Source organism: Nothoprocta perdicaria, unplaced genomic scaffold (genome assembly GCF_003342845.1).
Source record: "Nothoprocta perdicaria isolate Ctin4 unplaced genomic scaffold, notPer1 scaffold_214, whole genome shotgun sequence".
Taxonomy (NCBI): domain Eukaryota; kingdom Metazoa; phylum Chordata; class Aves; order Tinamiformes; family Tinamidae; genus Nothoprocta; species Nothoprocta perdicaria.
The window spans coordinates 180,481-297,336 of record NW_020455360.1 but is presented as its reverse complement, the minus strand read 5'-3'; the positions used below and the strand labels follow the sequence as shown (position 1 = coordinate 297,336).

The 116,856-nt window shown below is 40.3% G+C and overlaps 3 protein-coding genes across 3 annotated transcripts in view; 2 read left to right on the top strand and 1 right to left on the bottom strand.

Annotated features, from left to right (window-relative positions):
• USP3 (ubiquitin specific peptidase 3) overlaps window positions 1-35,824 on the top strand; it is a 36,073-nt gene extending 249 nt beyond the window's left edge. Inside the window, exons 2-15 of the mRNA XM_026038633.1 lie at window positions 13,427-13,487; window positions 15,806-15,937; window positions 21,761-21,844; window positions 23,400-23,481; window positions 25,898-25,980; window positions 26,605-26,718; window positions 27,348-27,461; window positions 31,274-31,420; window positions 32,152-32,258; window positions 32,430-32,510; window positions 33,304-33,422; window positions 33,588-33,701; window positions 33,842-33,909; window positions 35,021-35,824. Of these exons, the coding sequence (XP_025894418.1) occupies window positions 13,427-13,487; window positions 15,806-15,937; window positions 21,761-21,844; window positions 23,400-23,481; window positions 25,898-25,980; window positions 26,605-26,718; window positions 27,348-27,461; window positions 31,274-31,420; window positions 32,152-32,258; window positions 32,430-32,510; window positions 33,304-33,422; window positions 33,588-33,701; window positions 33,842-33,909; window positions 35,021-35,186 (1,472 nt within the window). The 3' untranslated portion in view covers window positions 35,187-35,824. The remainder of the gene's footprint in view (window positions 1-13,426; window positions 13,488-15,805; window positions 15,938-21,760; window positions 21,845-23,399; window positions 23,482-25,897; window positions 25,981-26,604; window positions 26,719-27,347; window positions 27,462-31,273; window positions 31,421-32,151; window positions 32,259-32,429; window positions 32,511-33,303; window positions 33,423-33,587; window positions 33,702-33,841; window positions 33,910-35,020) is intronic.
• A 4,347-nt stretch (window positions 35,825-40,171) lies between these two features.
• Window positions 40,172-42,208, top strand: FBXL22 (F-box and leucine rich repeat protein 22). Its single transcript, XM_026038659.1, has 2 exons — window positions 40,172-40,506; window positions 41,863-42,208. The coding sequence occupies exons 1-2, from the start codon at window positions 40,172-40,174 to the stop codon at window positions 42,206-42,208; spliced, it is 681 nt and encodes a 226-aa protein (XP_025894444.1).
• A 5,240-nt stretch (window positions 42,209-47,448) lies between these two features.
• Window positions 47,449-113,047, bottom strand: HERC1 (HECT and RLD domain containing E3 ubiquitin protein ligase family member 1). The gene is made up of 77 exons (XM_026038647.1): window positions 112,097-113,047; window positions 111,221-111,316; window positions 110,747-110,941; window positions 108,965-109,276; window positions 108,178-108,274; window positions 107,714-107,857; window positions 107,284-107,411; window positions 106,507-106,651; window positions 106,227-106,398; window positions 105,026-105,160; window positions 103,872-104,037; window positions 102,733-102,858; window positions 102,257-102,478; window positions 101,775-101,927; window positions 101,464-101,596; window positions 100,806-100,997; window positions 99,068-99,289; window positions 98,462-98,635; window positions 97,567-97,681; window positions 97,353-97,473; window positions 96,609-96,780; window positions 95,410-95,716; window positions 94,613-94,733; window positions 94,154-94,205; window positions 89,270-89,541; window positions 88,781-88,996; window positions 88,571-88,691; window positions 87,326-87,563; window positions 86,158-86,351; window positions 85,084-85,239; window positions 84,751-84,857; window positions 84,413-84,523; window positions 84,151-84,327; window positions 83,109-83,348; window positions 82,820-82,903; window positions 81,708-82,228; window positions 79,286-80,061; window positions 78,329-78,527; window positions 77,583-77,743; window positions 77,004-77,120; window positions 76,593-76,824; window positions 75,860-75,984; window positions 75,395-75,615; window positions 73,927-74,195; window positions 73,301-73,353; window positions 71,988-72,188; window positions 71,190-71,364; window positions 70,358-70,628; window positions 69,664-69,877; window positions 68,661-68,866; window positions 67,789-67,916; window positions 66,868-66,995; window positions 65,375-65,575; window positions 64,282-64,412; window positions 63,423-63,622; window positions 62,940-63,048; window positions 62,226-62,372; window positions 61,687-61,788; window positions 60,565-60,738; window positions 59,942-60,235; window positions 59,035-59,100; window positions 58,816-58,941; window positions 58,116-58,254; window positions 57,541-57,722; window positions 56,968-57,123; window positions 56,265-56,387; window positions 55,605-55,707; window positions 54,759-54,928; window positions 53,461-53,599; window positions 53,182-53,351; window positions 52,647-52,816; window positions 52,327-52,492; window positions 51,133-51,209; window positions 50,446-50,698; window positions 50,067-50,219; window positions 48,893-49,198; window positions 47,449-48,011 (listed from the first exon to the last, which is right to left on the bottom strand). Exons 1-77 carry the CDS (start codon window positions 113,024-113,026, stop codon window positions 47,826-47,828), a joined length of 14,586 nt encoding a protein of 4,861 aa, XP_025894432.1. The 5' UTR covers window positions 113,027-113,047; the 3' UTR covers window positions 47,449-47,825.
• Between the last annotated feature and the right edge of the window lie 3,809 nt (window positions 113,048-116,856).

Here is a 116,856-nt window from a genome sequence, read left to right as displayed (position 1 = left end):
CGCGTGGCTGCGCGCACTGACCCCCGGCGGCCGCCGTCGCCGCCGGGCGCCCCGGGGAGGCCCCGCGCGGGCCGGCACCCTCGAGGGCTTGGGAACGTCCTTTTGTTGTCGTTATTGTTTGCTAGTTTGGTTGTTTGCTTGTGTCTAACCGTGCGCTTCCACAGCGAGGGCGGTTGAGGCCGTTGCCCTTTGTCTCCGGCGCGGGGCCCTCCGTGCGGGCGAAGCGGCCGCCGTTGCCTCATGGCGCCTTGGCGGGGCCGCGCAGCGCCGGCCGCCCCGCGCCGAGACTTGTTCCCTCAGCGCCTTCCCGCTCCCGAGGAGCGTCCCGAGCGGGAGCGCGGCGCGCCCCCGTTATCGCGGGGTGTCGGGGTGAGCGGAGCTGTCGGGCGGGGACGGGAGGCCGCGGGGAGCCACCCCGCTGGGCGAGCTCGAGGGAGATAAAATTACCAAAACAGAAGCTATATATATGCATATATATTCTGCATATATATATATATATGCTGGTCTGGGAGCCTCTGCTATTGTCTCTGGTAAAATCGGGATAAGAAACTTCCCAGGTATTTGAAGAGATAAATACTGAGTTCCTAACTGCCTAGGAGAAGTGTACGTACACAGAATTTAAAGCGTTCCAGTGAATAAATGGAAGGCTGTTGGCAGTTACAAGCAAATGACATTTTTTTCCTAACTCTTTACAAATGAGTTTTGCGTTCCTGTCAGTCTAGTAAAATGCAGCGCCTCCCTCCTCAGTTACAGCTACTAAAACACGATTGTTATGTTAGCTCCATAACGTGATTTTTATTAAAAAAAACCCTTTTATTTTCTTATTATGCTTATTTTAGTGAGGTTTTTTTTTAAGGATGTAATATCCGTTTCTYTTAACTCACAAGCAATGCAATTTCTGTTATTTAGTTTGGCTGCAAATTGGTGTTGTGCAATTAAACAAAGAAAATTACATTTTAAGTTAATAGGYTGATTACACTTCATGCATTTCCTATTGCTTTTGATGCTGCGTTCTAAGGTGCTGTGGTCTTAGTTTCCTTTTGTTGTTGCCTAAGCTGGAGGAAAAATATAGATACCTTTTAACTACAGACTGCAAAAACTTAATGCCTAAATAATCTCCCCTATTGTCTTAAAATACTCCAAATTTGTGGCTCAGAGCTAGAGCTGACTTTTCCAGAAAAGGAGAATAAGTGAAGACCCGATGCAGGAAGCGTCCTGGCTGCCACGTGACCTGCCAGCGATAACTACACACCGATAACCAAACCCAACCAAATACCTCTCAGCGTGAGCTCTGCCTTCAAACTGCCGGGCTATTTTTAACACTTTCTTGGGTATCTGTGATTTGAGGGCCTGGAAGTGTCATGCTGAGTGATGCATGTTGATTAAGTGCTTTTTCCCTTCTCTTTCCCCCTCCTAAAATGCTCTGAATTGTAGCAGCAACTTTGTAAGGTAGCACGGAGGCACTTTGGAATACTTTTGGGAGACACCTCACACTGCATCAGGGAATTTTGTTGTATTTGAGGCTAATGTYTGAAAGATTTGATTAGAGGAGCTTGTGCTCCAGCCCACGTTGCTGATCTGGCCTTACTTCCCCATGAGGATCCTAGAATATTTATAGGGTTGTGTGATGAAAGAAGACTCTTAAAAGCAATAAGAGGATTCAGTGATGACAAATGACTGATCCAATATCAACACTTGGCTCCAAATTACAGAGTAGCAATTTTTGTTTGTTCTGAGATGCTTCTAGAACTGCTGCTATTGCGAGCATATACTTTGGAGGTCTGGGAGTTGGAGCACCTCTCTTTGGAGGGTGGCATGCTTTCCCCTGAGGACTTAATCCTATTAAGTGTGCTTTGTACAGTAAGTGATGCTAAAAGCTGCGTGAGTTTGATTTGAGGAGTTTCAAAGCTGTGAAGAAGAGCACAGAAATACCTATGTGGGAAGTCCAGATTTTTTTTGTTAATATTATTTTGTTATTGTTGTAATTAGGCATTTGAAAGGAGATAAATATGTGAAGCAGAAATTACACAGAAACTGAAAATTCCTTTTAATCGGTGCTCTCAYGTGAGATATTCCATGCAGATGTCTGCTGCTTCCAATTAGAGTGCAGTGGTTCTGTGTGCTTTAATTTCTGCAACTTCTGCTGAAGTTGGAAGTAGACGAGCTGGAAGCGCTGGCAGGAATGCCAGGTGTCACAGCCTGGGTCGGTGGAGTTGTGTGATGTGCCACACCTTGGGTGCCGTTGTGCAAATCATGTAATTACGAGAARTGCCCTGGAACAGCTCAGATGTGGTATTTCCCAATAGTTTTTCATAGACTCATGAAACCACGGGGAGCCKTGCCTCACCTGAACAGCATCGCAATCTCGTGAGCACACCTGTGTGAGTCTCTAAAGAGTCTTGCCAACTTTTTTGCTGTGTGGTTGAGGTGAATTCTTTGATTGTTTAGTGTAGAATTCTGTTTATTGCTTTTAGAAGTGCAAAGGTACTGATAAGACTGTGTCTGCTTGGATGGAGCGGTGGTTTTTTGTTTTTGCTTTTTTAAGAAATCATTCTTCCAAATTAAACTTCCGTGTTTCAGATCATTGACTGTTAAATATGTATATATTTTCTTAAATAGCATAGKTAGGTATTGTAGAGGTGTTTTAGCTGCAGAGTGATATTTTCTGCAGAAGCTAAATATATCTGCCTAACATCTGTTTTTTCCATTGTAACTTCTGTTGAGCTCTGATTTCACAGTTGGTCATAAATGTAAGTTGTGGTGCTTGCAAATGACCCTGGGTCCACTAGGAAAGGATAAGAGCACTAGGAAGCTTTTTCTGTTTCAAGTAATTTCCCAAACGGCATTGCTAGTTCGGAATCACCCAGACCGTCACCGAAGGCTTTGTTTTTATATGAGAGCAAATATTGTGGGCTGAGTGGGGGGCATGTGAAGGGTGAGACTGCGTTGGGTGGTTTCACCTCCCCTCAGCTGAACGCCTTACACTGTTCCCTATTCATTCAGGGAGGTAACAGCGTTCTGCCACGCGGTGCTTTCTGGCACTGCCGTGTTGGGCTGTTGCAATCAGTGCCAGAATAAATACACAGTCGTTGCACAGGTACGCAGGCTTCAGCTTTTTCAGCTTCCCTTTTCATCTCTGTCCTTCCTTACTCTTTTCCATCTTCATGGGTGTTTGTCCTTCCTCTTACTTGTTCCTTTGTATTACCAGGGGTTCTCATTTCCTCTCGCCTTTCATTCCTTACCATAAGGAGAAGGAGAGAGACCTCGCTGAAGCAGGAGAGGTAGCCAGGACCCACTCRCTATGAGCAGCTCTGTCAGCCGCCCCTAGAAGCGGGGTGAGCTCATCGACAGCGTGTGGGTGCAGCGGTTTCTGTGGGTAAACGTTGTTTGTTGCCCTTTATCTGGAAAAGTGAGCTTGCCTGGTAATTACAATGTTTATTCTGAAATTAAAGGAGAAAATGAATATATAAGAATTCCTTCTTTTTTTCAGTCACACAAATTAAATCTCAAAAGTAGAGCGGTCTTTCATGTGTTGCTCTGGGTCATTGCAGTGCAGGAATGTTTGTTAATAACTCTTCAGGCTTTATAGCTTGTTATATCTCCTTAGACTCTTTCCCTAGCTGTCTTTTTAAGTAAAGCCTGTTCGATTTGTTTTGTTAGAGACCTTGTCTTGTTTTCATTAGTACTGTTTTTTTAATGATATTACGATGTATGAACTAAGCATGTCGGCAAGAGTTATTTCCGCCTGTGTGATAGGCAGAGGAAAGTGCAAATATCCTTTTGCAAAATGTGTTTATATGCTCTATCTCTGCTCAACGAAATCACACTCCATCACTAAACTGGAACCTTAGCTAAAGGAAGAGAGAGCTTTAGAGAAGGTAGCCCCGCATTTAATTCATCGACTTTGCTTAGAAACTAGATCTGAATATTCATGGCAACTTTGAAGAACAAAATACGACAGAGGATAAATTTTGCTGCTGACTGATTCAAGTTAACCACGAGAAGCTAAGAGGTTTTTTCGTAATCTAATAAAAACATCAGTGKTTTGAAATAGCTATTGAAAACGCCCTGTGCGGCCCCAGAGCCAGGACAATCAGAGTCATTGTGGAAGGGAGATACCAGAGGCACGCAGGGGTGCAGGGCAGGCTCTTAACTTATCCACTCGAGCACAGTGACTCTGACACAGATTTAGTTCAAATCTCATTACAGCTGGTTTAACTGTAATCAGGATAATAATGTTCACCTGCCTTTCCCAAGCCCTTCCATATCCACATGTGGTAAAACTGAAGGTTGGTGCCTTGTGCTTAGTCTTCCCCCCCACCCTCTGTCCCCTCTCTAGATTAGCTAATTAGCATCTGGGGTTCACAGGGTCAAAGTTTCAGATCCCATGTTGGGATAGAACAAACTCCCAACCATTTCAGATTTGGTCAGTGCCTCTGCTTTTCTTTAATAAGCTGCTAATGCTTTGTTTGTAAGAGGCCCATTTGTTATCTAGGGGAAGAATGTTTAGAGGAAACACGTAATTACAGTAGTCCTTGCAGGAAAGTGCAGTCTAAAAAAATTAGATCTATCAAAGCAGGGTAAAATTTTTATATATTTATTTGTTTCCCATCTTATGAGAAGGCTTTTTAAACTGTAGATGGCATGGTGAATACACATAGCATTCAGCATTCTTAACTGGTTTGTCAAAACAGTCTTTTTATTTACTTCCTGTTGGAATATCTGTTCAGTTTGGGGTYTTGTAAATGTAATTTGAGATTTCTTAGATTTTATTGAGCATTTGAGTCTAATCCCACTACCCACCGGCAGCTTAGCCAAGGAAGGTGATTTTTTGGGAGCCTATTCTTTTTGTTATTTTTTCTTTTCCTCTAAACTGCTGCAAGTAGACTCTTCACTTTAAAGCAAGATRATGCTGCCAGGCTCGGGATGGGCAGGGTGTCTTATCAAAACTGAAGATATAGATACTACTTTTCTAGACGAGTTGCGTATAAATCATTTAGGATTGTGTCTCCAGGTAAGTGTTTGCATGTGAGTGTTGAACTGCAGGTGTATTTTCATGGCATGATTTTCTTATTTTTCAAACCAAGAATTAAAAAACATATAAAYGTATGTAGTGATTAGCAAAATAGCTGATGCATTATATATTTTTTTAGTGTGTAAAGGAGAAGTGAAGGAGTTTTGAAAATCTAATTTTGCTGTTTTTTTCTACTGAAATAAAGTACTGTTGTGTGTTATATTAATGAATAACACATGTTTTCTTGCTGTTGCCCTCTGTAGAATATGCAGGAAAATCAACTGCTGACCTTTCTTGACCTCAGAGTTGATTTGGCAGGATATCCACGTAGAAAGAGGGAATTGTCTAAAAACACAGCTTGAATGTATAGTTAGGGCTAGCCTTGTGCTTTTGTTGTTGCTGGGAAGGTATTAATAGATGTGATTAGTAGTGCTGAGTGACTTTTTAGTGTGACAGAAGAGGCATGATGCGCTCTGCATTGTCTTGCTATTACATCTGGGTTTGCTTTCTCTCTCTATTTATTTAACCTTAGGAATTTGTTTAACCACTTCCCCAGGAAGTGATGTTTCTGTTTACACTGATCGAAAGAAGCTTGCCCACCTACCTGCCTATTTTTCCAATACAAGATTAAGAATATAGGCAGATACGAAGCCTGCATTTTTCAGCTTCCAAGTATTCAACTGTGAAATGCTGCTTGCATAATCAAGATCCCAGTCTGAGCCAATGTGGTCCAGCTTAATTTGGGAGGTGAAGTGCACGCGGATGAAGCTAATCATGTGGCTCTCTGAGGAACGTTCGTCAGTGTCAGATATGTTTTGAAAACTTCAGTGACCTTATTTCTTCTGTGGAAAATGGTTTATTCGTATTTTACTAAGCAATACCTAAATAAGAATGTAAAAGTATGTCTGAAATGAATGTTTTTCCGTTGTAGTGAAGTGGTTGACTGCAACCATCTGTGAAAGATCCTATATGAGACTGAGCAATGCTTTGTTTAGTGACAAAGAGCAGGAAATACCACATAAGGATCATTATACAGGAGCACGAATGTTGGTTGATTTCATAAGTTCACTGACTGTCAGAAAATTACTTGGACTATTTGGTTTCCTCACAAAGAACTTAGTCATTTGGCTTTGGCTGATAGCTAATGACAAAAGTAGTATTTGTATATTTATTTATTGTATGGCTTTAAGTTGAGCATTGGGATTTTCTTCGTGTTTTGTTTTTTTTTTTTTTTTTTTTTTTTTGCTTTGGAATCTTATTTTCTAACATTTGGATGTTTTTTCAATCAGGCTAAGACTCGATACTATTGTGGCTTTTCTCCATTATGCATCTCTTTTAAGAGTATGCAGCACAAAGAATGGTTGGCATTTTTCTATTGTTACCAACGCCTACCAGGAAATTTGCTTCCTTGTAAATTTTTTTTCTGCCTTGAGAATTTAAATATTTTTCTTACGTTTTCCTTCAGTACAYGGGTATTAGCTAATATAAACCCAAAACGTTTTAAAGACTCTTAATTAAAAATCATTTCCCTTTCTGTCTGGTTTCGTTTTGACTGGAATGCTGCCTTCTAAAATAGGCAACAAAGGAAACTTATGTAAATGATTGCTAAAGAGAATGTATTTTTTAAGTGGCTGCTATCGGCTAGATCAAAACAAGTGGTGCTCATTTATGAGCTTTTTGTAATGGGGGTAAGGGTGGGATAGAAAGAAGAGCTGTCTGCAAAGTTTAATCACACATTGAAATACTCTCTAAATCTTAAACACTGAAACAGGTCTGGAACATGATTCTCATTTTCAAAACCTTTTTTCTTTCTCTCTTTCTTTTCTCCTCCTCCTTGCATTCTTAATGCCTGGAATAGGGTTTTAGCTGAATTCCTACTTCAGATTTTCTTGTGACAATTTCTTCCTTTTTCAGTCCCTTGTTTTTCATAACAATTCCTCATCTGTAGTTGACTAGTTTCAAGCTTTTAAATTCAGAGCAGCCTCTTAACAGATTTGCATGCCATTTAACATCCTTCCCTACCCTAAAAGCTAATCATTTAGCTCAGTATTTACATTCTAGAGCCAATCCTAGATTGTAAAAATAATTAGCATTTTTGCATGACTCAGTGAACTTGTGTATGTTAATGCCTTATGCTTTTATCARTGTGTGTATGCGAGGTGCTTATTTCAGTTATCTCTGACTCCCTGTGTGTGTAAACAGAGCATAGGGGGAGAGGCAAAGCTCGTGTGCCCGCGGGTACCTGTTCCTTGCAAAGCGTGCCAAGTCAGAAAGTGGATAATGGGGTAAGCTGTATTAATATGTCCTTGGTCGTAAGTAGCTTACGTTACTTCTTATGGATTTTTATATGCTAAAAATCCACCCTAACCTTGGAAGATGCACTGTTTGGTAGGTGTCTTTGATTCCGCTAATAGGGTGTTTCTGTGATGCCAAAATGTCTCATTCTTGGTGTATCCAGAAATGCCTGGGTGGTGACAGCTGCCCTGTGGTGGTCAGTGCTGCTGGTTTTTGCCCTGAGAAGCCCTTGCACTTGTGTGTGCTGCCTTAGAAGAGGGTTTGTGGGCCAGGGAGCAAGGGCGCGTGCGGTGGTGTGAAGGTTGGACAGTTCATTGTAGGTGGAGAAGCCCAGGTTCCAGGCTCAGTTCTCGTGACCAGAAGTTTTACTTGATTTTTGGATGTAGACGTGACACCTCATTGCTGCCCGAGACTGGAGCCCGGGTAAAAGCTCTAAGTTCAGAGCGCTGTTCCTTCTTGCTTTGTCCCAGTGGATAAGGGATTACTGTGCAAGTGGAATTATTGCTTATCCCGTGCTAGTGGCATCTGTAATGGTAAGAATGGCCAGTCCATTCCTTGGGGGTAGTCCGGAGGGGAAATGCCCTGGGTGACAGATGGAATTCCTCCTGGCAAAAGACGGAATTAAACCTAAGGCATTCGCACCTTGAATTAATGGGGACTGTGCAGCCAAAGCTCCTCAACTCATCTATTCAGCCTTTGAAAAGCCCCACAAGAAAGGCTAAGAAGGTTGTAACTTACAGTGGTGGGCAGTGCCTTTTTGCAGACCAGCTTGTAAGCCCAAAGGAGGGACGATGCTCAGCATGATCTTCTTGATCTCTGGGGCTAAAATTTGGGTGAATGAGTGTTCAAAACGCCGGCTTTCAGAGGTCCCTCCCTGGATGCCTGGTGTTTCTTTTGCACAGCGCAGGGGAAGCTGCAGGTGCTGGGTCAGAGGTGGTCGGGCAGCCCGTCGCTGCTGGCTCTGCCACTGCCCAACAGTGCCGCGACACGGAGGCCTCTCAAGCCTGTTCTCACCTAGGGTGATAAGCTTAAAAATGATTATTTTGGCAAATTATTTGTTCTTTCCTGCCCTCCCCCCAGTTTTTCATTCTATAAAATGGAGTTGGGCTCTCTGGGGAGTGCTCTGAATCCTGTGCCTGAAAAACTTTGCATTTGAGGTATTAGAAACAGAGCAACTTGCATAATTTCCTTTAAACTTCTGTGCAGTTTTGTATTCCCACTGCTGCTGATCATTTTCCAGGGTTTTTTGGCTTGCATACTTGTCATCTTTACTTTCAGATCTTTGGAGGAGAAAGCTTTTCGTCTGGTTTCTTAGGCCTGAGGTGTGGTAGACCGAAACGTTGTGTTTCACATTTTATGTGAACTGTTGCTACATTTTTTTTCTTCAAATGCTGTTAGTGGAGTCAGGCTGGGTTTTTTTTGCTACATTTGTCAGCTTCTTTTTTGGAGCAGAACATGGAATAACATTGCCTTGCTACCAAGTATTAATAAAAAGGAACAGCAAGGGGCTGAGGTTACAGGTATATTCTAGCCATGTAATTTTCTTTGGAGATACTTGTTTATATCGTATATGTATTTGTCAGCAAGTGCTTGTTTTTGTTTTTTGAACTATTTGCTTGGTGTAACRTCACTATATCAGTACGACCACAACTATATAAATACTGCCCCTTTTTTAGATCTTTATTGGAATAATAGCCAGCCTTTTTTTGCTTTGGGTTATGTCAGTGTAGATGACCTGCTATGTCAGTATAAACAAAATTGGAAGAAAAGGTCACTTAGCCCAAAGAYGTTTCTATGTGGATCATTATGCTAGTGTAACTAAACCATATAATTATATGTGTAGAATGGTAGTGCTGGTAGAGCTGCTTTTGAGAGCAAAGTCCAGGTTGCTTTGYAGAGGATGTGGAGAGCCCTGGCGACAGCTTAATGACCCCCATCTCCTTTTCCCTCGGCGTGGTTATAGCAGAGCAAAGTATTGCTTGTCTGTGCCCATATTCCGTGGCCTTTTCCTCAGCAGTGTCACCGAGGACTGGTTTAAGATTTGGATGCAAACGCAGCTCTACGAGCCACGGCCTTGGGCCACCCCTGCTCCTGCCCTGGGCCTGGACACCCCGGCCCTGCAGGTTTCTCAACTTGGCTGCCTTGCAAAAGCGGCTTCCTGTTTGTCTCCTCCTCTTCCTGCTGCTTTTTTGCTTTTGCCAGTTCCTAAATTATGTAGCGTGCTATTTAAACAAAACTATTCGTTTTAGGGGTTGTTTATATACTTCGCATAGTTGTAACTTTCCTGCCGTGGAAACGTGCAGCTTTGTTCTGCGAGGGGAGCCGTGCTTGCCAGGAGCCTCCTGCCTCCCTCCCGCAGCCCTTTCCAGTACGGGGGAAAACAGCAAGATTCAGAAGCCCGTGTTGGAGTGACGCTGAGGGTAGGCTGGGACACAGGACGGGCTGTTCTTAGTCACTCTGCTTTACATAACTCTGTGGATGTTGTTGTTCAGGGTGAGTTGCAGAAAGGGGAAACTCGGGAAGGAGGCAGGTTTCGGAGGCTCCCATCCTTACCTGCTGGTCTGTACATACACTGTCCGACTCTCCCTGGAGGATGGGTTAATACCCCTCTGCTTTGTTTACAGAGGGCTTTGCAGCCAGCGTAGCAAATGAGTTTGSATCTTGCTTACAGAGATGGTCCTACAAAGGATGCAGAGGTACTTGCCCTTCCTACTACATGATTAAATAATACAGTTTCCCCGCCTCCAAGTAAGATGATACTGATGTAAAATGGCAAATGACTCACTTTTTCAAGCAGTACAGCAACACTGTATATTTGTTTTGTTTTCTTTTTTTTTTCCCCCTCCCAAGGTGCTTATATGCCCTGCCTAGCTGCTGGAGGCAGCTCTGAAAATACAGTGAAATGGGCCAGTTAGTGACTTCAGCAGTAGCCCCTTAATTGAAGTTGAGAAAGCAGCTGACATTTCTTAGTTTGTATAATAAATAATGTAAAGTTTTGAGATTTTTTTTCAGGTAATAGCTTCATTCCAGACCTGGAAGGGGAGAACTAATGCAGTCCCCTCCCTCTTCTTTTTTAAATAGCACTAGAAAGGGAAAAAAAATACCCCAATGTCCTGGCAGGAATACTGATTATTGATGGAAGTTCAGACGTGAGTACCTGTACGGGCAGGTTTGATGKTTTTTTTCTCACAATTACGTGTAATTATCTGCCCTGGGATGCCTGAACACTGCAGCCTGTGTTGCAGGCCAGTTGCTGGAGCCGTGTAACGTGCTTGGAATTGAGAAGGGATTTGCCACAGACGTGCGTCTCTTTTCCTGATCCATTCTTAAGCCCAATGTCTTCATGTCTGTACTGCATCTGAAAGGAAGAGCGTGTACTTTTCTGGCAACTTAAGCCAAACTGTCCATCTCTAATTTAGACTGCAAGCAGCTCAGAGTGGTGACTGGTTTTGTGTCCCGCAGTGCCTGTCTCCTTGGAATCCTGATCCCTTGAGGCCCCAGATCGAGCTGAGTTAGTAACAGTAAGTAGCTGCCATAAACTGCTTCCAGAGCTGGGTGGAGGAAGACCTCGAAAGCTGAGCTTCAAGGCAGGTGTCCCCCAAGCYAGCCTTGGTGCAAGACAGAGCACGGTCTTCAGCAACCTTTAAAAAAAGGAGTTGTGCAAGAACGGTCTCTCAGAACAGAGCAGCTGCAGGTCGCACATTTAATCCTGGCCTCTGTGTTTAATCTTAGTGGGAGTCGCTCACATGGTGAGTTCTTTGTGGGAGGAGATATATTTGTGGAGAAGAGAAACGACACAATGCTCATGTGATGCAATGGGAGCAAAGGTTTTCCTGAAAGTTAAATAAATAAACCATCTTTTACTCTTCTGTGATCTGGAAGATGGAAAATTATGATTGTGCAGCTTTACTTGCTGGGTTTGTGCAGAACTCCTAAACACGGAATGAGCTTGGGAGAATGAGAACTGCTTCAGGGTGGTTTAACTGAACGCACGTAGTAACCAAACAGTGCCAGTATTTAAAATACTTCAGTGTGACGTTGTAATGATTTGGTGTGTAGTGAGAGACATGAATAATAGATTACACCCTAATCCTTTAAATTACTGGCTGAGGTAGTTTTGTCCACAGACGATAATGTAGTGAAATCAGAAATGTTATTTGGGAACAGTAGATTTTAAAGCCAGTGACTGTTTCAAGTCTCTAGGGACGGAAGTGCGGGATAATGGTTGCTGTTTGTTCACACAGCACTTAGGCAGCTCTTAGATATGTCCATGTTTACATGCGTGGATGTTTCTGACTTCCATTTCCTTCTGGTGACTTTTTTACCTTTTAGTTTGTGTAGTTTCAGGGGAATAGAATTGTACGGGGGAAAAAATGTGCGTTTAATAGATGTACACTTTAATTGTACAATGAAATTGTAGTAATGCACTGCCATAATGGATGGTCCCCTTTGATAACATCCACTTCATATCCTTCCTTGTTCTTTCTCCTCTATTTGTCAATATATTAAAAAAATATATATATTTCTCGCACTTTTCTAAATTGAAATGTAAGCGAAAACTACCCGGCTCTCCCATATCTTTAGCAAGAGAACCATTCTGGTTGTGAGATTTGTCAACTTTAGAGGGGAAAATTGGTTAGACAGACAGGAAAATGTCTATCTAAAGTAAAACTATAACTGCATCAGGTGAAGAAAGCAATTCTGGAGTCTTTACTAAATAATTACTTCAAATAACATTTCTATTGCATTTTACAGTAGACAGAAATACTGGTTTTCTGGTGAACATAGAAAAAATATTAATTTTAAATAYGTACCTTACATGTTCACTTCTCTACTGATTAAAGTCTGATCCTCTTGCTTCATTCTGTTTAATWAGCAGTTAACACAGGTTAAAGAAACACTTGATTTTAGTTACTATAATTTTCCCTGGTAGTCCTTGACTTTAGCAGTTTGATATATTCTGTGGTTTGCAAACTGCATAGCTTGGTCAGTCTGTTTTTGTGGATTTTTTTTACAACTCTTAAGCATTATATGTCGTAGCATTATTAGGTATTGTACCCTTCGCTGACGTGGTCTAACTTGGAATTCCTCTGGAATTCCTCTAGAAATTAATCAATTTAGTTGTAATTCCAGTATTGTTATCACTTATAAAGATRCGTGTACTTTTTTCCTTTTTAACTTGGTTGAACTTGATTGAGGTGAATTTTGGTCCGTGTGCCCATTTTTGTGTATTTTGCCAGCATGGTTAAATTTTTGTGATTGCTTTGTTTCCAATCTGAATTTTAGAGACTTGGCTGCTGTGTTTGGGAGGAAGTTAGAATATCTTTTTTTAAAATTTATTTTTAATGACCCCTCCCTGGTCTGATGCAGCATTATGAGCTTGTTTTCTAGTATCTGCTGGCTTTTCCCCATCCCTTTGCTTACAAAGTCCTGCTTAATTTTAGATTAAACATTATCTTTCTTCTATTTAAAGTTATTTTTTATTATTTTGAATTGATTGCGAAGCTTGATTGAAAGTAGAAAATCTTTATGGATAAGACCTTTGCCAGCACTGTAGCATAAGAATAATTGTTGTTTGAATGGTGTGCATTAACTACACATAGTATAAAATAGTTTATGCTATCTGTTCCTTATCAGACTGTCAGGCTTTCTCTTAGTTTCTTCTTTAAAATGTCATCTTGTATAAGAGGTTTAATGAGACAGATGACAAGTACTGTGACTTTTTCCAGCATTCTGTGGACTCTCTTACTAAAAAACAAATGAAGTGATTTTCAGCTTCCCTGCTGTTTTGAAACTGTTGTTTGTGATATTTCTGTTGTGTTTCAAAACCAAGGAGACCTCATGTGGCTCTTATAAAAACAAACCCTGGAGAGTTTTCAAGGGAGGTAACAGTTCAATGTGTAGCCTGTGGCAAGAGCCCAAAAGGCAGGAAGGTTGATGCACTTCAGTGACAGGAGCACTTCAGTGCATAGCTCCCTAATATAGGTTAATGTGCACAAAATGCTATTTTATGTACCCATGCTGCCAAGGTGGAGTCAGAGTAGAGCTAGCATTCAAGATGTGTTATATAACTGAAATATCATAGCAAATTCACTTTTTTGTTTGTTTTTTTAATAGTGTGCCGGTCAAATAAAAGTCCATGGGTCTGTCTGACGTGTTCAAGTGTCCACTGTGGAAGGTGAGTACAGAAGTGTGRAAATTATTTCATAAACCCGTTATCATTTTTTTTTCTTCTGAGACTCACTCCAGAATTTCCCGAATGCCTGGGAATTTCCTGAAATTAACTTTCCATGATTTCATTTACCACTTACATTGAACATAGCTCCGCTATCTTCCAGGAGGGCAGCCGTTATACTTGGCATCCATTTCAAAAGAAAAGTGAGTGGTGGCTGTGATTAGCCACATCCAAAAGTGTCTGGAAAACTGCTAATTCAGTAAACTGTAGCTAAAATTCCGTTCTGTAAGAGATATTTGTATTGTGAAAAGATTAAAAAAATAAGATTTCTTCGAAACCCACAAGTCAAAATTTGGCCTAGCTTGTTTTGAGAAGATTGCAAGTGTCCTTGAAGACAGCAGTGTTTTGAATGTCAACTCAAAATATTTTCAATGTTTTATAGCACAGTTTTGGAGCAAAATAATTGTCGTAATGTAAAAGGACTCTCTAGTGCAAATATTTTGTCAGAGTACACATACTTTTTGTCCATGTTAGTTAAAGTACACCAGAAGAGTTTGTAGAGGGATGGTACAGTCGACCATTCTTGATATGKCAGGAAACTGCTGGAAATTTTCTCCCAGGACCATGTTTGAGATGCTCATATTTAAAGAGTCTGTAGATAATGTTTGTCTTTGAACAGTATCGGAGATGTGTGTTTCCTCTGCTGGGGAGCATCTGGGCTGCTGTGTTTTTATTCTGGAAAATTTATCATTAAGCTTTATGATTTTTAAAGGGAGTTTATTAAGCTTCTTTTTTTTTCTTTCATCTGTACAAGTGTTACAGTTTTAATGTCACTCATCCATAGTTTTCAGTACATCCTCACCCTCTTTTACCTCTCATTTTTATTCCTATTTATTCATYTATTTTACAGTTTTATGCCCCTCAGAGATGAGGAGCTGCTGCATGTTATATGGCCATGTGAAATGAGTAGTTTGGAATATTTTGCTTGTTCCATTACTCTTTTTTTTTTTAACTATTCATATGACTGTTCTTGCATCAAGTTAGTAGATGTTGAGTCAAATATTGATGCAGTCTGACTATCAGATTGCTACCATGCTCAAATAATGAAATTCCTYACATGAGAGAAATGTCATACAGCTTGTAGTGGGAGCACTTTGATCTTGAAGCCGCTAGAAGGTAAGCACGGGGCATGCAATACTCAATGCTCAGCTAATGTTTGAAACCAAAGGAAGAGGAAACGGAGCCTCTTGGGTCTTCGCTTGCAGAACATCCCCCAGGTTCGAGCCCCTGGAGCCCTGCGGGCTGTGCTGGAGCAGCCAAGTGTGTCTAGGGGTGCACAGCTCTGTGAGATGCTCTTGTCACTGCTGGGCAGAAAAGCAGCTCCCACGAGCACAGCCCTGGAGCTCAGGTTTCGGCAGAGGGGAAACCTCTGCAAATTAGAGCTGCAATAACAGGGTCAGTAACTGCACGTCAGTCTCCTCACGAGCACAGTGACACTAGCAGAGAGGTTCACACCTGTGTGAGAGCGAGGGCAGAGCACTGAGAAACCAGAGAGGACCAAAAGATCGTGGGGCACGTGCTGAGCTCCTAACCATTTGTGTGGCCGAGTTCAGCCAACAAGAAATAAAGGAGGGTGCMATTTTCTGAGCTCTGCCCATGCACTTCAGGAGGGCGTGACTTGCATTGGTAATGGCACTTTTTTTTTTACATTAGAGATGCTTAAATTTCAAGGTATGTCTCAAATTGGAGGTGTGAAAATATTTACTGTGTTGGCAAAAGCGCTCTACTGATTTTAGACTCCAGTTATATGATCCCAGGCCCTAGTGTGTTGTGAATTCCTGAACTTTTTGGGAACGCTCTAATACAAAATCAGCCTGCAGAATGGGAGAGCTTAAAATGGATGCCTTTTCAAAGGGAGTCAGCACACTGTTAAAGCAATCACAGAAATGATGAATGCTGGAATGGAAAAAAAGTAGAGCTGTAGGAAAAGAACATGGGGTAGCAAGACAGGGAACTATAGATTACCAGTGTGGACAAAAAAGGGGCTAATCAGTCTGTTGAGATCTCAGGTCCAGTGGGATTCAAGATTCTGGTTTGTGGTTYGTGTGAAGGACACATAGATACTAATTTGGGCAACATAGAACTTTAAAGGGAAAAGTTAAGAAACTTGACCAGCATTTTCACACAGGAAAAATAGCCCTTTTTAATGCCTGAATATCTTTATTTTAAATTTACATGAGGCTTTTTTCTTCCTTTTTTTCTTTAAACTGGATGTTCATTAATTAAATACCATAAGACTTTCTGTTTTTCATTTATTTCAGATATGTGAATGGCCATGCAAAAAAGCATTACGAAGATGCACAGATTCCTATGACCAACCATAAGAAAACAGAAAAACAAGAGAAAGTGCAGCATACAGTGTGTATGGATTGCAGTAGTTACAGCACATACTGGTAAGGGTTTAAATACTGTAATTTGGCTAAGGTGCAAACTTTAGACTCTTATAAACAGTATTACACCTTTTTCAAGAGTTCTTCATCTCTTTCATTTCCAGACCTGTGTAAGAACAGTTTGTAAAATAGCCCTCTGTTTTTGCATGTGTATTGTAACATTTATTGAGACTAAGCTTCTGCATTTGCAGTGACTTAGCACAAATATTTTGATGCAAATAGTATTTATATAGTTTGGAGTTGCRTCTGTTTGGCTTGGGGTATGTTGAGAACCAAAGCTACTGTTTGGTTCCCATTACTCCTTTCATCAGGCTGGTGAGCCTTTCTCCTTTATCAGACCATCAGAAAGTAAAGTAATACTCAAGTTCCTGCCCAGGAGATGTGATCTTGAGGCATGCATGTGGATTTTCCTGTTTGTTGCTTTTCTCTTCCACTGTTGATTCTGTTTTATTCCCCCTGAAAAGAAAGGCAGTGTTTCTGTCTGTGATTTTTGTGTAATGTGTGTGAGTTGGAGAGAGTACTGGATCCCGTGTGGAAGCAGCATCAAGAGAAGTGGTGTTCAAGAGCAAGAACGCGGCTCAGACCAGTTTATGTTAGCAGTTCCTTTTGAGTCAGAAAAGGGCACTGCTCAGGGAGGTTTAACAATTACACTGATAATAATTGGATTCCAAGTATTTTTGGAATTTTTCGGAGAGAGGAAGGACCAGAGCTCTTTTGGAAGCAACGCTTTTGGGCATACACAATCTTCTGTCCTCTCTCCCCTCAGCAAATTCAGATGGGTTTCTAGTGCCACTAAACATATAGCTCCACTGATGGATTTTATTTCATGTTGGTAATTGAGTATGTTACTGTAATGCATAAAGGAAATAGCTACTGAAGTTTGGCCTTCCTGTTTTGAGAAGGATGCTTCTTTAGCAAATGTTTTTATCCTCTGAAAGTGAAGCCAGAGTTAAGTGGTCTCACTTAAAGAAATTTTTGGTCAGAGTAACTCAGAAATGACTCAAGATGATATGTGCAGCAATGACAGACGCTGTGCACGTGTTAAGCCTAGAAGAACATCATGTTCAAGTAGTTTGTGATGTATGTAGCTTTTGCTTCTGTTTATGTTTTATTTAAATGACCAAAGCCTTTTGCCTGGCCCAGAGTTGAAAACATTATTAGAAAACCTGCAGTTTTCCAAGTAAGGAGTCTGCATTTTGTTRCCAGCATTGAAGCTGCTGTGGGAAGCTAATTCCAGTTACCAGTCTGTTGTTCACAGCTGAGTTCTGCTGTAGATTTTTTTTTTTATGCCTTTTATAGATATGATCTGTCTCTTAGTCACTTTGAAAGTAATAATATATGCAGGAATTCTAGCTGGGCATTTGATTATATCGCCGTTTACTGTAACTAATAGGATGCCTAGTCTACCAGAACCTGCTCAGGCTTGGTGAGTTATGCTGGCAAGTCAGAGCATCCAGCGGCCCTCATCCCAAACGCGGTCATGGTGTTGCAAAAMGAGGATATCCAAACCAAAGAATGCAGGACCTACTAATGAAGCAAAGCATCCCTGTGAGCAGTAGGTGAGCTTGCACGTTGGAGGCTCGCTGGTGTTTCACAACACCACGTGTGCAGCAGGGGGGATGAGAAGCAGCCTGGYGTGTGATGTCTCTCCTGCCATAAGCGGAGCAGAGGTTGAGGCGTCTTGCGGATGGACTGGAACGAGTTGCAGAGAGCTTTGCCCCAGGGAGTTCCTGGTGCATGTATTTCCCTAGCAAGTTACAAGCCTTCTCTGCAATCGTGAAGCTGGGCAGGTTTCAAAAGCAGACTCTCTTTGCTTGCATTGGGGTATTTCTTTTTTTCTTCCACTTGATACTCAGGGAAAGATGCTGGAGTTTGATGTTTGTACTCAGTCTCTCAGTGGAAGAAACCCTATATAACTAAGACTAAGATTAAAAATGATTTCTGCCCCTTTATATAAGTCAGTAAAAAAGGGACTGCTCTCAAGTCTTGCTTGCCAGTTGAAGTAAATACTTGGACAAATTCCAGCCGTAACTAGCTGTTTGTGGAGATTGTATGGTAAAATTTTGTTCTGTAGCGATTTCAGTGTAAATGTAAATCTAGTAGGCAGTGGGAGTAGCATTATATATATGCAACATCATTACTTTTCATCGCTCACTTTAAGTGAAYATGTATATAAGACTAATGCTTTATACAAGCAGTGTGGGCAACCTTAATTGGGAGTTAAGAAAATACTATCCTAAGAGATAATTAAGTTTTGCTTCTACTATATAAAATAACAGGGATACTTTGCTGCAATGTTGCCTTCAGTATTTTGAAGTTGCAAGATTTTGTTTACCACATATTTCAGTGGAAAGCTCTTATTCCATTTTATCCGATGAATTTCAAGCTAGCTCATTCTTAAGCTTATATAAAAGTGGCATCCAAAAGGTCTGTATGGGCACTCTTCTAATCAGAAGTTATTTAATTTCTTCCTTTTCTTTGGCTGTGTCATATTAACATTCAGTCATGAGAGCACAAACAGTTTGATTTTAGTAGTTCTTGTCAGTCCAAGGGGAAGAAATACTAGTTCCAGCTCCTGTGGTTTCTTGTGATATATTGAATTTAATTCCTAGTTTGCATTCTATCCTACTGTAGAACAAAACCAGATCAAACAAACTTCCTGTAATTGCATTTCAGAGTGGAAGGCTGGGTATGTTGTTGTGGGTTTTTTTTGTTTCTTTTTTTCTTCTTTAATCAAGCTTTCAGAATAGCTTTGAGGACTTTTCAATTCTGGTAGAGCAGTGGGGATTTTTATTACTTTTTTAATACCTGAGAGAAAATGTTTATTGTACTTACAAATTTTATGTTGCTTTGAAAAATACATGCTTGCAGGATCATTAGGTGTGGGGGAATTATGGATTTGCTTCCCAGAGGATTTCACTCTTCCTTCTGACCCCCTATTCTCTTTTTCCCCACTTTGCCACTCTTTACAGTCTAAAAGTTGACTGAATGTTAATCTTTYATTTATTGTGGGAACAGGACTCCGGATTCTCCGGTCACATTTGGGACAGTAGGTCCTACTGAATCCGTGTACTGGGTTACATTTGGGACCCTACCCCAAGAAAACRAGATTCCTGAATCGAGCTGATCAGCCTTGCAGTTAGTTCTGAGGCACTGACCACAAAGGGCTTGCGAGGAGGACAGATCGTGTTCCCCTTCAGGCCATTGAATGATACATTCTCCTGTGCCAGGCATCGCTTTCCGGTGCACGAGAAGTAAAATGATATTTATAAGAAGCTTGCTCTCAGAAATAAATCTTTCTTCTGAAAGAGGGCTCTTGAAAATCTCTTTTTCTCCTTTCTAGTGCATGGGCAGTTGGTTAGCGCAGAGGGAGAAAGGCTGCCCTGTTCCTGGGTTTGCATAATATCTTTCCCGTGTTCATTTAATCCCGGAKGCAATTTGTAGGTCAGGTTTCTGACCTCTTGCCCCCCTTGTTATCTCTTAAACAGACCTGGTTATGTTAGCATTCTCTTAATGTTTTTACACTGATGTGAAAATAGCTAACCGAGTGCCAAGGGCTTTAACCAAGGAATTAAAAAAAACAATTTCCTCATTCCTCGTGCATGTTTCTTTTCATGCTCAGGTTTGTTGTGCTAGAATGTAAGCATCAGAAAATGTGACTACTTAGACTGTAATTTGGCATTCTGCAGTCAGTGGAAATTAAGAAGGTGAATAGGATTTATCAAGAAAATAAAACTTGAGTCTTTAGTTTAGTTAGCTGAGGAAATGTGGACTCTCCTAATTATCCCTGTGCTATGCTTCTTTAATTGGGACTTCACAGCGTGCCATGCAGCAGCAGCCTGAATGTATATTCCCTGGCTTAGAGCCATTTTAGCAGCAGAGGAGGCCAGGGGAGCCTGCAGTTAGCAGAGGTGCTGAAAATAGAAAGGATATGGATTGGCACAGTATTTCCTGCTCTGTATAAGGGACACTGCCCGTAGCGTAAAATTTGTTGACTACAATTGCTGTTAAGAGCCTGTTGTGGAGCTAGTATATAGCAAAAGGTGTATATAGTACTTAATTTGGGATCATCTAAATAATCACAAGTTAAGTATGTTTCAAATGTAGGCTGTATATAGGAGGCAATCTCTCAGCAGCTCACCTATATGATGTACTGGTTTAACGAGTTTTAAGCWAATGAAGTCTGAACTCTTTCCTCTGCTTTTGGCTTCAGCTAGAACCGTTTGGTGCAGATTTATTTCTAATAGTTTTTATTCTCTGCTTTTCAGTGAAGTGGCACAAATAACGGTGCTGAATYCTCCGTGTTGCAAAGCATGTGGTTTGTTAAACAGGCCATGAAAAATAGCAAAGACTTTTCTTGTTTTTTAAGTGAATCTTATGATCGTTTTTCCAGCATGGCAAAGACCCTGACATGAAGGAATGATTTAATGATGTGCTTGGTTTTATTCATCCATCTTGGGGAAAGTGCTAACTTGCAGTTTCTTGCAAAGCTACAAGTGTTACACGAGACTGAAAACAYGGCCAATGCTACATTTAGGTACAGGGAACGTGCATTAAGTCATCTGTCCTTGATGTGTTTTTCCTGCTTTTGGCAGTAAGTTGGCTTAGGGACCAAGAGGAATTGTGGCCCATGACCGTGGCAAAGGCAGGAGCGTCGCGTTCAGTCCCTACGAGGGGCTGGAAAACCTCCCTAGGTCTGCTTCAAACAGGGGTGAAAAGTAAGAGTTTGCAGCCTGCCTTCCTCTCCAAAGCCAGCTGTGTCTCTGGCATCCTTTTAAAAAGATTTTTTATTTTTTAAAAAAAAGGGGGAGTGGAATTCCTGTGCAGGCAGTGGCAATTCTTCTGGACACCTGTGTGTCTTCTGGAAAGTATAACTGCTCCATTCAGCATTTGGAAAATAGYGAGAGCCGCGTTAGGATTCTCTTTCCAGAGGCAAAAATCATCGTAAATCCTGGACAGAGTGATCTTGTAGACTYCTTTTGGTGGCAAAGACCTTTGCTTTCTGAGCTCTGTAATCTCTGCAGTTCACTTTTTGAGGGAATACTTGGCAATGTTGTTGTCTTGGACCCACATCAGATTTGTGCAGCCAGCAACACTGATAATTCCAGTTGTGCCCCCAGTAGATACTTCATTAACTCACAGAGGATGCTAGGAGGGGTAACCTGAGCTGATAAGGATATACTTCTTATCTGAATGAGTCCTGTGCTGAAGGAGGAGGAGAGCAATGGCTGTAGTTTTGAATTTAAACACGTCCCAGGTAGGCTCAGCTCCTCCGAAGGAGAGTTCAGCTGTTTGCCAGAACTTTAGAGGTGCAGTTTGATGCTTTGCAGTATGCACAGGGAGAGTAAATGCTGCTAGGTCCCTCTTTGGCATGTGGGGGAAGTTGTGACAAGTCACCATGACTCTTGATGCTCCCATTTTCCATTCACTAATGCTGCTTTTGCTTACACAGTATCTTTTGATTTTTTTATTGAGTTGCGATGTACTTACTCCTTTTGTTTTCCCTTTCTAAGTGGGAAGATGATAACCTTGAATTTAATGAAGTGTCATAATAGAGAGCTAAGCTGGAAGAAGAGAGAAACACAGACTAAGACATTAGCTGTAGCTTCTCAGGTAGCCTGCAGAGAGGAACAGGCCCAGGGACCAGGTGTCGTGTCCCTTGTCCCTGCTGCTGTATCACTTCAGTGCTTCCTATGGATAACGTTGCATGACTGTCAGGAACCAGGCTTTAAGACACTTCACTGAAATCCTTTGCACACTCTGATAAATCTSTGTGTGTGTATATTATATAATTTTTGTTTATTTTATATATATTTTTCCCTGCAGTTATCGTTGCGATGATTTCGTCGTCAATGACACCAAGCTGGGCCTGGTACAGAAAGTCAGGGAGCATCTGCAGAACTTGGAAAAGTAAGTAGTCTGTTTGCATCCAGACCATTTCGGGCAGATTTAATAGCATTTTATTATACTGCACAATTTAAGCACTGGTGCTGCTGATACTATGTATAAGTATCTTTTTCATCACTGGGAAACCGAAAGCTAAGGGCTTTTTCTGACCTTGTGTGTTTGTTTCCTAAAGAGGAATCTTGTGGAAGCAAAGTAAATTCCTGTGTCATGTCTGCAGATGCCTGTTAAATTTCTTGCTTCTTACCRGTACTTACTGTGGTGGTGGTTGTTGGGGTGTTGTTTTGTTTGCCTGTTTGTTTTCATAGGAAGGGGCCACAGTTTTCCCAAGAGCAATGCCGTTTGGTCAAAGGCAGGATAGGCTTCTGAGGCAGAGAAATCAAAGCTGAAATGGAGGTGGACGTAGTTTTCATGTTAATTATGTAGCTTGGTTTCCAGACCAAGATTAAGAAGGTYTGTGAACTTAAAATTGTGCAGAAGACACGTTTTTCCTGTGGCTCTATCTGGCGCCCTTCCACTGCGAAGTAAATACTATAATCTTTGTGATGCAGATGCTGTGGCCAGCTCTGGAGAGCGAATAATCTTTTCATTTGCTTGGAAATGTTACATGCTGCTAAGCAGAAGTATGAGTGCTTACAGTGCTCATAAATACTCTTTAATACCCCAGAGTTCAAGTACTGTTACTGCTGAGAAACTGCTGTCACGTTGAAAAGCCTCTGCTGCCTCACAGAATAAGTGGGTCCCTGAGATTCTGAATCCTGTTGTCTGACGTCACCCCCAAATACATGTCCTTTGGGCTTCTTTTAATGACTTTCCTTTTTGAAYGTGGCTACAACGTAATAATGTTTTTGTCGCTTTCTGTTCACTTTTTGGGTGGACTTGTCAAATACGTAATGAGATGCTCACGGTGTGTAAGGATAATGAGAAGTACACGATAAGTGTGCAGCAGATGCAACTCTTATGGAGCTAAATGGCACTTGGTGGGCTTCCATGGTGTGTGATTAACATTTTTGTATTCTTGGAGGTTGGCTTATTATTAAATAATAGTAAAGCAAAACCCAAACACCTGGAACCCAGAACGTGTCATCATTTTGCTGCTAGACTAGAAGAAGTCGTAAACAGGAAGAATCAGGACGTCAGTAATTTCTAGCAGTGTGAAAAAGAACAACTTGCTCTTGTAACTTGGAATTAGTCTTACACAAATCTCTATAGCCTGTTTTATGAAGTCATTTGCGTGAGTGCTGCCACCCAAATGCTTCTGGTCTTTGGTAACCACTTTGTCCTGACTTTTGAAGTTGTTTTTCTAAAGATCTAGCATGACCCTCCTGACAAATACCTTTTTTGGAAAGCGTATGAAGTATTGCCTTGATTAATGAAAAAGATCAGTCAGTTTGAGTTCAGAAGTAGCAGGCTAGCAAGGCCAGGCTTTGCTGCCTTAATAATAATTGATGGCAGATGTAATTAGACATTTTGTTAGTTAGACATTTTGGTGATTATCTGTCGTCCTTTTCATACAATCTTTTTTTTTAGTAGTAACCTATTTCCATTACTTTCTTAACAGTTCAGCCTTTACATCAGACAGACATAGGAAAAGAAAACTATTGGAAAACTCATCTCTGAACAGCAAGTTATTAAAAGTAAATGTAAGTACAACGGCTCCAGTACAGCGAGTTTAAGGGATTTTAATAAACCTGTTGAAGCTAATAGGACTAGATAAAACATGAGTTATCTGTTACCCAGCTTTGATTTACTGCCTTTCTGATGTCTTTTATCACATGCTTGCAAGAGCCTTTTCTCATGAAAGAATTCTTCATATTCTTCTGAACTTGTGTTGCCCCAGATTTTGAACTATTCTGTACTTGGTGGGATCAGGGAAATAGGAAGCTGCTAACGGACTTACAGCTACATGTATTTTTTTTTCCTTTTTTTGAGCAAACAAATTATTCTTTTACGGCTCTGAAGGTTCACTGCAAGAAATTACTAGGAAAAGGCAAAAAAGCATGAATACGCTTTTAAAACAGCTTAGTAAAAGTCACCTTCAAAAACAGCTGTGGAATTAAAACTATGTTGAGGCTCGTATTTCCTCTTCCTGCTATTTTCATTTCATTTTGCAAAATAGTACCCAGGAGAGCGTAGTCCAGCCCTGGCTAGATGGCCGRAGGGCTACGTGGCTTCTTCCAGCAAAGAAAGCCCTGAGCCCAGTGTCTGCTGTCCGTGGCTTGGGCTGAGGGAGTTGCTGATCCTTGTAACTTCTGGATTTAGGGAAGCACTGACTCTGTTGGTGCGCTCCTTGAGGCTGCAGGACAGCAGTGGCAGGAATTAAAGGGAGATTATAATTGCTGTCTTAAATTAGGCGAAGCGCTTAGCTGACTAGGAAGGGGAGAAGTCCTTGAGAGGAAGAGGGTCGTGAAGAGCACCGAATTTCCAGCAGCTCTTAGGCCTTTTGTGTGCACATGGACTTCAGGCAGTAATGAACTGCTGTTTTATAAGTTCTGTTTATTAATAACTGGATAATTTCAGTTATTTTCAAAATGCACAGCTTACAGTCTGCTTAGGGTCCTCTGAATGCACTGTGTATGTCTCAACACTGCCCCAGTTTCAGGACAATTGAGGAAGCCCTGGAGAAACAGTGGTTTCCTTTTTTTCTCTTTTACCCCCATATTGTCTTGGAAAACCTAAAGCTTCCAAAAATCAGAAGGAAAATTCCAGGCAACATTCAGACAATTGAGGAGAAGACAGAAAGCACAAACAAATGCTCTGTAGCTTAGTCTGTGCTATAGTTTTATTAATACTTGAAAATTGTCTGTGGCAACAGATAATCTTTTTATTGTTGATTAGATGATTATCTACAAAGGAGAGAACACAGCTGCCTGCATTAAAGCCGTGCTGCCTCACATGAGGAGAGGACATGCTAAGGACACTGTGGGGTTCATACTGTGGGGGGTTTTTTCTTCCCTTTTTTTTTCTTTTTGGAAAATGCATCTCTTTAGACAAAAGTTAGTGAATTGCTAAATTGCTTGTGTAAATAATAATGGGTGGAGGGCTTGGACAACTTAATGACAAATACCCTGATGTCATTTGTTCTTAACCTGTGGTGTAGTCTTGTGTGTTTGTGATAGAGCTAGGGAGAAAAAAAGCTTTTGCTGGAACAYTTAAAAAACCCCCACATTTCTGTGTCCTGCACTGAAAGTGTGCAGCCTGTGGTGTCAAGTCTTATGTCCATTTTGAAGTAATACTCCTGTAAGATAACTTTGCTTTTAAATTCTGCCAGAACAATGGAAAATATTCAAAAACTTGATGAACTTGTCATGTGGTTTTTTTTTTTTTAAGACAACAAAATGCATACAGATGTTGTGGATAAATACAGCACTGTCAACATTTCTCATCCCTCTTCCTGCATCCGCCCACCCCCAGATCATTTGGAAAAAAGCTAACAGATCTGAGTGTAACATTGTGTTGCCTGTTCAAGTGCATAGGTCATTAATGGCATGCATTTAACTTCTCTCCAAAAACATCACTTTTTCTTTGCATAGTCTAATTTGAGTATTTCTTTCCCAAATGAATGTTTGTGGCTTTTTTTTAAACACCCCACCAAGACAACAGGGCAGTGCTGGTGACTTACAAACACTGCTGTACAAATACACGGTGTGTGTTAGGTACAGTGCAGACAGACAAGGAATTGTATTTCCAAAGGCACTCTAGGGAGATTATCCTCCAGTTCCCATTTGACATTTTTGGAGTGTGAGTATGGAACATGCATGCAAATACTTTGCAGTAAGTGCCTGTGATTAACTCTGTCCTTTTCTAGATTTATTTGAACAGGATAGAAGTAGTAAGTGTAGTTTTCTCTTGACAGTAATGAGTAAGAAGCAGGTTTCGTGTCAAGATGGACCATCAGTCACCAAGGCAGGTCAAGGTGSTGATGTGGTTGCTTTGGCTTCTGCACCCTCCAAAGGGTGCAGTTGTTTCTTTTTGTTTAAATCTATGCTGATACAAAGGTAGCAGGGGAAGCTGGGGAGCAATAATGTGTCTTTTTAACTTAACTATCCTGATTTCCAGGGAAGCACCACTGCCCTTTGTGCCACCGGCCTCCGCAACCTGGGGAACACGTGTTTCATGAATGCCATCCTCCAGTCGCTCAGGTACCTGCTGTGCAATGTATTGGGAAGCCACTGAAGTTCTCTCTGTGGATGGGGTCCCCTAAAAGCGAGTGGAGGAGAGTTTCTGAGGTGCTGGGTTACTAGACCTAGTTTCTTCGCTGTGCCAAGACCACCTGCTCTGTAATTGTCCTTTTGTCTTTCTGCGTTTACTTGCTTCATCCRGGGGGACTGTTGAGTCGGGCCATATTAAAACCAACAGGTCTCTCCTCCGTTCTCCCTTCCACCACTCTGGATTTGCTCCATTACAGGGGCTGCTGTACAGGGGACAGAATGAGTGCTCCCCTGGCCCTCCTTAGCAGCTACAGTTTGGTTTGTGAGGGAATGCAGTATGTTGTGGTACCTCTTAGCCAAAGCAGAGCCGAAATGTAGTTATTTCAGGTTGCTGCCACAATGAGCTGTCTTAGAGATTGCTCCCCCATTTAGCGAGCGGGAGTAGAGTGTTCATCTGGCATGAAAATACTTAAAAACTGCTCGTGATTGCCATGTTCTGTCACTGTATGAAGCTGTGGTTATGCATTTCAAAGAACAGGCTCCAGCATATGTAATCTGCTCTGCATTTTCTGCAGAGGAAAAACTTTGCATTCATTTTTTCTTCTATTTCTGTAGTAACATTCAGCAGTTTTGCTGTTACTTCAAAGAGTTGCCTGCTGTGGAGCTGCGGAATGGGAAGACAGCGGGCAGGCGAACTTACCACACCAGGAGCCAGGGGGATAACAATGTGTAAGCTGCATGTTCCTTGTCAGCACTGAACTTTAAGGAAAACAGCAAGTATTTGAGTAGTAAAGGCACTGAACAGCGCCAATGTTGCAGAATCATAGGAAAAAAAAATGATTAATAGACAGCAGAAAAGTAGAAAAATGATTTTCTGTACAAAAAAAGAAACTTGTATTGCTGCCAGTGTGCTCACAGATATCTAATGCTGCTGGGGGAAACAGTCCTGAACATGAGAAAACAGTGACGTATAATTGAATTTAAAATAAGGTTAAGTGCTAGTGACCTGTGCTGCAGATGTATTTGCAAACAGACGCATAAAACAATAACGTGATTCAGGGTCTGTAACTTGCTTGAGCAAGTATTAAAGGGACAACTTCAGCAGAGTTTACAGTAAAAGGGTGAAAGGGAGAGGCAAGTCCTCAATTTATGATTCGTGATCTTCCTATTCTATCCCTCTGCAAGTTTGTAGATCAGATTTTTTTACTTAATCTGACCGGTGTTTTGTCTATTATTTACCCAGTCATTGCAATTTCTAACCAAGGAATTGGCTATGATGCTTTCACCACTGAGTTAGTAAGGCCCTAAAGGTTAGAGCACAGACACATATTCATCACCAGCTTTTGCTTTCTTTCCAGTTCTTTGGTGGAAGAATTCAGAAAGACGCTGTGTGCTTTATGGCAAGGAAGCCAAACTGCATTTAGTCCAGAGTCTTTATTTTATGTTGTTTGGAAAATCATGCCAAATTTTAGGTAAGTTTTGTAGAATTAATACCCTTGATTGTAACCCTATACTGCTTATGTCCTAATCCAAAACTTGCTGCATCCAGGGAACATGTTCTCTGCAACTTTCCCATATCCCCACAAATATGCTTTGGGAAGGACTTTATAATTTGATGTAYAGTTTTGTGTTCATCAGTAGTGCTTTCTTTTCCTGCCCTCCTACCTCATGCTACTTGTAGCAGTGTCAGAGAGAACATCTCCAAGTTTAAGAGCAGTAGTTGTACTACGCTTGAACCAGTGCGTGGCGGGGTAGAAGAACTGAGACAGAGGCTTTGTAGGTAGGTGCCAAGCACGTGGTGCTGGCAGAACCAGAGCTTGGCTACAACAAGAAAATAATGTAGTCAGATTAAAAACCTACAGGTACCGCAGGCCTGAATGTGAACACGCTGGGTAAAACTTCCTTGATTCTCTCCACGTACTGTGGCCGTCACCAGTGTGACATGAAAAAAGGAATGTAAAAAACAAAAACCTTACATGTAATAGGCATTTTTGCKTCCGTCCTGACTCCTCCCACCCACCCCCCCCACACTCCCCCCCCCAAAAAAAGAAAAATAAAGACAATAAAAAAGAAGGAAAAAAGGTTACCCCAGTAAATCAAAGTATCGTTCCTCTCCAAGGTCTCCCTGTCCTGGCCCCTGAACCTCTTTCAAAGGAGCATTGAAACCTGTTAGGATATTTTGTGATGAAGGTAAGTTGCTCCGTGTTCTCAGGTAGTAAAGATGTTATCTGTTACAGCAGTGCTGAAAAGATGCCGTGAACACATCTGCTAGAGGAACAACCCAGATAACAAAAAGCTGTTTATTCCGGACTTCACGCTRCCTAATGTGTTTCACCTGGCTTATGAGAATCAAGGAAGTTTAGTACCCGTAGCTCCAAGCAAAGGCCAAAATATTACAGGCAAATGAACATTATCTTTAATGTCCTGGACCAGTGTCCCCATTATGATCCTCGCCGTAATTGCTCTTACTCTAAGCAAGAAACTGATTTGTGAAGTTCCTCTAGCAAATTTTCAGCACTGTGGATTCCATTGCAGCTTTTTAAAGGAAAAAAATGTGCTTTTTAGAACTTGCTCATTCCCAGTTAAGTGGGACCGTGTCTGTTATTCACTGGTAAGAGGTCTTGTTTCCACTCCAGGACATACGAGTCTGTGTTTTATGATATAATGTGGTGCAATAAATTAAATGGAGAAAAGTGTCAGCTGCTCAATAAATATGTCTCCACTTTCCCATTCCTGCAGGATCTAGGGAGACAGGCAGGTCTTGGAGTGTTTAACTGTGCTRTGCTGTAAAAGTTCACAGGGCTGCTGTTCCAGTTCTGCCTTGTAGGCTCTTTGTGAGGCTGGAGCAAGGTCGGAGCCGGCAGCACGTTAAGAGCAAACCAGCTGATGTTTTGTAGTCTGAAATGCCTCAGTGATGGGGGCACCTTTATGGAAACTTGGTTTCGTTGTTGTAGCCCAAAGAGATTTCACTCATTAAAGGCATGTGTCTGCCTTGGGGAGTTAAAGTGCTGTTTTTCTTATAGGTTGTCTTATGCAGATCATTATGGGGAGGGAAAAAAACGCTGTTGATGCACTTTATGGCCCTCTGTCTCATAACGCATGTAGGAAGTAGAGAGTAGAGCCTGGAGTCTTTTACGTGTGTTGTGAGCACAGCTGGAGCGACTGTAGGTTCTGATGGTGCCGTGCGAGCCCTGAGCRCTGGCTCCGCGGCAGCGACGGCCGCTGGGCTGGTTGTGCAGCGCGCGGCGCTGCCTCGCTGCGCTTGCCAGGAAGAGCTTGCTCCGTTGTCCCAGTAATTCCTCCCGTTTGTGTCCTGCCCTGCTGCCYGTGGGAGAAGGAATGTCAGAAATGGGCTTGAGTCGAGCTGGTGCAGGTACTCGGAGATCACAGGAGCTGCCTGTTGGAGAAGCTGCCCTTCTTACTTGAAGGGCCTTTTGATCGCTGCTTATTTTGCACAGTTATATGGTCAATACCGGGGTGTTATTTTGAGATGTGCAGCTATATTTATGCTTTGTAACGAATTCCAGTCTCATTTATGAGTATAGCATTTGTATGCATGGGCAAGCACACCCATCAGGAGCACAGGCACCCGTGTGCTGTGGCACCAAGGGGTGTCTTATCATGTTGCCATATTACTAGAGAGCTTTTCTGGGGAAGTTAATGTAAGAAAGAATTAGCATTCCTTTGTGGGGCCCGGGACAAAGCCTTTCCATACATTTCATGTTTTGGCTGTTCCTTATGAATCTCTAGATGTTAAAATGAGGATACCAGTATTAAATCAACTAAACAAATCCTGTGTGAACTCTGTGACTTGTAACTTAACCCTGTTGTGTTTACAGCTGGCCTGGGCCTGTGCAGCAGGTTTCTGCTTTACTGCCTTATTTCATAGCAATGTACAATTGCATTGCAGCWGGGGGAGAACAGAGTCCTGCTGCAGGCTGTGCAGGACTCCGGTCTGTTGAAGCCCATGGGTTTTTCTGTGTGCCAGTTCCTCACCGTTGTAAATGAGGGTGGAGATATCGATGTGTTTTCAGAGTGTACGTGGCGCATAGAAGCCAAGGGTGGATTCTGGTAATGTCTGTGCTCGGCAGCAGCTTTTTAGGTGTCTTTTAGAGATGGTTCCCCAACTAAGAAAGCATTTGCTAACTATCAGAGTCATGCATTAACTCTGTACTTTTGGAACACGTGCTTGATGGTGATTATAATAAACCTAAACCACTGTAGTGAAATACTTAGGGAGTATCGGAAGAGGAATATTTTGTTTCCTTGGYCCTTCACGTGGGTACCTTGTACCCGGAAACAAGAAACAGTGCAGCTTCACTGAATGGAAAGGGGAGGCAGCTCCCTCCTCTGGGGCCTGCAGAGACTTGTGCAGGTTCGTGTCGCTGTCGCACGAGGCTTTCAGTGTTCCCTTGTGCGTATTTTCCTGCCCTGTCTCGGAGAGCTGTGTGAGGGTCTCACAGCAAATGAATGCTCGTGGCTGCTGAGGCGCCAGGCATGCCTTAGCTCGAGGAACGTTAAGGACCTCCGTTCCCTGCCAGTGGCTTTGATGGGGCGAGCTGGTGGTGGCCGTGCTRCAGAGCTGGCCCCAGAAGAGGGGAAAACCCTCTTTGTTCGGAATTAGTTGGGAGTTTGTTGCTGCTGGAGGGACACGAGTCCTGGGGCTAAAAGCCCTTGTTGGGTTGGCCAGGGAGAGCCGCCAGGCAGGAGGCTTTAGGGTCAGGAATGTGGCGGTGGCAGCGTCGGAGCGGGGCTGGAGGAGTTGCTCTCCATGGGACCCACAGCTGGTGATGCAGTCACGTGCAGCCAGTAACCGACACCCAAGAGGATGAAGAAGAGCCGGGGAGGATGAAGAAGAGCCGGGGAGGATGGCTCCGTGTTGTGTGAGGGAGGAGAGGCCGCTGCTCCCGCTGGGCATTTCTGTTGATTTATGTGCGTCAGAACTGGGGTGTTGCTGGCACAGGCAGCTTTTCCTGAGGCTGATAATGAGGCAGCCACGTCTAAGAGATTATGTGAGCAGTGCCCTCTGCTGATTGCTGAAAAGTCTCCTGCTTTGAACAAACCCACCAAATAAAAAGGAAAAAAAAAATCAAAAAGAGGAGTGCAGAGAGAKAGATCTGCAAAGAACAGGGCTCCCTCATCTTGTCTTGACAGGCTAATTGGAAAATATTCCTGGTACAAACTAAACCCGTCTCTGTAAATTGGGCTGGGTGCTACCTCAGGAAAGGCTCCGTGTCGCAGCCGGCGCTCGTGGTGACTGTTGTTGCCCTTCCCGTCTCCGCAGGGGCTACCAGCAGCAGGATGCCCATGAGTTCATGCGCTACCTTCTGGACCACCTGCACCTGGAGCTGCAGGGGGGCTTCAACGGCGTCTCCCGGTCCGTCATCCTGCAGGAGAACTCGAGCCTGTCCGCGAGCAACAAATGCTGCATGTAAGAAAGGTTTAACTTCCTCGACATCCTAATGCCCCTGCATGGGTTRGTGTGGTGTGGATGTGAAGTTAAATACACGAATGCTTTTGTTTTTTTTTTTTCTTTAGAGTTTCCTTAACACTGTAAGTTAGAAAGCTGATCTTAAATTAGTATTTTACATTTCAGTTTTGTTAGACTTTAAGTCCATTTTATAATCTGCCACAGCGCTCACAGGACTAATAAAAGCATAGAGAACAAGGCTAATGCGTATCCTACTTACTGTATCCCAGTGTAACTGAGGTTGGAGGCAGTTAATGGGAGAAGTGCAGCCCTGTATTTTSGAAGTCAACTAGTTATAATAAAGCAGGGTGAAGATTTGAAATAAAACTATCCTTGACCTCCCTAAGAGGGGAAAAAAGGGGATTTAAAACTGCTTTTCAGGAACAGCTCCTATTATTGGGTTAAAACACAGTATGGAAATGCTGTCTGCCTGTTTATCTCTCTTTGAACACTGCAGTGCTTGGGGCACGTGCACTTGATGCTTTTTGCAGGATACAAGTTCAARCAGAAGTATTCTAACAACTAATTACTTGCTGTGTGCAGTTCTGGGATAAATGAAGTGCYCAGGGCTGAACCTAAGTGAGTGTTGGTTACTAGACAGAGCAATTTGGTCCATACATGGCAGTGACTTGTTCGGAGTAGAGATGTACTAGATATTTATTTCTGACTGCGTCTTCCTCTGGTTTGTTTAGAAATGGAGCTTCTACTGTTGTCACAGCAATTTTTGGAGGCATTCTTCAAAATGAAGTCAACTGCTTAATATGTGGGACTGAATCTAGAAAGTTTGACCCATTCCTAGGTAAGATGCTTTAAGTGTTCAAATGTATTGGGTGAATTAAAGTAGAAATAAAGAAATTGGAAACTTGACACATTTTTTTGATTTTACATTGTTGAACCAAGTCTTAGCCTGAAAAGATAAAAGGCAAAGTTTTATTCTACCCTAAATACTTTTTTGTATGTGTTTTTCTAGACCTTTCACTAGATATTCCAAGTCAGTTCAGAAATAAACGTACTAAAAATCAAGAAAATGGACCAATGTGCACACTACGAGGTAAGAGTGACTGGAGAGGTGACATCATTAACAGGAGTGAGCCCAAAGCTGTTAATGTCAGGAGAGCCAGGATTTAACTAGGACCTGACCTCTTGCCATCTGCTGTCTCATTTTGTGAGATGTTCTAGTGGAAGAAGGTGCCAGAATAATTTTCTGGGCAGGTTTTTCCCCACTCGGTGTGTACTGACAAGCTGCTGCAGTGAAGTGGGGCTGGGAGGTGCTCTGGGCTCCGCGTCAACTCGATCCCGAGGAAGCAGCAGGAGTTTCCTTGTGATGAGACTGTTTGTGATACGATGCAGTCTTTCCAAAGCAAGAGCTACATGTGGGTCGTGATGTAGCTGTAGTTTTTAGTGCTTAAAAATGCGTTTTGAAAAGCATGGCCTGCTTTTTAAAATGCTGTAAATACAGTGCAGGCCAGGTGGCTGCTGAGGCTTTTGACCTTGGTTTATTGGATGTTAATTTCTACAGGTTTGTAAATGTATTTGCTGAGAACTGTCAACTATTTAGTGGTCAAAAACGGTTGTTGCTGTTCCTTTTTCTTCTTCATTTAAAGATCATTGAGTCCAACCGTAAGTTTGAAGTTCCTAACTTCTAAAGGGTTTTAAGGAACAAGGAGCTCTGCATGCTACATCATGTTAATGTTTTATTACATAGTTGGAGCTGTTCTGCTGCTCAAACATACAGTGACATTAACCAGAATGGCTGAAGCGTCAGTGATCTTCTGTATTTTGCTGCATTTGGTGTTTCAGAAGTCACTTGAAGTCATCTTGAGTTAGGGTTGTGTGTTTTGCAGACTGTCTTCGCAGTTTTACAGACCTGGAAGAACTTGATGAGACAGAGCTCTATATGTGCCATAAATGCAAAAAGAAACAGAAATCCACCAAAAAATTCTGGATTCAGAAACTACCAAAGGTGTGTATATGCTTAAAAGTCACAGCTTGGGAATGTGTCAAGGGAAATGGCTGCCCAGCTGTTACTGGAAACCAGTGCAGAACTGGCCCATTGGCTACTGCTGATGTTTGACAGGCAGTTCAGTTTACTCCTCTAACATATCTTTTTCTTTTGCCTCCCCTATAGGTGCTATGCTTACACTTGAAGCGATTTCACTGGACAGCATATCTAAGAAACAAGGTTGATACATACGTTGAGTTTCCATTACGAGGCCTGGACATGAAATGCTACTTACTAGAGGTATGGAGACACTCGCTGATATCTCCTGTAGATGGACGTTSCACTGTGTGTGCCTTTATTAACAAATTGCAAATTTAATTTTAGTCATTTCGTAGTCATTTCAAATCTGAAGAGTTTTKCTCTCTTTTTTTTAATTGTAGCCAGAAAACAGCGGCCCAGAAAGCTGCCTGTACGACCTTGCAGCCGTGGTTGTGCATCATGGTTCAGGGTGAGTACACGGAGTGAGGCAGCTTGTGCACAGAAACCTTCTTCCCCTTGAAGTACATGCTGCCACACTTGAGGTTTTCTGTCTGTAGTGAATGTTGTCTGTGTTGTCACTAGTGAAAATCAGCAGTTTTTAAATTTAGCTGGGAATGAGCTGCATTAACTTCAGGTGGATTTATAGAACCAATTCTAGGAAGCCTGTATTGGCAGTCTGTCTTTGGGACTGAAAGGGGGGCATCTAATGAAAATTGCTCATTCCTGCATTAAAGCAACAGAGCTAGTGCTTCACTTTGTTCTTAAGACACAGAAATAGTTTGTCCGCTAGTCTGAAGGGCACGTGATGGTTATGTCGAACGAATTTTGTGTTTGGAGCAAGTACAGAGAAATGGAGATGACCGCAGTGAAAGCAATTGCCCTGCACTTACCTTCTTGCTACAGCAGTGGCCCTTGTGGAAGCTGTAGGCCCAGCCCCAGGCCACACTCGTGTTTGTGGTTTGGGGAGTGGGGTCTGTCATATGTTGCCCAACCCTCGACTTAGACTTAGAGAGTAAGAGTAGAGACAAGATAAATGTCTAGGAAAAAATTATGTAATCTATTCTTGCCATTTAGGAGCTCACTTTATGAAGGTGAAGCCAAGAAAAGTTTTTTTTAATGAAATAAAGTCACTAATCAAAACACTTTTCATTCTTTTGATGTAATTCTAAGATGTTTTAAAAGTTCAGTCCAGAAAGCCCTGCTTTTTGCTTTTTTTCTAGAATAATGGTCTGAACTTCCAAAAGAAGACCATAGTATTTGACTTGAGTATTTTAGGAACTCTCTGTTGCACAATTGTGCATCTCTACTGGTGCTTCTAACTCCTAAGAAAATCAAATATACAGAGAGTCAATGAAAGCAGCAGCTCTTACCTAGGGCACACAGCTGAGGAGGAGGGCGATGTGGGCAGCCTTTGCAGAGGGCCCCCAGATCCTCTCCAGCCCTGGCTGCTGGAATTCTCTTAGTCCCTCATTGCTTAGCAGGGGGTGCATGAGGCACTGAAAAGCTGTACACGCCTCCTCCTGACTGTTGTCTTCCCCGCTCCCCTTTTGTCTTTTCCTCCCTCCCCGTCCCGCTCCCAGTGTCGGCTCTGGACATTACACGGCCTACGCGACGCACGAGGGGCGCTGGTTCCACTTCAACGACAGTACTGTAACGCTGACCGACGAGGAGACCGTGGTGAAGGCCAAGGCCTACATCCTCTTCTACGTGGACCGGCAAGCCAAGCCTGGATCAGATAAACTTTAATACCTCCTCCTAATTCTCACTTATCAAGTCCACGGGACAAAACATTTCCATTTCTCCATAAATACTTGATCCAAGACTATTAATTTCATTGTGCACTTTTCAATTTCCTCTTGTGGGTTTTAGTTTTGTTGTGTCGATGGTAGCATTTGACTTACTGAACTTGGACACAAACTAACTTTTTTTTTTTTTAGTTATACCAGAAAACCTCAGCAGATTTTGATTTGCTGCTTTAGTTGTGATAACTCAATTTTTATATATATAGTTTAATGAAATAGTTATTTGACTTTTTTATATTAATGTTTTCAGTTCTCACTTTTTAAAGGCACATTTACATCAGAGAAGCTTTCTGTCCTCTTTGCAAGAAAGATTAAATGTGCTCCTGATTWCCAAGAGCAATACAACCTCATGCTGCTCTCACAGCTGTTATGTAGATAGGATTTAATCTCTTTAAATCAAGGAATTATTTGCACCTGGCATTTTCCCCTGTGCACAAATCCTAACAGTGACCTCTGAGCAATCATTTATTATCTGCGAAAGAGATGAGACAGCATCATTAAATAGCCCAGGTCATTGCTGCTATCGGTGTATATTCAGGCTGCTGACTTTCAGGAATCATTGTAAATAAATAGTTGGTTCAGTTGTATCTGTACTGCAGATTAATTTGGGTGTTCCTCACATAAGCTTTTCCTTTGCCCCTTCAATTTTTTTAAAAAAATTATCTTAAAATACATACATGTCTTAATTGTATTGAGATTTTTTTTAACAAGCCTGCCAAAGGCTTCTCTGTAGCTTTTGATCCTGAAATTTGATCACAATTGTTTTAAAACTCGGAGACTTCTTGGCCCTGGGACCCCAGCCCTTTTGTGTGTGTGGCGGGGGGGAACCTGCTTAACCTTGACCACAGGCTGCAGTCTGCTCCAACCTGACCGAGAGGCACGGACTGCCAGAGGCTTGGGGTGAGTCTTGCTGTGCTAATCCCAATGCAGCCTGTAAAGGGGAGAGCCCCAGTTTCACACACGTGAGGATTTACAGCAGGGCGGGCTGATGGGAGCCACGTAGCCAAGGCTTCTTGTTAATGGAGCAGTGAAATAGCTCTAATAGTTACTTACCAGCCCRGGGTGGGTTTTTTGGTTTTGTGTTTTTCTTCTTGAATAGTCTCCAGACTTAAGTTTGGAGGATTGCTGGGATTTCTATAAACTGTGTCATGGAAAAGGCTTCACTTTGAACTTAAATTTTAGGCATATTGCTGATGTTTTGAATAGTGGAAGTCAAACCCTCTCAGTAATGCTGTACTATAAAATGCAGATGCAAGAACCAATGTTGCAAAACCTGGGAGGCCAGAAAATATGAAGTTTTACAAATAGAAATGTCCTGTACTCTCAGGGCTTGGGGATAAGACTAGAATTAACTTTACACAGACCTATCAGAACCAAACAGCATCTCCTAGTTATGGTCCCACCATGCAGGGTTCTTTGAAAGCAGGCAATAGTTCAGGTAAAACAGGATGCCCTTTCCAAGGACATACATAATAAAAGGGGCCCCAAAGCTCCAGCTGATACCCACCTATTCCCTGTTGCAGGGATACCTACCAGCTATAATGACAACTGCAAACAAAAATCACACAAATGTTGTTTAAATAGCACTCCTCGTGGCTTAAACCAGGGCCGAGACTGGCCTTGTATAAAAGGGCAGAAAATGCTCACCTTTATCAGCCCTGCTGTATATGAATACCTGAACTATGCACTAGCTAAAAATTAGATGCATTTAGCTACACAGACACAGAAGGATGTTTCCTCTTTTGTTTTCCCTTAAGTGGAATAGAATTGTTCATTGAATTGTTCATTGTTTTAAATTGTAGGCAGGCCTTCATCCACCGTTGTCCAGTTTCCTGCAGCCAGGCAGCACCTCTGCTCCATGGGACACTAGCTGTTATTTGGGGCTGCAGGAAAAGGTACCTGAGGGACTTCATCAGCACGTGGGACAGGAGAGGGATCCTTTAACACCTTCATACCGTCAACGGCAGCCCTACTGCGCACATCTGAGGCAGCTGAATATGTCCAGCGGTGTTTGCCTTGTGTCTGCACGCTGCTTCAGTTGGATTGCTTTAAAAGTTTAGGTTTTTTTCAGTAGAACAACTATTAAAATGCACRACTAGCCATGGCTGCAGGCAGTTTAACTTGCAGTAGCCAAGTGACCCCCCCCCTTGCAAACCCGTGATGTAAATGTGCCTTTGTGTATGTTTAGGAACGTAAACTTGTAAGCTTCATCAACATTCACTTATTTTAAGCAGCTTCTACTTTTCCAGTTCTTTTCCTTTCTCTCTTAATCAAATTAATGGTCTCACTTCAGTGTTTTCTTTCAGTAACGTGTAACAGTGAGGTCTTGGGCCATGGCCCCCAGCAATACGGGAACACGATGCAATCACGTCAGGCTCGGTCCTGCAGCAGGTGCTGACGCCGACTCGGCCACACGCTGTGCTGGAACCAGGGCCTTGCAAAGCCTTTCCTAATTTAACTTGCTCCCACTGCAAACCCAGATGGACAGTATGAACAGTTTGTTGTGGCAACACAAATATTTCTCTTCCTGGTGGAGAACTTTGCTTATCCACTGTATTCTATTCAGTGTGGTGTCAAAAAAAAAAAAAAAATGTAACTGAGCACTGAACCAGTAACATATACTGCACCTGGCCTAGTATTACATTTTTAATCTTACTTGTATATCCTATATTTATCTACTAGCTTGTGGGAGGGGAGGGATATCTGATTTCATTTAAGCCAAATGTTTCTTTTCTACTTACTGCTGATCATAGTACACCCTCACGGGCAAGAATTTTTTCTCTTGCTTGTGACTGCTCTGCAAGAAGCAACTGCTCTCTACAGTTCAGACTTGCGTATTTTTTCACCAAACTCCTCCTGGAAGGTTGTCCTTTTGTTAGTCGTTGTTCAGCCATGTATGCAACTGGAGCCATGATTTCTGTAAAACAAAACTGCAAAATTGCCAGCTCTCACTAGTGCTTTGCTGCAGTGTGTTCTGAGCATTTTAGTGCACAAGGATGCAGAGCTCCAAGGCACGAGGAGGGCGAGGGTGGGCAGGAGGTGCTGCTCCGAGGGGCCAGGGATGKCAGCAGGGGAGCTTCCACCTTTCACAGGGACAGACAGGGAAAAGTGGACTTGTACGAGAGGCAGGAGGCCATTTCTAAGGATTTTGCTAAATGGATGGACCGCATAACCCCTGTTTCCCCATCTGTGTTTCATTACTGATGTGTCTGTGTCTTACTGATGAGGTAATCGGCACCTTGACAACTGATTCCAGTATGTGCTTTAGGATGTCCTCGAGTACTGTAGTGCCATAGCTGTAATTGTTTACCATTAAAGTCTAGTGTGTACGTCTCGGTGAGGGTCACTGACTGTGCTCATCTGGCGTGTGGTTAGAGCATTTCCAGGATGAATGCAAGTTCTCTCCTTCACGCAGTGTGTTTATGCAAAATGTGCCATTAAAGTGTCTCCTTCCCTTGCAGAATAAACTCCTCTTGTCCTTGCACAGCTATCAAAATACTCAAGTAGTGAATTCCCTGTACAGGGAGTCCTGTTCAACCTCCATGGAAAGGGGGCACCCGCAATCAAATCCAAATGTTCACCTATCCCAGCAGTGGGACCCACTGCTCCTTCTCAAAGGGTGGGTGGCTGGCTGCAGTTTTGCAATATTTGCTCCACCTTTAAGTAGTCCTGACTATTTCCAGGTGCTGAAATGCCAAGGTAAGTGCTGAGGAAGAGAAGAAAGGAGGCTGGTCACAGAACCCAGCAGCACCAGTGCAGGTACCAGCCTGGGTGGGGGGGATCTCTCCTGCACCCACTTGTGCTGCCCAAGCAGGGAGCAGGGAGGGCAACAGGGGCCACCTCCTTATTCTGAGGGAACTATTTAATGAGGAAGACTTGAAAACAAGGACTGACAGCCACTAAGCAGCCATCTATAACAGAATATTACCCTGAAGACCTACCGCGCTCCTTGGCTCCTCCTCTGCATCCCTATGAAGTACAAATGACACTCGGGCCTTGCTCTGTCGGAGTCCAGTTCCGTCCTTCTTCCTGAGCCTGCACTTGCTTAACTGCACTTTCAGCCCTGTCCTTACCTGAAACAAACCCAACTCAAATGCAGGGGTAGAGGGAAAAAATAAATAAAAATATTTTTAAAAAAGTGTTAAGTAAAAGGTGTATTATTTTTCCTGTAGAAGCTAGCAATGTAATTTCATAAACATCAAAGTTGTGGAGCTGTTCATGGTTACTTCTAGTTAATTTTACTCCTCTATTTGCTTTATTTTTTCTCTACCATTGCTGCTACATTATCTCCAATACTGCAAAACAAAACATTTTTATTCATAAACATCCATCCCTGTCTCCTTTTTCCGATCTAAGAAGGGAACTAAAGCTACACCACCATAAGCACTAAAATAAAACCTGTAAAATTCAAGCTCATAAAGCTAATAAAAGCATGTGCAGCCCTACAACACTTGCCCCTGTTCCGGGATAATCCTCCTTTCCTGATGTCAAGGGTAGAAGAGCCCGGGAGCAGAGCCAGGAGGCTGCCCCTATAGTTAAGGCCGGGTGCCAGGAGCTGCAGCCTGACCCGGCGCCTGCTTCAACACCCGGGAACTCGGGAATCTCTCGCTAGGAGCTGCAGGGGACAGTGCACGAAACACCCCTCACAGAGGGGCTCCTTCCAGGCGCTGCCTGCCTGTGGGCTCCACAAATGCCTGCAAGGAAAACGAGCCCTTTTAAGGAAGCGTCTCAGGGAGCTGCAGGGCTCATTCCCAGCCCCTGCTGCAGCACAGCAACTGTTGGTGCACACACACACACACACACACAGTCCTCACCCGCTCCAGGCCGAGCTCCTGCTCCAGCAGTTGGCCAAAAATAAGCACCATTCCACAGCCATATAAGTGCAACGGCCTCCGGGCGCCCGCGGCTCCCCAGCACGCGCCGGCAGCGATGCACATAACGCAGCTCAACCACGAGTGCCTTTTACATCTGTTCTCTTTTCTGGACAAAAACAGCAGGAAAAGTTTGGCAAAAACATGTCTCCAAATGCTGCGAGTGTTCCAGGATCCTTTACTGTGGCCGGTGCTGAACTTTCACTCTCCAGCAGAGCTGAAGAAGGATAATTTTCTCCTGGGACCTGCTCTAAAGTACTTGTCCATCTGCTGGCACTCACAGCAAGTCAAGGTGTGCAACATCGAGGACTGGCTGAAAAACACCTTCCAGAAGGACTTCTGTTACAAGCATGAAAAGACTGTCAGTGACTTTTTACTACAGGTTTGCGACAGGTACGTTCTGTGGGCATGACCCTGGACATTTAAGAGAAGGGTAAGAGCAGCCTCGCGAGGAGGGCAAGCAGTGAGTACCTGCATGGCTGGGTGTTTAATAGAGAGGCTATGGGGTTTAGTGGGAATAGTCAATCTTTTTATTGCTTTACTGAAATTCCTCACCTATCATCTTTTTTAATAATACCAGAAAATGCAATACTGGCTACTAATGACATGCTCTTTAACTAACCGGTGCTGTTCTGGCAGCACGACCTGCGTTGGGGGCAGGATCTCCTTCCTTCCAAAAACAAGTTCATGACCCACTTTGTTACTAATCCCCAACACAGTCGACAGCTACACTACAGCACGATACCTCTATGTGTCTTTCTAAGCTACAAAACTGGTGCTCTTGGGGGTTAGCAACCCCTCTTGCTGCGCTTACGTTACAGGGTAGGGCACTAAAGCAGCTGTAGGGCCATCCCATAAGGGATGGTCGTGTCCCCGTGCCCGGTCCCTGTGCAGCCGGCTGTGCGGGGTGGGTAGACGGCCCCGCTGGAACTAACAGCTTTTCAAACCCTGCCACGCAGCGGGTGACAGAGCACAGGCTGCTGCAGGACAGCCTCAACCCACACCGAAACGCAGGCTCAGACCAGGCCGCAAGGTCAACGCACAGAACTGCACCAGTAGCTGCTCTCCATCTGCTCCAGAGCAAGGGCCTGTTGGGAAAGACGCCTCGCTGCAGAGGAACCGCTCCACAGTCACCCAGGGCCACGCACAGTGTCCTGAGGTGGCGGGAGCAGGACACGGCTCTGCACAAGGGGTTACTATTGGGGGGCTCCCTCGGCAGCACCCCCAGCCAGCCCCACAGGCAGGGCCCACAGGGCCTGACACAGCAGGACCTGCCTGGCTCCCAACAGCTTCACCTGGGCACATCACTATGGCCATTGCCCCTACTCTGTGCAAAGCAAAAGCCACATTAGGGGACGGTCAGTAGCTCGAGCTCCACTGAGCTTACAGTATTTTAGCTCTGTTACCCTCAGGCCCTGGGCTCGGAGAAGGGCGACCCTGGTTCTCTCCTTAGGAAAACACCAACACAGCTGGAGCCTCAACAGGCACCACGTTCCCTTCCTCCACTGCCAGCTGAGCTGCAGCTGTGACCAGCGCAGAATCRCTGCCTATAAATCACGGTTAAATCTTCAGGTTAGTAGAACTGTGCAGTAAACTCTATAAAAGCCAATATTTAATTCCCCCCACAGAAAAGGTGGTATTTTTCTTTGATTTCTATGACGACGGTGCTTGAAGACGCTACGCTGTCCAAACGCTGCTCATTGCTCACGTTACCCCGCTCACCTCTAACACTGACCGTGCTGCTTCCAGGTGTCCAAACCTGCTCTCGCTGACGCTCTCGGGCTGCGGCCACGTTACAGACGACTGCATCTCGCTGCTTCTGCAGAGCTGCCCGCGCCTGGAGACGCTCGAGCTGGAGAACTGCGTGCGGGTGACGGACGGGACGCTGGCGGCCGCGGCGCTGCACGGGCGGGCGCTGCGCACGCTGCGCCTCGACTTCTGCCGCAACGTCACGCGCAGCAGCCTCCAGGGCCTGCGGGAGCGGCGGCCCGCGGTGGCCCTGAGCGCCGAGCGAAGCGCCAACATGATCCCCGACAGCAAGCCAGGAAAAAGGTTCCTGCTGGAAAAAGCGGCCAGGAAAGCGGTGCAGCTTTAACTGGACAAGCTGCATCGGGGGCGGCGCGGCCCGTCCGCTCCAAATCTGGATTTGGGGATCTGGTGGATCCGTCTCCATCCGGAGCCGTCCCGKTCTGCTTCGTGAAGCTGGAAAGTTCTGCATTTCTGCACAGGAGCTGCTTCAGGCTGCAACACTGCRACTCTGATACCTTTGTGGAAGAGTGGGAGGGAGCAAAAGCACCTTGGGCAAGTCTTGGATCAACCCCAGTTTCAGGGAAAGCCTGACTGACAAATTCCTGCGAGTGGAGACACAGCTCACAGGGCAGGCCCTCACTCGGGGGCGCAGCCACTGCCTGTGGGATCCTTCTGGCAACCCCCCCTTTCCTGGGAATCCCAACTTGCAGCTCATCTGTCAGGCTTATTTATTAAGTGGGCCTCCATAAGGTAGCCTGCACAAACCACTATTTGATCCTTTGCGTTTTCACAGGCTAAACTTCAACTTATTTTTTAAAAAAATGGCATTAAAGCAGGCTAGCTGACAGAAATGAGCTACCTGAAAACGCAGACATTTACAACCCGTAAGTAACACAACTTCAAATACTGAACTGGGAAAATGCTACAGCAACGACATCTGTAAAAACAGCCATTTGTCACTGCTAGAGTAAAAGCACCAGCTGTCTGCACCCAAACCACCAGCCGGACTCTCCTGCAAGCTGCTCTGCCCCATGGAAATGACACCCACTTTCTCGGGAAGGGCTGCYCCAGCAGGGTGTGCACCAAAACAGGACCTCCAGGGGTGGTACAAGTTTGCTCTGCTGTTTAAAATTTACCTTGATGCAGCACATGGGGACTTGCTCGCAGTGTCGAGCAGCTCCTACCAGCAAGGAGAGGTGCCAAGGTGCCCCTACCAATTCCACGCAGCTGGCCTGCAGGAAGGTGAACGTTTCCGTGTGTGAATGTTTCCCTGTGCTACAGTGGCTGTTTAAATGTGTCACCTGGGGAGCTGGTCAGTCCAAGGGCTTCTACAGCCCGGAGGAAGGACCGTCTCAGGGCTCGCTGGCACCACAGGGGCCGTTTTAAGAAGCACCACCTCACACCGCACCTCACCTAGATGAGCATGTCCCATCACATCCATTCTGTGCAGCCAGCAACGTTCCTGGTGCTCCACTCCCGGAGAAGCCCGCCACGAAAGCCCAACCTGCACCTCCACGGGGACTCTGCACCCCAACTAACCTTCACCCAAGGGCTCCTCTCCCATTCAACACAACTCCCTGAAGAGCTTCAAACCTCCGACCCTGACCGTGGGCAGATCGGGCTACCGAYGGCTTTGCTTCTCCTACAGGAGCAGCTGCCAGCACGCTCCCAATCCCAGCTTAATTCACACTGAAGGCTACGGCCAAAAGCTTTCAACAAAAGCCTATAGAATGTAGGAATACCCCAGTATTTAAATTTAGAAATATTAACCTTTGGAAAACACTGTTGTGTCCCGTGTCTCTGTTCCATGGCACAGCAGCTACTCACTTCACCGCAGCAATGTAAGTGCACACGCCACAGTAAATCCCACTTTGGCTTCCAYGAGGTGCTATGTATTGGTTCATAAATACACAAACTGCAACTTGCATCACTGGAATTTGAATATATCAAGACTACCATGATTGTAAATAATTGTTTTGCTTTGCTGCATTTTTACAGTTGGAAATGCATCCACAGGTATAGCTTTGCAGAYTTAGGTTTTGTTAATCACTTGTCTGCATTTTAGTCTCTCTCATATAACTGGAATATTACAGGAGCTAATGTTGCTTATGAGCAACACAACTAACTGGCAAATTATTTAAGGTTGCCATGAATATCCAACACGGCTTTTTTTTTCTTAGAGAATGAGGTGTACCCTCTCTTAAAAGATATATGGAAAAACTGCTATTCAAATAAAGCAGATTTCCACCTTTCACTGGCATCTAAACTGTAGAAACAAGTTCAGAATTTAGAGTTGAGTTATTTACAAATACTGGGTTTGATTTTCCAGTTTCTCACTGTATTAGTTTTATTACATTACTGCACCTTTTATTAAAGTTATATGGAGAAGTATTGCTTTAGGTATCATAATGTAGAACTCATACTTTAGCTCTGATGCCTCAGGTAGTCTTGAAATAAAAATTTATTTCAACTGATGTGTCATTTTTCCTTCATGTTTGAGGAGAAGGAAAAGGAATATGGTATCACAAATCCACTCAAAGCCAATTCCTACTGCAAAAGTAGAAATGCAAAACTGCATTTCCAATTATTTTCCCTAAGAAGTTTCAATCTCAGCAGAAATATTCTTATAAACTGTATTCCTAGGGCTTATTATTTCCTCTGCAAGAGCCGATTAACAAGCTACATACTCCTGAAATGTGGAGCAAAAAACAATGGAAAGAGGATTTCACAGCTTTCAACGTTAATGAAAATACTTACTCCTCCTTTCCATCCTGGTTTATTGCTCCACAGATATCCTTTGGTACTTGCATAATTTGGCTGAGCTACAAAATAAATCACAGCATTACCAAAACTTAGTGAAACAGACCTGTAAATCTAGCATAATATCCTGTCAGAGCCATAAGAAACTCTCACCCCGGAGAGACATAAATCATTTATTGCTTTATCCTCACAACCTGGTGATACTTCAGTATTCTCCTTTTCCTAGAATTTAAGTAGTGCCCTTATGCACTAAAAAAAAAAAAGGAACAAAACTGGAAACATCCCTGAAGAAAAAAGGCAAAGAGCAGTCCCAAAGCAGCACCCGCAAGCTGGAAAAGGGACAGCCAAGCTAAATAAGCTGCCTGGGAATGGGGAAACTGCAATGCTGACACACGCCTCACCTTGAACATGCTGCTATTTGTGCCCGGAGGAATAACAGGTTTCACCTATTGCTGCTAGGCCTAAGGAAGGTGTGAACCCACAGCTCTCTGACCTGTGCTGATGCCAGCTCTAAGTGCTTTGAGACGATGTCTTCCTCCAGAAAGGCTAGATCTGGCACCTAGYAGGTTTTCAGCTAGCCCCAAAATATGAAAGAGGACTCAACTCTACTGCTGCAGCCCTGGAAGGCTGAGGGTTCATCCAGCCAAAGCACCAGGGTCACCTCTGGCCTGGGCCTAGCTGCTCATCTACACCTACCTGGTACAACGGGCTGGCTGGAAGTGGATGCACTTCCAAGCAACAAGTCCCRGCGTGTAAACAGGGAAGGAAGTGGCTGGAAACACCAGAGGGAGCAAGAGAACAAAATATCTGATCTGAGGAGGAATGGGACAAATACTACATCAGAAGCAACAAAAGCAATGTTTAACAACAGGCACAGGCTTTTGGGGATCACAGTGTTTTCCATGTAACGCCTACCCAGAGGGTACTTTCCTGGCAGAAACACAGGACCACAGAACAGCTGAGGTTGGAAGGGACCTCTAGAGATCACCTAGTCCAACCCCCTGCTCCAGCAGGGACACCCAGAGCATGTGGCACAGGGCGGCAKCCAGGTGGGTTTTGGGGATCTCCAGAGCAGGAGTCTCCACAGCCTCCCTGGGCAGCCTGTTCCAGGGCTCTGTCACCCTCACAGCAAAGAAATTCCTCCTCACATGGAGATGGATCTGCCTGGGTTTCAACTTACACCCATTGCCCCTTGTCCTGTCACTGGCCACCACCGAGAAGAGCTTGGCCCCTTTCTCCCCACATTCACTCTGCCTTGTGCAGCAGCTCCAGGGTTGCTACAAGACACCAACTTGTGTTCCCTGCACGTATCCAATACCCATAAAATGACAACGCTAGWGATGTGGCAGATGGTCTCCAAAGCAGGGCAGGATCAGGGCTGAGAACTCACTGTCTGTCTGTAGGTCTGTCTGTGTAAGGAGCCTCGCGCAAGACTCCAGGTTCGAAGCAGCAGAAAAAGCGCCMGGGAGCAAGGGTGAAAAGAAGGATCGTTACAGTTATCGTTATGGTGAAAACAAACAGAAGGGTAAAAATAAAAAAGAATTAAGCATTTTGATAGATTTCATCGTGCCAAGATAGAAAAATTCAAAGGAGAAGCAGAATAAGAGAGAAGTCTCAGTTAAAGAAGCTAAGCACAATCCTTTAATCGACATGAATATTTACCAGGATCAACATCTTGATACACTTTACTGCAAGCTGCCTCCAAAAATACCCTCGCTCCCCACAAATCAAACTCCACAGCCCATACAAAACTAGTATTTTTTTTCACGAATAGCTCGGTTTTGTTCTCTGCCAAGTGGAGCACACTGACAAATTAGTGCTCAGACGCACTCCTGAGGCCTTGGAAGGCAAAAAGGCAGGGTTTTAAATAGCAGTCTAGCCTTCTATCAGTAACCTTGTATTTTTCAGGTATATCAAGTAAGATTTTTGATGGGGAGGGGAATCTGCTCCTTGCCCTCCACGTCCCATCCTGCAGTGTGGGGCCAGCTCAGAGCTCACGGGCCTCGGGCCTTCCTCAGCAGCCAACAGTGAGTCGTTACTGAGAGGACCTCACCAGATAAAACCTGGATCTTGATCATCTTTTCAATGATTTTAAAATTAGCCCTTCAACCACTGCCTGCTGGACCAATATCCTGGTCTTGACCAACGTGGCCTCTTCAGTGAGGGCCCTTTCCCACTCGCCAGCACTTCCCAGGGACACAGAGCAAGGGATTTCTTTATATGGAATTCACCACTGTCCTAAGCAAGCAGGAACATCACTGCATAAAGCCACACACTGCTCATTAAAACAGTTACAGCCCTACCAAAGTAAGGCCAAACAGATGTAATTCACCCACATTTAAGGCATAAACCAAAAGTGCTTCTAAGACCCACGACCTGCCCTACCTGTCGCTTTCAGACCTCCTCACGGTCACCAACGGCTACTCTGGAGGAGAGAAGGGCTTAAAGGAAAAACAAAATGGAATCAAGCACAATTTTCACTTGTGTTTCAGTACAGAAAAAGGAATAGTTTACCTGAAACAAGGAATAATTTACCTGGAAAAGGCTGTACCTCAAACACACTCCGAGCGCAGGGCAGTGCTACACATCGGGTTAACTGAAGATAAATGTTTTCAGATGTCCTGTCTAAACACGCCAGTATTAAAATTTCCTGAGACATACAGCATAGAAGTGTGAAGACTGAGTAAAGCATGAACAGTCCACAAATGCATACAAGCAACCAATTCTTGAATTTGCTTTATTTCTCTGCATAAGGAACCCTGCACAGGCAATTCAAATTAAAACAAAATAAATATGTGAATATTCATGTAAAACTGTCCTTGCTAATGAACAATTATACACAATGTACAACTCTTCATGTTCACTGAGAGGGCTTACAAATGTACTATTCCCAACAAAAATGCACCAAAATCTCTCCATGCAAACTTATCAAAAGTGACCAAAAAAAGGAAAAAAAACCCTTTCTGATCATACTTTTTTTTGTTTCCTTTTTCCTTTTTTTTTTTTTTTTTTTTACAATCACAAAAAAAATAAAAACATCTAATTTTTTGTTACATTTAGAGTAACTAAAGTGTGGCCACTGTTTATTAACATCTGTCTTTATGCTCCTAAGACATCTATGGTTACCATAAAATTGTGTCAACAACGAATTGGACTTAGGGCACTACCTGTAGCAAAAGGAAGATGACTTTGTTCACAGAGCGTTAATAGTCTGTGTCCGAGCCCTCGGCATTGTCCACGTTCCTTGAGAGCATGTAATTGTCCATATCTATCGACCTGCAATTATTGATTGCATAGCGCAAACGCTCGGCCATGATTAGCTGACTGGAGTAAGGTGGGAGCCTCAGTTGAAAGAAACAAGTCTGTGAGGTAGGCAAGCTGTCGTAAGGCTGCAGAAACGGATAAAAGGTTAAGACACTGTTAAGATAACCAAGAAAAACAAAGGCAGGATGTTCTTATTTCATTTCTCCCTCCTTCCCGGTCTCTGCTGGTCACCGCTGCCTCATTTTTGCTTAACTGTCAGGAAATAAACCCTTTGAAGACCTTTAAGAACATGCAAATCCACTGCTTCGCTGCCCTTCTTCCTGCAAATCATTCCACCCACCATGGAAATGGAGCCGTTTGAGGAGCAGATGACAAAAATATTTAGGAGCCCGCTGGAAGACACCAACCAATATTCAAACTACACTTCATAGCGGGTCTTAACACAAGGCAATTTGACACAGCTAACAGTCAATGCCAGTCAAGYCACCGTTACTCTATATTTGCCTTTATCTTTCATTTATATAGTTCACAGTGAACCTGCTTTTACTGCACAAAACCCCAAGGTAAGTTAAAAGGAATATATCCTGCATGTAAAATAATATCCTGCAGACTCGGTGGTTTTAAGACTTTAGGGTTCACTAATGGTCATAAGCTGCCACTTACTGAAAATTTAGAAAAAAATATAGGGTAAAACTATCAAAATGAAGGAGGGAATTGAAACAGAAAATGACTACAGGCAAGTCACAACAGAAGAGGTTCTATTTCCTGTGCAAGGACCCACCTGAACCTCCAATCATACAGTTATATGGTGACCTCACCAAATGCCTTAAGATGTAATTCGTGCAAATGTTACACATTCCTACCCTATAAAATAATCTTGCTTCAATAGCTCGGGGCTTATCCCATCACACATTTTTTATATAAATTTACTATTGGGGAAACTTGGCTGTGATCGCCAAGGCACAGATCAAAGGAGACAACAACAAAACAAATGYAGACAGCTTACCCTATCAACCTTCATTATTTGGAATCGCTGAGAGATATCAGCTGTGTTGGCTGGCAGTCGAGATCTTCCCGACACAAACCTCATGAAAAGGACCCTCTCCTCGTTCGAGAACTCCTCCAGCGTGTGCCAGAACCACTGCACCAGCTGGTGCTGCTCGTCCACCTCCCGATACCGCACTACTTTCTTCAGAACTTCCACTGATATTTCTGGCATTCCACAGACCATTTGCTCCAACTGCTTGGCAGTCAGAAGAGACAGCAAGGGGACTGGCACGATCCAAGACATTCCTTCTCTTACAGCAGCCACCTGTTTCCCCCCCAAAAAGAAGAGAAACTTTAAGTGCAGTTGTCTTAGCTCTGCCACTCACACACAGAACTGGCCTATCTGCTGGTAAAGATGAGAAAAGAGAGAGAATTATAGGAAACTCTTAAATACAACCTCTCCCCCATGCATCCTTCTCTCAAAATCCTGAGGAATATTGCAGGTATGTTTGCACATGAAAAGAAAAGGCTTTGGTAAGGAGCAGAGCTTTAAAAAGTACATGGKAGCACCTCAAATGAAGATGGCTAAGCCACAAACTCTGCAGATACCCRGTATCTGAACTGGAGCACAGCCATTTGATAACTCCAATGAGAAAGTTACTGTGCTAATGATGATGACACTATCATCTATWTCTTGGAAGAAGGGAAAATCCTTTYCCTAGAATGCAATTTGTATACTGCTTTCATGTGCTTCACTACCTGACAAAATGCATCAACTCAGGCAAACAGGTAATCAACACTTTTCAACGCCATTTTACATTCCCTTTGTAGTTCCTATGCAAAAGTCAAAGAGAAATGGTTTCAAGTTAAAAGTCAGCAAATATTATGCACTTGAACTGGACTGTAAGTTGATCTAATGTCTGAACAGTGCTCAACATGCACAGTTGCAGGGTGGTTTCCCTAGCAGAGCTGACAGCTGCACTAGGGGCTCTTCCAGGTTCTCATTTCCCACGTTCTTCTGGCAACTGAGCAACCATCAAGAAAAATGTGAGTGATTTTAAACAAAAACAAAAGCATGTGTGGAGGAAAAAAAATGCCGCATGGAGCCAGGCAACATGCAGGAAACCAAGCTTCTCTTTTCCCCTAACATGAATAAACCAAAAACGCTGTTCATACTAATAAAATGTTCTTACCTGACGGTCCATTTCATGGAGTCTGTACTCGATTGCCCTCTCCACATATTCTTTCCTGTTTGAAAAGGTAAGTGGGATACTGTTCCCTCCAGGGATTATGGGAACCATTTTTCCATCAGCACTTTGGCCTACAAAAGAATCTAAAGGAATCATCTGCAATGCAAAACAGAAAAATTATGTTCATCATCAGCCACTCAAGTTATTTAAATTTATTTTTTTATTTTCAGTCCCTAGCTACGAGATCCAACAAGATCTCAAACTGCTTGTATGTATCAAAGCAAATGATTTATTTAATTATATAATTTTAAGAATGCTGGAGTTAAGACCAATCTGATACAAGTAACCACTTTTAGAATAAACCAGAAAGTTTCAATGTTACCTCATGGAAATTTTCTTCAGTAATCCCACTGTCTTCAATGTGAAGAATGCTGTTGAGGGTCTGCACATAGAGCAGATCTACCTCCTCCAAATCCTCCAAAATGAGTGGGATACAACAAAGTTGCTTCCAGACCATTGGAGCCAAGTGAAGATCTAATGGCTTTTTTGTACGAATAGCTACACCCATGAGAATGCCTAAGAACTTAAACTGCATCAGATGCTCATCTAAACATGCTGAAGGGTTAAAGAGAAACCTGAAAGAACAAGAGAAACATTGTCAAGCTGCCAGCAGCATTTTTGGGCTAGTTCATCTCATTAGAAGCAAAAGCCGGAATACTTCTAAGCGCAGCACAGTAGCTGYCAACACAATTATCAGCACACAGCGTCCAAATGAGAAGACCATTATCTTTAACTCTCCAAATGAGGAACACTGCTAGGTGCTCAGGGCTAGTTTTGCCCCAAAACATCACTGATGTTGCTCTAAATGCTTTCATATTATGACATTTATTTATTAAATAAAAATATATTAGAATAAATTACCTCAAAGTAACCCCATAACTTGAAGGAAAAAAAATATACAGGGAACAACCATTAAGTTGTCACCACTGGGTATAAAGAGGTTAGTTCAAAGCTTTGATTTTCACCCACTAACTTTTGCAATACGATGAAATCCTGACATAGTCCTTACCTATCCCTGTTGTAGCCCACTTCAGCAGTAGCATTTGGGGAAGGAATAAGCAGGTCTACTACTCCAGTTTCCAGTTCCTTAAAAAGCAACAATAAAAAGCCTTCTTAGGCCCTGGGATAATAATAGTGATATTATGAAATTATAACATTATAAAACAGAATGAGCTATGATAGCAATGAATATTTTTTAAAAATTCACCTGGATGTTTAAGAAAAAACAACATGGTAAATACGATCTCTACTACTAAAAAATACGGTTATTTCACTACCTGTCTTTGTGTCAGGTTATAACCGTTATTTTACTGTGACTACTTTGTGATACTCACTCCTGGAGYCTCTTCCAGAAATGAGGAAAAGTCTTGTTTTTATATGAAAATTATCTAGGAAAGAATCCATAAATTAAGCCTGAAATCCCTATCAGATCCACCTTAACTTAGGCCTTTAGGTAACTACATTAATAAATGGAGTGCTTCAGTCTCTTCCAACCTGCATCCTAATTGTAACTCCAATTACAGCTCCAGTGTTATCCATAACTGTTACCGCATTTTGTATTAAGCAGATACACTAATTACCACCTTTTGATAGCATTATTCCTCATTCTTTGGGATGAGGGACTCCTGGCAGTTATGGAAGCAATCGAAGCTCTTCAGCAGTATTGTCTGAATCCTTCTCCTGACAACAACCACAGCTGTTCCAGGGCTAAGACACCCTTTAAACATAACTCCTGGCAGTCCATACCAGTAGGGACCAGCTCTATCCCCCTCCTGCGAGTCTCTTCCAGTTCCTCTGGAAACTGAGCTCTTCACACAGCTRTGCTCTCAAAAACAGCCATTAACTGGGTACAGAGCAACAGAATCTCCCCTGTATTTACCAACTTCCTTCCTGACACTGAACCCAAGATGTGACATATATCTTTGCACTGCAAAGATTCAAGGAACCAAGTGCGACTTCTCTTACAGAAAACCTTGGCTAGGCAGAATAGGGCCATGCACAAGACGTCATAACGTGGCATTTCTTTGTCACAGTATGAGGCAAATTGTTTTCTCAAACACATTCATAAGAACTGAGCTCTAACACAGTGGCTAAGCACTGATGGATAGAAAGAGCTCGTTACACTGCATAAAGAGAATCTGAAAACACAGGCAAACACCGGAAAAAGAAGCAAGCTCATCCCATGCACTTTGAACCTTCATACCTGACACATTTCTGTAATGGTGTCATCAAACACTCCTCCTGCGTCATCGGCTCCTTCTCCGACAAGTTTCACTTTCCAGGCACGGGAGGGCAGGCGAAGGTCTGATGCATTCAGCTTTACCACCTGTCTGGCTATCTGTACAAAAATGGGCTTGCATTTCCGACCCCTGCAAATTCAAAAAAGTCATACAATGTAACTCACAGAAGTGTTACCAATGATTAATAAAGGTGTACAGAGGGTATTCAGCACACGGAAATTATGAAATCTATGAAGTAGCATTTGTTTGATGTCTAATACTAGGTCATTAAAAAAATACTGACCTGGTTGATATTCTTTTTACAGTAATCTGAGGCCCGTAGTTTTTCCCCTGAACCATCGTCTTTCCTATGGAGCGCACCATGGGCAGCGTGTAGACCCGYGGCGCGAGCAAGGGCCTCAGCTGCCCTTGCACTATCCCCCACGTTCCTGCATTGTAGTGAGATGTACTATTCTGCAAGAGAGTTGGATGAGATTAAGCTTTAAGATAATAAAGAGCATTAACTCCCTTCTTTACAGAATTAATTCACAATTAATTGCTATCATTTCAGTACTTTATGAAGCAGACAATTTCATCTATCTCCTTTATAGCTTTAACGCTAGTGAGTTTTGGAAATGAATCTTGACACATCAGTATTAGKAAAAGTGAATATACGTAACAATATTTTGCAGAAAGACTAGTTTAATCAGGATTTATATATTTTATTTATTACAAAAATCAGATCCTGCTACTAACATCTTTCTTGATCTATAACGGAACTTTTCAGTGACATGGCACTGCAAAACACTGCCAAGCTGCCTTTTCACAAGGAATTTTACCTGGTTATTGGGACTGAGGTTCAGCAATCTCCATGAAGAGTACATGAGGTCTGAAAAATGGTACAGCAGCCTCAGCCTTGCTCTTACTGTGTGAATGCTCACTTCTTTCAGTGCCCCATACTGGGGTGGAATGGCATCGGGTAAACCAAGCTGTAAAGGCACTGAGACACCTATCACAGAGGAAGAACAGCAGTTCATAAAGGGTAGCAAGCTGGGATATAACAAAACTTGTGTGGACACAGAACCAAGCAAGCTTCACCCCAAACATGTGGAAGTTACCTGGAGCTCTTGGTGGCACAGGAGGAGCTGTCCAGGCAGCACTGTGGCAGCGTCCTGCTGAGATCTGCCGAATATTCTTGCCTTGCAGGACTGTTATTAGTGTTGGTTCTCTGACGTGGTTAGTATGGCCCAGTCCAAGCTTTTTAGAGTACATGTAAAAGGCACAAAGGAAAACGCAAAAGAGGATATGATGCTTCTAAAACTCCTTAAGTAAAAATTCAGAGCAAATGGTAGAAATACTTGTAGAGTTATCTCTGTAGCATATGYTGGGATAAACACTTTAGACACCTTTTATTATGCTAATGTTAACCTTTTCTTTTGGCTAGAATAGCACATCCATACCTAAAAGGAATAACAGATATGGATGGAAGAGAGACTTTAAAACAGCTAGAAATTTGGGAGGTGGTTAATTAGTCCTGTAAACTCCTTCGCAGCCTAACTGCTCTATGCTGTGAAGGCATTTCTTTTTTTTTTTTTTTTACACTTCCTAAAAACACAGACTTTTTAAACCAAAGGAGAAATTTGGCTTACAAATTACAAAACACATCTTTTACAAAAACAAAACACATCTTCAGAATGAAGTTTCTCTACATCTTTTACACTAACAGCTTTTTGTCCTCTGCAAATACAAAGTAATTACCCTTACAAAAAGTATTAATTTCAGAAATTCTTCCAAGAAACCTTCTCAGCAACTCAGTCCTAAAATACTAGACTACCAAGTCTGTCTACTTTGGAACATCAGCAGTCAGTAYACTATGAGGCTCCTTCTTAGTGCTGCAGCATGCAAACCTATCAAAATTTCAAAATCCTTCTAAAAATTCTAAATATACATCATGGAGTAGGGGAAGGTGATGAACTTTTGAGGTCAGTGATATAATTTCAGTGTTCAAAAGAAACACAAACTTTTTTTTGTCTGAATGTCTGTTGAAAGATTGATTCAWCTTTCTTTATTAAAAGAATCCCAAGAGTTCACAAATCTGTTTTTCACCTACCATAAATTTTGCTCTGTTAAAAAGTAGATGATATTTCAGGAACCAGGTAAAATTTTGTAAAACTCTTCTTTTAAAAGAAGTTTTACCTAGAATGCTTTTGGGWAGAATATTTTTGGTACTTTTTCAAACTATTTTTCATGTAGGAGGACAGGAAATCAAGAAGAAAATCACAGAAAAAAAAATTATGGTCAAGACAGAATATGGACAGTGACACCAACTTTCTTTTCCATCAGATGTGTTCCAAGTAGATTTACAGAGCATAATCTATTTTACAAATGTTAAAAATTAACAGAAAAATGTACATACCTGTCCTTCAGAGTTGCTTCCCCAAGCATACACATCCCCTGTGGATGATAAAGCTAACGTATGCTCTGCTCCTACAGCTATGTCTTCAATGAAGATTCCTGACAGTACTGGAACTTGTTGGGGTCTGTTGTGATTTCGAGCTCGGCCTTCTGGCAAACCTATGAGGCGATCTACAATGGCAAGGAAATATGTACATACGTAAAGACCTGTTCCCTTTAAAAAGTTATTTTTACTTGCAGGCAAAATGCAGAGAGACACAAAAGGGAGTAAAATCTAGCGTACGTTTCTTACAAAAGTTTGCAAGATTCATTAGTGTTGTTAAACTGTTACTTTCACTTGAAGACTGAATCAAGATCATAAATTATAATTAAAAATTATATTAAATTAYAATTAAAAATTATATTAAAACTAGGCAACTAGACCTGAATTTATGGTTTCACAATGCAAACAAATTAACAGTTTAGAAAAGAGTAAATGTATTTCACTCYTGGAAATTCACTATTGATTCTCGTAGTGACTCGATTCATGATTTGTGACATATGCTTCATCAGACAAACTAAACACTCAGGCCTCGTGCTTTTGGGCTTGTGAAAGTCAACTACATTTTATGCAAATATTTAGAAAACGAAGTAATAAATTGACAGGTTATCATAAGAGCAAACTAGATACAATTATAAACTTTGATTYATATTAAAATTGCTGTGCTGAAATTACAAAATTATATAAGGTCAGTATAAATCTCAAAAGTGTTAATTCATCATTATAGATATATCTTAACAATCTTCCATTCATTTTCAATAAATAAAAAACTACAGTTGGAGAGATTCAACTAACAAATTGTCTTACCTTGTCCAAAAGTATATACATGACCATCTTTCGTCAATGCAACAGAAAACTGGGTTCCACAGGCAACTTTTTTGATTCCAATTCCACAAAGAATGTCCACTTTCTAAGGGAATTAGTGAGGTGAAAAAGAGCGATGAGTATGTTAAAAGAAGGAAAAAATACTTTCTTCTAACTCTCGGTTCTGAAAAGGGACTTGTCATTCTCATGATATAATACATATATTATAGTGTTACTCTAATTAAAGCTTGTAACTGAATACAGGAAGCCAATACACAGTTTTTTTAATTTAATGAAACTAAAACCTTGTTCTACATACAATTATTCCAAATGCCTGCTATTTATGTGGAAGAGTGGATTGGAGGGGAGAAAAGTGTGTAAACAGCTTCCTTTACCAAATTCCAAAATAACAAACCTCTCTGATTTAAGCCAGTCTTGACATTTTCACTCTTTTCATTGTCACAAGCATAAGCTAAGTACCATTTGTAAGTAATTCTTGAGGTCTCAGGCTCAGCCTAAACAAGCTACCAGAAATACTTACGCTACTCTGTGTTGCTATAGTAGAGTAAGTGGAATTAATAACTTAATTTCTGAAAACTACAATCTGAATGTAACACAGCACTAAAAAATTATGCAAAAGATAATTTCTTCWTGAATTCTAACCTGTGGTGAGCTTTTTGCCGTGGAATTTCCCAAGCCAAGTTTACCATAGTCTCCATCTCCAAAAGCCCACACCATTGAGCCGTCTGTTGATACAGCCACAGTATGATTGAGTCCACAGGCCACCTGATAGAGAGAAAAAGACTTTTATGATCTATTGTTATCCCTACTGCTAACTACAAACCTGTCTTAGAAAGGTACAATTGTATTTTAAAACACTAGCATCATTTGAACCACATCAGAACTTGTACAATTTAATACTGCATTCTAAAGCCATTCAGAAGCACTTTTAGGTATTTTAGGTATYAAAGCCTAAAATACCTAAAGCCTTTTAGGTATTTTCAACTTCTCAGTTCCTAAAGTAAAGAACAGATTCATACTACACATGCTCATGGTTTAAGGATATAAAATACACGAAGAATTCAGGCTTTARAATGCCCAAACCTTAAAAGATGAAACAAATTTTTAAAAGTATTATCATCTGTATTATACCATGTTCAAATACATGGGCAGTTCTGCAAAAAGAGGATCGAAATATTCTGCCGCATTTAAGAAAAAAAGTTAGAAAGTGAAATTCTRCCACTGTATTCAAAACAGAAGCCAAAGCTAAAGTTGCTTAAACCGATGTTGTTATATCTCAAAGCAAAATAAGTTGAAAACACCAGTTTAAGGCAAAGATACGCTGCTGGTTTTAGCTAAGCCAWACCTGTCCAATCTGGTAACCCTCCAGTGCTGTCACTCTCTCTGGGAGTTTCTTGTTTGAAGTATTTCCTAGTCCTAATCGACCGTAATCACCGTTTCCAAATGTAAAAAGTTTGCCATCTGCCGTCACCACAGCTGAGTGCTTAAAGCCACACGACATCTGCAAGCAAAATACAGGCAGTATAGAGTTGGTAGAGAAAGTGTGTCAGCTATTACATATTTAGGCTTTTCCTTTGCTGAATTATATCTACTTTATAAAGAGATAAAATACAGAAGCTTTAGTACTAATGATGTGCTCCAACAACCTGCCTCTCATCTTCCTCAAGGATAATGTTAGGAGGGGTCAGGTTAGTACTTTCTCAGAGGAAAACTGTCCTCTTGGTTCATAAAGCTAGAGAGCTATCAAAGYTCCCTGGGTTTGTTCACTTTAAGAATTCACACTGCTAAGACTGGCAATGGTTTGGGGACATTTCTGTCACTATTTCTACCAGTCACCCCAAGTCAATAAAACTTCTAGTGGTAAGGTACCATGCCTACAAGTCGTACAAGTTTAAAAAAATATAARTATATTTGGAACCTGCACCACTTCTTCTCCTTGCAGAGCCTCTATTTGCCTAGGTCTGCGCTGTCTGTCGCTGTTGCCATGTCCCAGTTTGCCATAATCTCCATCTCCCCAGCTAAAGACTTCCCCGCTTTCTGTTAAAGCCATTGAATGTCCATCAGAGCCGCAGGAGGTCACCAGCTGTGTCACCACAAAGCCTTTTAAAGAGAAAGGAGAAAAGAAAATTCAGAACAAACTACAACATGAAATTCTAACATCCTTTCATCCCAGCATCCTTGACGGTAGCAAATTAAGTTTTGGAAGTGAATCAACTAAGAATACAGTTTTCTTGTTACAGGTATTTCCTTGCTTTTACGAAAAATGGCATCTTCTCATGCCTAACCTATGCTTCTGGTCTGCCACTGATTTGGAAATGAACTGTTTCTAAGTCATAGTAGAAGTATGGAATTTCATTCAAGCTTTTTATTAGAGTACAAAATTTTAAAGCGTCAATCTGGAAAAAAGCGTGAACACAAATAACTATACTAATTATTAAAATGCTTACTTCTGTTCAATCAGAATTCGACTCACTTCAAAGCCAACAGTTTTACCTTGTAGTGCTGAAATGACCGTTAACACATGAAGATCATCAGAATTTCCTTGTCCCAGTCTCCCATAGCTCCCTTCTCCGCAAGCCAAAACTGTGCCATTAGCTTGAATGACAAAAGTGCAATTCTGACCACAAACAACCTAGTTAAGAAAGATGTACAGGAGTTTTAATGAGTTTGGTGCTTTAGAACATGGCATTAGAATGTACAATATTAAATTATATCAATCAAGATCATAGACTGCTTTGTCACACGGCAAATCCTTTGGGGATAACCTTGTTTACATAATATCATCCCATATTTGAGTTTTATTACTTAATCACATTACAAAAAAATACTTAATTAAACTTACTAATCGTTTTGTGAGTGAAATTACAATATATTCCCACAAGATACTCTTACCAAATATTTAGTTTTGACATTACCTCTTGAATGACAATGTGGTTTAAGAAAATCAATGTATATATTATGCTAGAGTTGCCCGAGTGTTTTCAAATTATGTCATATCAAACAGTTTTGTTTCATCATGTTTCAATGGTTTCTTACTGCAAATTTACGAAATAATGTAAAAACTTTCCCTTGAAAATGGGAAATTGAGTGAAAACGCATGAGTTGTGTATTTTATAGCAAATTTTAACAAAAAAAAATGAAAAGAGCTTTAGGGAAATCTCAGAAGAAAGAAAAATATCTTTCAAGTGATTACCTGCTGAGCCTGAGAGAACGAAGGTGCTGCTACTGGTATCATGACATTTCTACCCGCTTCCGCTAACTGTCCGTGCCTTCCTGCTCCCCACAGATACACATCACATTTACCTCCTAAGTGCCAGTCCTACAGAAGAGCATGGAAGATGCTTTAGAACAAGAGCCCTTTTRATATTTTACAATGAATAACAAACAAAACAGTACAAAAGATTTTACTAACCTCTGGCCTTGATGTTGCCCAAGACATAATCTGCTCATCCATACCATTGATCCATTTACTGTTATCCTACAAAAAGGCACAGTTACATTCTGTTCAAAGCTTTGTATTATTTTGCTGTTTTTTAATAAAATTTCATTTGAAACAAGAACAGTAGTGACATTCAAATTATTTTAACGAGAAAAACAAGATGTGCAGTCTCACATACTTGCATTTTGGCATTTCCTTAATACTACTAGCTACCAAYTTATCCATGAGTCACAAGTGCCTATGAAAGCAGTGACAAAAATTGCCATCAAGCATTACCACGGAAGACTACACAAGGGAATACTTGGCAAATTTTCTATTCCCCACAGAAGTCACCAAAAATACTTTAAAATTAATAAACACAAGGAAAAGGCCACGATGAAACTCTCTTTCTCCTTTTACTGACGTTGATGGCTTTTTAATACCTTAAATGGAAATATTTGCTTTTCATGTTACAAGCTTGCTGATAAAAAAAAAGAATTAGGAAGTCCAAAATTTCTCTTTTAGCTAAGGTATCATAGCAAGTAACATAAATAATTTGCACTACCAACAGAGCTCAAARGAGCATGCCAGAAAATTACTCTAGAAGTCAGCATAGTGAAGTCTGACATTTATTTCTATTATTACATAAGAAAATTACTGTTAAAGAGCATGTACTTCTGCATGCAGATGACTTTCATTTTGCACTTGTGACTAATTAGGCACACAGAGGTGAACAAACTTTATAGTATATTCTAAACCAATTAGCTAAAAATTAAATTTTAGCCCTTCTAGTGCTTATGTTATCGAGGACAAATCTTAGCAGTTCAGGCATGTTCTGCATCACAGCATACATTCAATACTGACATGCTTCCTTGCGGATCTGCAATAAAGCAAATATTACCATTAGGAGGGTGAGCTCGTCTTCCGGAACAGGYTCCAGGTCGGGAACAGTGAAGGATTCTGGAAACTGGGCTCCTTTGGCCAGAGCTTCAGCAGCTTTTATGGTGGTGGAGAAACACTCTAGCCAGGCCCACTCCGTGGGACTCCAGGCTGCGGGATCGGGGAGGCAGCTCTGGTGATGCGGGGGCACCGGGGGACTGCACAAGAGYTGGTCCAGGTGAAGGCCCACAGCCAGGGAGGCCAAGCACTGCATGTAAGGACTATGGACAAGCTGGTCTCCACACACMACGTGGGGCTAAAGGTGAACGGAACGGCAGAGAGAAAGTGAACACACACCGTTAGAAATATAATAGCCATCAGTTCAGAAATGGTAGCCCACCAAAGCTGCCCTTGTAGAAAAATACTTTTCCTGTGCTTAGGTAAAACTTCTCTTTGAGGATATTTTAAAATATCCTCAAATTAGCAGAACACTGGTTTTGAGAATACTGAGAGACAACTTCAAACAAGATGTGAAGCCCAGAACTCCAGAAAAGCCTTCCGTGTTCTGTGCCAAAAGACTGAAACCAGCTGTGAGCTGAGTTATACCTTTATGTCAGGTGGGAATTTTCCAGGAGCTCCTCTTACCTTTTCGTAAGCATACTGCTCTTGAAGCATTATTGGCAAACGTTCCAAGAAAGCTCGCATGCAAGGAGCCATGTTTAATCCGAGCACTCCTTGCTGTTTCAGTGCAGTCCTACACGTGGCAAGGACGTGATTGGAAGAGATCCACTCCGAGCTACAGTTCACTACCAACACATCCTGTTTAACAGCAGTCACAAGACATGTTAGAAATTAACGTTGCAGAAACCAGGAATATTCAGCCTTCAATGATTCATCACCATCATTTTAATTTATCAATTAAATTCCCAGCTAGAAAATGTAGAAGCTTGAACACTGTTGTCTCTGTTAATGAATAATCTGCTGGTAATGCTACAAGTAGCTAACTCCAATTTCTACTTGTTCACGTGCAACTCTCATATTCCCAAGACAGCATGACTATCACTCCAAAGAAGAAAGTAAAGAAATATTGATAAGCAGAGTCCTTTTCAGTGAGTTCTGGCAAAACTTTAGCTGGGGATCTGCCTTGTAATATGAGCTTCAATTTCTGGGCTAAATTTAGAGGACACTTTCAAAGAATCACCAAAATATTGTGTTTTTGTTTTTCCCTTGAGGATCTGGGGGGGCTCATGCAAGCTTATAGATATTGCTCAATTGAATTTACAGAACTACTGTTGAGATGCTAGTAGCTCTTGACACAGAAAACCTTAAAATCTTAATTCTACCGCTCCTTTATATTAAATCACAGAGGTGTCTAACTTATTGTAGAAAAGAAATAACTTCCTCAGAGTGCACAAAGCATAAAAACAACCATGTCCTTTTCCTATTTTCCCGACCCACTTAGTACAGCTGCCATATGCAGCTTCACTTCTAAGGATTTCCCCCCCGCCCCAATAGCTTTTCTTAAAGAAAAACCTGAAATTTAAGATGAAAAACTTAAAATAAAATTAAAAAAAAAAAAAAAAATCTATTCAGAGTCAGGTAAGAGTCAAGCAATACATCCTGCACAAAGTCAATACACACAGAGGCCTGCTGATGTGTTGTTGTTCTTTTCTAGGAAGATGTTGACCAAAGGCATTTCGTTTTAATTAGATAATTCTCAATCWCACAGAAATTTAAAAGGAATGCCCTTTTGACCCATAGTATCACCTTTGATCTGTTAGAGCATGCTGCTACTCCCACTTCAGGTATCCACACTGCAGTCTGAATAGCTCCAGAGCCTATCACAACACTCTGCAGTACTGAACCATCCTAAGGAAGAAGTGATTGGAGTCAGTGTGTTTCTAAAGCAMCTCTTCTTTTTCAATACACAAAATTACATATATAGATTATACACTATATAAGGATGATATACTTCCAAGCTGCACAATATGCTTTAAAATTCTAGAATTTTTTCTTTACATCTATACAGATTTTATCTTTACATCTATAAAGAGCGAGTAATTCTCCAAGGTTTAACTAAAATGATCAAGACTACTCAATGAACCAGCAGTAGAATCATACTTAACACACATATTTAAGCTTTTTGCAAGTATAATTTTCTACAATTACTTTAAACCATGCTTTCTCTAATGTTTGTAATATATGTTACAAATGTACTGTATGGGAAGTAAATGAAAGGTAATCTGATATCTTTACCTTATGGAGACTTAAACTAGAAAATCATGCTGCCTAACAGACAATCTTACCCGTAAAGACCAGATATTCATGAGCCCACCAAGTCCACCAGACACTAATGCCAGTCCATCAGGACTGAACGCAACAGTCCGAACGGGTGTAATATGTCCTCTCAGCTGAAAGACACACTTGACTTCCACTGCTCTTCTGTATCCATCCTGCAAAACAAACTGCTTATAAAAAATAACTCATATTTATGGAAAAACGAACAGAACAGCAGCTTCTATACACTGATACTCTTCAGTAAAGCTGTGGCACTTCCAATGAGATAATAATAAAAGATGAATACTGCAATTGTTTTCATAAATATATCTTTGTTACATATTTTTTTTTAAAAAGCCCATCAATACTGAACACATCACAATGCAATCTTACTTAGCTAAAATTTATCTTGACTTATCTTTCCCTTAAGATAATTTTAAACTGTTAACAAGTTCTAGTRTAAATTTGTCTTTTTTGTAAGAAAGACCAAAGCATAATCTTTAGCTAAATTAATTTCGACCTTTGATCTTTACTTTTCTGAAAATTCCTGTGTTTTATATGAAACATTTATATAAACACCCGTGTTTAATATGAAACATTGTTTAGCAATATCTTCTCTTAAGTAAATTGAGTAAATTGTTGAGTTTTGACCATCTTCCCCCATTCTCTCTCTCTGTCTCCCGCAAATTCAGAACGACCACGGAATAAAGAGTATCTTAAACACCAAGTCGACCACTTTTTACCTTGGCACTCGTTTCTTGGTCCCACCATCCTTCTGAACAAGTTGAACTGGACTGTAATGTGATGTCCTGGGGAACAGCCCAGACACACACCAGACCATTGTGGCACCCTCTGAAAGCAGTCAGGATAAAATCACAAAAAATAAAGTCATTAATACATAGTATTAATTAATAATATGTCCTAAAAGTTATCAATCAGCTGCATCTCCTTCCCATAAATTTAGAGGGTATCAATTAATGTAAAGCAAGCAGGATAAATACATTTTTCTATATTTTTCCCCTGTAGCTTTTTACTAATAACATATCCTCATAAAAATATTTGAAGGAAACTTAAAAAAAAAAAAAAAAAAAAAAAAAAAAAAAAAAAAAAAAAACCACACTTGTTCTGAACATTAATAACCAGTAATTAATAACTAACATTAATAACCAACAATAATAACCACTGGAAAAGAGCTATAAGCACACACATACACACAAAATACATACGTAGCTAGTAAAAGCTGCAATTTGGGTCCTTTTCCTGGAAGTGGACACCAGGCAATGCCATTCACAACTGCTGGATGTGACAGGGAATGCAGACGTCTCCAGCAGCCTCCCATGTATCCCCAGAGTTTCACTGTTTCTTCTTTAGCACACGTCAGGAGAATTTTACCAGTTGGATCCCACTTCATACTAACAACCATATCCTAGAGGATTTAAAAAAAAAAAAAAAAAGTGGCATCAAGTAACATAAAGGAAACAGAAAATTCAACCCTCAGAGCTGGTGTTCATTATTAATAATAAAAAGCATTTTATTATCATATAAATCACAACAAACAGAAATAATGAGATGCAATAATGAAAATATTATGATACTTTCCAGACTATTAAATTAAAAAATCCTGAGAAAAACTCAGGAATAGTACCAAAAAAAACCTCTCTCTATTCATACTGACACATTTTCTGATTTTTCTAAAAAAAAAAAAAAAAAAAAAAAAAAAACCCCACACCAAAAAAACACCACCACCAAAACTCACAGACAACTCTTCATTTTTACGTAGTGAAATTGCAGAATGAATCACCAATAAAAGCTACTGGCATTGTAAACATATTAAGCAATGGGCTAGACAGAGTATTCTAAGAAAGGGTGGAAAGGAGAATGTTTATTGTTCCAGCCTGCCTCTCCTGCAGGCTTCAAGTACCGAGAGCAATCTGAGAAGCACTCAAGAGTTTTTTACTTTTTTCCTTAAAATATGCTGATTTTCAGCATTTGCTTTTACAAATAGCTTTCAAATAACAAAAACAGTTTGAATAGAGTTCTTTATCAACAAAAATTTCACATTAATTTCAGAAAGACTACCTCTACCTTATGTGCATCAACTAGAACAATTCCTCCTTTCTCAAGGGGTTCCTTTGTTCCTATTAGCAATTTTCCATCCGAATAGCCAACTGCAAAGGGCCTGTCTTCGCTCAGCCAGGCAAGGCATGTGACAGACACTGCAAGAGCAAAAACACACCATTATTTGAACTAAATCCACTTCATATCTGCCAAAGAGCTTCCTACAGTGCAACTGCCTGAAATGTAAAATGTGCAACCACCTCCCCCGCCATCACAGTTAACTAACATGCTTTTTGTCTGAAAATCCTCTTGAATTTGTATGGTAAATACGCCACTATAATCAGGGCTGTTTCATTTGCCCTCCTTTTCATTAAAGTCACTTATTTATTTCCCTCCACTTAAGCTTATGTATTTGTTCAAAAAAAAAAAAATTCTAGAGAATTCCTGGCCATGACTGAGTTATTTCCATTCTGAAAGATAGCACAGACATTGTGAAAAGGACGTTACGTTAAAAAAAAAAAGGGAGATTGAATCTTATAAATACTTCTAAAGGTATCTGAGCTAGGAAGAGACAGGAAAGCAGAAAGCACGCTATTTATTGCCTCATTTAGGCCTTATCTGGCGCAATATCTATTTATTGCTCCAATATTGCCCCTAGCTATGAGTGCTAAAAACACTGAAACGTTTCCTGAAGTGGCTTCTACCAAGTCAAAATGCAAAATAAGTAAATTACCAAAGCTGCTCTGCTTGATTCCCCTTGGACTGGAGCTGTTAAGAAGTGATGACGACTCAGGAATTTACATAAGACTGACTACACACTATCCATAGGCAGAGCAGATGTTGCAGAGAACCTATATTGCATTTATACCACGTCGGGAAACGCTGGCCTGGGTCTACTACTAACTGCTGTTTACCTTTATTGTAGGGACAACCCACAGATCCAAACCCCACTGAGGCTTTTCTCCACTCAGGAGCACAAATGCTGTTTGGTAGCAAGGTGCCAGAGGGGGTACCCTCATGAATAATATATCACATGAGATTATATATACTGCTTTTAAAAACAAAGTTGGTGAAAAAATGTAGTTTTCATGTCTTTTAAAACATTGATATTGTTACATACCATCATTTCGGTAGCAGTGTTCCAGTTCCAGCCGGTGCATGGTTGAAGTATCTACAACTTCAATAAGCCCAAGAGATCCGTCCATGCGGCCAATTAATAGTAATTCCGGAGCGTCGCCTGTCCACGGTGCAGCTGGCCCTTCCTCCGGCCAAGCCAGAGCAGACACCCAGTGAGGCTGAAGATCTAAGAGCCCTTTTCCTCCTAGGAGGCCAAAAAGTCTTTTAGAATTGGTTCGTCTTCATACAGAAAAGACAACAATAACAACAATAAAACACTTTCCGAGGGAAAGTGCTGAGAGAGCATACTGACAGTTAGGACACGTGCTACAAATTCACATCAGGTACAAGACTGTGAAGTAATGGATCGACACTGACAATAGCTAAGGCAGCTCAAATCTCAGGTTAGACAGTTTTGTTAAAAGGAGAGTGTTAGGTTTTTCGGTATTAGAAAACTTCCCTACTTTTCTTGTGGATTCTATATAAAGCTATGGGGGGGGAAAAAAAAAAAAAGATAATTCAAATAAAAATATCTTAAAGCACCATAAATGCCTGCTGGACCTCATCTATATCCACAACTATCAGACAGTAATCTGGGATTTTCCTATGTGCAAAACACCACAATCAAGTGTCAGAGATTTCAAATGACAAAATGACTACGAGTCTTCCTCTGAGAGGCATTCTGAAGGAATTAAGACAACAAATGACAACAAAACATCAAAAATATCAAATTGCCATAAGGAATTGGGAAGGAGCTATCCTGGATCAGGCTGAGTCATCTGTAAGACTATGCAGTCTCCTTCCTAGATTCATCTAATCCATTTTAAAGTATTTCTTCTGCAGCTGTCACTCCTCCTTGAAAACTATTTGAGATCTAGATCCTTTCAGCATTAGAAACTTCTTTTCTTCCACTGCCAATTTATTTCCATGTCTTCTTGTGTCAACACCACTCATCTGCCTACACAGCTTTCTCTCCATCAGCTTCTCTTTGCTAGTGCTCATTTTCCTAATGTACTGATTCATCATCTCCCTCCTCTGAGACATTTTTGTTCAACTAAAGAAAGCAAATCCTCTCATTCCACTCTCATTTTCCACCTACTTTGTCTCTGTAGCAAACCTTCCCTGCATCTGTTTCTGTGAATTTTGTCATTCTTGCTGCCTCATTTAGAAAGATACCTCTTGGAGACCGCAGGAAGAGAGCATTTACAGACAAAAAATGCTGAAGGCTCAAACCTAAATGTTTTTGATTCAATAACAGACAACAAGGCTTCCCACTTGGTGTTCAGTCTTCTACTGACACAATTTAAGGCACACATCCACTTGTGGCTAGTGCCTCTTAAAACATACGGTTTACAAGATGTCGTGGAGTAAGGCAGGCATTTAAATTGGAAAACACACAGACTTAAACACCTAAATATACAAATATTCTACAGTTTAGCAGTTTCCACAAAAATAAGCTGCTCCATAAAGCATTCAGAGGTAGCTACTGGAACATACCATTGACTTGCCATATGTTCACCATCTTTTCTGTAGCTCCAGCCAGGTATTTGCCACTGATGCTCCAACAGACAAGAGATAAACTGAGGTCACCGGGTGACCCCAAACTTTCTTCGGAATCACCTTCTCTATAATGCAAAAGGATAATGCAATTAAGAAAAGGTATTTGCATGCAGCAAACTGGAAAACGTAGAATTCATGAAGAAAGTGAGTGAAAAAGCTGGACTTCTGCTATCATTGCAGTTTTATATAGGAAATGCATCTTTCTCACCATAGGCCTATACTTCATTTAATATCTCTCTAAATTAGAAAATGAGATACCAGTTATTTTTGCAGTAGAAGTCTGGAGTTAGGTTTCAATTAGAAATTGATTAGAAGTTGATTCTAGTTCTCTCTCACTTTACCTACTTACACAGATACATCTCAAATAAATTAAAGAGGTACCATCTAGCTACTAATTCTACTCTGAACACCTCCTCCTCTGACATTTTTATTCATTTTAGTAACAGGAAAATTAAGGCTACAATGTGGCATGGATGCTTCTTGTAGACAAGATTCTGTATTGCCTTTATTTTTAAGATAAAAAAAAGTATATTGGTGTTTTTTTGTGGCCCACTGGAACCAATGGAGGGAATATCTGAGATTTGTTTTCATGTGACAATCCTTCAGAGCTCTTAGTTTACTCATTCATCATGATGAATTTATTAAAAGTATTTTTAAACAGTGATAGCATGATCTCCTTGTATTAGCTCTTACAACACTGAAATTTAAGTTGTCTTTTCAGATTTAATCCATTTAATCTACTCTGCATGCCATAAACACATCATAGCAAAAGGGAATATTTATGCAGGAGATATGGCAGAATTGGGCCTTTTCATTATCTTAAGTTAAATATCTGACTATTATCAAGAATCAACTTACAATTTGTTGAGCACACACGTCTGTTGCAATGAATACTGCTTTTTTGTAACATTCCATACTCTAATGGTGGCATCATTTCCACTAGTGGCCAGAAGTCCCTTTTTGTTGCACCAAACACACGTCATTACCTATAAGAATCAAAATTATTAATATCATAACAAAATCAAGAGTTTAATCCTAAAGCTTAGGTATACTTGTTCACTAATATCACTAATATAAATGTTAATGCAAACATTAACCTTGAGCACAAAGCGACAGCTTGACTAGTGAAATCTGCTATAGCAATTAAACAAAAAAGCTGCATTTTTCTCCTTCTATGGCATGGTGCAGTTAAGTGCTCTTACACTGGCCTGCTCATCAGACCACTACTGTGTACAATACTGGACAAACACATTAATTATTATATAGGCAAATTAATGCAATTAAGATCTAGTCTAAGAAAAGACTTTTAGTGATTCGGTGGACTTCAAGCACTGCAAAGACAGTTTCATGTTGCCTTTAAATGAAGCTCTAAAGTAGCAAGGAGGTGTTTTTTGCATCAGAGTCCTCAAGCAATAACTAACTTCAGCACCAAAAAGTTACTTCTTGGGGGCAGATCTTAATACAAATTAAGATCTAGTCTAAGAAAAGACTTCTAGTGATTCAGTTGACTTCAGGCACTGCAAAGACAGTTTCATGTCGCCTTCAAATGAAGCTCTTAAGTAGCAGGGAGGTGTTTTTTGCATCAGAATCCTCAAGCAACAACTAACTTGAGCACCAAAAAGTTACTTCTGGGGGGAAAGCATTTCAGCTAGCATACTTGCAAAACCCAGCAGTGTTATCAAGCAAACGCATATTACAAGTCACACAATTCTGTCAGGAATCCTGCTCACCCGGTTCTGATGAGCTTCCAGTTTTATGAAAGAACATTTTCGTAAGTCTCCCCCCATATCAGCGAGGGTCTGAGGAGTAGTTTGATTATCTCGGTCGTGTGCTGCAAGAGTTCGCACCAGCTGCTGAGCAGCCCACTGCCTATGCTGTGAGGATAACCTTGAAGAAAGGCAGCAGGCTGCTAGGGCATTAGCCAGCTCCAGAGGGCCTACAGCAGAAGGATCATAGGAAGGATGGGCATACAATTGGGCAATTAAACCTGCTTAAACAAAACAGTGAGATGATGCCCAAATGAGTACGAAACAGAATTGCACAAACGAACACAGCATTAGCCACATTTTCCAGAAAGAAGATTAAACAGACATTTTATGCAGAATGCTACAATCTAACGTTAGCTGCTAGAGGGGAAAAAAAAAAGGGGGGTTTCTGATAACAAGAGAACAATAATCCTACTCAAACTTCATCAAAAAAAGGAAAAAAATAGTCTTATTGCCAACAAAGAAAAAAAAATGGTCATTCAAACAAGTGCTGCCTAAACAGCTCCGTCTCCTCTGACACAGAGAAACTGGTGTCCTTGCTAAGTCTCTCCCTGCCCTTTCCACAGCAGCAGCAGCCTGATTTTCTGCCCCCCGGACAGAGCAGTCCTTGGGTGGCAGGAATGCTGTGTCCCTTCCCAGGTGGCACACCTGAGGCTGAACACTGCAGCTGTATGGCTTTGAATACCTCTAAATGTTTGATTTCTTTTAAAGAGGCAGAAGTTGCAGCTACATAAAATAATATTTCCAAGTAAAATTTGTGTACATGCCACTTAACTATAAAAACATTCAGATTAAAGCACCTTTTGTACATTTTTAAACACTTATATATATCACATATATATCACATATATATAAACATTTTATATATATATATATATCACATTTTAGCAAGATGATACTTAATCATAAACAAGAAACTGAGGACCAAATAATAAACAGTAAACAGGAAATTAAAATTGTGTCGTACCTTTCTTTTCAATTTCTGCTTTATCATAATTGGGCCTCAATTTGGCCCCTTTGTCTGCCAACAGTGCTACAAGCGCCTGAGTAACCACAAAATTTGGAGAGGTTACAAGTTTGTTCTCCTCAGCAATTCCTCTTAAAAAGCTCGGCAAAAATTTTCGCTGAATCGGGTCATCAACTGTCGTCAGGTTTACACCCGTTGCTGCAGAAATCAAATTCTATTAAAGAAACAAATAAATAGATATATAGATTAATCAATCCCCTATGGATTTCAGAAAAAATAACTGTTGAACAAATCACGTAGAGTTTTAAAGTTTTTTGCAGGAGCTCTCAGGGTGCCAAGCAGTATTTCACATGTGCAAAATGACGTACAAAACAAATTTAAGGCTGAAGCCTTTGAAAAAAACATAGTCTTAATGGAGACATGCATGTGTAAACCATCCTTTGAGCTAGTTTGAACTGGGAAATAAGGAAGAAAAATAAGGAAATAAGGGAAATAAGGAAGGAAATAGGGAAGGGAAATAAGGGAGATAAGGGAAATAAGGAAGGGAAAACGCCAAGGAGATCTTATTGCCCAGTTCAGATATCACGAGTGCTGTCTCACTGTGCACAGACAGCCCAGACTGCCAAAACGCACTGCTTCATCTCACGTATCAGCAATTTGACAATAAATGTTCATGTAGAGATAACAAGCCTACCTGTGTACACAGCTGTACGAGCAGCTTGGCAGCACTGGGGGTGTTCGATGCCAAACAGCCAACCGCCGTGCTCAGGTAGGCGAGGCAAGAGATGGGCTTGCTTGTTTTGCTGTGGATTCCCCTCGATCGCTCCGCTGAGCTCGACACAGTGGAGGGACTCGTGGAGAGACCTGCTCTCCCGGCAGCCGCGAGGCACATGAGGCGAACCAGGGTGCGGATATCGGTTAATCCCAGGGACTCGAGGCCAGCCGCCAGGCTACAGCTGGAGCCACTGCCAGAAACAAATGCAAGTGTTGCTTGTTAACTGGACTTTTAAAGATTTTTTTCTCTTTTTCAATTTTACAATTTAAATAACTGCAATTTTTTACAGTTTACTACGGTAATAAGCACAAGTGGATATGAGATTTCTGCGACTTCTTCACAGTTGCACAGGGATTTTGTACAAATTCTTGTATACAATTTGTGCACAAATTCAATACAATTTCAATTCTTGTCTCCCGTCTCTTGTATCATGTCTTCTTGCCTCTAATATTTCCCCCTAAGTTCTAATATTTATATTGAAAAAAACTGACAAACACAGCATCCATGTGTTTGGATGGCTGATACTACTGGATTCCCCTTTCCACATAAGATAAAGAAATCTGCTTCATAGATTTTGAATACAGAGTTCAAAAGAAGGAAATCTTCAGAGCAAACCTCCTCTCAACATCATGATGTGAGTATATGAAAGGAGAGCCACTTTTCCAAAGCTTAAAACAAGATACACAGCAAACATCAGTTGATAACTGCTTCCAAATGCAAACATCCCAGTGTTGTCAAGGAAGCCACGTACCTGACAGACAAGAGTGACAGCGCTCTCATAACCATAGTTCTTGCAAGGAGGACCTGGGCAGCTGCTGTCACCCTTCTCAGGGCCATAACACGGTCGTGTGGATTTACCAGAGCAGCTGCTTGTTCTCCTAAGGTTATCCTGCCAGAAGAACTTTTCTCTATAGAGCCGTGACAACCTTGGAAATAGGGATGGTTTGTATTAGCGTTTCAAGAGATTGAAAAAAAATCAAAAAATTACCATACAATAATAAACACAAAAGCAAGTTAGGACTCATTTTGTAAATTATTCGTTAAATTCTTAATATTTTGTACATACAGATTTGTAGTGATAATGACTGAGTGGAAAACACCCTCCGAAAATTCTACACAGTTCAATTATTTCTCCTCTTCAAGGACAGATGGGCAACAATTTGGTAATACTTGAGTTAATTGCTCTATTTCTCCTGTCCGTTAGAGGGGTCTACAAACTTCAATATTGATCTTGTTATTTCAACAGGATGATTACTTAGCCCCTTTTAAATCTAAGAAACTTCCTTTGTGTTCTGGACATGCTACTGGCATTCCCTGTAGGACTGTAGTCATAATGTTATTAGTAAACTGGAGCTTCTAGCCTTGTATCAATAAAAGAGACTTGTGCTCCTCATTGTAACTTCTCTAAAATATAACAAAAATATCGAACCTTCATTTCCTGAGGGTGAGAGGCATGAAAACCTGTCCTCAAAATATTCTGCATTATCGCTATAAACTCACAACAAATGGGAAATACTTGTAATTCAAAGAGAATCTGTCCCCCATTTACCTATCTGCATCAATGTCTCCTCCATACTGTTGGTGGCTGTCACCATTGCGACGGATGCTCCCAGGGGATCGCTGTCAGGGAACTGCACAGGCTCAGGCACAATACGGCGGTCATTCAAACCCAGGGGTCCAGCCAGCAACTCAAACTCCTCCTCTCCCGTCAGCTTCTCGTCTTCATCTACATCCAACATATCCCAGTCTTCTGGAATTGGAGAAACAGAAGCAGATTTGGTTATAAATCCTAGAAGTAGTGAAAAATGTTAATGAATTTAAAAAGGAGATATAAAAGACAAACTGCAATCAGAAAACCAGTTGGCTTCAAAACTCCTACTTTCAGTGCTGTCATAGTAAAGAACACCAAATCAAAATCAATCACCAACGCAAAAGCAAAATCTCCCTTTTGTTCCCCCTTCTACATCTTTATTCCTACTGCTGAAAAGTCTCAGTAAGACATTTCAGAAGTTTAAGCTATTACGATTATCTGAAACGTCAAACTAGCTGGTTTTAAAATGCACAAATGAAAAATAGTGAGAAACCTGGATGTACAGTTGTGCTTTAGATCATAATCACAAACCAAAATGTTCTTGGATCCTGATTATACAACCAGGCTTTCACTTTTTCTTCCCAGAAAAAAACTACCACCATAATTGCACTCCTGTATTATGCACTCCTTTCACTTCTCAGGTTTTTACACAGAAGCCAACTTACATTTGCTGATCCCTCCCTCTCTATCTTTCCCTTCAGGAGAATCTGAACATCTGGTAGATGATGAACTCTCCATTAGCTCCTGAGGTTCTCCCTAATGCTCTATTGAACAGTCAGCTGTGGAAACTCATAAAACTACAATAATATGAGCTACATGATACATAGGATCCAAGAAACATCCGGGAAGGGTTTTCTACAGTCACTGGAAAGAGTGAAAGACATTCTCAAAACACTCACAGAAAGCAAAAAGGTAGAAAAGTTATCAGTGAGCTCAATGTCCCAGTCTTCTGAGACTGTAACTCAGGCTAAAAACCTGTTCTACCAAGGGAGTAAAATGTATTTGAATGTGAAGCTTTGTGGGTGCAGGTTACCTACTTGTGCAGGTTACATCTACACACAATACTAAATCACCCAAATTTACAGTAATGGTCACTTTATCTATCTGAAGGACATGGAAAGAACATGAAGAATAGGTAAAAAATGACACTCATTTGAATTTTTAAAACATCAAAATACTAAATCTAGCCTGAAGTGCCACCTTCAAGTGCAATTCTCATTTGCATGAGCATTTGTGAAACATTTAACATCTTGAAAATATTATAAACTTACCTTCATAGACACTGTCTTGTTTACCTATTAAATCAGGAGCTTGACCTTTGTATCTGCACAGGAAAAAAAAAAAAAAAAAAAAAAAAACACCTTAACGGTTCTTGTCTGTTTTTAAGTAAATATGCACACATGCTTTAAATTTTACTGACAGGAAAATGCATACATGATTTCTGCAAATGACAGGACGAGAAAAAATGAATAAAAGGGCTTTCAAAAGGGGGGAAGAAAGGGAAGCATTTTGCAGTGTGAATGTGAAAAAGGCCTAAAAAAGTATTCTAATTATCAAATCCAAATAAAAGAAGTTGTTAACTGAACCACAGTATGTAAGATTCGATCAGATAATTCATTTTTTAAAAGCATTCAAAAAGAATGAAGGAAAGAAAGCTCAAGACAACTTTTTCTCAGCAGACCTTTGCTGAATACAGAAAAAGCTTTAAGCCTCACTTAAAACAGACCACATCAAGAATTCTGCTAATTTTTAGCAGCAGAATCTGGCTCAAACACATTCTGAAAAAAGCCCTCTTGTTCCCTCAAACACATTCTGAAAATGGTGACGTTAGGAAAAAAATCTTTTAAGGTGTTTCCTTCCTTCACACGCAGCACTCCACTGCCTTTTCCTTCCGTACCTTTCCGACGTGGACGTTTTGGATTTACTCTTGAGGGCGAGGTACTTGTCTCGGCAGATGCCACACAACAGGTAGTAGGGATTCCCGCTTCCGCACTCGCCGCCGAACCAGCCGTCCACGTAGGACCCGTTGCTGCGGTAGCCCTGCCGGTTGGCGCTGCGCCCGCAGCCCGGGTGGTTCCTCTTCATGTGCTGGTTGAAGCTCACCACGCTGGATTCACACAGCTCACAAACCACCACTTCTTCTCTCTCTTCAGATTCACAGACGTGCTGCGTAACAAGAGGGTCGCTCGTTATTTGTACACAAAAAAAATCCTCGTATTAGGTATAAAAATATGTTTGTGTGTTAAGGATATTCCTGATCACTTTTATTACACACGGAGAGTGGTAGTTATATGGGTAACTTTCAAAGGAGCAAAGCAGAAATGGGCAATTTATGACACAAAGAAGAAATGAACACTTCAAAACAGGAAAATAAACGTAGGATATATAGTTTCAGATGATGTGATTTCCTATTTCACCTCAGTTCTCCCTCAAAATTCTTTAAAAAGTAACTTTTCACATATCACTTTGCCAGTTCACAGTCAATGCTGTTGATAGTTTCTCAGAATGTGACTGAGACTTGGGGCAACAAAAAGAAATCCACTGTTTTCAGATCAGCAGACTTTTCGTTTACTGTGCAGCAATGATTAGCATTTGTGTTACTATGTTCCGAACAACTATTTAATTTGTTTTACATCCATACTTCCATCAAGAATCTCAAATGGAAGGAGTTCTCTGGAACACTTGCATATCAATCAGGCAGTGGCATAATTAGGAAGTGAACATTTACAGCATTGCAGATTGCCTGTCAAATTCAGATGAATGATCCAGTCGTGCAACCTACAACTTTCATACTTCTCTTCCTAAGATATTTTGAGGGAGCTCAGAATAACATGCAAAGACTGTCACCAAATCCTTCTCAGAGAGGGGTACACAAGAAGAAGAAAAGACAAAACTGATTTAAGGGTCAGCTATGTTGCTACATATCAGAACTCCTTAGCCTTGGCTTTACAGAAGTGAACTGTATCAAGTTCTTGTAAATGTAGGTAGCACTAGTATGATTAAAAAAAAGAAGTAAAATAGTTTCAACATAAAGTAAAAGAGGTAAAAGGCTATACTTTTTATCATTATTATTTTAAACATAACAGAAATTTCTCATTTTCTGTTCTCATTTTCACAGAAGGAAATAAAAAAAACCTCACAAACAAAAAACTAAGGACCCATAGAAGTGCAGAGCAAGAAACACAGGGAAGCACTTCCCTATCTGAAGTTTAGCAGCTACGGAATACTAAAGACTTCAAACATTGCTAGCGTTTAGTGGGATATTTTCAGATGAAACATAAAAATATGCATGTTACTTAAGATTTATTAATAGAACCATGCAAAAAGCAGTAAGTTAAAGCAGCCCCCGCTGCAATCACACACACCCAGGTAGGCCAGTCCAATACCTCTGGGATCCACATTCCCAGAATATCATTATCACTAGCCAGGTCCTGCCCGAACATCGCTTCCATCGCTTCGTCGTCCAGATCGATTTCCAGCTCCTCGTCCAAGTTGAAGTCGTAGAGAGCGCTGGGATCCTGCTGCAGGGATATCCCTTCCCTTCGGCTCTGATTTCGGTGGGCCTGCACAGAGCGGTACAGCCCGGCTCAAGTGGAAAAACAAAGTGCCGCATTATTTTTAATGTAATAAACACAGCTGCACTTCCAACCACCCTTGGTTTTCTTTTTAACTCTTAAGCGTTATCTACTTCATTATCAAATAAAAACTACGCTAGACACATGCCGACACGTTCCAAGTGACATTCAAATGGCAGTTTTATAATTTCTCACTCCTCCTTTTCCTGATTTCCTGGATTAGCAGAGGCCATGGAATTCTCTCAACACACTTACCAGCTCGTGCCAGCAATGTTCGGGCAGCTAAGTCAAATTTGTGTCTTCTTGTCACAGCCGAGCGACTTCTAGACGGAGGTCCACTTGCAGAAGCTGCATTATCTGCATGATCCATATTATCAGGGCTACAAGAATTTACATTGAAAAGCAGGTTTTAAATAGCATTCTACAGTAAATAAGGAAAAATATACTATGATCATATTTATTCTTTCTTTCACAAAAGAAAAAAAGGAAATTTCTAACTCAGGGATTTTCTATCCTGCTGCTTCATGTTTTTATTGCAAGTCCTTTTGACTCCAAGAATTACCTCAGGAAAACAGATGTCATCAAATGTCAGGAATGTCAAATGTCAGGAAAACAATGTCAAAACTTATTCATCTATTCCATAGTGCCAAAGCACTTAAGAAATGGTCAGAGAGAGTTCACTTTATGTTGTCAATGTTGGCTATAACATAAACTAGGTTTTTCTTTTTAAAAGAAATAAGTCAATATTTCTGTTTCTGCCTCAAACTTTGTCCTTATTTCTTTTTTTTTTTTTAACAAAAAAAAAAATAATTCCAGTGTTTGATTCTAGTTAGTTTATTTCTTGTAACTTAAAGTTTAACTGCACCTTTGCTTTTATTCATGTTCTCACACAATTCAAAGTGTTATCCCAGAGACAGCAACACTCCACTTGTGAGATCTGCATTTTAAGCAACAGATTTTACACAATTAGGAGGAGGATAAATTTTACCTTTCGCTAAAGCCTTCCTCCATTTCAGTGGCATCAGCAGAGGGGATATCACCTGGTGACTGCAGGTAACAATGATCACTCGATTTTCCACCACTTGCAGAGACTATTGCCCCATGCCGTGAATCTGCAGTCCCTTCTGATTGGGGCTCATCATCATCTTCGTTTCCAGGGTGCTCTATCATCCACATGGCCAACACTGTGATATTCTGTGCATCTGCTTCTCCTCTGGCACCTGAAAGCAGAAAAATCACAATATGAAATAATATTATATCATTGATGATGAAAGATTTGTTTTTTACCCATGAACGGTTATGAGGTTTAAAAAAATTAAGTATTCTGCTGGAAAATAAAAAGTATCTTTCTTCATAATTTAATTTTTCAACATAAGCTGGTATTATAATTACAGATTACCTGTGGCTTCCATAGCTTTTGCAATTTGCCTGAGGGAGAATCCCATTTCCAGCAAGGGAACAGCAATGGCAGGAGGAGGAGGGGATGTTGAGAGTCGACTGCTCGGATCAGATAAAGCTTCAAAGATAAAAAGAATTAAATATAAAGTGTATAAACCTCTCTTTACTCTCTTCCACTTTATCAGACATCATTTCCAATTCTTGTTTTTAGTTTCAGATTTAGAGTAAGTGAAAGGAATTACTGCACTCAAAAGTGGTTAAGTAACCAAGGAAACGAGCCTAGATGACATTAACATTTTGAAATAACCATCAATAAAACTGCATTCCTCTTTATAAGAGCATCAGTGTGAAATCCATTCTGCAGTTTTCAAAAAGTAATTTAATTGATTGATAAAGTCCACAGATAGACAGTTGATAGCTTTTTGCCCCAAGGTAGTCACTAAAAGGTTTTAAGAATGTTCTGCATGCTTGGTCGTATTAAAAGGAAATTTTACTGGTTTCCCATGAATTAAAAAATATATTGAACTTATGCAAGTTTACTAACGGTCCATATTTCCATCTCTATTGATTTCAAGAATACCTGTACGATTGGCAGGCCTGGCAGACTGGGAGTCAGGAGAAGTCAAACTCTGTCGCCTTCCAACTTCATCTGAAGGAGATGTGGGTAAGGAAGATATGGGAGGAGTCTGAGCACGTCGTGCTGGAAGTACCGTTGTAGTAGGGTAGCTGGAGAACATTTGCCTTTAGAAGAGAACAACATGTATCATCATCAAGCTATAATGAACATGACAGAAATGCATTAAATTAAGATGCACTTGGCAAGTCATACACTTGGCACCCTTGCAGCAGTTAATTTTATATGGGTGTGGGGCAGAATTTTATAAGGGTGTGGGGAGGGAACTTGCAGGAACAGCCATTCTAACCACTGCTGGACAGCTAAATTCTCAGGTACACACCTACAAAAGGTCCATAGACAGAGCACTATCGGAAGAGATAAGTGAGAAGTCTCAACTTCCATTTCCCCAGTTTGCTCAGAACTCAGCCTAGCTATAAATCAAATAAGCCCCAAAACTGAAAGATAATATAAGGAAGATATTTTCTCCTGTCTCAAAGAAGTCAGCTGCTACAAAAGCAAACACTTAACAGCTGTTTTATTGCTAGAAACCTACGTCTTAAAAGACTCTGTTTTGCCTTCTGCAGAGGCAATTCATAAAATATTGTCAAATATTATCAAAAATAAAAATACTTCCAGGACTCTCTTTAGAGAGTTTGTTCCCTACACATGTGCTCACACACATGAAATGATGAAAATAGGGGATACTTCACCTCAGAAGACTGAGAGGCATAACACCAGGTGATTCTGAAGCTGGGACTGTTTCGGTATCAGTTACTGGAGTCGTGGCAGTGGTCGTATCCTCCAGGGAGCTGCTCATGAAAGATGTTGTACTGGAAGCAGATGGGCTGGTTGTAACGGGCGTCTGGGCTTGCTGAGATTGATCGCCTTCTTCTACTTGTTGATCTACTTCTGCAACACAAAAAGGACATGACAGGAACATCAATAGCTTTGCATGGAGTTAAAACAGTAGGAAATAGGGATTGATCTTTGGAATTGTCCCCAAAGAAAGGAGTGGACAGAAACACACAGAAATAATTCTACCTATAACTGACTAATGTAGATAAATTTGTCTATCAGTTGGTCTTGCTGACATATCAGCTGTCGTGCTGAAAAAAGCTAAGTAGGAAAAGACTCTTTCTAGAAGAGAACAAAAGCAATTTGCTTGGTTAGATCTTACTATATGTAGGATTACAGCAGCTAGGATTATTCTCTTAGCCAAAGGAGAAAGAAATCTCAGAGACAGACAGACAGCTTATTAAGTTGTTTTCATCTCAGCTGCTTATCTCTCTTAGATTTCTGGAGTGTTGTTTCTTGGCTGTACCGTAAGTAGTCTGTAAGATGGCAAAGAACCAGAGAGCACAGGAATTAGCTTTCCTATTTTAGATATTTTTTTCTTTTGAAAGAATTTAAGTAGTTTTCATAAAGTTGTACTTTGTAATACGCAGACTTTCAGGATGAAAAAGAACATGATAAACGTGATCTCCTTGGCCTCTTTTAGTGTCATGCCAAGTAACTCAAAAACCCACATGTGATTCACAGATTCCCAAGAAAAAGACTGTTGCTTATATTATCATTGTCCCTCAATGATAATGAGGATGAAATATTGTAAGGACCAATGAAAATAAGGATGAATCTTTCACCACCATTTTGCAATTTGGACACTGTACCTTGTTTAAGCTTGCCACCAAACTGCTCCTCCAGCAGCCCGTGGACCATCAGCTTGTAGATCATGGCTTGGGCCCGTTCCAAATCCGCCAGCCCCAGGGCTCTCTTAATGGGCGAGCGCATGACTGCCCGCTTCACCATGTGGCGCATGAGGAACTGCAGGGCAGCCCGCATTTCCACGTCCTCGTGCACGACGGGAGAGCTTGCACAGTCGGAGTTGTGGCCGTTTTCTGCCAACACTTTTGGTATTAACAGCAGCTCGGCGTATTTGCTGCAGCTAAGGAGAACGCTAAGTGACTTCATAGCCCCGAGATAAAGATAGGACAGCTGCACCGCTCGGATTTCGGACTGCACTATATCGTGATTTCTCGGCACGTGCTCATGATTCTTTTTTCTTCCTTCAGCAGGCTGGTGTTGGGCTTCCATCCCTAGTGTTGATGGCTCTAAAGAAAAGGAAGCTATTTCATTTTCGGACTTGGAGCTCGTAGCACCGTGTCCTTTGTTATCATCAGCATTTTGTCCCGCTCGTGGATCTGATCCCCCGTCGCTCTCGGTTTTCGGGTCGACTTCCCCTTTGTCTTCAGATTCGTGCCTGTGCTTTTTCTCATGTCTCTTGGTGCTCTGTTTGCCTGTATCTTCATGAATACCAGTGAGATAGGTAAGGTCCAGCAATACAGTAGCTGTCAGCCCACGGAATCTTGCAACGTCAAAAGGCAGTGGCTCACAGGGCTCCAGATTATACAGTGGAGTATCACTAGGCGACCAAAAAGTTGGGAAGCTTTAATAAAGATCAGAATGACACAGGAAAAAGCAAGTGAGGGAGAGACAGGAGGAAAGTTCAGGAAATAATGTAGGCAAAGTAGGATGCAAAATATATTTAGCAAAGTAAGTGAATCAATTCTAAAAATTAAAAGTAAGCGGGGGAAAATGAGGTTATGAATAGAAAACGGGGAGATATGGTATCAGAGCGAGGCAGCAAAGCACACATTTTCAGTAAAGGCCATTAAAATCCAGAAACATCACAGAATCTGTGAATTAAGCACTGACAGAACTTTCTGCAATATTTTTTTAGAAATGTGTAACAGACCTTTAATACAAAAAGCCACGCTAAACCAAATTTTATCTTCAAAGAACAGCTGAAATTGTGAATAGACATAAAAGCTCAGCTGAAAAGCATCCCTGGACGTAGCTAAAGCTCTGACTGACCTCACTTTTCCATTCAAATGTCCAGCACTGACATCTTATGGTACTTCTGACTCTAGATATGTTAGGACAGATTCCCTTAACAGGATGGGGCTCTTGTAAAGACAGGTCAGAAAACCCAACAGACTCACACGTCTGTCTCACTGTCTATGCAAACTCAGTGACAATTATTTGGTTAGATTTTGAACTCCTACACTTGACTATTTTTCAGTGTAAGCAAGATAAAGCTGTAAGCAAGATATAACTGCTCTGTTTCATAACTGAAACTGAAGAGGAAGGGGAAGGGAAAAGAAGGAAAGAAAATACTGCTCAATTTACTTCCAGAGGCTCAACTACGGCCATGAGGAGATTAAGGAATTTAGTGAATCAAACCTCTTCCATAACAAATGGACAAGCACACAGCCAATCCCCATGATAGAATCAGAATCCAGAAAAATCACTAGATTTGTTCCAGAATTTCTTCCCTTTGAAAAAAGGCAGGAAAAGGAGAATGTTCTTCCATTCTCCCCAGTTCGCAACATCATCGGCAGAACTACAGTTCCAACATCAAATACAGAGGCATTCCTGTAGCTCTCTGCTGTAGGTCAGAGAATGAGCAACGCTGCCTTGAAGCAGCAGTTAATCTGAATACTGACATTCACCCACCATGGGAAAAGAAAACCCTCTCCCTTCCCAGCCTTCCCAGGCCCACAGAGTATTTTCCAGGGCTCCAGGAAGGAAAGGCCAATTCAACAGTCATCTCTCCTCAGTTCTGAGGAACCAAATCTGAACTGTCTTCGGACTCACCATGTAAAACAAAAGTGAAAATCTGTAGTCTTCAAAGTCAAACAATCAGCTATAGTAAGTTAAGAGAGCAATAAAGTATATAGCTATCCAAGAGGAACAACCTACTAAAACAAGCAAGGTTCACTTCAAATCTAAAGCAGCTGGCAAGTTAGCCACATTCGCAATTGCAAAACCTAGAGGCCAAGTTTACGAAGTCTAATGCTGCTGACCAACTCTAACCTATCAAATATATCTTTAATAAACAAATTCTTTCCTATATAGTAAAGTTCAACTTGTAACGTTTGTGTTAGAAAACCAAATTCATTCGTTTTAAAGTTTATGCTTAAAAGGACTCGATCAACACAACTCCGAGGTAAAATGGGCATTATTTTGGAAGTTTTCCAAGCACAGGGTGTCACTGGCTCGAGCAAAGGGCAGGCAACGAGCATACTCTACCTGATGGTGATCTCTGCTTCGTCCCACTGGACCTTGGCAGAGGTACTGCCCTCCTTCACCACCCCGAGGAGGGTGGCATGACGGCCCGTTTGCTTGTGCACGCAGCGACCTCCAACTCTAAGGCCAGCATCAACTCCACCGATAACTGCTAGAACCGGCCACACCTCCACACACAGCATCTTCAGCTGCAGTTCGGAGAGGTCAGCCAGACCATGCCTACTGTGCTTGCTCTTCTCCTCCTCTTTGCTTTCCTTCTCCTCTCTCACCTCATTCTCTTCGCGACTTTGAATCGAGCGACTTTTCTTCAGCTTCTGACCCGCTTCCTTAAGGCATGTTTTGATTTTGTTCAGTCTTTCCATCATTTTTTTATTGATGCAGTGTGTCCAACGGTCTGTCCGGTGAAGGATACGAATGAGCTGGATAGTTGCTTCTGCCAGCACTGCAGCAACAGGACTACAGATGGGGTCACCAGGTAGCAGATCTCTTGGGGTGCCTCGCATCTGCATGTCACAGATTTTCACCTAAGTATTTAAAAAGAACAACATGCAACATCATCCTCTCAGAAGATCTACAGAAGCTTATTTTAATATAGGAGTCTTTCCTGCTGACTAGAAAGATGAACTAGCACTTCCTCCTTCGGTTCTGCCCCCTAGGAAATTAATCTTTTCACCAAACAAAACTACATCCCTAAAAACTCAAAAGACAAGGAAAATTATTTATTCACATTAGACTATTTTAGATGAGTTATAATTTCTAATACTAAGTTTTCCCTGAACTTGCTGTAAATTGCTGTAGGGAACAATAGTTCTGTAAAGTAATAATGAGTAGCCTAACACATTTCAAATTTAGAATAGACTGTTGATAAGATTTTCAATCTTAATTTTTTGAAAATTTGAAATTCAAAATTTTAATTTTGAAAAAGTTATTTTCAATCTTAACTAGTGTGAAAATAATGTAATGCTAATCTATGTCATACAACATAATGAATAAACAGTAATATTCTCTAGACTTGTCAGCTACTAACCCCCCAATTCCAACACAATATCCAAAATACTGCCACTTTATAGCACAACAAAGATAAGTTTTTCTATGGGGATGAAAATTTGAGCTACCTTCTCTCCTGGATTACTGCTATAGAACATAACACAAGGGTATAACTCTGCTGCATCCACATCTTCAAAGGCTAGTTTGGGTTCCTAGTTAAAAGAAAAACAAACCAACTTGGAACACCTTAAGAAGCAAGAATAAGAAGTATGACATAGTTGCAGCTGTATTATAATCCTTTCAAATACTAAAAATGTCACTTGTCTTAGTCATTATGCTTGACATGATACAAAATATACATGCCCAATTACTATTTAAAAAAAAAACACCAAAAAGAAAAAATTAACTGGTGAATACCTCTCCATTTTTACCAAAAGAAATAGTTCTTGCTTCCATATCTAACACACACGTGATGAAATCTCCTTGGGTAAAACTGGACAGCGTCAAAGTTTGTTCTCCATTATGGTAAAGGTTCCCACTATAGGCTCTATATAGCCACATATCTGAGGTTGTGCGATGGTTGAAGTCATGCACTGGCCAGCGAGAGACTCCCACACATGTGCCTTCATTGCCTCGATTCTCCTTCACAATGTAGAACTAGCAAGCAAAACACAAGCAAGAATATGTATTTTAAAAGAACAAAAAAAAAAAAAAGTAAATTTACCTTATTGTACATGCCTAGGCACATTTTAAAGTTTCACCCAAAAGCATTTCACGAATCAAAAATGTTGATAGTTAAATTTATATCCCTAAAATGATCTCTTAGTACATTTAATTGGTGATTAAGAAATCACTTAATCTTAATATACTAACATCCAAGAAAACTGCATAAAAAACAAAAGAGTTAGGGTTACAAAGGTGATAACAATGTAAATAAGCAGGTTTTAGTCCTCAAGTACACAGTGAGCAGATTTAAAGAACTATAACATAGTAGAATTGCTGTGGTCAAAGATAGCCCAAACAAGGACTACTACTGTTTGCTTATCTGAATTTCTAAAAAAAGAAAAAAATACTCTGCATCATGTATTAAAGGCAAAATCTCAGCAGTCTGGCTGATCTGTTTTCTCAGAAGAAAGTGTATTCACTAAAAGGAGAAATCCAAGACCTATGTAGTTCAGCACACAACTACTGTGAGCCAATTCAGACTTATGCTGACTACGGATTTGAGGAACAAATACCACCACCACAAACGCACAACACTTATCCACAGCCTCCCATCTCTGAGCTTGTATCAACTGAAAATGTGCTACCAATGTCAGTGCCACAAACACTAATTTATTTAAAATGGTAATTATTCAAAAACACTTTCCTAAGAGGGGAAAAAAATTACTACTTATAAGTCAGTATTTTTCCAAAATACAGTAAAAGAATGGTAGAAATAAATTTTAATAAAACCTACCTTCCACTGGTAACATCCTGAAGTAACTCCAGTGGATGCTAAGCCATAACCTTTACCTCCACTGCCATGGGTTAGAATCTGCCCATTCTCCACTATGCAGCATTGAGCTTTCTCAGGGTCAAAGGACACTTCCTGAATGGGAAGATTCTCATCTTCATCTTCAGACTCTCCTTGCTTCTGTCAGAAATGGGACCAAATAAAACCCTTGCAATAACGTAATTCAAAGGTATTCAGTCAAAAGAGAAACCAAAGGAATCATTACCTGCAGTTTCATTTCTTGTTCTTTCTCCTTTATTTGAATTGCGTGTTTAGCCTGAGCTATCGGAGTCTCCCACATGCAGTCGGACAGAAGGGAGAACAATCGTTCAACAACCTGGTAGATTAGAATATGATTCATGTTATTTTGGATATAGGATGAGGACAGCTTCTTTTGTAGCTATAAACATCAAAACATTTAGTACTGTTAGATAAGCATCTACACTGACCTTCACCTGATCTGATCTTCCCCTCGGTAGGGAGGAACTCTACCAAATATGAAGAAGCTTAACAAGAATTTTAAAGAAACTGGTAAAAAAAAAGCTTGTAATGAAATATAAAAACCTGAGCCATTTGATCATCTTCAACGCCAGATTCACAAGCAGGTAAGACAGCTTCTAGTACATGAAGTGCAAGCAGTCTAGTCCTCAAATTGCCAACCAAGGGAACTCCTACAAATCAAACAGTATATTAACAACCTAAAAGTGATTTCTGCATTAAGTACACATCTATGAAGCCATCTGCCTGCCTGCCACCAGTGTCACCATTTTTCCAAAGAACAGTTTGTGTACATCTACTGCAATCAGTTTTAGGTGTTTACCACGTAAGATGTTCTAATGGGACCTATTTTTAGAGGCAGCACTACAGAAACGCAAGTACATTTGGAAACGTTCATACCTGAGCAGCACTTTTGGGAAGCGATGTTAAGAAGCACTTCTGTCCACTTGGGAGATGCCATTTTGGATTGAATTGCTTTGGAGGAAACAACTCTGCGTAGGAAAACAAGAAAGTCTCCCAAGTGCAATTCTGCCGCGTGTTGTTTTCGGAGGGCAGCTGGTAAGTTAAATTAAAAGGTTTCATTTATATATATTCATTTTAAATATATTTATTTCCTTTTTATTCTTACTTTGAAATCTAGAATATCTACAAATAATCAATTTTGAAGTCAAAATCAAATCAGAAGTAGTAAGGCAGACGTTCACGGTGGAGTTTTGTGGTCTTTTGAGTTTTGAGAAGAGCTCAGAAAGGAGCACAGCCAAGTTACACTGTCAGGCAGTGCTGAGGATTAGCAGGCACTTGGAAAAAGCAGCTACTCAACGATCCGACAGTGCATCACAGCACACAGGCACTTTGGCAAACTAAGTCTTATATTAAAGTCTATTTTAATTTGCATACACAACTATGTACCTTATTAAAAATACAAAGCCACATTTCAGTATCTCCAAGCTCTACATATTTAATACATAACAGAGTCAAACAATTCAAAGATAGATGTAAGCATCTGGAGAATATTATAGACTTTATCAGATGATACAAAAAAATATTGGCAGTCCTTGTTAGTGGCAACAAACTTATCTGCAACTAATAGATTAAAAAAAAGGATTAAATGAATATTTATAAATGTGCCAATAATAAATATAACCATTGGATTCAATGTGGGGTTTTTTTTGTGTGTGTGTGTGGATTTTTTATGCGAATTCCTACGCTTTATCACTGCTCTAATTTCTTCTCCAAGGGATTTAACATTACCATCTTACCAAGCACACATTTGAGGAAACAGATGACCCTGTGTGCTAATTTCTCACTGAGCTAATTTCTTAGGTCTGTTCTATAAATTCTCTAACTATGAAATTGCTTATGCAAGCACAACTGAAACATATGTGCACCTAAAACCAAGCCACAATTAAAAAGGTCTCAGCACTTAGTTTACTGATACTTGAAATGATATCAAAAACAATGCAAGAGCATTACCTCTGAAGTCTCGTTTTTCACTGTCTCCATTGGCATCTGCCTTCTTTGATTCTACTTCATCTTCCTCGGCCTCCCCTTCTCCAAAGGACACCATAAGCATCACACCAGCCTGTGACAGCAAGTTCTTCAGCTGACTGCATAACAGATCCAGCAAAGACTGGACCACTTTTGGGCTCAGTTTGTCAGCATAGGTTCTATACGCAGAGAGAAATGGAAAATAAAAATGTTTGATCCCTCATCCAAGGCAAAATAACATAAGGACACATGATTATAAACTCAAGGCAAGTGAAAACTGAACTCATACAGCACTAAATCATGCTATTGCAGCAGGTTGCTTCTCATCATCTTCAATTACGTTTTAGCAGAAAGTGAGTTACCTCCAAGTCACATACTAAAAATAGGGATTATTCTTGTCTGAACTCGATTTTTAAGACACTGTGAAACTGTGCAATTATTACAAACAAAGGATATCTTCCCAGTATTTTCTAAGAGAAAAAGAGCAACTGAGCTCATTAAACTGAATCCCACTGCAACTTCCAAAGTTTTCGTTTGTTTGCTTGTTTTTAAATAACAGACAAGTGTATTGGATATTATGAATATTGAAGTGAAGATGAATATATAAAATATTAAATACTCTTGGTGACAACTAATTTCCCCCATTAACTTTTAACTTGGCAAAGAAAAAAAAAGAGCATTTAATTATTGAGTATTGAGTCTTGTTCCCTGATCTAGCAATGCTCGTATCCCTCTGCAAATTAATTTTCAAAAGAAGCAGAGTGCTGCTCTGCACAACTCCTACCCCATTATCACTTTCACACAGATGACTTTTACAGAGCAATAGGAAGCCTCATCCTGTCACCCAAGCAGATCTAGCCACAAAGCCAAGACAGAGAAAGGAGAGAAGCATTTGAGTGGAATGCTTCCATCCCATAAAGTTAGCAAATATTCTCTTCCAAACCCTCCATGTCCAATTTAAATACATTACCCAGCCTTATGTTAATCTTTCTCAGGAACAGTATCATTATGCTTTCTATTCTTCATTTATGTGCTTCTGAACAACGTTTATTATCCCAAAGAAAGCTCACACAAAAGAAGAGCTATTTTTAAAAGGTGCTGGAAAGCCAAGTGCTTTTGTTTTCTGGAAGCAATGGGAGCCTTCCATACTCACCCAGTGGTGATGGCGAGGATCTGAAGCAGTCTCGTACTGGCTACTTTCAAGGCCGTGCTGAGCTGAGAAATGCCAGTTTTGGGCAGCAACTGCAGCGGCTGTCCCAGCATGGTGTCCGTGCCACACAGCTGTGACAGCACGTTCAGCAAGCCCGTGGAGATGGCCAAGGAGACATCGACAGGCTGATAGTGCACGCTCAGAGCAAACACCGTCACTAACAGAAGACGCTGCTGTGCTTCTAAAATTAAAATCATTTCCATCAGTAAGCTTGAGTCAGTATACACAACAACAAAAAAAAACCACAGCTTTTTTAAAAATAAAATTTATTTAATCGAATTCTCAAGTAAAGAGCTAGATTTTCATCAGACACTCCAAGGTAGTCATCTTTCTGGTATAGCACTGAAGCCCACTTAACTCCATGCACTCTATGCCAATACTGTCCTAGGAAAAATGCCATGCAAAATGCCCTCCAGTTTCTAATGTGAATATTCTGAAGCTAAGTCTCAAAAAATAAGCCAGACTCCTCTTCTCTGAGGTGAGGATAACTGTGTAAAATACTCAATTTTCCACCTCTGCTTTAAATGGATTACAAGAAATGCCTTTCAACTGCATTCTATTTGCAAGCCAAACCAAAGGAACAATTCAGGTAAACGTGGCAATCAGGCTCTACTGATAAATTAAATCATACAACTCTTCCGTGCTGCAGCTTTCAGTTACTGCACGTACAAAGGCACAGAGAGCTGCAGAGTGGCAGCTTTTCCTTAAGGACAGAGGCAAGCAGCAGTGGTTTGGTATAAGGGTCCAGGAGAAAAAGAGTTTTCAAAACAGACAGGTTTTGGTTTTAGCTTTAAAGAAATTCCACGTGAAGCAAGAAAACAAGAATCAGAGACTTTTTATATCTCCAGAAAACTGTTCATTTCTGCAAACTCGCAATTGCTTTTCAACACTGAAGAAATGGACTACGAAAGATCCTCACATAAGGTTTACAGAAATATAAGGTTTACAGGAATTAAAGGTTAACATGACTAATCTCCAGATAGAAAGCGGAGACTCTTGAAGATGACAGGTAGGTTTTAAAACTTACTTAAGACAGCAAGTTTTAAAAGTTTCTTTCTACTAGGAAGATAAATCAGCCAAATACTTCATCACTGAACTCTGGCCACTGATATCAAAATCTACTTTGTCAAGCACATAAGCTATTGCACTGCACATCTGAGGACAGATTTTACAACCTTTTTAACTTACCTATATGATGTTTATTAGCTTGCAGAGCTCTCTCTAACGTAGCAGATAATTGTTGGTAAATCTTGTGCACAGCCACTTGGATTTCAATTTGAATACTTCTCTTGGCTGCTCTGATACCATCCTGGGCAAAACAAATTACTACTGTAACAGCTGATGCGTTTTTATAACTCAGTTATTGCAATTACAGAAACTAATCTTTAAAACACACACCTGGTAGTGATGTAACCGCACGCTCTCTCCTTTGGCACCTGCGTGTCCCACAGTGCCCAAACCAAAGCAGCCAGCAAGAAACTGCAGCCTAACAGAAGTAAGCAATGAAGACGACTGAAATCCTGGCCCTTGGCGACTTCCCATCAGTGGCACACTGCCCTTTTCCTCCATCCCCGATAGAAGTACTAGGATCTGATGAAGTGCTTCCAAACGAAGCTAAAAACAAAAGCAGGCAAAAGACAGTAGGAACTAATTAGCAAGCGTCTTTTGAAATTCGAATGAGATCATCTTTAATTCTGAATCGTTTTAAAGGCAAAAAGATGTTTTCAGCACAATGTCTTTTGATTTTAAGGTAAGAGAGCAGGTTGGCTAATTCAGATAGGACAAACGAGGAGTCAAAAAGGAGTCAATGCTCACATTAACGCCCTAAATAAAATATGTAAAACGAGCGTCACCTATGAAAAGTAAAGGTTTTAAATTGCAGCTCACCTCAGCTCTCAGCTGCTGCTGCTCCATCGCAATCACCGATGCTTGCGGGCTCGTGGACATACTTTCCTCCGGCTCCTTAAACCCCGGCGAGTTGCCCACATCGCCGCTTACGAAGCTGACAACGTTTTCAATCAACGTGTGAACCCCGAGAGATCTGGAGAGATCAAAATCGGACTCCACAAACGAGCAGGAAGAGGCGTAGAGCCAATCTCGGCTGTGTTTCAGTCGCGTCCACGAGTCACTTAAGGGCTCCACTTGACTGTGTATTGCTCCTAAACACACACACAATAAAGCCTCATAAATTCCAGGTCACTAGGTAAAGCACTAGCCAGTCAGTAGCAACTGAACTGCTGCTATTCAAACAGGTGGAAAATGGATATTCATGTGTAATTTCACCATGCATTAAGCAACTTGGAGCAGGATGCTTGATTTGGAGTTGCAGCAATCTCCCTAAAGGCCAGGCTGTATTTCTTTTAATTATGTTAAGCAGGACTGCGACACGCTGCCAAGTGAGAAAATGAAAAAATAAAAGCCACTCAAACTGCTCAGCTTGAAGCTAGGACACTGAATAAAAATGCTTTGCAGCTAAATGACAGAATAGTAAAGAAAAGAAAACATCTGCTACAAAAGGAATTGTGCACTTTCGGTATCCATTTTAAGGCTTATCCATAAAACATGCGTGTGTTTGTTTTTACTCCAGCCATTATATATGTGGTAATTGTAAAAGAGCATAGCATTATTTTTGGATGAAGTATTTACAGAATTCATGAGTGCTGAAGGGCAAGTAAACCAGTGAAAAATTTTGGTTTTAGACTAAGAGAGAACATTTATTTTGTAATGATTCAAGACCGATAGCAACATATATATTAGGTATCACAAAATAACTTTATCTGTGGCATATATTAGACCTATAACCTCGGCTATCTGGCAACTTCACAGATCTGTTTTCCTGTAATACCTTCGTGTCATTACATTACCTTTAACTTTATATATACACTAGTAAATTTATGCCTTCAAATAAGCAGCAACCTGTAGCACTGGAACATATTAATCACCATCACTATTTTGTCTAGTTATTTTTTTCCCTGTTTGGAGCTACAAAGATATCACGAGGACTTGCTCAAAATATCTTTTGATTTATAGAATGAGGTAATATTTTCGGTGCTCTATGGAAACCTAATTTAGGGTTAAATTCTCACTGAAAGTCTGGTTTAAATCACCCTAAATAATCTACATGGAATTCTGCAGCATTGCGTCTTGTGCACAATGAATCACAGACCAAGCCTGAAGAACCACAGTTCATTCACAGTTCTAATATAAATCTACAGTCATGCTCCTCTGCCTGCAGGGCATCAACCTTAAACTTCATAAAACACACTCCTTGCAGGAAAATGCCAAATTTATAGAAACTTGACCTGCAGAAAGGTTTATTTCAGTGTTGAATATAGGCACTATTTTCACAGCATCCTTTAAACCCTGTCTGCTTGGAGCAGCTCTGCAAGCTGCTGCTCACAAGAGTGGGCAAGGTTCCTTGTTCCACCCACCTTGTTGGCAGGACCTTGTTCCAGCTTCTGCCAACAAATTTGTATCTACAGATACAGTGTAAAGATGCACCTTCCCACAAAAAAAAAAAAACCCCACCACACTATCAGGGCTATTAAGTATGAAAAATTGTATGTACTTAACTTACTACTCTTTCTGTAAACAATATTTATGCATATTTGCTTTTAGTTTGTTATTAAAGGAATTACAGTGGCCTCAGAAAGAACCATCACAGTAGCATGTCATATCATATACACACTTCTGCAACTACCATTGAAAGGATTAACAAATGTAAGAGTTTTGTTAATCAGCAAAGAATTTCTTACTTAAAAAAATACTAGAAGAAATATACTTCATATTTAAAAAGAATATATCCTCAGTTAATCACTACTGGTATTAAATGCAAGAATAATTAAATGTAAAAACCATTTTAAAACATCCATTTTGCAATAGGAGAAAAGATCAATGACTATCTGATACAGATTTCAAATTTTAAAAGGAAAGTTGTAACAAAGTCTTAAAAAGAGGAATGTCACAAGTCAGAGTAGCTTCAGAACATAAAAACATTTAAGAATTGTGGCACACAAATCTAGAACTGAAACAAATACTTCTGTCTGGAAGATGCTAGATAGCAACAGAACAAATAACACTATGTGGACGTACTGGTTGAGCTGGATTTTATGAAGTATTGATCACATGGAATTGATTGTACCCTTGGAATTGTAAAAGGCTTTACAACTACGTGACTGGAATTGCATATAACATATGCATTGCATATAATATAGAGATTAACTAAAGAAAAAAAAAAAGTTTACTTGTCCTTAAAAGCCAGCTTCTAATAATGAGTTTTCTTAATGGATGTGGCACAGCTGCAATACATACTTTATGAAACATAAAATATGTAAGGAAGCTATAGAGAAAAAAAAACAAACATGCCATCAGGTACTTGCTTGAAGCTCTTCTTTTTTCTGGGGCTCAACTGGCCAAAAAGGAGTAAATACACTACACCACACAAGAATCAGAAGACAAAAGCAGACATTTGAAACAGAAGACAACACAGTTATGAAATTGCTTCCTTATATTTTTCTGACTTATTTAAATAATCTATCTCATCTCACACCATATATTAAAGACACCAAGCAGCAATATTTTGGAAAAAAAAAATGCATTTTGTTTTGTGCTTGTATAGCCCAAATAATGGACTTTCAGAGCAAAAAGAAACAGTCCCTTTAAAACAGTTATATGCACAAACCAATACATGTTTACATTCCTTATGCAAAAACAATCTATTTCAAAATGCAAAATTTAAATTACTATAGTAACACCAATATATAAAATAATTTAGCCTGTATTTTAAATTGCTTGGTTTCTTTTTTTCAGAGCCACCCAATTGTGTTAATTGACTAAATATTCAACTAACAAATAGTAAGAAACTGCTACAGTCCACAGAAGCACACTGAAAATCACTGGTCAAGATTTATATGAAAAAAAAAGCACTACCAGGTGAGGACTCACAGTAAAGAATGCATATAGATATATAAGCATCTAATGCAGAATGTAGCTCAGTATTATCACATCCTCTGCATGGCTAAATTCCAGCAAGCTCTTTACAAAGAGATGGGAAGAACTTCATGCTCATACACAGGGGAGATTTGTTCTAGTCAAAAAATTCCCTGCTAAGCTTCTAAAAAGCACAGCCTAAAGAAAAATATGGAGACAGCAGGAGATCTCTTCCAAAAACAAAACAAAACAAACCTGCTGGCTTCCAAATCAGTACCGCATGTCAGCGTTCTTCACACAGCTTGGGGAGATAAACTTAGGAGAACAGATCTTTTCAAGATCTGTAACACTACTGTAAACTATACTGAGTACTATAGTAAGTAACTATAGCAAGTTACTGGTCTGAAGCCCACACACACAGAATGAAACATGGTTTATTTGTTTCCTTCAAATTAATTAATAAGCTTTCCGCTGAAAGAAATGAGAAGTGCTCCCCATGGTATTAAGAGTCCACTTTCTCATCCACCATGTAAGTATGCCAACCTAACATGCAACCAAGCAACAATTTCTAAAGCTCAGCTCAGTTCCTTAAAGCAGTAATAGTCTCCATTTAAACAAAAAAAGACAATCTAATACCTTCAGCATCCTATCGCTTGCATAGTTCCTGCACTTTCTCATCCCCCCTTTATAGAGCCTAACACCTTCCACCCAAAAGCAAATCACATGGAGCAATCTCCAAGCGCCGGGAGCACAACACACACACATGCCTATGGAAAGGGTATCTCAGAGAAAAGCAATAACTAAAAATAAGCTGCTATTTCTCATTTAAAGGTCCAATGGCTGTTTCAGGGAATCCACCTTTGGTGGTATTTGGAAATGCAGCTGGAGAACATCTTTAAGATCAATGCTGCAGCATTCTGTAGCCCTCTCTTTGCAGTGGTTTACTCGCCATGAACAGGAGACTAGGCTTCTTCTAACCCTGCTTAACAAAAAGGGAATTCAAATGCAGATTGTTCATTTGGATGGAAATCCTTAATCTGTTTTACCACCAATTTTGGATGGAGCACAGCAGAATAACAAGATGCTATAAGAATTCAGATTCCTTCTATTCCCCTAGTTGAGCTACCTGTGAACGTAAATGTCCCCAATGTCCCCTTCATTAGCTCCTACAAAGGTATGTCAAAAGAAAGACAGTCAAGATTGAAGGGGTTTTACCCATAAGAACACCCTTAATTTCAGACTCTCTCATACTTCAGTGCGCTGCCTATGTCACAACAACACAAAAAGGCTGGAATTTACATCCTGACCATATACAGGGACATGTTTCAGCTGAAGATCAGGGAGGATTACAAAAACCAGACCTATCAGATGGACTGAAAGTCTTTAGACAGAACCAAGCTGTTCTTGTTTTGCCACTTGACCACAGAGATCTTTGCAGACCTTCTCCTGACACTGATGCGTCAGGACCATCCAGCCAGAGAAGAGATTTTTCCTTACGGTAAGATAATCAACTAACAGTTGCAAATTCCAGATTAATCAAAATCTGTAACATTCCTGAAATGCCATTCCAAAGATTGTTGGAATACTGGGGTACTACTAACCTGCAAAATATTCTACCTTTTACTGATAACAACTCTGATGTACAATGTACAACTCAGCAACTTCCTGTATGATGAGTGTGAGAATGCAAGCACCATGGGACAGGAAAATAAGCCCTCTAGTTCCAGAGAGACAGGAGCAGAGGACGGTGTCACAATATTCTTTCTTTTTTTTTTTTTTAATCTAATAATACCATATCTATTCAGATCCATACTTACTAGGTCAACGGCAAAAAATACTTACCCCTCTTTCTGTGTGAAGATGCCAAATCCAAATCAACATTTCGTCTTCCACTCTAGATTAAAAGATTAACAAAGTCATCATTTCTTAAAAGGAACAACAACGAAGTTCCGAAGCACCGAAAAGCTAAAGACCAAATAAAATGAGATTAAATAGCACATTTACTTCATTAAAAGGACTTAAGTCCATGAAAACAACACACAAAAGCACAAAACACTACTCAAGAAAAACATTACTTACTGTAAATAACTGCCATAAATAACAGCAGCAGGGAACCACAAGCATCATTAAATACAGTCTAAATAATGGTGTACCAAAGAACAATTCACACAAATCGTTTATGGAAAGTGAATTTCTTTTCAATAAAAATAAAACTAAAGAAAATCACAACTTTCTGAAATATAAATCACCACTAATAAAATACATTTACAATCTCTAAGCATGTAAAGCCAGTTTACCTACCAGTGAATAACCTTCTTCGTCTGATTCTGGCTGAGATAAATCAGACTCACTTCTCGACTTAATCAGCCTATAGCTCGAGCTTGCATGGATTGAGCGACTCTCTGCAGTAAGACTTTCACTCCTGTTCAACATGCACACACAAAGAAAATACAAGTATTAGGCAAAAGTAGCAGTTAATCATCAAATTCAGCAGGTACCACAACTCCAGGAGTGAAAAGACTGTCAGAACATATCAATACTACATCCCAGACAGGAAAAAAACCTGTTCTGATGTCTTCAATTATTATGCTGGGGAAATGTATTAGTAAAGCTTGTTACTTCTTTACACCCTTACTGGTCAACTGAAATGCTGGCAGTCTCAAAGGACTGATCATTCGAGAAGTCTACTTTTGCTCACTATTATATTGCTACTAAGGCTTAAGAAAATACCATTAAATAAAAAACCCAAGCACAAATGAGATTTAGAAAAAAAAAGGGGGGGAATTTTTCAATTACATCAAATTATTTGTACAACAGAGGAACTGGACTTTGCTGTAACTTGTCCTCATTGCTAAGCCAAACGCTTGAAAATAAATATGGTCCTCATAAGATAAAATGTCCTTAAATTCTTATTAAGGTTTTGTCAGCGTGGATGCAAAAATTGAGGCAAAACACTATTCTCAACAAAAACACTGGCATTGCTCTAAGCAAAAACCAGTCCCTAAAAAAAATTCTAATAAACCTTAGAGGAAAGCTGAGGTTATTAAATCAATGCTAAAGGAAACACGTTAGAGCAAACAAATTCAGGGCACCCCTACCTCGTCATGAGTCCAATCCCCTCAGGAGCACTAGAGGGAGGCTGCTGCAACTGTCCATCCTCCCTTCGCTTCTGGATCTCCTCGATAACGGGGCTTACTCCTAGGATTAACAAGGCACAGCGGTGGATCACGGAGTTGCATGCAGCTGTGTACACGTCTTGGCCCTCCGTCAGATCTGTGCTGATTCTTCGCTCCTGCTGCGACTGAGGAGGTTGGTCATCGAGCCTAGGCCCCGTCCCGGTGCTCATCCTATCTCGATCCCGACTGCGAGCAACTTCCCGGGCTGACAGGAAACACTGAAATATTTCTGCAATGGGTAACACAAAGAGAAGGTCTTAGCTCCTAAACAAAACTGCACGGAACAAGACATTAATCTAGAACTTAGGCCAGAAAGCAAGTGACTTCGTGCAAGCGACTGTGCAAGACCTACGGTTCCCTTGGCTTGATTATTTGTTTTAGGAGGCTCAGGGGTCCCTTGGAGAGGCAAAGGTAAATCCAAACATGTCTTGCATTGCTGCTAGCTATTTGAGTCAGCAGGACATCAAATACAAATTGACCTCTGTATGTTGGTATCAGCTCCGTAAGGATCTCTGGTAAAGAGATAGTTATTTTTTCCCTACTTACTTGTGCACGTAACATGACTTCATGTCTGGAATTTTCTGGATACATTTCCCTTATTCCACTCAGAAATACAGACTCCACCCTATCCATATAGAATTTGAGAACACTGACCATTAATCCTATATCCAGTGTGTATATACATATATATCAACACTTCTTTTATATATATATAAATATCATATATAAATATATATGTGTTTATAGATATTTATGTATTTTATATATAGAATGTATATTACATATATTATTTATAGATTTTATATATAAATATATGAAATACATAAATATATATAAAATATAAGTAATATTTATATATTATACATATATATAAAAGAAGTGTTAATTTATATGTCAAATGCCCTAAGAATTGCCTTGATTGGTAGTTCATTTGCCTAACATTCACATTCCATTATGTCAAGACTCTTTTGACCCAGAAAGAGCACTTAAGGATTTTGAAATTTTTGTCCGGATAAACGTTGTTAAAAGTTTATGTCATTTCCCCATTTTTCCTTAGACAGGGAAATAACACTGTTCTTTCAAGGCACACTAAGACATCCACATGTGTAGCTAGTACTTACTACCAGCTGTCATAACTTCATGCTCTCTTTCCTCCTCTTCGTCTTCTTGATCTGGATGCCCTTCTTCTCGGTCTCGTTCTGCTTGCTCCTCCATTTCTGCCTCTTCATCAATTGTACGAGTAAAAGAATGTTCTTGGGTGTCAACATCAGCAGATTCCTGGTTATCTAACATCTTCATTAAAAGAAAAAAAGTCTACAGTGAAATTTCTTTTCACCAAAATAAAAAATGAATATAATGGGGCATGAGGGATTAAAGATAAAGATACTTCAGATAAATATAAATAACAAACAAGATATTGTTTATGTTCAAATTGGGGAAATTTAAGTTTTCCTTAGTAAAGTAATTCAAATTATCTGCAGAAAAACATTGCCTCCTTGAAATGCTTAAAGATTCCTGGGTCAAACTTTTGACAGGTTAGCATCAAATGGTTTAGCAACCACTGTATTTACCTCAATACAGCTACTCAGACTCCATCTAGATTCCAGAATCTAGAGGTATAGTGTACTAACGCTATGTTTACAGCTAAAGTTATGCCTCCACTGTACTCTCTATTATCAATAATCTGCCACAATTGACTCGTTACCACATCTACTCCAAAGTCCTCACATTTTTTCAGCTGGTTTAAACAAAAAAAGAATCCTGTAACAGAAATGAAACTAACATTTGAATATGCTGACCTGTGTACTGAATTTATCTGCAAACTATGAATAACTGAACATGGCTTGGCACTCTTCCACTCTTACCCATCTGTCTCTTGAGGATGATCTTGTCTGAATAAGCTCCATGTTCTTGCAAGCAAGCAAGCGGCTTCGAACTTTGTATACGCAACGGTAGACTTCTGCCAAGGCTTTCCCGGGCTGGTACCTGCAGAAAGAAGGGACCCAAAATTCAAAAGATAGTACCAACTGCCTCTTAAAGATTGCAACTGAGCTTTGAAAGGCATCTTTAGTTACTTGCCTGCTCTCACCACAGGCTTGGCTAAGCAAACTTGTGTGTTTCAGAAGAGCTGCAAGAACAAATCTGGACACCGTGTCTAGCAGTGATTCATTGCTTAAGGTTGCTGTATCCCAATCTGAAAACAGAAAGGATTCCTCAAGACTGGGTACCATTTCCAAGCAATTAAATACATTTTCAACAACATCATGAAAAAGATCCTCACTCATTTACATCTTCTAATTTTTAAGGAGATGTAATGTTTTAAGAAACAACCTTATTGCCTAGTAAATCTCCATAAAGTGACACAGGTTTTCCTGAAACAAACAAAAAACTTTCTACTTACATAAATATCAGCTTAATAAGTATTACTTGTGAATACTGGTAAACTGCTAGGGAAATTACAAAGACCTATCTGGTCATGTAAGCATGGAGCTTAGAGTAACTTGCTGCCTTGGGAGCCAGGGTGAGAGGTGGGTTATAGAGAACAAGCATGTAGAACCAATAACCCTGCCTGTAGTGCCAGCCCCCTAGGGACTGGAAAGCACAGGATGACTCCCGCCTTGTCCCATTCCTAACATTTTGGGAGTTGTTTTGCCTTCCTCTATTCCCCTGGCCCTTTCCATCAATTTTTCTTTCATACTGCAAGTTTCAGCCCGCTTTTCTAGGAAAATCATACAGCAGCAATCTAAACACCTTATCCAGCAAACTAGATTCTCTTTTTGTCCTAATTTGGAGGAAAAAAGAACTCTGACCTGCCTGTTCTCCTGCACTGGAAGCCATATCAGAAACAAATGCAGAAAAGGGTAATGACAGACCTCGCAACACAAAACTCGAAGACATTTATCATTAAAAATGAAAGGTTGTTGCCAAAGAAAATACGAATGTAGTTGAAGCATGTAATATAATTTTATATTACCTTTACTAACAGCATAGTCTTGCATACTGATCCAGAGGCTCCGTGCTGGCTCTTTTGTACAACCCAAGGCCAAATCAACATAGACAGTAATCTCCGGTCTCAGCTTATAATCAAAAGGCTTCTGTTCCTCATTTCCAGACAGGGCCACTTCTAATAAGGAGCTCATGCATTTGTCTAACAGAAAGGAAGCACACAGGGAATTAAATTCCACAATTTTGAGGATAGATAAGATGGATAGATATCCTATTTCTCTGCAGGGAAATGTTTTGATTATGGATCTTAGAAGATAAATGAAATTCAACCAATCACTGCAATATTGGGACTCCTGCAACACAAATATGGTGAACATTTAAATGCCTTTTTTAATCTATCTTACACAATTTCCACCTACCTAAAGACTACCATTTTTGCTAAAAAGCAGCACTTCAGGAATATGCACAGTCAGATTCACCAGCTGCAGGAAGTTAAGAACTGGATACTGCACTGTCTGGCCCTGCAACTCCCACAGCAACTTGCACCCCCACCTTCTGAGTTTGAAATCCATTAAAAAGCAACAGGATGCAATTCAAACCCACAAATATAGCTAGCTAATATTAAACACCTTACCTAAATGAGGAATATCCATTTCAACTCCATCACTGAAAAGTGGTGTTTTTAACCAGTAGGCTGTGTCTTGCTCCTCAGGGGACACTGGAGGTCCTTGAAGCATGCCACCAAGACACCGTCCGATGAGCAGAGCCACAGTTCTCTCCAGGTCAACCAGCCAGACCCACGACTGGGCTGGCTGTGGTAATGGCACTCCAGCAGGATCAATTAATTCAGGTCCACCTAAAAATACCAGCAGTGCACCACCAATTCAGTCAACAATTGCCAGAAGTTAAAAGTTATTTCCAAAATTAGTTAAGTTTAATTGAGTAATTAGTAAGCTTAATTCCCATTTGCCAAGTTAATGGCAGATTTACCCCCTCAGACACCAATCTGTAAACTGAAGAAACGGCAGGTAGGACCAATAAATCACTTAATATTGGAACTGTCAGTAGAAGCCATCACCAGTTAGGACATGGCTATTCCTACTCAATGAAGGAAAGGCCTCCTCAAATTTTGCCCAAGTGCAAATTGCCTTGTCCAATATATATTGGGCTAACATGCATAGATAGATGGTACAAGCAACATTTCCTCTCTTCAGATTTGTGATAGTGAATGACAACAACAGTGCTCATCTTTGCACTGGTTCCTGGCAGAGCTTCTAGTATCTACCTTCTTATCTTACCATGGGAGTTCATTAACTAACCTAACATCTCATTTGGGATTCTGCCATCCTTCTAATATGCACTCCATTGCACCCTTATCACCACTTCTTATAGGGAAAATTCCACAATTTGCTACTAGTTTTCTAGAACTGTGTAAAAAAAAAAAGTCAGTTTAATTATGGCAAAATAAAGTTCTAGGTTTCTTTTTTTCCCCCTCTTTCAGTCATTCTGTTTAGCCCCAAAAAGCACAGCAACATCTCTGTGCATGACTACAGGGTCCTTATTGTGAAATAACAATATCAATTTATCAGCATTAACTGTTCCAAAACTCTTGCTATGCCTTTCCTTTTATGATGAGATTTCTAGGAAAGACTCCCAGTAGAGAATGTGTGGCTACTAATGGTTTAATCCTGCAGGTTTTCCCGCTCACCATTTACATACTTCACTACAAATATGCTCTTCACTGCATACGGGAAACAGCACTCTCTATAAGCAGAAAAAATTGGCAAAGACACTGACAGAAAATCAATATTTGGAAAGTGTGACGTCTCCTATCCCAAGCGCCTTTTTACTCTAATTTTTGTATTTTTATATCCCCCACAACTTTCTGATGGGGAATGTTTGGAAAGGTAACAGATAATGCACATTTATTAACTTAAACTTCTATCACACTACATAATAGAAAGCTAAGACAGTATTGGGACCTCAAGGTAAATATATCACAACAAAATTAGGGTATCTTTTGCAAATTAAACACATAAAGCATTTTCAAGTATAATGATCCTTGACATTTAGGTTCAATATATATCCCTCCTGTATTCCCACTCAAGTCAATACACTTTCTGGTCTATCAGAATTAAGAAATTTGCCTATAGCTCAAGTTTTTCATGCAAGGAATGTTAATACACTTAAAACTTTTTTAAAAAATTCCACTATAGAAGGGTTTTTTTTTTTTTTTTTTTTTTTTTTTTTCTAGTTTCACTTTGTGAAATCACAAAAGGAGCTGATGTTTTCGCTTCTGCCTCTGGAGAAATCTCGAATCTTTTAATCATCTCTTATACTTAAGATCAAAAGTGTGTAATTATTATTCTCACCATGAAGAGGCCACTGTAATTCTTGATCTTCTAAAAGGGCTGCAGCCGGTAACAGTCTGTTAAGCCGATCTAAAGGTGGCAACAGATCCAGCAGGTAGCTCAGCAGGGGCCGAGCTACTGACACAGGCAGCAACAAGAGGGAGTTGACGATCTGGGAGAGCATGCTACCCGCTGCAGACACATAAACCACGTCTGCAGAGGGAAAAAGAAACAAGAGAATTATATTCCAAGCACATTATGGCATGTAGCAGGGAAATGCATAAAGATATCTCAGCTCAGCAATCTCAACTGCAAAGTCTGAATTGGAGGTTTTGTTTAATCATCACAAATCCATTTCATATTTACCTTCTCCGCTTTTCAGAACTTAAAAATACTGACCTCTAGAACTACAAAACTGAGAGGACTGCAGAGACAGTATCTTCTGCTTTGTATTCTGCCTATGGACAAAGTGGTCTATCGAAAGCATGAACTACATGTTACACCAGGGTAGGAAAACGCTCTCTTTTTGGGTAGGCCTAGAACGTCTACTTTATACCACTATAGGGAAAATAAACAAGCGTCTTAATTATTTAAATATATAATAAAAAAGAAATTGTGAGGTTAATTCATCCCTTTAAGCTCATGGTGCCCCCATTACTGATTTTCTGCCATCATTTACCTCTTAGTTTTTCCCCAACGCTACCATTCCAAGAGCTTTCTTTAAGCAGCGTTGCAGAACGGGAGTAGATATCCGTAGCGTGAGGCAATAAAAGCTGAAGATGCTTGTGAAGCAGAGCAACACTGCTGGAGTTCTAGATGGAAACAAACAAAAAATATAGTAATAATAATACCAACGTATTTAAGGGCTTCGTGACTTCAAACATTCTAACTTTCAAGTACTTAGAAGATTTTTCACAGGAATCTTACCCCATGTTTGTATTCAGGCATACTTTTTAAAGATCTTTTTCCCTAAAAAACAAAGACACACACCTCACTAACACTGTTGATGTGACAATAAGCCAGCAACTGTTTCTGCAGTGAACATAAGAGCTCATGAAGGTGAGCAGGCTGGCTGTTTTCTGATGCTGAGGTACCCAGTAAAAACTTATCGCTGTTTTTTTCCAGCTCTCCAAATGCTTGATCCTATTTAGACAAAAGAAAAAAAAAAAAACATTAACTCTTCAAATACTCTGTTAGCTTAATACCATCAAATTACCATCAATTTTTAATTTTTAGCATTACATGTCTGATTATCAAAGAAATCAGATAGAAACAAGTGCTACATGACTTAACAAAACTTGAAATTACAGTCATTTAGAATGTGAGAGAAGTCATTGCGACAGTTGTCAAGAAACCACTTATATTCTACAAAGGTTATGTTCAGATGAGAAAAATACTTTTTCTTCAACTCAAAGAAGAAATTTTGTGACATTAAGAACAACATAAGAAGTAAATACAAAGTGTAAACATACAGTATAGAATCCCAAATTTCTTAGGAGAGTCTTCATCAAAATTTCAGCTAGATGAGTATCCGGGTGACTGCTCTGGACAGCGTAGGTCTGGTCAGATATATTTCCATAGCTGATGCATAACGAGGAAGCTTCTGTGGTATCAGATGGTGAGCTATAGCCAAGCAAAGAGGCTACGTGGGTATGATCTTGTAAGCTCGTCAGAATAATATCCAATTGCATTCTCTAAAGAAAAATATTTGGAAATGATAAAAAAAAATGTTAGTGAAGACAAAACCACGAGCTAACAAGAAAAATTATCAAGCATTGTTAAGCAGTAAAAACATTTTCTAGTGAGACATGCAAATAGCTGGAGGATTTTATCAACAAAATCCAGTTTTTGTTGCAGATTTTCAATATTAGAGAACAGATTAATTCTGTCAGGAAATATATTACAACTGCTTGCTTTCAAAGGACAACTTATTTTTAATCAACTTTACCTGTCCTTTTGATAAGCTCTCCCATCTATCAGGACCTTGTGGTAGGAGAGAATGCAGTAACTCCATTCTCTCTCGCAAGGGAGGAAGTAACATAGTTGCTCCTACTGAGAGAGTCTCAATGACAACCTAAAAATAGAGTATCAGAAAACACTTCAATTTGGTGGGGAAAGAAAAATTATCAACTCAGAGCATTTGTAGAAAACAAACATCACACATGTTATCCTTAAAACTTTCATATAACTTTAGGTAAGCATTCTAACCCATTAGAGTATTGTTTTTATTAAAAGATACAAAGATGCAGGGTAGCCTGAAGGACTGAACTGAGACTGACGTATTGTCTAAAGAATACAAACTTTTTCAGATGAAACTGTAATGATGGCAAACTTCCTCTGAAAATTAAATTAAATCCCTGCCTTGCCCAAGTTCATCCTATTTTTCAAGGACCACCGTACAGTAAATAAAATGAATAGGTGGTTCTTTCTGATCCATACTTGAACATATTTGTTTGGAATTGGGAATTCATATTTTTTCTACATGTACTATATAATTTTCATGGTCCAGCAATCTTCCCACATCTGATTTAGATTTGTGATAATTAAGTGCTATGCTCTACAACTTTAATTCCATAGATTTCTTACCACAGTTTTCCAGTGGGAGAATAATCTTCTTTATTGAAGGAGCCAATAAATATTAAATGTAAAGAGCTGTTGTCCTGGGAATAGACTGCATATACTACAAGAGGAGGTTCTATCTCGTTTAAGCACTCCCTAATGAATTACTGTCTATGAATTTCCAGAACTTATTTCGTGTTTTTTATTCATTCTGATTTTTCCAAACTCTAATTTTTTAGGCTCTTTATTAGAAATAATAACTAAAAAGAAAGGGGAGAGGGGGAAGCATCATACAGAAATTCTTGCACAAACTTTTTCCCCTGCTTTTGTGCAGAATTACCATTTATTTATATCATAACAAATACTTATACATTAAATAATGATGGCAATTAAATTTCAAACATTATTCAGGAAAATTAGCAAGTTAAAATTGATTTCATCAATATCACCTTTAAAAAGTCAGACTGTGGAATCTGCAAAGAGAAAGTTTGGGTTTTAAAGTAGAATTTTTACGTGTAAAAAACTTACTTCCTGAATTTCATCTGGGACAGAAGAGTCCATGAGTCTAAACAACAAATTTCGAAGAGGACCAGCCTGCCGGCCAAGAATACTGGTAGCTACACCCCCAGCCAGTGCAAGTGCAAGATGATTAGAAAGCAGCTTCAGGCACAATTTAAGAAAATTGTGATGTTCCCTGCAAGAAGAAACACATACTTAATCTTTTCCTGCTATCTCACTTATTTATGCATCATGATTTTTCACTTAGATGAACAAGTAACAATTTGGACTTTAAACAAATTCTCCTGAAAATCTACTGCCGACCCACTTAATGAAAACAAAATCCTACGTTACAGAAAAGAAGCCTTTTTGGACAAGGATTTCAAGGAACATTCAGTTTCAATGCACAGTCTCATAAAATAAAGGGCAAAATCCGTTCAAAATAAGTGAACAGGCAGCTATTCTTCACATGAATGAAAAAAATAAACTGTTAGAGAAATGTACTCTCAAATATTTACAAATAAAACACTGAATTAAGAAGGAAGAGTCCTGATATTAATTTCCGGTCCCATTCCTAAAGAAAAAAAAAAAAAAAAAACTTGAAAAACTTTCTTATAGCAAAAGCAGAATTTGTGAAGGGAAAAAAAAAAAAAGGAAAAACACATTTTATATGGATTTCATATGAAATCATTAAAAAGTAAGAGGGCACTGGGTTTTATCAGTGTCCCAATTACAACTTAAAGTGATGATTTGAGCACCATACATTTGTTAGTCAACAACTCAATGACGGATTGATAGATTATCACTATAGAATTTTCTCTTATTTTTTGGCCTAGGCTTAATAGTAAAGAAGAGCAAGCAGGTACCCACTAAAAGTGGTTCTAAGGCGAAAAATTTAAGAAGCTGAAACAACATCCAGAAATAGTAAACACATTTTCGTTATAAAGAAAATGTTTTAAAGGGTACCTCTAAGAAAAATTAAAATAAACTCCAAACAAAAGATCCTGCTACAGCTTGAAGCACTAAAAAGGTTCTGTGCTTACAAAACACACCTGAAGGAGTAATGCAAACCTGATTTTTGCTTGTTAAAGAAAAAACTGACCAGGACCAAACCACATATCACAACTGCTGAAAATGAAAGGAATCATTTTTTAAAAAATAAAACATTCATATGCTGTGTATACCTTGACGAAGGAAAAGGAAGAGGGGGAATTTCACTGTTAATTTTGTCACAGTAGTGCTCCAGAAAAGAACGAAGATGTGAAAAGGTGCTTTCTTCGAGGTCTACACAGTACGGTCTGTGCCATGCCACAACTTGTCTGGAATCAAACATCACAATAAAGAATTAAAGATATTCCAATTCGTGTAACAAGCTAACAGTTTGTTAATTTAAAACAAGCTAGAAGGAAACATTTAGAGGAAACTTAGAACAAACTAAGAACAAACTAAAAGGATTGAGGCAAACTAACTTCCTCATCCTTGCAGGTATTTTCTCCTCTCCTTTCTGTTGAGATTTTTACAAATTAAATAAAAACAAAAACACCTACAGTATCACAAACACAAAACTATTTCTGCTGATCCGTGCAAAACATGTCAAAAACAAAGTTGTTTTAGTATAAATGACAGAATATGAGACGACTTTAATACAGGCAAATTTCAAAAGGGGCAGCAACATCCGATAGTATTTAAGCCTTACTATTTCTTTAATTGCATTTTCTAACACAGCTCCTTTCAAAACAGGACATCCCAAAATCCTGCTGAATATTTTAGAAATATTAAGAGAATTTTTCCCTTCCTTTCTGTGTTAGTCCATAAAGTTCTACTAGTTCCTTTAACTACCTGGACATGGCTTTAGAGTATCAGTGGCTTGTTTCATTTATCATAAATTTGTAACATAACTAAGTAGCTGTTTTTGATTTAGCTTTACATGCAATCACCTAGCAATTTGTCCTAAGCTGTTTCAATTGAAATGTCCACTGATTTTTCCAATCTTCCCTATTTTCCAGTCTTGTGCTTAGGTTTTTCTTTGTTATACCAAGGAAACTGCATAAGCAATATATTATTCTGTCAGAAGCATAAAATAAAAAATACTGGGGTTTTTATCACTCCACTCCCTCATTTGTCAGTTTTCATAAGCAGAAATACAGTCACTCACACTGTTAGTGCTGCTGTGTTTTTACTTACTGCAATCTGTAGCAATTAAAAAAAAAAAAGAAAAAAAAAAAGAAAGAGAGTGGGGAAAAAAAGAAAGCAAACAGACTCTCCCACTCCCAAACATTATAACCAGAATATTTATTTGTGTAGGATATGGTCTATATCTACAGGGAAGAGTCCAAGAGTGTGCTCATATAAAGAGATTACATCAGTCCCCAAAGTAACTGTTACCTGTCCCTTGGAAGCGCTGTCCAGGCGAGGCTATGGGAGGTTCCTGCGGAGATCTGTTGAATTGCAACTCCATCCAAACCACTCACTTTCTTCGGTTTAGTAATGGGGCCAGTGGAGTTTCCCTGACCACACTGCCCCATGGAATTGTTTCCCCAAGCATAAACTTCATTATCTATGAACATAAACGAAAGACAAAAAATACAAGAGCAACCAAAACCTGAGCTAGAACCACTTTCAATTGACAGGAGGATTAAATGTTTCTATATTTCATTAATTTTACCGTGAGAAAGTGCCAAACAGTGGCTGTCACCAATTGAAATATCCACTATTCTTGTAGCTGCCAGTTCCTCAATGAGCTTGGGTCTGAGAGCAGTTGCCTCTGAAGAGCCACAGCCCAGACACGCTCCACAGCCCCACGCGTAAACCTGGAGCGAACAAACCATAAAACACCAACATCTCACATAAGATGCCCATAAGCATCAACAAAATAATATACTGTGGTTGGATGTGCAAAGTTGTTTTTTAATTTTTATTTCCAATATGGAATGAAGTCACCTGCTAAAAATTGAAAAGAAATGTTCTAGCATTCTTATGTAACTATACGAAAAAGGAAAGTATCTTGTACAGTGGCTGTGAATGGAATCTCCTGGCAGTTTCTTCTACAAGTAAAGGTGAGGCTCAGTTTTAACATCAAACAAATGACTGATAATAGTTACTTCTCATTTTTTCTAGGAAAATTGTTCACCTAATATTAAATCATATTCTAAACTATCTTTTCTTCCTTCCTCTAATACCCATAGTAAAACATTCTTGCTAGAATACATTTCTCTAAACTCCTACTTTCAGGATAAAGTAGAAACATATAGAGCTAACACCAAACATTGAGAGACACTGTTTAGACCAGTCCGAAGGTCTTACAGATTTGCTGCAAATTGTTTTAAGCCAAAATAATAAATACCACAATAATAAAACTACACCATATTTTTCTTATTTCTTAAATACTTATTCTACTTTGACATAAACATCTACATTCGAGCATAAACTTCTTTTAACCCACCTGTCCTGTTGATGTCAAGGCAAGTGAAGACTGGCTCCCTGCACAAACTTTCCGAATAAACATTCCTTGCAAGGCTTCTATAACCTTAGGTTTATACACCCTGTTTGTATCACCATGACCAAGTTTGCCTATAAAAGGAGTAGAAAGTTATTTAAGTATATAAAGCATGACCATACGAAGATCCTCAAAAGAATTATTTTCAGACTTGCTGAAATGCCAATGTATATTTTTTAAATTAAAACACACAACAACCTGTCTTCACATTCAGTGATTACTGTGTGCAGGAAATGTGTATTCAAGAATGTCTATTCCAATTCTATTTCAAGAAATTTGTTAAGATTGACATGTCTGTCCTGCTAAAAACTGCAAAGAGTTTATGAGGTAGATGGAATAAAATGAAAATGACTACCCAAATGTTAATTTTACTCACCGTTATCTCCTCCTCCAAATGACCACACTGTTCTGCCATCCTTGGACAGAGCTATTGTGTGTGAACTACCACAGGAAACCTCTCCTACATTGCTAATATCTTTTACTAAAGTTGGAATGTTGCGACTGTTGCTGTCCCCATGACCTACGGAAAAGAAGGCAAAATATATTTTTTTCCTTCTTATGAAGACATAAATTAAGTTCCATTTGCAGTCTGTAATCTTAGTAAAACTTTGCTAACTCATGTATATTGCAGTCATCATAAATGACAGATTCATAGCCACTTCCCACAAAAATTTATTGGAGGAGGGCTACAATAAAGTTAACAAACATTTAATTTCTAAAAGACATACTACAAGACTGTTATGCATATCTTGCAGTACATATATGTACAGTATTACTACTAGACCCAAGACTTTTTCCAAAAACATCTAAAAATTTCCTATGAAAAACATTTTAAATTACCTAATCTTCCAAAGTCTCCTTCTCCCCATGTATACAGCTCTCCGTCTTCCGTAACAGCAGAACTGTGTCTGTATCCAGCTGACACACATACAACAACCTACATTACATTAAAAATAAAAATAAAGTGTTTAGATCAACTGAGTAGGTACTTTGATGCAGACTATGAAAGTCAACTTTCAAAACAAATATTATATAAATGTTTGTTCGTTCACATGAAGAAAGTACATCCTAAAGTAACCCCTGCAAAGTCTTCCATTTTTAGCATTCAATAAGTCAATACATGTAAAAAAATTATATACAACTGTTCATGAATTATTTATCAAATAAATTAAAAACAACGATCATCTTAAGGTCACCTAGTCTGGCAGTAGCAAAAAGAGGTGTAAGCAGATGTTTAAAATGGTGGCCAAAATAAAGACAAACAGAGAAGAGAAGGCTTTTAGGGCCATGCACAATTCCTTCTACTATCAGCCATTAAAAAGTTGTATATTAAAAGCTACAACAATATCGCTAACAGGAGAGACGACATTCTGGATTTACATTGCAGTTCAGCAAAAGCAGATGAGTTGGTTGAGCTCTCAAGAGTAAGAGCTTTGCTGAAACAATACTAACTCAGACACCTAAAGGGCAGCCAAAAGTTTAAGTGCTTTGATTAAACAATTCCAACTTCAAAGAGAAATTTAGCTAAACTACAGACATTTTTGCTTCCGAACTCACACATTTCAAATTTTACACCACACCATAACTAAATGCAATGAAAAGAGGATTTCTACTACATAAAACATACCTTGCCTTGCAGAGGACCCTGAATAAGTTTGGGATACTTCTGAGTTGAACTATTTCCATGCCCTAGTTTTCCATAGTCACCGTCACCCCAGCTGAAGACTTCCCCTTCTGTTGTAAAGGCTAAAGTGTGACCATCAGATCCTTTGGAAGATGACACTTTTTTGATGGACCGATGAGGCTCAAAAGTTAACTTTTTCAATGTGGACTGGTTATTGGAATCACCCAGTCCTAGCCTCCCATAGCTGCCTTTACCACAGGCTCTAACGGAACCATCGGTAGAAATTACAAAGGTGCAATATTGTCCAGCTTCAATCTATAAACAAAAAAAAGTTAAAATAATACAAGAGAAAGATTAGATGAATGTAAAACGTACCTATAGATACAGAAGTCTTGCATTTTTAACAATGTCATCTTTCTTTATATCATCTTTTCAATATGTACATATTCTTTCATAGCAAACCTACAGGAGAATGTGGACTTCTGCAATAGTAATTCAAATATAAAATACTTTATGAGCAAGCCTATTTAACTTGAGATAAAGAATTAAAACACTCATGAACCTTTTTTGTGGTTTTTTTTTTTCCATCTCTTCTACATGTTATAAAATTTAATCCTGACTCTAGGAAATGAAAATAAGTAGAAGCAAAAATAACTAGCATAGCCAAAACAGAAGTAGTTTTCTGGCACAAAAAGTGGTGAGAACTCCGCCTACCTTCATGCCTGTCAGATTCTTATGTATTTTAATCACAAAGAAAAGAAATAAGACCAAAAGTGCTTCAGAAAGTAAGAACTTGTCTGTACCAGATAGTCAGGGCACAGCTAAGGAATGACCTCCTACCGAACCAGCTAGTCTGCAATCATTTCCCAAGGGGATCTTAACACACAACGGGTGTAAAGCAGGTTGAGGGCTGAAGCCCCAAGGCACCACGTAGCCATCTCCTTAGGCAGTGCAGAGCACTGGTGCATGGCAGGTACATAAAGCATTCCTGCTTAACTGTGAATTAGGTTCTTCACATAGACCTTTTTTTTTTTTGCAAAGAATGTTAAAGCAAATCTTCCTTTAGCTCAGTGATAAATCAAGTATGCAAACTGTATGTGCGTCCAATATTATTTAATGAATAACATGCTTCACTCCTAAGTATCAGCACGGCGTTTAAGCTCATTTTGAAGGCACAAGGTGGCTTTAAAATGCCTGGCCCTGCAGGCCTCTGGCTTATAAAATATATCAGTGAAAGAAAAACGGACCTAAACTGTCTAGTGACGACAAAAAAAAAAAAAAAAAAAAAAAAAAGGCTTTTACTTAAGTCAACACTGCAAAGCCAATACAGCAACAGAAAAGCAAACTATTCTGTGTCATGCATCAACAGAAGTGCCAAGTCACAAGTGCAGAACCTGTGATTTTTAGAAAGCTAGGTAAGGTTTGCTAGGCCTATTTCCACTCTTAAATTAAGCATATTTGATATAAAAACCAACAAAGGAAAAGATAATTGCCTAGTAAGAGTATCTTTTAAGTAACAGTAAAAAATTAACCACAAGCAGACAGAATCCTCTCCAGAAATGTCATGTTCTTGTTACACAGGTGTTGTGTCATATTAATAAAGGATTTTTTCTGGACAGGATAAAAGCAGCAAGATATTTTCAGTAAAACCCTTTCCTGTAGTCAGATTCGGGCTTCATACCCTCATTTGAACTATAGCAACAATCAGAACCAAAGCACTATTTTCCAATCTCATTTCACTACAGCCACGAAACCTTTACTACTACTACTATAAACATCACTCACTGTCTGTGCATCAGAAAAACTTGGAGCGAGCTTGGGTTGAAGTATTTTCTCTTGTGTTCCTTCCACCAGTTGATGGCTGCTGTTGCTGCCCCAGACATACACTTCACAAGTCTCAGAAACTATGGGAGCATCACCCGTCTGAATGCTGTCAGGACTGGCACACGTTCTGGAATAGTCTGATGCCATTCGACAGACCTATTAAAATCAAGAGATTTTTTACACAACACTGTTTTCATTTATTTCCATATATTCACAGTGAGCGAGTTGAAATTTCCCTCAATACAACTCTGTGAATACAACATGGTAAGCACTATATCATCAACTCCCAGCTTTCCACCTTTTCCTTTTTTTGGCCTTCTCCAGGATAACTCAATGGAGACTGGATCCCACCCACATGCACACACCAAACAAATGTGTGTGGAGGGGCAAGTACAGTACAACTGGCTTAAAGACAGGGCTCATTTCCAGACTTACCTCCTCAAACAAACACAGAGCTGCCTCATAAAGAGAGCACAAGCCATCAGACGTTCTTGTTGGCTCCCTCCACTGACTTCGATCAGCCGATGATCCCTACAATATTTAAACATTAGAAATGTGAGAAAAATACTTCCACAGAGCAAGAGGACATCTGTACAAAGCACAGTAGCAATTTGCTCCTAGAGTTAAAGAATTATAAAATCTGCCAAGTAAACAGAAGCAAAACACCTTTCTTTTTCCCACTCAGCAGCAAGATCCGCACGTATCTCAGCATTTTTTCAAGTGTGACAAGTGCTGGTAGGATAATTTACTTATCTTTAGTGAAAATACCCACATTTGAAGTTAACTCAAGAGGTTCTGGTCACATGTTGTACAATAATTTCATGGCTTTAAAAAGAATATTCAACTAGAAGCAGGAGTGAGTACTTGGTACAGAAAGCTAGCAATGCACCAAAACTATAAGCAATTTAGTCCATTTTCTTACGGTGTTAACTCCAGACCAAAAATGCTTAACATCTCAGAAATCCTTCCGATTCCCACAAATCTACTGGAGAGAGGGGAAGTCCCCTAATAACCCTGAATAAGAAACAAGGCATACTGCTAAAATTTCAATTCTAAAGAAATCAAAAAAGAAGTCATTCTTTGAAGTAGTTTCATACTTTATAACTATCTTTGTTCTGAAAAATATTTTTCAGACACACACACAAAAAAAAAAAAGAACAACCTTTATCCAGCATACTAAAACAAATTATTCAACCAAGAAATGCCACATGGCATTTATTGTTAAGAAACTGTATTCAAAATTGAGAATGTATCAACACTTGCAATGGTGCTGAACGACAGGAAGGAAAAAACGATACCCAGTCTACGTACCAAAGATCGCCGCATCTGCGTTAATATGCTCATAAAGCAGTCAAAACTGATCATCCCTTCTGGACTTTGCAGCACCTTGGTCTTCTCCATGGTGTTCAGTACAGCTGAAGCACCTAAAGCCATTTCAATCCATTCAAGAAGGTAGCGCAGGGAACCTCGCTGGGCAGCCAAACCGAGGAGCAATTCCGAAGCCAGTCGGCGACCCAAAGTGTCTGCCCCGGAGTTAGGGATCGTTACTCCTTTGAGAAAGGTTGTTACTTGTGATAAACAGTCCAATCCCATGGGTGGAATCTTGCTTTCGTTTGCTAAAGATAAAGGTGGCAAAGAGCTCACCACTTCAATTGCAGTGTGGATAACATCGTTGCAAAGACTGAGGCCAGGTCCTGACGCAGGCATCATCCAACTTTGCCTTAGCAGTGCAAATAACAAGCTGAGTCCCGTGCGAACCCCCATTTCTATGAGTGCATCTGTACTTGAGCGGGGACGTTCGCTGACAGAATGTACATCCGCCGAGCCAGAGCTGCTCTCTGGCGAGTGCTGCTGTTGCTTCACCTTACCCTTATCATGATATTTATTAGAAAGTGCATAGAAGACGCGCTGCAACACGAGGAGCCGTTTTCGTAGAGCTCCAGCAAACGGAGAGTCTGAACAGACCATCTTAGCCAGTGCCAGCTGGCTGCTAAGAAGGGCATCCAAGTAGTGGTCCTGCTCATCGCTAGACAGAGATTCCCGTTCAAAATCTGGTAGCTGTGGTCCTTTCAGGCACAGAACCTGCTGAGGCAATGGCACTACTTCTTTATTGCTGACTAACTTAGAGTACAAGATAGAAACTCCTTCCCTCGTTGCGATAGATTCGCTGTCTTCTGTGATCCAGGAGCTGTTGAGATGTTCAAGCCATTTCAGCTTCACTGGTGGGACCATAGCTGCCATGTTTGTTTAGTCTTTTGCCATTAGTCCTAAAGATGAAAAAGAATTGTCAGTGGGTGCAGCATAGGATCACCTACAGAATTCAATATCCATAGCTGAATAAATCTATTAATAAAGCCAAGAACAAAGGTTTTTATCACCAAACATCAGCATGCTTCATTGCTTTGAAAACATAACTGCTAGAAACCGTCATTGGGATCAAATTCTAGCAGACGAGTTTAAGAACACAGCAAAAAAGACATTGTGAAGATGAATTTTGATCTTCATTTCAAGCAAATAAGTACATGCGTATGTACAGCTCCCCTCACACGCTGTAAGAATTTTAATGGAAGGCTACGTATTCTAAATCCATATGCACAGAAATTCAGTGCTAAAATTTTCACTGCTGCTGGTGACGGTATTCACACAAAGCAAGTTGAATTCTGCAAATGCTGCAATGAAAGCACTTTTAATATCTTCTAGAAAAATCAATCCTCCCTTCACTGCCAGCAAAAGGAAGGATATATATCTCAAGAAATGCACGGGATCATCCACAACCATGCACAAGGCAATGGAGTAACAGTGCAGAGCCTCACCTTAAAATGAGCACAACTATATCTAAGGGCTCAAGCTGTCAAACACATTTTTAAGTTCTGTTGCCACAAGCCATTCTCTTCTTTAGCAAGACAGGTATCTCCTTAAAATCCATGTCAGAGCTTCATTTAAGTCCTGCTACAGAGGAACATTATGTAACAATCACGAGGGAAGAAGCTCTTGAACGCCCAGTAGACAGTACCAGTATTCCGAGTAAATCTGAAGTATCAAGTACTACCTAAAATCAAATAGTCTCTTTTAACGGTCATTTAAGCAGCAACAGACCTTTAAATCCCACTTTAACAGCAATCCAAGCTCTGTGGTCAGATTTTTACAGAGAAAACTGAGTAACACAACATTGTTTTACCAGGAACACTCACTGCAGCAATTCATTTCCAATCAAGGATGCCTTTGAACTTCAGGACTACTTTTCTGTTGCCAATTTTTTAAAAAATAAAACACTGTGAATGCGAACAGTTTTGCAAGTGCCCCACTGCCCCATAGCACAGGCAAACACACCTCACTTCTTCTTAAGTACAGGCAGAGAGAACACCCGTTGGACGTGGTAAGACCACAACCACACACGCTGCTGTTTTACTGCATCCAATTGCTACAAGGTCAGCTGACAGCGCGGAAGGTACCGACCTGCTTGTGGACAGGGGCAGCCCCACACGCTCCAAACCCATGTAGCAAGTGGCCAAAAGCAGCCGAAGCACCAGGGGAGCAGCCAGAAACACAGCCCGAGAAGTGAGGATGCAAGTCCTTTCAGTAGAAGCAACACAAACCCACAGGGTCACCGTGAAAAGCTTTTTATTTCAATGCTGGAGCACTTAAAATACTTGGAAATCAAAAAGAAACCAAAAGATCTTTCTGAAATTGTAACAAGTCTCTGAAAAACGTCTCTATCTCACTTGGACATGGATTTGCATTTTCATAGTTTGGGCCGTCAAATGTGACAAGATGTTCCTTTCAGGAACTGAAAAGCAGAAAGTCTTATCCTGTTACCAGACCATTAACCAACATTTTACATGTAAAGAAACTTCTAAATGATGCAGTGAATATCTGTCAATAGTTCAAAAAAGCTAGGATGCACCCAAGAGGATTCCTTGAACACCTCCCATTGCAGAACTTGCAGATATACTTTTTTTAAATGAGAGAATGTTTCGATATTGTCCCTTATATAAGATAAAAGCTGTGACAAAATTAATTCAGGCTGATAAAAAGACGAACCATAGAAGCCAAAGTCTCCCCTTCCATTCCCTGTCCCCTGCGTGTTGTCAAGAAAAAAAAAAGTAAATAGTGAGAATTTGCAAGGCAACTCGCTTATCTTTTGGAACCACAGTTCCTATTCTGTAAATAGTCATTTTGGGAACTAAACACCAAAAAAATAGCCATTTAGGGGCTGCTATTTTTTTTTCCTTTGATCAGTAAGTCAAATGAAACAAACTTAATGACTCCTATCTGAACAAGAATTACAGTCTTACTAAGTTCCACACCTATTTAAGAAGCTTGTTCTACAGAACAGTTAGCACAAAATGAAAATATCAAATGAAAAAACCATCAAATGAAAAACCAAGCCTGTCTTCAGAGCTTGCCCTCCCAACTCAGGAGAAGTTGTTTGTTTTACAGTAGAAACCATCCTGGAAAACCTCAGTGTAAAACAGTTGATGCAACGAGCAAAAGCCACACACAGAAAAAATAATTCAGGAATAGAGCTAAGCTATATAAACAAATGGAAGCATTAATGACGGGGCGGGTGAACCTTCATTACAGCAGGAGTAAACAAGAAGCAGCAGAGAAAGCAAAGCTGCAAGCAGGTTCTCATATAAACACGGGACCCCCTTCAGCAAAGCTGGTGGCAAAGTCAAAGATCAACAGCATGACTTAAGCACATTATTTGGAATAAAGAATCTGCGTATTTCTTATCTGATTTAATGGTTGCCAAGAAAGTGGTTTTCATTAACAAGTGCTAGGGGGAGTCCGCAATCTACCAGCACTGCTCTCAGTTCCAAAACGAAATGCTGCCAAATGGAAGAAGAATTTGTCCACCTTGCTCTTAGAAACTATTGCTAAGGTAGAAAGAAAACAGTATTTAATACATTTAACAGACAGCCCTGTTAGCTATTCTACAACTGAACTGATCAAAAGGCCCAGACTCATCAAAAACTACAACAGAATATTTGCAAGCTATAGAACAAAGGAATCTGTTAGTAGCCTCTGACTTCAATTGAACACTTGGGGCTCCTTTTTCTTTTAAACTAGATGAAATGGAATGAAAACGAAAGACCTTAAAATGAAAATCTATTAAAAAAAAAAAAGAGAGAGAGATGCATAATCAAGGTTGGGCTTTTTCCTGAGCTAAGAGGCAAGCAGAATATTTAAATACCAAAAGAAAATATTCTTAAGGGATCTCCAATTTAATATAAGAAAATGGTATAACACGGAAGTCGCCTACAGCACAGGCAGGGGCTCTTTCTTTTGCTTGTTACCATTTACATGGCACCCACAGAGCAGCCTACGACTTCCAAAGCCACATCTCGCTGCACCCATCACGACCGGTCCAAGCCCCAGGTTTCGGGTCCTCTGTTCATAAGCAGAAGGGAACAGAACAGCTACCTCTCATATTCTGGTCGCGGTTTTGCCCATTATGTGAGCAGAGCAACAACTCGTACCAAACATACAAATTATCTCATGCGATTACCACTGAAGCTGTATCTACGAAGTTATCACAATTTGCAATAGTAAGTTTAAAGAAGGAAGGGTAACAGGATGTATTTCAAATTAAATCAACTTGTGAGCAATTCTGAATACTGGGAAATTAAAATAACTACAGGGTTAGCACATATTTTCCTATGGCCAAAAACTCAATAAAAGTTTACAAGTAATGCAATTTTCCCTTTTGCCATGTATTTCTGTTTGTTTACCTAAACAACAACTTTAAGAGTTTTGATGTTAGACAGTCATTGCTACATCTAGGTCAAAGCAAACACCAAACCAGTGCCTCCAAGCACCTACATGTGTCTGTGAGCAAAACAAAGTATATGTTGATAATAAAGACATTTGAGATTTTCACACGACTTATAATAGCATATTTACCATATTTCAAGGAAAGAATGCACTAACAGCCTAGCAAAAATTTTAAAGGATTTCATATTCACGATGTCATTTAAGGGTTTTTTTTTTTCCATTCAAGATTAAGTCTACAAACATAAAGACCAAACTTTAAATGCTTTCCCTGAGAAAAACTTTCTAAGGAAATA

Coding starts and splice junctions, on each gene's coding strand:
- FBXL22 (XM_026038659.1), top strand. CDS start 40,172: ATGCACATAACGCAGCTCAACCACGAGTGCCTTTTACATCTGTTCTCT. Junction 40,507..41,862: donor TTACTACAGGTTTGCGACAG/GTACGTTCTGTG, acceptor TGCTGCTTCCAG/GTGTCCAAACCTGCTCTCGC.